Source organism: Haliotis asinina, chromosome 7, assembly GCF_037392515.1.
Source record: "Haliotis asinina isolate JCU_RB_2024 chromosome 7, JCU_Hal_asi_v2, whole genome shotgun sequence".
Taxonomy (NCBI): domain Eukaryota; kingdom Metazoa; phylum Mollusca; class Gastropoda; order Lepetellida; family Haliotidae; genus Haliotis; species Haliotis asinina.
Window position 1 is genome coordinate 57,420,108 of NC_090286.1, and position 130,162 is coordinate 57,550,269.

General features: G+C 40.8%; 4 protein-coding genes across 4 annotated transcripts; 2 read left to right on the plus strand and 2 right to left on the minus strand.

Annotated features, from left to right (window-relative positions):
* The first annotated feature begins 30,914 nt into the window (after nt 1-30,914).
* LOC137291271 (uncharacterized) lies at nt 30,915-41,030 on the plus strand. Its single transcript, XM_067822573.1, has 4 exons — nt 30,915-30,981; nt 31,177-31,277; nt 33,956-34,725; nt 39,385-41,030. Exons 2-4 carry the CDS (start codon nt 31,185-31,187, stop codon nt 40,052-40,054), a joined length of 1,533 nt encoding a protein of 510 aa, XP_067678674.1. The 5' UTR covers nt 30,915-30,981; nt 31,177-31,184; the 3' UTR covers nt 40,055-41,030.
* A 1,000-nt stretch (nt 41,031-42,030) lies between these two features.
* On the minus strand, nt 42,031-62,208 carry LOC137291484 (uncharacterized). The gene is made up of 7 exons (XM_067822838.1): nt 61,932-62,208; nt 61,407-61,615; nt 54,169-54,447; nt 53,077-53,217; nt 51,662-51,824; nt 49,361-49,492; nt 42,031-48,800 (listed from the first exon to the last, which is right to left on the minus strand). Exons 2-7 carry the CDS (start codon nt 61,587-61,589, stop codon nt 44,932-44,934), a joined length of 4,767 nt encoding a protein of 1,588 aa, XP_067678939.1. The 5' UTR covers nt 61,590-61,615; nt 61,932-62,208; the 3' UTR covers nt 42,031-44,931.
* Nucleotides 62,209-70,631: 8,423 nt separating this feature from the next.
* LOC137290766 (receptor-type tyrosine-protein phosphatase T-like) lies at nt 70,632-103,148 on the minus strand. Its single transcript, XM_067821882.1, has 28 exons — nt 103,062-103,148; nt 99,986-100,135; nt 99,262-99,435; nt 98,518-98,736; nt 97,242-97,511; nt 96,576-96,773; nt 96,049-96,186; nt 95,382-95,519; nt 95,026-95,163; nt 88,395-88,503; nt 88,049-88,090; nt 87,620-87,768; nt 87,090-87,268; nt 86,223-86,310; nt 85,634-85,710; nt 85,403-85,439; nt 85,186-85,283; nt 84,890-85,009; nt 84,577-84,728; nt 84,049-84,184; nt 83,471-83,599; nt 82,944-83,043; nt 81,534-81,610; nt 79,952-80,092; nt 79,207-79,332; nt 77,911-78,065; nt 73,431-73,566; nt 70,632-72,579 (listed from the first exon to the last, which is right to left on the minus strand). Exons 1-28 carry the CDS (start codon nt 103,120-103,122, stop codon nt 72,451-72,453), a joined length of 3,666 nt encoding a protein of 1,221 aa, XP_067677983.1. The 5' UTR covers nt 103,123-103,148; the 3' UTR covers nt 70,632-72,450.
* Nucleotides 103,149-109,680: 6,532 nt separating this feature from the next.
* LOC137291762 (uncharacterized) lies at nt 109,681-113,251 on the plus strand. The gene is made up of 4 exons (XM_067823279.1): nt 109,681-109,832; nt 111,492-111,549; nt 112,664-112,699; nt 113,038-113,251. The coding sequence occupies exons 1-4, from the start codon at nt 109,745-109,747 to the stop codon at nt 113,174-113,176; spliced, it is 321 nt and encodes a 106-aa protein (XP_067679380.1). The 5' UTR covers nt 109,681-109,744; the 3' UTR covers nt 113,177-113,251.
* Nucleotides 113,252-130,162: the final 16,911 nt, after the last annotated feature.

Consider the following 130,162-nt stretch of genomic DNA (forward strand, 5'->3'; position numbering starts at 1 on the left):
GTCGTGCCTCACGCCGACACAGTTAGGTAACTTATGACTTAGGCAAAGAGAAAATCTTGCTCCTGAATTCTTAATGATATTCTGTATGTGTCACACGCTCGAATGGAATTATGTAAATTTTGCGCCACCTTCTGCCAACTTTAGAGAACTCACTGCTATACGTTTAGGGCCAGACCTCGCGCCAGGTTGAACGAGTTGGCCCACATTGTTTCGCTTGAATTTAAAACAGGAACACTCAATCATATCAAAGTCGTTATTTTAAGCCTGTAGGGGCATTAAATTCTAATAATTTATAGACTGAGAAAACATAGAGATCCAATGCACTGTATCAGCAGGCTGTAGACAGACTTGAGAAGTCTTTCTTTGCCACGTCGGGGCCCCTCTTGACACCCACCGCAAACGACCATACGGGGGCCGGCAGACTTGACGCGTACCTCCCGGGGTACCGCACAAGAATCAGGCGTTACGCGTATCTCGCAGGAACGTCAGGATTGGAATCTTGAATGGTACCTTATCCAAGTAGCGATAGGCTTGATATGTACATGAAAAGTACAAGGCGGATTACTACTTCTGGGATGCACTGATGACCGCCTACGGCACAGGAAAGAGAAGAAATCTGGCATCTTAAGATAAAAAGAATTCATGCGCACCATGGAGCTGCAGTGCTTGATACGACGGGGGAAACATGACTGATGGGTCACATTCACTGGTACAATGAGTAGTACCGTTTACTACTGGTAAAAGGTGTATTGCTTGACTAACACCTAGTCTCTGAAATGAACATATTTTACAGAATAAAGTAAAAAATATTAATAATATAATGAAAAGTTGTCTGGCGACTTTTCATTTTTAAATCTAGACTTGCCACTATTCAACACTTGCATGGGCGTTCTTGGATATATATGTTTCAGGATCTGTATGACAGTCTAGGTGTATTGCTAAACTCACAACTGGTCTATGAAATGCATATATTTTATAGAAAAACAGTTCGTAATGAAAAAAATAATATAATGAAAAGAAGCCCTCACACGTTTTCTATTTTCAAATCATGATGTGCTACATATTCTAGACTTACATGGGTTGTTTTGGACCTATTTGTTTCAGGGTCTGCATGAAGACTAGGTGTATTGCACAGTTCAGGGATAACACATGGCATACCGCGTACTTTGCACTTCGGTAGTACAAGATGTACCAGGTACTTACATTAAAGGACTAAAAGTGGAGGGAACTTAACGCGAAAAAGGACCTGCCTCGATAGACATCTGGGAAGAGTCGGATTTGTATCAGTGGTACCATAGTCGACATAAATATGTTTGAAAACCATCTGACGTTCACCTTCAGAGTGTCATGGTTAGAGACTTGACACACAGTGAGTCAAATCACTGTTTGAGATACGACAGTCTAACTGTTCAACATTTTACCACAGACTGCATGTCAGTGAACTCCCCCTCCGCAGCATCTAACATTTTAAACTTCAAGTGATCGAGTCTGTTGACGCACACGCGGTGTAGCAAACCATGGACATGAACAAATGAAAGACAGTCAACTCAACAAGCACGGCAGACCTGCAGGAGATCGGAATGCAAACAGCCATCTAGGCGGAAGGTCAACACGGTGAAAGAAGTGTTGCGAAGTCACTCTTTAAATATTATTCGTTTCTCACGTTCCCCGGAGAGCTTCCTTCTGATTTCAAGAAGTGAGATGACCGTTCACATGGGATAACTACACTTTCAAACAAATTCGATATATTTTGAGATCTGCTGCTTGCTGATACTGGCTGAGCAGTCTGTATACATTGAAACATCTGCAGACCAGGTCCCATTCTGTATTCATACAATGAAAGCCCGGCTATATGTACACAGTCAAATCCAGTACATCTACACTCAGTGGTGTGTACAAAGACTGAAGCCCTGCTAGTCTGGAACCCCACTATCTGTACACTGTAAAATCCAGTCTATTCACACTCAGACTTATCTACATAGAGAGAAACTCTGCAAATCCGGAACCTTGCTATCTGTACACAATGAAATTCCGTAAATCCACACTCAAGGCTATGTACATAGAATGAAAGCCTGTTGGTCTGGAACCTCGCTATCTGAACACAATGAAAACTAGTACAATCTCCCTTGATTGAAGGACAACTACATGGGGTAAGTATATATTAACTGACCCAAGAAACCACGCAGGGAAATATCACTTAGCAGGGTAAATCAATGAGGCAGAAACGTTTGGATAGGAAAATACGAAAATAGCGTCCATGTAATAAATAATCTATACCACACACAAGCATGCGTGACAGGATATAAACGATTGGCGTCCTAGTACACACACTAGAAGTAACATGGTGACTAGTTAGCGGAATTGTACCCACTACAACGTAGGATGATAAGTTCAAGTCATCAAGTGAGTCACAAGGCAATATTAAGGAGCAACATGCTTGTTTTATCACAACAAAGACACACAATGCTGTGCTCTAATCTGGGTGAAATGACGCACAGACAGCCCCCTAATTACCCGTTCATGTTTATGGAAATAGTCACTTATTGAGTATTGTACAAGTGTGGCACGGACACATGCGCTGCTTGTGAGAAGAAAAGCTTGTTAAGATTTATAATTTACCAGTAATATAGCTTGCAATAAAAATCCCCATAAATTACCGAATAAATAATTTTTTAATAAATCTAGTTAAGCGGCCTGTTTAGCCGAGAGACTATGACAATGGGCGTGACAATAGGGTGATGGTGGTTCTGATGTGACTAGGAGGGTTCTTCTCTTGTCGCCCTACAAGACACACAGACCATGTGCGGCTCTGGGGAGACCTGATAAGGATGCCTTTTGATCGCTTTTCGCGACACCCTTAATCGAATTGGTAACAAACGAGCCGTTTATTGTTGAAGAGTGTTTTTGTGTGCGGTGAGGAAACGAGTGAGGTCTGTACCCATCTGGTGTCGTGTTCCACGGAGCTATCTCCACAGACTCCCGATCAAAGGGGTAGACACCAGACATTTCCACATCAATAATTCACGGTGGAGTCATATACAATTTGTGGTTGACATCATTTGGTACCAACGTTTGAATTGCAGCTGAGAGTTCCGACTATATTATTAAGATATTCCTTGGAATGAATTGTATTTGGATCTGACATGTGACTGATTGTGATAATTCAAGGAGTTGAGATACCCAATCAAACGGGGGCTTAGCTGAGGTATTCTGTCACAGATGCATGTCTTGTCAGTTGATGCGACTCAGTGATATACGCTTCATCTGTTTATATAATTATATACATCACGAATGTAACTAATTTGTTTAGTGATTCATATACATTTCAGTCAAAGTGCGTTATCGTGAACTATGCTAAAAACTAACCACGAGTGATCCTGAGTTACGTATGGCAGTTCTCCTCTCAAGAGTGATCTCCACAAAGAGATAAATCATCTTTCCATTTCAATAATATACCTGAATGATATATTAGCAATTGCGCTATTTTCGGCAGTACTACAATGAATGTCGTGGTAGTATAAAACGATTATTTGGATATTGCTGCATACTTACTGTACTGTCGAGGGAAGTAACTTAAAGCTTATGGACAAACATGGATTAACTGATGCAATGTTTCAAGCAAACACGACTGAGTTGTGCAAAATATGGCTTTTACTTTCATTTTATTGTCCATCGCATCAGTTATTGTTTATGCTCTAGTTGCGTGCAGAACAAGAGCTGGTATTTAAGACTAACAACCCTGAAATGTGTCAGCGTAATACAGGAGAAAGTCACCGCTTGGAAATGATGGTGGGATCGGGTCATTAGTTGTACACGACATTCATCCTGGAATCAACATACAAAGCAACAATATGGATCATCGCGTTTATCATAGCAACTGAACAGTGTCAGTAGGGTGGGAAATACAAGGATGGACTTTCCTTCTCCTTAAGTCGGGAACAGGATTGGATCAATTTTCAAGAAATCTTATACTCTGAAGTGGGTATTTGTTCTTAAGCATGATAAGGAATGGTAATGATGATTTAGAAATTTTTTGTTAATATCATGGGCGATTAATAATATGTGCGATCTATCTACATCCTTTCCATAGCACTGATGTGGCTAAATTGTATCTTGGGGACAATGAGTATCTAACGATATAGATTGCTTATTGAAATCTGAAGTTTACTGTGGCGTACATTACAACATGTATCACACGGGAACGTCAGTTATTGTCTAAAATGTTTTAGGTTTCGATTATCAAAAATTATCACACGAGCCATTCACTCCCCGAATATGTTGCACATATGCACACAAGATTATGTCAAACATATAACGTAGGGTCATAATATATCCTCCAATGCATTCTTTTCATCACTCCTTACCTACACTAACACCACTACAACCATACGCATACGCACGCGCACACGCACACATGCACGCTCACATCGTCCCCATTAAGCATAGTTTCTAACATTGTTAATTCATTGCCGTGACTTGTCAAAAAGATATTTAAAAAAAACTCTGCAAAGTAACATAAAAAGACAGATCACGGAATTCTTCATTTGAGATATATAACTAGATGGATAACACGTAACTATAAGAATCTGTACACGGTAGACCTTGCTTAATACATCTATCAATGTAAGGAGGAAGCCCAGGCATGGAAACGAACTTCCCAAGACAAAAAGGGCAATTGCTATATACTTACTTTATGTTCGTAGAAGTGTTGTCACACCGACGCATAGTCTGGGGATGAGGATACAAAGTCAGCTCCATCGCCAATGAACTGTTCGGTAACTTGAGGTTTAAGTTTTGCATTACAAAAAGAAAATAATAATAAAATAAAAATTTAAAAAATGTTCTCAATGAACACTCAGTTTGAGATTTATTTCATAACACAGAGACCAAATATGATGTCCTGTTGGGAGGGAATGTTTCATGTCTTATCCCACATGCACAGCAGGACTTTACACGCCTCAGGGGAGTGGGACAACAAATGAACCGTACAGAGAAATGCGGGCTGTTTGTCCACAGCATTCAGCGTGTTTCAGCTATGAAAATGTTATCTTGCCTATATCATAACAAAGAAGCAGAATGTGAAGCAGCTTATTGACATGCCTTCTGGACTTAATTTTCTTGTAAGATTTACGTACTACTATTGTCAAGCAGTTAGTCTCCCACGAGTAATGCCGACATGGATATACAATGTTATTTACTGAGAAACTGTAATCCCAAATATAACACATGTTAATGTCTACATGTTGTTTTAGAGGACATTAAGAGATTTCAGAAACCATTTTGAGTTTATGATACATTACTCATTCCCGATGTCATCTGACTCTTGTACACACATTAAAGAAGGGGTTGTTTTTCTCTCAGGGACGTGTTTTGTCTACGAAATATTTATCCGAATTCGGTGTGTCCATTCAGAAATTGCAACTGATTAAGACCGGACACAACTTGTCACTAAAGTAGAATTCTTCCCAGTTTCGACCAAAACATACCCTGTATGTATATATATCGTCAAATCAAGAAGCCAAGAGTCTCAAGTCTTTGTGGAATGGTTTCCTTTTGTGTGAGAAAATTAACAAACCGATGAACCACATCAACAAGCAATGATGTGTTCAACAACTGACAACAACCAAAGTAATAATTGTTTGTTGCCTGTCTTCACAAAGTTGTATTGCTGTCAAACAACGTAACCAATACAACTGAGAGAACCGAGTGACAGTGGCCATAAATACCCCGGTCACATACAGTGCATTTTTTTCATTGCTCTCAAACTGAAACGGGTAAACGTGCAGATTTTCATGATTACCATCAAAAACAACCACTTACAAATGACCAAGAACATGACAGTTCCGTTCCACATTACAGAATGGAAACGGAATATTTCTCCAAGATGCCCTAATACCACAAATGTTTCCGATAGCTTGAATCCTGGGAAAGCTGGAATTACAAAAAGGCCTGCTTCGTGAGATAATGAAGCTAGCACAAGTAGTAAGAAATAGAAGTTTCAACCTGTCAACACTAACGTTGACACAAGGATCGGAGTAACCGAGAGAAGTCCTCTTTTGCCGGCTATGAAAAGCGAATGGCAATTGTATGACCCAGCTTGGCGCCACACATGACTACATTTCAAGGAGATTTGATTTACCAGTGCTACATTAACCATGGTGATGAGACGTTCACGGCAGAAAGAGCAGAGGACTGGCAGGCTTTGACGTCGACCACCGTGTATGACCACGCCGATTCAAGACAATCATATGCGCGTTCTCCGTGTCCTAAATAGATTTTCCTCGCCATCGACATCACCATCGACGACACACGTATTTGAGCATGCCAATAGGTCCTACTAGGGACTGACGTTAACGTCACAACACCAGAAGATAGCCTGTTTGCAAAGGTGGAGTGGGGTATACGACCGAAACTGCCTTTTATAACCGATGGTTGACAACGTTGTGCATACGTCAAGGTGAACTCGTTAAGCCTAACTGTTTCAAGGTAGTTAAAGGATGAAGGAGTTTTGACATGGTCTGGGAGGAATATGGAGGAACGTCAAACAACAGGAACTGTTGGCAATAAAGGTAATTAAATGCGACCCATCGAGATGAAGCGTGTAATTCCTGCTGCAATAGTGTAGTGTCCCCATAAAGACAATGCTGGAACCCACACTGCAAGCAGGACAGCATCAATAACATGAAAATCCCTGTAGTGTACTCCCGACATGCGACATTTGGAACATTTGTTGGACCAACTTGACAGGCAGCCTGAAGGCGGCTACTACCAGCAGTCAACCGTCAGAGCATTGCGCGATCCATTCTTTCTGATTGGCAGCGGATTAATCTAACGTCATCCAACGTTTGACGTTATGGATGCGTCGATGTGTTGTGCCGTACATCATTGGCGGACGAGGTGGACGGACTCGATATATCGCCATTGTTGACTGACTTTACACATTGTTGTTTGACGGGTGTTTGACAGTGACATTGTGGATCATCACTGTTTCATGTCAGTGGTTAACTGTCACTAGAACACTTTCTTCTTTGTTTCAGAGTCTTATGATTTTTGCCTTCACAATATGCCGAAATAACATTGTTTACAGTGATTCTGTGAACACATTGCGTGTATTTCGAGCATTTTGTCAGAGTATTGGTCATTGGTTTAGGTTCCATTTGCAGACAGGTGTCAGTTTGAATAATTGTTACGGAAGAAGAGAGGGAGAAGTGGAGAATATACGGGCACTGGGTACTTATACACGCGTCATCAGTATCAGTAGGTGTATCACTGTGTGCATGGTGATGTGTGTTCTAGAATATAGAAGATACATCAAGTATGTAAACGACGATTAAATAAAATTCAATGTCGCACATATAGTTTTGGTCAGTCTTTTAAATGTAAGAAAAACTGTTGTTAGACATGCTTTTATAAAATACACAACAAATATGAGGACGGCGTGTGTGTGTTTTTTCAGTGACGTTTTCGCACTCAGATACAAATTACTTTATAATATTTATTGATTCAAATCACTTCCCTTTGTTTTGGTTACGTATATTTGTAACATATGCTAACATCTGACGCCTTACATCTAATATTTCAAGGTTCTAATATAATCCACTGCTCACGTAGTGACAAATGGTAAAAAACTACACAGATGTCTCGTTCAACATGTCTTAATTAGGCATATGAGCAGCCAACCCTTTAATTAAAGTCTGAATTACAAATGTTCAATAGGTTGTCACTGAAGAAAACAAACAAGCAGCGTAAAATGACCGGAAAACGATTTTTCAGCCCTTTGTTATTCAACATTCCAACAACCTCATCATCATTACGAGCCTCTGCTGTTGTCAAGGCTTCACCGGGGTCTTAATGTCCTTGTTCTACATCGTGCTAGCTTTTTGAAGCAAAATTACTCTACCGTTTAATTTCATTTACAATGAATTAATGACTGGTGTAGATTAATTCACCAAGTGATCCGCAGTTAACAATCTTGTTAAGTACAGCCTTCCCTGAAGTGCCTGCTGGAGCGTGGGCCCTTGTTCCCTTTAGCTGATCTCACTAAGCCCATACCACCCCACCCTTCACACACCTTAACGAACGCCCCTCCACCCTGTCCGCTCTCCGCCGCTAATGCACCTATGCCTACTCGTCTCCTACTCAATTTGTTCCTCGGGAGGGCAACTTCCATCTGTTCGCTGTCAAATAACGTAATGTTACTGACGATAAAAATACACTATAATTTTCAAAGTATTATTTAACACTGTGTTGACGCGATTTGATTCGCGCCTACTACATGTATATGTCTACTCCATACTCAACTGAACTCCCTATTAATTCTTCTGCCTACACCGTGTCCACTCTCCCTATTGTATAAACTGCAGGTACTCAGGGTTTACGCCAATGGTATATGTTTTGCATATTTACAGAATAAGTATTTCACACATTTTAGTTTTTCAAACACATGCTCATACGATGCCTAATGCATGCCTACACATCCAAATATGTCTCTAGTCTTAATAAGACAAGAGTGAATATAATTTTAAGCCCCTTTTAGCAGTATTGTAAGGAATATCATGGCGGGGAAAATCAGAAAAGGGCTTTTGAACATGTTACAACTCAAACTCCCCAACACCGATATGACCATGCACAGACCAATAATGTATTTTGTAGTTTCACTGTATTATGATAATACAGAAAAGTCGTCTTTTTAAAGGGCACCCGGTGTATTTTACTTTACGTCAGTCTAACGTTACTTATATCTGCTCTGTAGTAATGAGAAGGTTCACTTCCATTATGACTGTTACAATAAAAAAAATGTTTACGAAACTTTAAAAACGTTCACTACATCGCTTGCATCACGACTGGTCAGACTGTTCCATTTCAACGATGGTTAATGAGAGATGCTCACATACTCACTGTAGAACTGAAGTTTCATACAAAAGAAAGCACCAAACTTGCTTCTTGATTATAATTATGTTTTCACGATTTTGTCCAGAAATGAATATGTGGTTCTAAAACTGTTTGAATCTAAATGGAATAAACGGGTTGTCATATTTTAGCGGAATTAAAACAACTGCAGCAGTGAATTAATGTACGTATTGAAATTATGCGATTCGATATATAAACCTGTGTTGTACAATTTGTTGTAACTGAAAGGCACATAAATACATCTTGTTACTTATGTACTCTCGCTGTTGGCAGAGAGACCCATCACACTATTTTCTGGGATACCTTGTTCATATCTAAGGCCTTTCCAATATATTATTTCCCACAAACACAGAAGGAAAACAAAGAAAATGTTCTTCATTCACATTGTTCATTATTAAATCTACATTCTGAACCTAAACATATGACGTGCAAATCTACCTGCGTTCTCAGTGACATGAACTGATCCAGTGTTCAATATGGATTCCTCTATTACACCCACTATATGTTATAGTTAGAACCATTTCCAGCCCGTCTGGTTATAAGTCAGGCCAAAATGCTTACATCCAGTTCTTGCCTGGGTGAGAAACTGTTCCTTAACAGGTCAGTAATAAATCCTTTATGAAGCACCTATATACAATCAATAATAAAACTATGAAATAAAAATATCAACATTGCAATATCTGAGTTCTGCAATTGCGATATCTGATATTCCTGTCATACTTCACATTTCCTATGGTCAAATTATCTTTATCTGTACCATTGCATTGATAATATATGTCATTCATCATTCTTATCAACATTTCTAAATAAGTTAATCAGATTTGTCCACCTTGCAATTATTATTATATTTCATCTTATCCATATTGCAATCGTGATACATCATCAGCATTGAAGTTTAAACATGACTTGTTGTCACAATAAATATTTCTTCAGTAATGTTGGTGGCATTGCACGCCGCGAATAGTCAGATAGGATTGCCTGCCTAAGCTTTAATGCTTTTATTACTTGTACCATGAGTCCCTTTGCTCTTTCCGGTGAAAGACTGACTTGTCATTGCACGTTTTTGGGTCAAGATACGACTACTTTATCGGAAAAAACTTTGTCTCATCACGATTTGAGACTGATATGTAAACACCTGCTCATGACACAGACTTGCACAATGAGATTTGTATGCGAGAGGTTTTATTGGTGCCATTTATGTTTATCTACTATTGAATTTGTGTAAATATACAATAACTATTTATTATGTATAGCTTTTTATCTATGGGCTTTGCTGTCTTCTATTCTTATACCTCTGTAGTTTCAGACTGAGGATAGCCCAGATGCCTCTCGTTGCTGTTACCCGCTTTAGGAAACCTCTGGACGGGTTTCATAGATGATATGATGATAGTTCTGGTCCTGATATTGTTTCGTCAACATCTTAGCATACACGATCACTCAATTACTCGCTCAGTCGTGGAGTTCGATGAAGGGGTAAAGGCCTATGGCTTGCTTTACTTCGGGGTTTCTCAATATGTTTAGTTGACACTTCTACCTACAACTAACATACTGTCACTACCGACGCTCACTCACACATTCTCTGTACGTATTACTTGTGGCGTGTTGTGGGTTTTATCCGATTTATCTTACTTACTCGCATAGAGATGCTGGTTATTTATATGCACTTATTTTTGTTTTGTTGTACTTTCTATGCAGGTGTAGGGGTTCTGTATTTTATGTTTCCCACAGACTTTGGGTTACATGTAGATTTAACCTATTTCAGGACAATGCGGGGTCTGTGTGCTCCATGCTCCCTTTGCACATAATGTGCAATGTGGTTTCTATGTTCTCCATGCTCTCCCTGTACACAATGTGAAATGTGGTTTCTATGTGCTCCATGTTCTCTTTGTACACAATGTGCAATGCGGTTTCCATGTTCTCCATGCTCTCTATGCACACATTTGTACACAATGTGCCGTGTGGCTTCTGTGTGTTCCGTGTTCTCTTTGTACACAATATGCAATGAGGATTCTATGTGCTCCATGCTCTCTATGCACACAAGGTGCAACGTGGTTTCTATGTGCTCCATGCTCTCTTTGTACACATTTGTACACAATGTGCAATGTGGTTTCTATGTTCTCCATGCTCTCTTTGTACATAATGTGCAGTGTGGTTTCTATACGTTCTATGTTCGCTTTCTATAAAGCATCATTGTAGATAATGTAGTTTCTTTGAACGTAACATATCTTGTGGTCACTACGTTCTCTACATCCGCTTTCCGCACAGTAGTATTACACATTACTTCATACAAAATGTGTGTTGTGGTTTCCATCAGCTGTTGTTCATTTCATACATAACGTATCCTCGGTTCCTTCAAGTTCCTTTTCACTTTATGTTATGTTTCTTTGTTGTTGTGTGTGTATGTGTGTGTGCGTGTGTGTGTGCGTGTGTGCGTGTGTGCGTGTGTGCGTGTGTGTGTTTTATATATATGCTTTACATTATTTACTCACTTTCTCTGTGTTCTCTGTTTTTATACTCTTCATTGTGCCTCTGTGAACATCACGTTTGGTTTGGGGTTGCCAAGTCAGACACGTGATGATAATGTCGGTGAGAGAATTGAACGGTCAAAACCAGCATCTCTGCCTCATATGTTGATCACTATGGGTGTGGGTGGGTGGGACAGAGGAGGAGGTTATACATGGCACTGTCGAACAGGGAATGGCGTGTTTACGTGCCGGTCAACAAAAAAACACAAAAGACCGGACACTGTTTTCCAACGTGTTTTTTCCCCTCCATCACAAGGTTCCATATGGTATCCGCCCATAGATCAAGAGTCCAGTCAAGACGTGACTGTTTCCGTCTGAAACTACATTAACGAATTGACACGTGTCGTATTGGTGACAGGTTTGGATTCTGTGTTTCTGACAAACTAAGAGACCCAGTACAACTACTGTTGTTGAACAGAAACATCACCACACTGTATCAAAACAGAAGTGGGAACAATACATTATATAAGAATATATGTATAAATTGTGCACAGGAGTTTGTCCTGTTGTGAAATGTCTGTATCGGCGTCCTTTACCGCATACTCTTTTAGGATGTCCGTAGAAGTCAGTTTCTGCTCGTCTGCATTTAGCAGAAAGGGACTAGACTAGTTGTGGCAGGACTCTTTGAGGTATTAATGATTGCTAACAAACCCACCTGTTTCCAATCCTGGACGCACGGAGATCCCAGATCCAGTGGTCTAGGATGCTGGAACTCAATGTAAGAAACTGTCCTCTCCTGAACACTTGATAAAGGCTTTAATGCACGCTTTCTATCGATTAGGAATCTGGTCTGTCAGTGCGGAACCCTTGGTCGTTGGCTTCACTTGTAGTGACTTCCAGATCCCCTTCAACACTTGTTTCTCCACCCTCGGTAAGGCGGTCATGTCATGACATTTTATATCTGAACTGCCCATAGAGGCGGCGCGCTTGTAACCTACTCTCTCTGTCTCCCCTGTTCCCCTCTCTATCTGTCTCCCATAAGTCTATGTGGTGCCTTCATTTCTTCAGTTAATCCAAGCCTCCTTCTAAGCTGGTATTGTGAAGAATGTATGCCATGTTGATGGCTGCACGCACTCTGGCTAAATGCTATAATGGATCAATGGAGAAACTGATAATACGACGACTTGTCAGACATTGATAAAGATCCCTAAACCATTCTTACTGGCTTTGATCAGTCAGTGTTAAGTCTCTTTATTCCCCGAAAATTATACGATAATGATTTGATATAAGGATACGGAATACCAGACGTGCATTCACACTGTTTAATTGTCATGGAGCTTAACACTGTTCAGTATCACCACTGCTATGGACTGATGCTTGACATTTCGCCGCCAGGTCAATATCTTTATCTAGGTGAGATTCTATGTGCATCAAACATTACACTATCACACGTCGCACCCAGACATAAGTTGCGTCCACCAAATACACTCATCATTGCACGAACTGCAGATTATTCATCAACACCCCGTCTAGCGTACACCGACTATGGATCACGGTAAACACTTTAGTGTATCTACACTCTCTCTGTCAGTGAATGGCGGTGAACGATATAGTGTGTCTACACCCACTTCTATTATAGATCGTTCTGCTGAACTGTCTAATCCACCCCGTCTACGGACCCCTATGGCTCCTATATGTGTGACGACACCCACCCCGTCAATGGATCACCGTGCCTACTATAGTATGTCTACTCCCACCCCGTCAAAGGATCACCGTGCCCACTTTAGTATGTCTACACCTATCCTGTCTATGGATCATCGTGCCTACCTTAGTATATTTACACCCACCCCGTCTATGGATCACCGTGCTTTCTATAGTATGTGTACACCCATCCCATCAATGGAACACTGTGTCTACTATAATATGTCTACATCCACGCCGTCAGTGGATCGATGTGCCTACTACGGTATGTTTACACCCACTCCGTCAATGGATCACCGTGCCTACTACGGTATGTGTACACCCATCCCGTCAATGGATCACCGTGCCTACTACAGTAAATCTACACCCACTCCGTCAATGGATCACCGTGCCTACTTCAGTATGTGTACACACACACCCGTTAATGGATCACCGTGCCTACTACTAACCTATCTATACCCACCCCGTCTATGACTATCTTTTCCTACAAGAGTGTGTCTACACCCACCCCGTCTCTGGATCACAGTGCCTACAAGAGTGTGTCTACACCCACCCCGTCTCTGGATCACAGTGCCTACAAGAGTGTGTCTACACCCACCCCGTCTCTAGATCACAGTGCCTACAAGAGTGTGTCTACACCCACCCCGTCTCTGGATCACAGTGCCTACAAGAGTGTGTCTACACCCACCCCGTCTCTAGATCACAGTGCCTACAAGAGTGTGTCTACACCCACCCACCCCGTCTCTAGATCACAGTGCCTACAAGAGTGTGTCTACACCCAGCCCGTCTGAGGATTACCGTGCCAGCTATGCCATAACCATAACTGTCACTCCTAACAATCGCTACCCACTGAAGCTTGTCTAGCCGTGCGTGTACAGAACCCAGGGTGGGTAACTCCCTATTTCACCCCCTCATTACCTCACTTCACATTGCCACTCTACCCCCTCAGTCGGTGCAGCCACCCGTGTCCACGTTGTGTGCAGTCACCGATGCGACAGCCCCTGCCCATATGGCGAGGAGGAGGAGGTTGTATAGCGGACCAGACACACAAGAAAACGGCCGTCAAGCTTTGAATGGTCTTTTATCAGAACAGAATAGCTGAGTTTGTCGGGCGGAGCGGCCTAGCGGGAAACAAATTACAGCTTGATAAGAATCGAAGTGATTTCGGGAGGACAGTCATCGCATAGCGCAGCGGGTCGGCGAATTAGCCGGTCTCAATTAGAATGAAACAAATTTCAATCTAAATAAATTGGTTAGATTCTGCTAGAGACTGAAGAACATATCATTCAGCCGATAATTGACAGAGCTCGCGCCACGTGCTCCGCTGATTGGTTTTCGCCTCGTCTGTAGAAACTCACTCACTTACTTACTCCAATATGTCTGGCGTATTCGCTGCACAGCGAGACTTTAATGGCACATCGTCACTGACACTTCCAGACAAGACAATGATGCAGGGGAAGTATAGCAAAGGACTCTCTGTCTTGACTTGAGTGGGGTGGAATCGAAGACAAGATTACTCTACAATACTTCATTGTTTTAATTCTTTATTGTCTTGCTTTCCGATTTCGTTCTGATATGTTCTTACACTACAGATAGACAGCAATATGGAGTTCGTATTTTATTTAGCGCATTGAATATATAATATACCGTTCGTCGAGGTGATTGCCCGGACAAAACGGTGTCATTATAATGGTCGACATATTTGTTCAGAGAGAGCGATATGGTAGTTTGTCGATGATGCTTACACACAACACTGAATTTAATCCGAAAAGGCAACGGAGCAATATTTGAAGTACATTAAGGAAAAATACATTCACAACATAAAATCATCCATCCGACTTTCGAAGATGGATAAAAACTGAAAAGCAATATCTGTCGATATCAATAGAGAGAGTACATACGACAACAACAATGTGTGTCATGTGGCTATTGCACACACCGCAACACTTTGACCACTATTCCCCAAGTATCTTACCTCCTGGGCTAAAATGGCGGTCAGCAATAGCGTCTCATATGCTACTCCAACCAGACTTGTTAATCAAGTACAGATGAATATCTAGTAATCATATTAAACACACTCATAAATACGAGTAAAAGCTTGTACATATCACACAGCAGAGATGTGACTCAAAGAGTAGTCAAATAGAACAATCGGTATTGAATCGATGAAAATTCTCATGATGCATGTATTTGATTTCCAGTTAAAAGGACGAGCACAAATCAGTTAGATGAAGTTAGATAGTAAGTTTATTGGTTCAGCATAGCTAGCAATACTCACCACGTACCGCCAAACGAAATTTACAGATGCGCAAGAGGTCAGGAAACAGCTGATTGCAGGAAAATAACATTCAGGTGTTATATAATATAATAATAATTATAATTATAATAATTATATCCTGTAAACTTACGTCAGTTTGTCTATCAGTATGTACAGGATGTGATACATACGACATACTTAAGTTCAGGGGTCACAATATCATTAGATTTGTCACTGCAAGTAACTGTTGTGTTTCGTCCACAATGTGCTAAAAGTGTGCATTCATGGGTTAAGTGAGCGAGAGTGTGAGTATGGTTTTACGCCGCTTTTAGCAATATTCCAGCAACATCAGGGTGGGGTCTGCAGAAATGGGCTTCACACATTGTGCCCAGGTAGTGAATCAAATCCGGGTCTTCAGCTTTAACCACTGGCTATAACGGCTATCCAACACCCCATTCACAAGTTATTGTATACAAGTTTAAATGTTGAGTCCTCTGTATTTTATTGTATTTCCTGAAACTGGAAAATATTTTACTAGCTCTGGGTATGTTAACTTTATATAATGATGATTTGAATCTCACGATGAAACAGAAACTGGATCATATCAGAAAAAAACTATTCTACGGCCTGTACCGCAAACCGGTCGTGGCGCTCCGACTGTCGAAACCCTACTTTAAACATAGACTTGCGACAATCGTAGCGCCAGTACCGATTTGTGGAACAGGACCCAAAAACTGTTGTTATTTTCTGATATGACCCAATTACTTTTTCAATATGCAAATTCAAACCAATTGTAATCTGACTTAAAAGTGTCACTTAAGTGTTTAGAAATAGTGGTATGCTGAACTTGAGTATGGGGATTTTAGCCATCATTTCCGTTAATTCTGTTTGGTTATATTTTCTAAAAGATAATAAACTCTTTATTCCAGTACTGAAGAGGCCACGGGCCTTTAGCACAAAACATGATAGCAATTATGACATACCATCGCAATAATAATATATTAATGTTTGGAAATGTTGTTTCTGTGCTCAAGAACATAGTGGAGATACATACAAAGTTTGCGAATATAAATCGTATTAGTGGAGTTCATTAACAAATTAAATTTAAACATGGTAGGATATGAATGGTAATACTGTGGCAGATATTTTGTCTTTAAATCAGTGGAGTAAGGACATATCAGCAAAACGTGGAATCTTCAACATTACTTAGTGTTCATGCACAACATTTGCGCAATCTGTTTTATCTTGGAATATTGTAACATCTGACCTTGTCGATCATAACATCATGTAAAGAGCATCTAAATCTGGATAATGAAAGGAGGAATTTTCTGAGATTAATATCGTGGATTTAAAACTACTGTAAAAAGTTGATGTGGGCGACTGTATTGAAGGCGAATTCCAGGCTGAGTGTATAAATCTTTTGATCTTTCCGATTAAGCATTATAAAATAACCTTGGACAGGTAATCATTTGTGACAGAAATATATCACAAAAACTAGAATAATTTAGTAAATTTCTAACATTCTTTAGCCAATTTGATTTGCAGTTAGTGTCTAACAAACACGTCATGTTATAACATCTTATAAATCTTGATAAATGCATATTCAAGAGCTTAAACCAGTATTTAATAGCTTTTATCTGTGCTTCGAAATAAAGTGGGATGCGACCGCATTCACCATAGATCATCACGTATGGGGTATTTGATTTAACTTCTGGGATTTGTTTTACAAGTACACCTTTTCCAGTAAACTCAAATGTAGGTAGAGCAAAGCAAAGCATTATTTTCGTCGTCATACCACTCATTTAATGGTAGCAGGTTTTAACTATTCACAGCTCCTGCCGAAACAGACTGCCCTGTCCTTCTTTCCGGGCAGCGGTAGAGAGTTTTCGTTATTTCTCGTCATCTACATATACAGATGAACCATTTAACACTACCCAGGCAGTGGTAACAAGACTTCGATATCGTTTACTGATACGGGCGGAGCACACCGCATTACTCGGGTGATAGAATGCTCTTGGTATTGTCCATCGTCTACAGATGGACCATACCACACTACCTGGGTAATGGTAGCAGGTTCTCGTTATTGTTCAGAATCTACAGACAGACTTCGTTCTGTGGCAGCAAATTCAGGTATCAATCGTCACAGTACCTGTCTAATGGTAGAAGGTCTATATTTCAGGTTCGTATATTGTAGCACCAACACAGCATGATGTGATGACGCCTAAATGGTTCGGCAGCTAGTTTGCTCGCTGACTTCAGTCAAACATCTGGTACATATATCTACCCTACTTAATCTTACGATTTAAGCCCAAACAGGTAAAATAACCTGTTTCTCCTGGACGTCTTTACGTCTTGAGTTTATTTATAGGTACAGCCTCTTAATTGCAGGAACAGTTCCAGTCAGCGCCCGCCACACCGCCAACTGACGACAGCGGGTCTGCCAGTCCTGTTGAGAGGTGCAGTCTTTGACCACGTGCCTTCATTATTTTCAGGCCCTTTTGTCGGAGAAACCCGAGCATGTGTAAGTGTCACGCTCGAACTGAGAACTATTCTTGCCAAGTAAATCGGGATGAATAAAGCGTGGCCTGTTGTTACTGTCGGCGCGTCCAGTGGAGTTAAAGGACTATATAACAGCAGGAGGTCTCCGCTTCCTGGACTACTACTAATCCGAGTCATTAGTTTTGTATACATTTTGGCACATTTAGATATCATTTGGCTTTACTGGGCCAGTCGTCACATTGCCTTACCCTGCATCATCGATCTCATTCCTAGCCGTTCTAGAGAATTATGTCATTGTTTGACTTGCGGGCTTTTAGTTTGATACGTATAGTGATGAATTAAGTAAAGGCTAACGGGGGCAGTGTTTAATGATGTGAGCGCTGTCTTGACACGGCCGCGCGCACTGTGATGGAGCAGATTAATTAATGATAGCGTGCCACTGGAGGCAATGTCAGCCAATCAACTGGCATTACACAGCCAGATGGCCGCACCAAGAGGCAAACGCAGCCTTGGATGGCACTGGAGAGTGGAGACAGAGAAAGAGTGTGTCAGAGCTGCAGAGAGAAGTAGATGTGTCAGAGAGTATTGGGTATGTGTGTGTGATGGGGTATAGATATCTGTGTGTGACAGAATATTGGGTATATCAGTGTAAAGGAGAAAAGTGGGCATGTCAGTGTGGTGGAGTAGAAGACATGTCAATGACACTGTAGTGAGTGTCTTAGTTTAAAAGACTGTGGTTGGTATGTCAGTGTGTCAGAGTAGCTGGTACTTCAGTGTGAAAGAAAGTAGTTGTATGTCAGTGTTACAGGCTAGTGGGTATGTCACTTTTACAGAACAGATATTGGCAATGTCAGTGTGACAGAGAGTAGTGGGCATGTCAGTAAGATAGATGGAAGCGGATAGGGGATACGTGAGTTTGAAAGGGGAAAGCAGTATGTTGGTCGCACAAGGGAGAAGGGGTATATTAGTTTGACAGTGAAAGTGGGTATGTTAGTTTGAGAAGTAGTGTGTCAGTTTGACGGAGAAAGTGGATATGTCAGTATGACAGGGGAAATGGGGTATATATTAGTTTGACAGTGAAAGTGAGTATGTTAATTTCACGAGGCAAAGTGGGGATATTTATTTGATATTGAAAGTGGGTATGTTAGTTTGAGAAGTAGTGTGTCAGTTTGACGGGGAAAGTGGATATGTCAGTATGACAGGGGAAATGGGGTATATATTAGTTTGACAGTGAAAGTGAGTATGTTAATTTCACGAGGCAAAGTGGGGATATTTATTTGATATTGAAAGTGGGTATGTTAGTTTGAGAAGTAGTGTGTCAGTTTGACGGGGAAAGTGGATATGTCAGTATGACAGGGGAAATGGGGTATATATTAGTTTGACAGTGAAAGTGAGTATGTTAATTTCACGAGGCAAAGTGGGGATATTTATTTGATATTGAAAGTGGGTATGTTAGTTTGAGAAGTAGTGTGTCAGTTTGACGGGGAAAGTGGATATGTCAGTATGACAGGGGAAATGGGGTATATATTAGTTTGACAGTGAAAGTGAGTATGTTAATTTCACGAGGGAAAGTGGGGATATTTATTTGATATTGAAAGTGGGTATGTTAGTTTGAGAAGTAGTGTGTCAGTCTGACGGAGAAAGTGGATATGTCAGTATGACAGGGGAAATGGGTTATGTATTAGTTTGACAGTGAAAGTGAGTATGTTAATTTCACGAGGGAAAGTGGGGATATTTATTTGATGTTGAAAGTGGGTATGTTAGTTTGAGAAGTAGTGTGTCAGTTTGACGGGGAAAGTGGATATGTCAGTATGACAGGGGAAATGGGGTATATATTAGTTTGACAGTGAAAGTGAGTATGTTAATTTCACGAGGGAAAGTGGGGATATTTATTTGATATTGAAAGTGGGTATGTTAGTATGAGAAAGGAGTGTGCCAGTTTGACGGGGAAAGTGGATATGTCAGTATGACAGGGGAAATGGGTTATATATTAGTTTGACAGTGAAAGTGAGTATGTTAATTTCACGAGGCAAAGTGGGGATATTTATTTGATATTGAAAGTGGGTATGTTAGTTTGAGAAGTAGTGTGTCAGTTTGACGGAGAAAGTGGATATGTCAGTATGACAGGGGAAATGGGGTATATATTAGTTTGACAGTGAAAGTGAGTATGTTAATTTCACGAGGCAAAGTGGGGATATTTATTTGATATTGAAAGTGGATATGTTAGTATGAGAAAGGAGTGTGCCAGTTTGACGGGGAAAGTGGATATGTCAGTATGACAGGGGAAATGGGTTATATATTAGTTTGACAGGAGAAAGGGGTACATTGGTTTGCCGGGAGAAAATGGGTATATTAGTGTGACAGGAAAAAGACAAATGCGTACGTCTGTTTGACGGAGTGTTAGTGTTATGTACATGGCAGTGAAAAATTATGCTGTAGCATGTTCTGGAGGCAAACATATGTGTGAGATTGAAGTCGACATGTAAGTAATAATGGTAAATGTATGCTTTCACAGATTCCTTCGAGCGAACTTATGAGTTAACAGTAAGAGAATATCAGTGTTGAGAAATATGCAATATCAGAGTTAAAAGTATGCGAATATCAGTGTTAATAGTATGGGAATATCAGTGTTAATAGTATCCGAACGTAAGTGTTTATTAGTATGCGAATATTTGCGTTAATATCAGACAAGTTAATCACACAAATGCCACTTGCCTCGGCAAAGCACAGTTTAACTTGAACCCGTGGCATGTCATCTATCGAAAGCTTTTTAAGTGCTTCGGGATTTGTCAGGATTGCACAGTTGTTTTGCTGACTCGATCCCCTTAATGGTTTCCATAGCTACCGATAAAATTTGCATCGATTTCCTGGTAATTAAATTTGACTTAAGCCGATAGAGTGGATGTTATTGGGAGATTAGTGCCGTGTTGTCGGGAAGATGTGCACCAGGGCCAGCCAGGATTGTGTTGGTCCGGACATCGGAGAGAAGTGTTAGTCAACTCACCACAGTGATCGACTGAGAAGCGTTCAATCCATCTCGTACCACGCTTATTGAGCCATGTCTCTGCCCCAGACCACTTATGTCCTGCTCCGTGAACCATGACCACACCACCCCACACGCTATGTACCATACACCTGCTACCATACCCCTGTACCCATCATGCCCCAGTACCTGACCTTTTGTACCACATGTCTTGCTCCATGCCCAAGTGTGTCTCGCCCAACTTCTACAAAGTCCCTCATACCAAGCAGACTAAACCATGCCATTTGTACCATATCTATTGTCCAGTCTCGTTATACCCTATATACCTAGCTTTGGGTTTGATTAGGGAAAGCAAGTTGCCTTACCTTTTGGAATGAGAATTATATTCACAAGGAACGATGAATGATTTGTGATTGAGGTCAACTATAAAACATTGGCTTTGGTGGCTAGATTTGACATGTTTTTAGATTAACAGTGGTGTAGATGTACATTAAACACGGACTATTGTTTGTTGAATGATTCTTTGTGATCAACGTGTTACTTTGTAAAGAAAGAGTAGTTCACATAAACATTCGTTGCTTGTTCACAATCCTTGCACGTAGATATTTCCCTCAGTAGATAATCTTTAACACCATTACATACTGATCTGAAATATCCCTAGCATGAGCCCAAGTTCACCCCTTGGCCCGACGTCGAGAGGAGCCAGGTTTAACGCCGTATAAACGAACAGCGAAGAAGGACTTATTTGAATCGATGAGACTTTCTGCAGACTAACTCCAACATCGCAGAACAACTTGTCTCCTTTACATACTTGTCGATTTATATAGAACACGGGATCTCTCTATATGCAGTACTAGGTAGGGCGAATGGAGATCGAGGGAATTGTGTATCAATTAACGTTGTCACGCGTGTAATCCACGTCTGTCTGTTTTAAGTGTTCAACACAGATTCTTAACTCTCTCAAATAGTCAAGTGCCTTGTTGAATCTCACTCTGATGCTAATCTATGCTCAGATCTTTGCACAGTAATTGTTAAAGAAGACACTGACCCTTCTATCCGGGGTGTAATTGTCCAGCCAGTGTTGGCATTGTATTAAGTGTCAACTGTGCTTTGGATGTGTCACGTCTGTCGCCATATGGGATCTTCTTAGAGCTCGTCACGCTCTCTGCACGCGCTACCGTCATTCAAGTGCGTATGGGTATAAGAAAGACCCCTATCATTTTCTCGTCGGTGTTTACTTAATAAATATCAACACTCACTTGAATGGGTGCGTTATTGCGTTCAGGTTTCCTACTTCCTTCAAACGAATGCATCTGCCACCCCGTCAACCGAACCCTCAATTTTGTTCATTTGTTGGAAATTAATGGAAGTCTGATGATGATTGGTTAAAGATGCGACCGGACGGTGAACTCCGGCACAACAAAGCTCCCTCTCCCCTGCCACAATGTATCTTTTTGTGGGCCAATAAATCCGTCAGATATACAGCGGAGGAAACTTGACGGATTAGGAAGGAGCACGACCCTAGGCCATACGACTGCGACCTTACGCTCTCACGTCACAGCTCGTGCGACCCCTCGTGGCACGTGGCCTGTTTTAGCCTCCCACTGGGGACAGTCTGCCTTGGAAATGAATGTCTGTGCAAGCATTAAACTTAAATGGTTACTTCTAAACATTTAGCCATATGTTTAATTAGGCGTGCATGTTTGCCTTTGTGTCATTTGCCTGGCAGTAGGACATTTGGCAAAAACCGAACACCCCACATTTCTTATTACACCAGCGGTTGTAAACGCCCCGCCATGTGGAAGAAAACCCTTTCGAATAGTACAATCGTATATTTTAAGGACGATTATACCGCATTTCATATATTACTGTCGTTATAAGTATGAACACGCAGTAGCCTTCGCACAATACCATCATCAGCATCAGCTGGCTTCTCATTCCACGTCATACAATGACCATCACCTTACACCTGTAGCCTTCATCAACACACCTTGTGCACATCTTCTCAGCCCCAATCTACCTAGGCTGTTCCACAGTTTCCCAACCCCCATCTATCCAGGCTGTTCTATAGGTTACCAATCCCCATCTGCCTAAGTTGTTCCACAGCTTCCCAATCCCCATCTACCTAGGCTGTTCCACAGCTTCCCAATCCCCATCTACCTAGGCTGTTCCACAGCGTCCAAACCCCCATCTACCTAGGCTGTTCCACAGTTTCCCAATCCCTATCTACCTAGGCTGTTCTACAGCTTCCCAACCCAAATCTACCTAGGCTTTTCCACAGCTTCCAAACCCCCAATCTACCTAGGCTTTTCCACAGCTTCCCAACCCCCATCTACCTAGGCTGTTCTACAGCTTCCCAATATCCATCTACCTAGGCTGTTCCACAGCTTCCCAATCCCCATCTACCTAGGCTGTTCCACAGCTTCCCAGCCCCCATCTACCTAGGCTGTTCCACAGCTTCCCAACCCAAATCTACCTTGGCTGTTCCACAGCTTCCAAACCCAAATCTACCTAGGCTTTTCCACAGCTTCCAAACCCCCATCTACCTAGGCTGTTCCACAGCTTCCCAACCCCATCTACCTAGGCTGTTCCACAGCTTCCCAATCCCCATCTACCTAGGCTTTTCCACAGCTTCCAAACCCCCATCTACCTAGGCTGTTCCACAGCTTCCCAGCCCCCATCTACCTAGGCTGTTCCACAGCTTTCCAATCCCCATCTACCTAGGCTGTTCCACAGCTTCCAATCCCCCATCTACCTAGGTTTTTCCACAGCTTCCAAACCCCCATCTACCTAGGTTGTTCCACAGCTTCCAATCCCCCATCTACCTAAGCTGTTCCACTGCTTCTCAACCCCCATCTACCTAGGCTGTTCCACGTCTTTCCAAGACCCAACCTACCTAGGCTAATCGACTGTGCCCAACAACACATTGCTGCACGTCGCTCCACCTTCCACTCGTTCACAGCGGCCATCTCACACAAGTTCAAACCACCCACCTCAAACTGGTTCACATCATCCTCCTACATATGTTCACATCACCCACATCAAACTGGTTTACATCTCTCCACCTTACATTGGTTTACATGTCACCACCCTCCACTGGGTCACATCTCACCACCTTACATAAGTTCACATCACCCACCTTAAATTGGTTCACTTCTCCCCACCTTACATTGGTTTACATTTCACCATCAGACACTGGTTCACATCACCCCACCTTACAATGCTTCCAACCTGACCCTGGTTCACCACCGTTCTGGGGGTTCATATCTCCCAACCTCAAGCTGGTTCACATCTACCAACCTCACACTGGTACACGTCGCCCAACCTCACACTGGGTCACATCTCAGCACCATACACTGGTCCATATCTTCCGAACCTTTCACAGGTTCATATCTCCCAACATTACAAAGGTTCACATCTCACAACCTTAAACTGGTTCACATCTCTCAACCGTAAACGGGTACACGTCGCCCAACCTCACACTGGTTCACGTCTCCCCATATTACGCTGGTTCATATCTCCCAACCTCACACTGCTTCCCATCTATCAACCTTACACTGGTTTACGTTGCCCAACCATACATTGGTTCACATATACGAACCTTACACTGGTTTACATCTCCCCACTTTACACTGGTTCACATCTCGCCAAATTACACTGGTTCATATCTCCCAACATTACACTGGTTCATATCTCCCATCCTCACACTGGGCAACATCACCTCGACTTCTGTTGCCACTTGTATACACAAACCCAAACTGAAACATCAGTGTCACCATCATATCACCGTCTAACCTCCACCACCACTTGCCCATACTGCGCCACCCCGGGCAGGTGGCCCATCACGAAGCACTCAATTAAAGGTCCCTCTAAGCCATTACCGTGGCACAATACATGATCAACATCAAAGCCTAGTCGTCAAAATGGCCGATATCTCACACCGCCCGATCCCTGCCCCGCTAACAAATCACCCATATTTCTGTTTACTTGTCAAATTAATCTCGTCCCCACACACCCCTCCTGCTATCCCTCTCCCCCGGGCTCGGGACTCGTCTCTCTTGGTATGATGAACGAGCGCCAGGTCCTGCGTTGAATACATTGTTTAGTCTTAGTGCAGACAAATGTGATGTTGATTACACGGGAGGACCAAACACACAGGCAGAGAATTGCCAATGAGATACAGAGAAAGAATAAACATTTTTATCAATTAAGACGGTGTGTAGAAAGATGGTTCTGACACTGTGTAACTCAACTGATTCATCTCCTTTATGTGCAAAAGGTTGCAAAAAATAAACTCCTTCTGATTCATCCTCCCGAGGAATTCACTGACTCCAGCGAACTGGGGAAGTAACACAGTGTCACAATGTTACTCGGATCTGTACTCATAAGACTGTATCCTGTGTTCTTGATCAAATGTTTTCATCTGCGTTGGTGCAAAGTATGCTGCTTATAATTTTACCAGTGACTCAGATCAAAATGTAAGTGTCTCTTGACAAAGTTGGAACTCCACGAGTAATATTGAGACATGGAAAGAAGACTTACAGAAATCGATTCTCAGAACAGACATATATTTGTGAGAGTATGTATCGCCAGGCGCAGTAATGGACAGTCAAGAGATTACATTCAGCAGAGTTGTCTCCCCTATTAGTAGCAACCACCTACGAACGTCTTTCAACAGGCTATCAACAATGTCAGCATCGTATACATGTAGTGCCTGACTCTCATTCTGTTGACTTATGTCTGCTCGCACTGGCATCTTCAAGCAAGATGTACTATAAGTAACTATGCTCATCACCAAGCTATTCTATGCAATATACCAACTCCTTCTTCACACAGGTCACGTACAATTACATCACCAAGATATGCTGTTAATTGTATCTACAGTGACCCATGCAGACATTGGCATCACCAAAGTATTCTGTACAACATGTATGCAGGGACCTAAGCACAGGTCGCATACAATGACATCACCAAATACACTTCCACAATTAGCTGCAGGTCGTTTGTGGAAGCAGCTACTATTATTCTGGCTTGGACAACTGCATTCACAGGTTCAAGAAGTAAACGTTTGCTTGTGACAGGAGGTAGAAGCAGATTATGTGCACGTGTACCCGCAATACATTATAGCATATGACATCCAATTAAGGGTGGCAGTTGTGAGGGCCACTTGCTGTAAAAACAAGAAACACTGTGTTTGGGTGGATATTCAAAGCTTTTGTACTACTTTCGTGAAACCTGAGAATTCTAATTGTTACTCCATTTTCGGAACAAATCGTCTTTCCATTGAAACGTTCAGCCAATACTTCTGCTTCTCCACATTGGACGTTTACAGGACTTCTCGACATCATCAACCTGCAAATGAACTGGTGTTCCCAACACGCTGGACAAAGGGAGATAATTTGCCTTCGTGTTTATGAAGCACACTAAAATCTCTCTAAACGGAGCTGTTAGTGTTGTATTGATTTGCTCGTTGTGAGAGACAACCGTTGAAGGAGGACGAACAAGAGTGATGGTTCGCCAGGGTCAACAGCCCAACAGATCTGGAATTACAAGACACAACACTTACATTTGCCTCACTTCTGGACGTTTCTTGGCAACACATACATATGTCATGCAACAGAGTGCACATTTAGCGGAAACAGTTACTGATGTTTGAACAATCTTCTGTAGACAACATGTAAACCATGCCCCACCACCTACGATAAAATACCAATCGACATCACACATACGTGCCTGTTGTGAGTGAGTGAGTGATTGAGAGCGTCTTACGCCTTTTGGTCATGCATGTCATACCAGAGGTGATACATTTTACACAACGGGAACACATTCTAGAAGCAATACTACACGTACAAACATCTGTGTAGATATTATAAGTCTCTAAACGTAAGTACTTGCATTCTGGACATAATACACTTGCGTTACAGGCGACTAACGGAATCGGGTGGTCAGACTCGCTGACTTGGTTAATATGTCATCAGTTCCCAGTTGCGCATGCTATTGATCACTGGATTGTCTAGTCCAGACTCGATTATTTACAGACCGTCGCCATATAGCTGTAATATTGCTGAGTGCGGCGTAAAACTTAACTCACTCACTGATTCCCTATTGTGTTGGACCTGTTCACGTGGACAATGGAGAAAAGGAATTAAAATAGGACTTCAGCAGCTCATGCTGGTCGCAAGAGGCGACTAACAGGATCGGGAAGAGTCGCTGATTTGACTGGTGCATGCCATCGTATCCACAACTGCGTAGATCAGTGCTTGTTGACTGTCTGACCCAGTCTGAATAATTATTGTTTACACCCGCCCCAGTATACCTGTAACGTGAGTGAGCGTTAAACAACGAACTAACTGCTACCAGGTGCATTTTCTTCCAAGAAGTCACACAGTTTTACAATGGTTCTCCCAAATGTCTCTGTAAATACATCAAGAAAATACTTCCTACTTATAAATAAAAATTATTAAAGGTCACATGCAATGTAAAACACAACTTTGCAGATTCTGATACCTCTCGGTGTGTACATACCGAAACAAATCATCCAAAACATTGATGGAAAAAGCCCGCGATATTGAAGTTCAAACGATTCACTAATTTTCCCCCTGAGCTAGGGGAAAAATGGTTTCAACAGCTATGCTGCGCTCATAACGCATGCGTAGTGAATTGGTTCGCGGAGCTTGAACCAGTATGGGGTCGCGAGCAATAGTCTTATCTTGGTTGTGTACACAAACAAGCAAATTATCTACTTCTTACATACAAAAAAAGCATGTTGATTGTGAAGCAGATTCTGTGACAGAGAAAACTCCATGACACCTGTATGTCTGCCTGCCTGTCTGCTAATGACAATGTGCAATGCTCGCCTTCAATCACTGACCACACGCTATTTGAAATTAACACATATCGGGCTTATAAGCCATAAACAAAGACACGGCTCAGCGTATAGGCAAATTAACCAATTCCCAATGAAAATGCTTCGTTACACTTCAGTGCACACCCGCCGACTCTGACCGGATTCAGTATCTCGTTTGCTTCATTTCGAGGGAAAGACACCCAAGTACAAAATATTGCACATTTGTAATAATACGCTTATGATTTTGTTTGTTTGGGTCTTTTGTTTGTTTTTATTTAATCAGCAATGCATTTTATACATCATGAAAAAGTGATAACTGTGTTTTAATTATGTTTGATTTTTTTGTTGCATGTGACCTTTAAACATTTTCGTACTTTCTGAATACCGTAAGTGCTAAAATATACTATGAGATTATTGAAATTATTCATGCAACTTGCCAACTTTTTAATAAAGCTATACAACATCGTCTTTTGCTTGATAACATTGTTATGACCTACACGTCACATCTGTTGCAATAAAGAAGTTGTCTATTCATAAAAAGAGTTCCTTTCTAATGTTATTCAGGTTTTGTATCATCCAGCATTTCTTCCCAAAGGTTGGCCATCCAGTGTGATGGATATTCATTTGTAAATGTAGATTTACATGATTGGTTGTTTGACTTGGTCATCGAGAGGACAGCTGAGAAGAGCTTCTTCAATATAAATGACTTCTTACAGATTGAAATTGAGGTGTTTTGATTAGGTATTATTCCATCAACGATACAAGTCGGATGCTAGTTATCGTATACTAACAAAACTGTTTGAATGTTTGAAACATACACTTGTCTAGGTCAAGACATTCCATATAGTTGACTACACCGTACAGCGTATTTTTGTCACAATATGGTCTTACTCTAAACACACTTGTGAAGTCACGCAGCAATACCCGTCTCCCACAAACAGAGCGTAATAAAATGAAAATCATAATCAATATCATTTTTCATTTCACACGAAAAAGTGACGTTTCTTTTGACAGGATTTAATTTGTAACCACACGCAACTCAAAAGTTAAAAGTTTAATTAAGATTACTCGTATCTAGCATATTACCATAAGCACCAAAGTATGTTCAAGCTCAACTGACAACAAACCAAGACACAAGGTACCAGGAGACACGCTGAAATATTGACGTTGCAGACTAGGATGCATTGGCAATGAATTCAGCATATCGGAATCCAGACTTTGATCTGGGAGGACGTGCTGAGTGATTCTCGTTGACCAGAACCTACAGGTAGGCTCTTCCGTCAGAACACTGATAAGGAAGTGATGAAATTGTACGTTAACGGATAGGTCGGATAAATAGCCAATGGAAGATGTTTAAGGTCGGTATAAATGACTATGTTCAAAAACTATTTAAAACCTAATGGAACATTCGTAACAACAATGGAAGCTATTAAACAGACACACTTTCAGCAGTGTGTCTCAGTATAAGTAGGTATATGTTTGAGGATGACAAATGTACCCCTACCGTAGTTTGGTATAAAGAGTACACAAACCGATAGTTTGCATTGCAGTCATTTTCATTTTCCGCATGTAGCGTAAACGTCCCAACCGAAACAAGCGTAGATTATCCTTGTGTTGATGTCCGTCCATCTCACTTGAGCTGGTTTCCAATTTGAAACGAGTTATCTGATTCGATCAAAATTACATACCATCAAATACAAAGAGTTCCTCTCTGGACGCACCATGGTGTCTCAGCGTCAACTCCAATTTCGACGTTCCCATACTCTCATGACGATCAACAAGACGATACGACAATATGAGAAATGTTCTCAACGAATCCACGACCACTCTGCTAACTGGATGCTAGTACCGAGTGATCAGCAATGCTGAACGGACAACTCACGCTGTAAAGTAAATAAATACACGTATTTATTTTTTCATGTCAGCATTTGTTTCTAAGTATGCTCGTCTAGGCGTTCGACAGATGTACATTTATGCAGCCCATCGGTTCCACGATGGTCTGGAAACATTCAGCCAACATATTATGAGGAAGATTTTAAACATTATCGCGTGTGTCGATACATAAAATGAAAAGAATTCTATGATGGACTCAGTGATATACTACTAGTATCATATATATATATATAAAACGTTCGATATATCAGATTAAGATATGTCAGAATGCTATTCACTATGCATACTCGACACATAACTCAGCCCCGTTCGAAACATTTTTTTTTGTAATTTATTCACCTGTTATACACCTGCATGCATTGCGAACAATCTAAATACCCAACAGGCACACACTCGTCTCCACGTAAATACACATTAGCCTTGCACAAGTTTCCCGACTGGTACTGGATACAATCAGTGGAGTATTTCTATCCAGCGATCTATAATGCTGATTTGACCGCGATAACATTGCCTGTATACAGTCATTGTAAGCCTCGTATATCTAGGTATGTGTTTTCTTATAATCTAACACACATAATGGAACATTTAGTCGCCCCGTACAAGGCACGGCTCCAACTCGGGGCACGGTTAGTACTATTGAACGGTCAATGCGCGTGTAGGGATTCGTGAACCTGGCTTTGCTCCAACTCACAGATATATTATGGTGTACATTTAGAGTTAATACAAGTGCAGTTCAGACAACGATATTTAGTGACATGAAGTGAAGTTTCCAAGGAAGTTATGAATGAAGAAAATCCTATTGAAATTTTGAAAGGCTTCTTAAAGAAATGAAATTTGTAAGGATGTTCAGTCATGAATAGCGTCTAATGAAACGATTAGACTGTGTTTGCATGTTCCGTTCTGGTCACCTGACGCAGAGACCACACGGAGATATCCTGTGGTGTGTCAGGAGGCTGGAATCAAGGAGATCACGACTAGCTATTGTCAGAAACAGATCTGAGATTGGTATCACCGGCGACTGCTCGTATCAGTTCGTGTGTAGCCTACCCTAAACAAAGGGAGAGTTACGTCCCTTGTCTACCAGGTCACGAGAGAGTGGCTCCCCTTTTGGCGAGATCTCTGCCCTTTGACGTGATTCCCGTCAGATTAGATATCGCTTAGTCTGCCACAGTATCGATCTTCATGAACTACTGATTGAAACAATTCAAAGGAGTATTAGTTGCCGTTTTGTCACAATAGACATCGATCAGACAGAGGTCGGTTGACTTGCAGTGTCAGCTAGGACAGCCATTCAGGTGTGAGGGAATACCTATAGATTTCTTATTACTCCTCTCTAGGGATAATAAATGTCCCATACAACAGCGTGTTGGAGCTACCGCCAGACTAACCGCGACAGCCCTTCCTCACGTCTCACACCGACGACCAGGTAAGCTTATTATTATAATTATGAATATTATGTTTAAAAATCGCAAAAAGGATATTTTGTTTTCGATACGATCCTGTTCAGGTAACACTTTATCTATTTCTCTAAAGTCCTTGAGTATTTTGTTTTTCGCCAACAGCTTTCTTCTCACAACATATGTTGTGTTATTGTGATCATTAGTATTGCTGTAAATCAAAGGCAACGCCATGGCCTCACGACTGCGAACAGTGCCACCGACAACCAGAACGTGCTCGACTGACAAACTCCTTACACGACCAAAAGGAAAACAAACAGTGCTGGTGAGTAAAACCAAATTATTGAAACGTCTCTTGACAAGTTATTATGTACAAGTATCAAAGCATTTTGCAAGCTTTCTGAGACTCTTCCTTGACATTCTCACTACATTCATTAAGGATATGTGTATAAGACTGGACGCTAGTGAACCGACCTTTGGGAGGTTGTCCTCTATTAGGATTACTGTGGAATCCCAGAACAAAGAAGTCATCACGTTGCCATCTTATGGGACAGAGACTCCTTTCTTCCAAGAAGGAGGTTCTTGTTCTGACCGTAAGTTCCTGACTGATTCTGGGTAACCCACGAATGCACATTACTCAACACGATCAGCTGGAGATGACGATTGTAAAGCTCCAATGTCATTCGATACATTCCTAAAAATGGCCCAGTTGCCTCTTGCGATATGTTAACTGTATTGGCAACGTTTCATGAGTCGTACACCATTCCTAAACGTAGGTACTTAGCTTTCTGACTCGTGTAGTGCTAGGTTGTAATAAAGGTTAAATGTCAAATGTAATCATGGTTTCATTATAACAGATTTTGTAAAGTACGCATGGTATACATGCACAACACATATACTCATAAGGATTACAATTGTTGATTTGAAAGCATTATGCCTGTCCTGAAGTGGTAAAAGTTTTCCATATGAAGCTTGAATTATTGGTCAGGGCCAAGGCAAAGTCATTTACTCACTGTATTAAATGAGGTGAAACGTGTTGAATCAGCATTTTACATATAGGCATTTACCACAATGGTTTAGATCACTCGTGGAGAAGCATTTGCTGGCATGTTTGTGTCGTAACCATCATAACACCATCGTCTGCCCAGCGTGTACGGTGTCGTATCAGGGTGCCGACGTTTAAATCGCTATGTCCTGACGATCACCTATATACGACCACTGAGAAACACGAAGCCAAGGGACAGGTGTCATAGGGAAGACGAGAAGAATGCTCACCTGTGTTTCAATGCATATCAGTGGGATCTCCCAGTTCATATACATTACTCTTGTCAGCCGTACGTCCAATCGATGAAAAACTAATTCAGCTGTACACACAAAGGATTTGAGGATTTGAAAACTAGTAAACAGGTTTGAGTTTGACATATGCAACTTAACATTAACAACCCTTCCGTTTTGACATTCATGTCAACCCAACGCCTTATACAGTCTCCCTACAAATCCACACGTGAATGTCTACCTCGGTTGGGTGGCGTTCGCTCGTTCCGTCGAAGACCCGGGTTCGATTTCCCACATGGGCACAGTGTGTGAAACACCTTTCTGATGTCCATCGCTGTGATGGTGCTAGAATGCACGTAAAATCATGTTCACCTCCCTCCCGATCTTACACGAAATATTTACGTACTTCGCCATCACATCCCTTCACCTCTACACACCCCACCCTCACCTAACTCCTCCCCCGACGTCTGTGTCACATGGCATCCCCATCCCACATCCCATCAGTAGTGCTCCCATCCCACAGAGGTGTTAACTGATTGATGTACTGGAAGCTGTATCACGCTGTGTTGTAATGTACACGTTGTCGCAACATTATTGCCGTCATTGTAGGCAGCTACAACCATTCAAAACTACTTCAACAACTGACAGGCGACTGCATCTCCTGGGAGAAATGGATGTCGTGACTGCAAACAGTAGTCATTATTTATGAATGTAAGTATGACCGTGGAGTCCCTGACGGACAGTTTACTACAGGAAATAGCCTACCAACCACCCGTTAGGCTTGTCCGCCATTCCGCAGGTAAGTAAACGACGGTTCTATTCAACCATTCACCAACCGATTTGGTGTACGATTTGGTGAAGGAGACACACTGACGGCGGTGAGCAATGACATACACATACAGATAGATTACGATTCGATTCTGACTTGGTTGAAACTTGGATGAAACATTGTTGACTCTTGCCTAAAACTGAATCATTATTGAACCGACACGACCATGTTCATCCTGCCAGCAACTCCTTGTAGAAAATAGATGATGAGTACTACAGTCCGTTACATTATGAAGTGGGTCCCATCCGACAATCGGTAGGCTATGGTGTTGATATTTTATGTTGGTCTGGACAGTATAGTAACGAAGTTGACATTCCTTTGCTAACTGCACTAGTATATGTAAAGCAATCAGCATAATCAGGTATTCGGTTATTAAGCCAGGGTTTAGCCACGTGTGTCTCACAGTCGTGAATAGCCCAGCTTAACCGTTACAATGAGGCAAATGACTGTCGAGGCGCGATTCAACAGGAAGGCCAGGGGGACTAACAACGAGTAAATACCAGTGATTTATAATCCTTCGAGGAGGTAGAGTGTTGAATTTGCCGAGTTGTATCACCCGCAGCTATTACGGTCGTCCGTCCTGGCAACAGGCTGTCGCAGTGTTCCATCGACCTACCAACCTACACTGTACATTCCCTAGCGTCCGCCCGTGCGGGTAGCTGGGTATGAGGACTTGCTGACAGGTGTAATAATGCACGTGTAACACGATCTTCTTCAAGTAGGGTATCTCTGGGACACCATGACTGCAGACGAGAGCGAGGAGCATACATGTGTACTCACACTGACGTGAGGATCGTCCCTGTCATTGAGATAGATAGTTAGTGAAGTTCACCATGACATTAGTTAAATGTTGTTCGGGCAAGCAGGTTGCTAACCAAGAGTGTCTTGAATCATTGCAGCGGCTTCGCACCCCTGATCACTTACCCATGGATCACAGCGCAGCTCAAGCCCGACATCAGGCACAACAGCAGCGACACCGGCGTCACACCATAGTCCACGATGTTCGCAAGGCTTCCCTTGACAGTGAAAATCTTCGACAGTATAGCAAGCGGAGGTTTGAGTTCGCCATCAAAAACCTTTCCAATTCTGATCCAGCTGTGAACATATTCCGCATTAATGACGTGCCTCGCCCAAACACCACCCCACATCTGCCCACCCAGACATGCTCCAACTCTCTGAGGACGGGTCCAACCCAGTATGGCAGTGTGCTGTACAACAAGAAGCCGATGATGCTCAGTTCCATCCGGGTTCGACCCAAGTCAGAACCCGGAAAGTACTCTCATACAAGGGGAAGGACCAACCCCGGTATAGAGAGAGCCTTGCACCAAAGTAACAGTGACTACATGGTGAGGTGTACATCAGATACACGGGGTCAGACACCATGGCCTCATAGCAAAACCTCTCGGCATCCCAGCTCAGATCACTTCCTTATCCCTAATGACGGTGTTAGAGAATTCCCTCCAGACTATGTTAATGATAGGTTCCAAGAAAACACCGTCGATGGCAGCACGTGTACCCGGATCTCTTCCCGACCCGAGGTGTGTTTTATGACGTCTCTGTCAGCACGGAGAGAAGGTTACATGGCCGACAACATCTCGGACACATCCAGCGGTTCACGACATCATCAACAACAATCAACCTCGCTGACAAGTCCACTTCCGTCGCAATGGTAAGTTGAAAGTTAATTCATCGTATTGGCGAACAGAAGAATCTTTTTTTAAAACATGTTTTGGCGAACCCTGTAGAAATTGACAGAGCTGAACAGAATTATGTACCTTTGCTGCTGGTTCTTGAAATTATGAGTTCGATCCTTGGCTTTCATCGTTACCTATATCATTTTCTTCGTTGTATGATAACTTGCTGTGATATAACCAAAATAACAGTTATATCGGCGTTTAATATATTTAATATATTTATCATATTTAAAATTAAAGATCCCCAGAAAACACCCTCGATGGGGTATGGGTTATTGTTCGTTGGTGGGTTTGTAACTTAACGCCATATTCAACAATATTCCAGCTATATGGTGGTGGGTTGTAAATAATCGAGTCTGGACCAGACCAGTCCTATTCTAAACCCCGAACTTCACGGGTAGCATGAGTTAAAGGCACAGTTTGGTTACCTGTGCGATCAGAGCACATGGGTACGATGTCTCCAAAAGGTTGTCATGCTCAGTGTTTTGACTGCATGTCGTCATGTCCCTGGACGTGGATCAATAATCATGTTGTTAGTCACTGGATTGATTGGTCTAGGTTCGTACCCCGATTGATTAGTTCAGAGTACGACCTTAAACAGAAACATGCGACAAATTTCGATTACATAAGCCAGAAAAATGCAACAATAGTAATATTTAATAACCTGTAACGGACAATGACCGTTCGGTGCTTGCAATCAAAGTAAAAACAAAATTGTTATAAAATCATGGTAGCTACTATATGCTATCTACATGTCACTATCGCATCCGTGTATCATCAGCGCCCTATTACACTGAATACCCCTAGAAGACCTCTTACATTTTATTTTCATACTTGCCACTGAATACTCTGCGGCAAGCATTCATGCATTTCACAGTACTAGTGAGCTTTCTTTACCGGAATTACAGGGTTTCACAATATGTAAGTACTGTATGTGCTAAGTGAGGTCTTTGTATAGAGTGGACATCAGAACAGCATCTACAAGCACCTGTCAATAAAACAACAAACTCCTTGTAGGTAAGGTATTGTCCTGACAAAGACACGCTTGGAACCCTCGTAGACACTAGCGCACACAATAACCCGCGGGGCTTGAACAGAATAACCGATTGATTCCATTATCATATGTCTGTAAACTGATAAAAGGCAGAATAAATGATTTCGGCACAGAACAAAAGCTTTGAACACTTGCCAATACGATAAGATAAGCTTTTTATTCAAAATGGAATACGATATCATGATAGTTGTTCTAGGTACTCCACTACCTTCTGTGTGCATGTCTTGACGTTCGATACGGAAAACACGGTCAAGAGTTAGGAATATGGAAAATGATGTAATGCAAAATAGACACATTATGATTCAGTGAAAACACACACACACACACACATACACACACCACCCGTTTCACTCCAACGATGATACCACTCCCCCAACACACAGACGCACACACACACACATACACACACCACTCCTTTCACTCCAACGATGATACCACTCCCCTAATACACAGACGCACACACACACACATACACACACCACTCGTTTCACTCCCACGATGATACCACTCCCCCAATACACAGACGCACACACACACATACACACACCGCTTGTTTCACTCCCACGATGATACCACTCCCCCAATACACAGACGCACACACACATCATCATCATCCTGTACCCATTTCGACTTGTCAGTGAAGAGTCCATGCACTCCCATTTTGAAATAGCCGTTTGATATTACTGTTTTCCCTTATCAAACTGCTGACACAAACACTCACAACAGTTAAGATGCTTTTCTTGCAATTTGGGCAGTTTGAATGTTGTTATCTCCAGTGGACAGACGGTAAATTTTGCACAGGATAATTGTATCGACGATTATGTTACTGCGATCCTTAAGCACAGTGGGTGATTAACAATAATGCAAATTCTTGATATGCAGTACCTACCTGCTCAATCCTTTAAGCTGGGATTACTGTGGACCGATTAGTGTGGGGTAATCTACGTTCTAATCTGATTGTCGTATGCAATGACTGGCAAGCGGACAATGTTCAGCTTGGAGAGGATTACATCTGCGTGTCAACGCGCGTCGTCACGTTAGATGTTGCCCTGTTTTTCCTGATATTGTAACCGTGAAGGTCCGGGTGAGAATATTAGCCTTGTCGAAAGAGGCGACTAACGGGATCGGGTGGTCAGGCTTGCTGACTTGCGTGGCACATATTATCGGTTCCCAATTGCGTAGATGGATGCCCATGATGTTGATCTCTGGAGTGTCTGGTCCAGTTTCGATTATTTACAGACCGCCGTCATATAGCTGGAATATTGCTTAGTGCGGCATACACTAAACTCGCTCACTGGTATCGATGTAGAAGTATATTTCAATGATATTGTATAATGACTCCCACACTGATAGTCGTTGTAAGATCACTTCAAAACAAGGGCAGTTGTTATCTGGAGGTTTGCCCAGAGACATTTGCTGCCGGGAGGGTTCCACGGAAGCAGTTGTTGGAAGGAGGTTTCCGCGAAGGTAGTTGTAATCATGGGGTTTCCTCAGAGGTAGTTGTTTTCAGGAGGTTCCAGCAGAGGCAGCTGTCAGGTTTCCGCTCAAGTACATGTAGTTGCCATGACGTTTCGACACGTGTAGTTGTTTTCACACACATGTCAGGTTTGTTCAGAGGCAGTTGTTATCAGGTTTCCACAGAAGTAGTTGTCATGAGGTTTCAACAGAGGTAGTTGCTATCATGAGGTTTCCATAGAGGTAGTTGTTATCAGGAGGTTCCAGCAGAGGCATTTGTCAGGTTTCTACTCATGCACATGTAGTTGCCAGGAGGTTTCGACACGTGTAGATGTTCTCATTGGGTTTCCACAGTGGTAATTGTTATCATGGCGTTTCCACAGATGTAGTTGTTATCAGGAGGTTTACACTGTGGTAGTTGTTGTGGTAGGTTTCCACAGGGGTAGTCCTTGTCAGGTTTCCACTCAGGTACATGTACAGGGGGTTCAGGGGGTTCCGACACATGTATTTGTTGTTAGGTTTCCGCAGAAGTAGTTGTTATCAGGAGGTTCCAACAGAGGCAGTTGTCAGGTTTCCACTGATATGCATGTAGTTGCTAGACGATTTCGGCGCGTGTAGTTGTTGCCAGGAGGTTTCCGCTCATCAAGGTGTTGCCAGGAGGTTTCCGTAGGTTGATGTGATTAGTGTTTGTATTTGGTGAGAAGTGTTTGGTAGTAGACATTCTTGTTTGACTGTGCTCGTTTCTGTCTGGTAGTAGTTGTGCGTTTGCTTGTGTGTATGAAGCCGTGGTAATGTTTCGAATTGTTAATGTGCGTTGTTTAAACTCTGGAGTACAATATGACTGTATCTTCAGTTGTCTTTGGCAAAGTAGGGACTCGCTCGGGAAAACAGTCGACGTGACTTGGTGTTTCTCAATTTCATGGATGGATGTTCATGATCTTTAACACTAGATAGTACGATCTAGACGCGATTATGTACAGACCACCACCAGTAAACTGGAATATTGTTGAATGCGGCTGCATCAAACAAACAAACAAATGTATCTCAGGATCCTGACGGAAGCCAAGCTGAAACAACACTGTGACCGCGATAAGACCAGGTGTATCGATCCGTCGAATATATTGAGCGTCTTAACCCGATCGATGCCCGCTGAGCATGTAACAGGGTTTGAGGTATTATGTGGCCAACACCGGGGTATTCATAGGACAACGGAACTGTCTGAGTGCTGCGTATTTGCAACAAGAGTGTCATTGTAGCTGATAGAATTTAAGCCATTCGTTAACACCCCCTCTCCCACAACCCACAACACAAACTGTTTATGAGCTCCACTTGGTAACTAGCCGTATGTAAGATCTCCCATGAACGCCGAGTGCTGCCACAAATCATGAATCCATGTTGTTAAGTCTAGGCAAACAAGTCAAGACTATAATGGCCTTTATCGAATCCATTATCATTAATGTGGATGTGTAATACGATCTGGAGCCTTAGCTACCTTGGAGGACTTTATTCCAGTGGCTCTGTGATCAACTCAGTGTCAGTAATGTCAGCCGAGTGTACAATGACTTGTGATCTACTTACGTTAGGGGAAAGTTCACATAGCTCGTTGTGATCAGCGATCAACTTATGGCAGTGTAGATGTATATAGCTATCTGTGACGTGTGGTTCGATGTTTGTCACAAACATCATTGATCTGTGTTTAACTCATGTCAGTACCCGTTCTATGATCTCAGTAAAATACCACGTTCAATCAACGCGTATAATTTAAACATGCACATCGGATGTCGGTAATATTATCAAGAGTAACAAACACTACGAAAACGTTAGCGTATTGTGATTAATGTAAATACAAAAACAAACTGAAGCCATGATATGAGTGCATCTCTGAAACGAGTCATACAATATTATGGTATGTGTGACAATTGATCAAGGCTAAACCCTCATTCATTTAAGTATTTCCATGTGGGAATCGAACCAGTATTGTGAAACTTTCGATTACCTGGTTTGCCATCCGTATTGTATACACGTACCTAAAATATTTGTTGGTAATTGCATCTGGGGTATCTTGTTATATACTATTGACTATGTTAGTTACAGTATTTTCTTAGAAATATCTTTTTCTCTGCAGTCGCTGGGCAACACCTAACGTGGCTCGACCGGGCGAATCCATACACAGGGTGAACATCGGTAGACTTGGCAGACCTTTGACGGGGAAATGGCGGACCGGAAGTGACTGTTCTTCATCCGGGTCACTGTCTTCAGACGACACTTCCATGTCAGAACGGCCGAAGTGTTGGGTTGATGACGTCACAATATCAAGTGATGCATCTCAACACTCGCAGGAAGTCATGGAGGCCGTTACTGCAACTGATAAAAATACGCAAAAAATGCCCGCTAATCCAAAAGAAGCTACCAAAATGGGTCCTCAGAAGGGTCTATCCTCTCAAATTGAAGGCTCAAAACTTAATCGACAAAAGTCGTCTGCTAATCTTATAGAGGGCCCAAAGAACACACAGAAGGAGACTTCTAACTTTGTTGATGGAGCCAAGCTGAAACGATCTGGTTCTGGACTTGTCAATGTGAATGAGCAAGTAGGTTCTGAAACTGTCCCAGGAGAGCTGGATGGCGATGTTGAGGACGCTGAGAAAGGCATCGGCGATTTTAAGGACGTTCCTGAGAATGTGTTTCCTACTTTTCTCTGTCCGAGCAGTGAGAAGAAGTCCAGACAAACAGCGCTTAAATACTGGCTTGCTAACACCTGCTTCTCTTGTGCAGACAGGCGTGTACCCCTGGTATGAATCTCCGACGTCATGGAACATATCACAGACTGCCTTCTTGAATGTAAGCGATATACAAAGTAACAGATATGTGACAGCTGCATGTTGTATTAGTCTGGTTAGATTATAGTGAGAGGGAATGTAAATGTTTCTAGGATAGTACGGTTTGAAGTGTGTCTGTGGATACGCAGTACGATTGGCGTTTTCCTGAAGACAGAGTGTAAGGTTTGGAAAATCGTTACAGACCGGGAGCGGGATGAAGTGTTCTCATAGATAACGAGCAGAGGTAGACTATTTCTAAGGGCAAGTTACAGCTGTGGGATATTCCAGTGGATACTGCAAAAGAGGAAAATATTTTAGATGATAGGGAGTCGGGACGAAATGTTCCCGTGGACAAGTAGTAGTGGCGGCGGTAATAGGATAGAAGACAGAGAGTATAAGGTGTTAGGTACGTCTACGGATATTGAATCTGTTTCTGAGGCTAAGTGGTAGGGTTGAGATAGTTTTATATTTTACGAGTGTTTTAGAAAGGTGAATAGGTTCTGAGTACAGCTGTCGGAGATGGTTTCTAGTGAAAGGATGGATCAGAGACGATCTGTATAAATTGGGGTTGATGATTGGAGTTCCAATCATCTCTAATGGAAATGTTAGGAACCACGCAGTTATCTGCGTGACAGAAATGTTCTATACACACCATATACATTGTTCAGGAAGCAAGGAGAATTCAGACCACAGATGTGGCTGTAGATTTGCGTGAACATCTAAACTAATTGTCAACAATCCAGGCTCCATTTTCCAATCAACCGGGAAGTTTACATGAATACTGAAGTAGTTATTTACACATTCAGTTAGATATAATTGGATTGACGTTGCTCTGAACTGTTTACTTGGACTGCACTGCGACCTAATCAAGCCTATTAAACATTCATTGTCATTCTATACGGTCCTGTGAGTACAAGACAATCCATTGTTAATAAATATTTATTGCAGAATAGTCTATTTTGTGTAACTTATGTTTGTGCAAGTGCTAGAGAAAATGTAATTGTGATAATGCCTCATCTATAGGAAGTCTGTCCATGCTGGTAAAGGCAGAAAGTCATACTTCACTTCCGGAACACATATCTAATTTTTTATTGAACAGGTGGTCCACGATGGGTACACCGTAAATGTCTCTAGACATGGAATTGCCGAGAGACAACAATCGCAACGCATATGTAGCCAAGTCACATGCTGTATCCTACGGAGCACGAAATAAATACACTAGTAAATGATGATGAATAAAACGACACAGGCAGAAAAAGCGTATGCGAAGGGAATGTATTTAATAGTGGTGTCATATAATTTTGGACCTTACCTTTGCAGCCTTGGAAAGTATAGTAACACGTGATACCGCGTGTACTGTTTTGGTCAAGTTAGCTATGACCACCAGAGTCTTACAAACTATTTACTGGGCAATATTATAAAAATCGTCGACATCTCGAAAGTGTAACAAGCATGGCATAAACCACACAATTATGCAATTCGGATTACGCGTGTATTTGGTGTCAATGAAGATATCAACACCAAACTACAACTGACCCATGAAACTATGACCGAAGCCACATCATTTAATAGAATATAACACGCAACTTCATGGATATCAACTTCTGGTTTAATTTTGAATTAGAGAATGCTAATCAATCATTACACAGTATCCTGCTTGACAAGTAAGTATTTTAAAGCTATTATTGGCTCTTTTGGACCCATGGTCAGGGTTGTATCATTTGTTATGTGTTATAGTAAGTTTAGTGCCATATTTGCCCTCGTAGAGTGATCAGGACAGTGGGGTCTTCAATAAAGGCATATCGTGAGAATTTGCCTCGTGATCACTTAATGGAAGGGAGCTGTGATCGGTTATCTCCCTGCAACACACGTGCGTTACTACTATTACTACTACTACTGTTGCTGCTGCTGTTGCTATTATCACCATTATCATTGTAAATATAGAAACAAAAATGTTTAAGATGTTTAATCTTCTTTATTGACTTTAACGACTTGAGCATCTTGTAAAAGTATGTACAACTGATAACAGCACTGAACAAACAAGAATTGGTAAATAGAACAAACAAGCACAATATAAGTAACAAATAAAATCTGTAGAGTGGAAAATGTGCTCACATGATCTCTGTATGAACAGGAATACAAGGTTCACACGCGCATAAATATGTTCATATCATGTTTCTCTTAGACCCTCTCTGAGTGTCGCCACCTGAACTCAATATATATGAGCGCAACATTGTGCAATACTTCACAAGGAATATACATGTGCGATAAACATGAACACTGTCGTTAAAAGTCGACCTTGAGATACAGTCGAAGGAATCAGTCTTTTCAGGACACTTATCAACCAAAAAACATCATGTGAAATAGCCATTAATTTGATTTGAAAGAACCATTGTATGAAACATGGGAATCGGGCGTAAAATATGTTTTATGGGAAAACGAGATTTCAAGCATTGTTATTTGTCAGACACGGACATCTGTTTTGTCTGAGATATACAGAAAACATATGTCACTTAATCTTACATTGATTACGTAGTTTGTTTTGTATTTGTTTTTCTGTCGGACATTTCGATACATTTCTAAACGAATCTCTAGAGGCGTGCATTCACATGTTTGATACAAGCAGAACAGCTAAATTTACAATCAAAATTTACAACTGAAAAATTACTACTCCCGTTTACGCGGTGGTATCTGTTTGGCAATCAGTAGGTAACGTCACTGGAGTTTATAGCAATTGATGCATAATGTCATTAAATAAACACACAATATATACAAGAGATCACAGTCCAGTTCAGCTCCTTGTAGAGATCAAGTTTGTATGGCTCGCCTGTAACTCTTGGATAATCCACAAATTGATGACCGAGGCATGCAACTACAGTACAAAAACAACCCACAATATGGCACAATAAGGCTGAATGGAGATTATTTTTCCTGCAGCCAAAATATGCTAACTGATGATTTTTAATACTGAACACATTAAGATACACATTTTGTAATTGACGATTTCTTGATGTAAGAAAATGGGAAATGTTTCCGAGTATGGGATAGTTTCTAAGATCACTACAAAATACAAACATGAAATGGAAGAATCGAAAGAAACAGCCACATGCTTACCATAAGTGGATATACATATCTCTTCTTCCATGTCACCGTGATATTCGTGAGTCCATATATTTCCACATAAACTGAACATTCAGGCATATCGTCTTATGTCAACTACATATCAACCTATATCTTTAGACACTTGAATATTCTTTCATATCTTTCCACATAAACTGAATATGCAGGCATTTCTTCCCATATCAACTTTCAACTAAACGTTAACGTATATATTTAGACGCCCGAATATTCTTGCATTTCTGATCCCATCAACTGAAATGTGCAGGCATATTATCAGGTATATACTGAATGATCATACTGAACATCTAAGTATCATCTTGTACATCTTTCGATATCGCCTGAATGGCATCTTCCCACATCTAATGAACATTCTTGCATATCTTTCACCATAAACTGAATATCTTTAACACACCAACTGACTATCAGTCTTCCGCAGTCTCTAATATTTCAGTCTGTTCTTATTAGTTATTGTTATGAAACATATAGGTTAACACGTGGCTGCTTTCTATGAAGGATCTGGTTGAATTACGTCTTAATATCCATTCGTCATAGTGTTTTGACAGCTGACACAAAAGACAATCGGATAACTTACTTTTCACACTTTTTTCTCTATCGTTTATCTTTAAAAATTTCTTTACAGAAAATGTGTGAAAAGTATTTCGTGTATAAAACAAGACCCTACCACACCTAAGAGTGGATAAACTCCAAAGCCTTAATGCTGTGCGATCTACGCCATGAGGTTCATTAAAAGACTTTTTCATACAACGTTATGCATAGATATACTAATAACACATCACAGAATGTAAACATATACTCCTAATACATCATAGGGTGTGAACACGATATATTCGAGGCATGATAATAGCTCAAAGCCATATTTACAGTGAAGCGTGGGAACTAAAGGTGAGAAGCTGTTTCCTTCTATCCTTCGCTCTTTCCTTCCTTCTTTCCTTCATTTTTGTAAACCTTAACGTTTGGACAGGACATTTATTTACCAAAATGTTTTAAAAACGTCAACCAAACTGATGTCGGAACAATGTAAAGCAGTCAGATCCAACCAACCCAAATCATATGACTATCAGACTACTTCTTACTTTTGTTTTTCACCCTTGTAAGATTGAAATTCATTTTTTCATGCCTGATTATAGACGCTATAGAGATGATTTTCAACACGCTTCATAACACAGGTTGTACTTATCCATAAATACGTTTAACACAAAAAGGACATCAGAAAATAAATAGAAACTGGATGTGGGAATATCTATTATTTAACAACTTATAACGCATCGAATATGAGAGTTGGTTGCAAATTAATACCACACACACCTGGCGAATTCAGACGTTCATAGAAGCAATATTTTTGCTGCTGGTCTTATAGCAATAGAGGACGGACATGTCATTTCCTGCAGGCTTTAGTGACGTCTTGTGTCCAATGTCATTTCTTCCACAACGGCTCTAATCTGTTAGACGTAGGTCTTGAGTAAGGTACTATGTTTTTTTCCGACGCTGGATATGCTAAGGAACGTCGACGCTAACAGCCATGTTCTGACCTGGTACGCTAATTGCTCGTGTTGACGTCAACGCTGCGATTCAGACTCTGGTCTACGTGATTTTCATGTGGTCAATTACAGATAGATTCGTGTACACCGTGCGCTGAAGGAAGTGCAAGTGGTGGCTTTGTTTCAGCTTCTCCAGTGCTGTGCCAAAGATGAGTATCGAGGCAAATAATGTTTCTGTTACTTCAGTGGTTTGCCATAGATCGGTGTTTCCTGGAACCGAGGACTTGATGTCACAATCTTTACTGGTATGTCTTTCCGTCGCTCTCCTCTAGGCCTTCGTTGCCCTCTCCCTTGAAACCCTTCCCTGAATGTCTGTATGTATCGTAACGACATGGCGATCTGCAACGCTCCGATCGCCACCAGAACAGTAACTGCCAAAACGCCGCCTATTACATGGGGGGTCACAACTGACAGCGTGGATGCCTGGGTGGATGGGGAACTCTGAGATGCTCGTGACAAAACAGGTGTAGTTGACTTTGCACCCAATGATGAAGCAGCTGTAGATAGTGCTTGATCCGACAACGACGCAGGTGTAGCAGAGGTTGCACCTTGTGATGAAACAGAAGTCGGCGATGTTTCATGTCGATCAAATGTTGTTGTTGCTGTACCGGGTAATGAAGCAAACGTCGTTGACATTTCCGATGTTACCGATGTTGTATCTGACGTGAACGTCCTTGTTGCTGCTACTGTATCTGACATGGATGTCTCTCTCGCAGATGTTTCTGATTTGGACGTTTCTATTATCGTCGTAGTTTCTATAAACGACGTAGATGTTTCTGTTATCGATGTTGGATGTGACGTCTTTGTCACAGATGTTTTATCTGACATGGATGTCTCTGTTATCGATGTGGTATTTCCTGTAGATCTCCCTGTTATCGATGTTGCATCTGATGTAGGAGTTTTTGTGACTGCTGTTGGATCTGACGCGGGTGCCTCTGTTATCGATGTTGTATGAAGTGTGGATGTTTGTGTTATATCTGTTGTATCTGACGTAGACGTTCTTGTTACCAACGCTCCCTTTAGTGATGCTGTACCTGACGTGGGTGTCTCTCTTACCAATGTTGTTTCTGACATGAATATCTGTGCTGCAGAGGTTTCTGATGTGGATGGCTCTGTTACCGATGCTGAATATGACGTAAATATCTCGGTGGCAGATGTGGAGTCTTCTGTTACTGATGTATCTTGTGTTGATGTCTCTGCAACCAGTGATGCATCTGACATGAATGACTGTGTTGCAGATGTTTCTGGCGTGGACCTTTCTGTCACCGTTGTATCTGATGTCGGCATCTCGGTGACAGATGTTGTATCTACCGAGGTATCCTCTGTTACTGATGACGTACCTAACATAGACGTCGCTTTCATCGATGTTGTATCTGATGTGGATGGCTCTGTTACCGATGCTGAATATGACGTAAATATCTCGGTGGCAGATGTGGAGTCTTCTGTTACTGATGTATCTTGTGTTGATGTCTCTGCAACCAGTGATGCGTCTGACATGAATGACTGTGTTGCAGATGTTTCTGGCGTGGACCTTTCTGTCACCGTTGTATCTGATGTTGGCATCTCGGTGACAGATGTTGTATCTACCGAGGTATCCTCTGTTACTGATGACGTACCTAACATAGACATCGCTTTTATCGATGTTGTATCTGATGTGGATGGCTCTGTTACCGATGCTGAATATGACGTAAATATCTCGGTGGCAGATGTGGAGTCTTCTGTTACTGATGTATCTTGTGTTGATGTCTCTGCAACCAGTGATGCATCTGACATGAATGACTGTGTTGCAGATGTTTCTGGCGTGGACCTTTCTGTCACCGTTGTATCTGATGTCGGCATCTCGGTGACAGATGTTGTATCTACCGAGGTATCCTCTGTTACTGATGACGTACCTAACATAGACGTCGCTTTTATCGATGTTGTATCTGATGTGGATGGCTCTGTTACCGATGCTGAATATGACGTAAATATCTCGGTGGCAGATGTGGAGTCTTCTGTTACTGATGTATCTTGTGTTGATGTCTCTGCAACCAGTGATGCATCTGACATGAATGACTGTGTTGCAGATGTTTCTGGCGTGGACCTTTCTGTCACCGTTGTATCTGATGTCGGCATCTCGGTGACAGATGTTGTATCTACCGAGGTATCCTCTGTTACTGATGACGTACCTAACATAGACATCGCTTTTATCGATGTTGTATCTGATGTGGATGGCTCTGTTACCGATGCTGAATATGACGTAAATATCTCGGTGGCAGATGTGGAGTCTTCTGTTACTGATGTATCTTGTGTTGATGTCTCTGCAACCAGTGATGCGTCTGACATGAATGACTGTGTTGCAGATGTTTCTGGCGTGGACCTTTCTGTCACCGTTGTATCTGATGTTGGCATCTCGGTGACAGATGTTGTATCTACCGAGGTATCCTCTGTTACTGATGACGTACCTAACATAGACATCGCTTTTATCGATGTTGTATCTGATGTGGATGGCTCTGTTACCGATGCTGAATATGACGTAAATATCTCGGTGGCAGATGTGGAGTCTTCTGTTACTGATGTATCTTGTGTTGATGTCTCTGCAACCAGTGATGCGTCTGACATGAATGACTGTGTTGCAGATGTTTCTGGCGTGGACCTTTCTGTCACCGTTGTATCTGATGTTGGCATCTCGGTGACAGATGTTGTATCTACCGAGGTATCCTCTGTTACTGATGACGTACCTAACATAGACATCGCTTTTATCGATGTTGTATCTGATGTGGATGGCTCTGTTACCGATGCTGAATATGACGTAAATATCTCGGTGGCAGATGTGGAGTCTTTTGTTACTGATGTATCTTGTGTTGATGTCTCTGCAACCAGTGATGCGTCTGGCATGAATGACTGTGTTGCAGATGTTTCTGGCGTGGACCTTTCTGTCACCGTTGTATCTGATGTCGGCATCTCGGTGACAGATGTTGTATCTACCGAGGTATCCTCTGTTACTGATGACGTACCTAACATAGACGTCGCTTTTATCGATGTATCTGATGGCTCTGTTAGCGATGTTGTCTCTGACGTAGACGTCTCTGTGACAAATGTTGTATAAAAAGTGGAGGCTTCTGTTACTGCTGTTGTACCCAGTACTGATGTCTCTGTTATTGATGCTGTCTCTGAACTGGATGTCTCTGTTGTCAATGATGTATCTGGTATGGATGACTGTCTTGCAGGTGTTTCTGACGTTGACGTTTCTGTTACCGATGTTATGTCTGACGTGGACATCTGTCTTGCAGATGTTGCATCTGACGTGGACATCTCTGTTACCGATGCTGTGTCTGACATAAATGCCCCTAGGCCTGTTACTGATGTTGTATCTGACGTGGACGTCTCTGTTACCGATGTTGTATCTAACGTGGACGTCTGTGTTACCGATGACGTATCTGATGTGGACGTATGTGTTATCGATGTTGTATCTGTCGTTGACGACTGCGTTACTGATGTTGTACCTGACATCGACTTCTGTGTTACCGATGTTGTATCTGACGTGGATATCCCTGTTACCGATGCTGTGTCTGACGTGGACGTCTGTGTTACCGAAGTTGTATCTGACGTGGATATCCCTGTTACCGATGCTGTGTCTGACGTAGACGTATGTGTTACCGATGATGTATCTGACGTGGACGTGTCTGTTATAGATGATCCATCTGACGTAGACATCTGTGTTGCAGATGATGCATCCGACGTGGACGTCTCTATTGCCGATGCTGTGTCTGATGTTGATGTCCCTGTTATTGATGTTGTATCTGACTTGGATGTCTGTGATAACGATGTCGTATCTAACGTGGACGTTTTTGTTACAGATGATGTATCTGATGTGGACGTATGTGGTACCAGTGTTGTATCTGACGTTGACGTCTCCATTACAAGTGTTGTATCTGACGTGGACGTGTCTGTTACAGATGATGTATCTGACGTGGATGTCTCTGTTACCGATGATGTATCTGACGTGGACGTCTCTGTTACCGATGCTTTATCTGACGTGGATGTCTGTGTTACCGATGTTGTATCTGACAGTGAAGTTTGGTTTTTTTTTAATTCAGACGTTCAATACTTCAAACAATTTGTACAAAATTCATTAGGAGATATCATATGATATAAGATAAGATATAATAATTCCATCATATATGAATGTGTGAAACCTCAAACATGTTAATTGCGGACAATGTAATGTTATGTCATATGTATGACCACATGTGCTTTCCAAGATAGAAAATGTAACAATTATTCGCCTGATTTCAAAAATTGAATAACCATGATGATAGAACCGTTTCATATGTAAGAACGTGAACGGTGCCAAATAGACATAAATGATGAGGTTCGACTTAACGAGTGTTTGTTGTGTGTACAACACCATTCATATTTCCTAAGACGAAACTATTCGTTGTAATAACTGAAACACCTGTACATCACATACGTACTGATTACAATTACCTGGACCACCATCATTGTCATTAGATATGAATGCTGCTAATGTTTCACAAACATTACAATATAATCACAAAAGATGCATATACGAATGTTTTCAGCACTTTGGAAAGGGGACATAATGTGCATAATGTTGAAGCACCTGAACGTTCCGTTACATCTGTAATCGAGGATACTGATGTAGACGTCGGTGATGTCGGTGAAGTTGTCGTCGACGATGCAGTGTTGTCGGCGGTTGCTCTTGGGGTTGTTGTAGTAGTACTCTGTTCAAAACCTGAAATCGTCGAGATTTCGTTTGAAGGCTTGTAACTGGATGTGTGTGAGGTGGAGGGTTTAGTGATGGCGAGAGAAAGGTGAGACTATACGGGAAGAAGGGAAACTTACGGCATTTACACTCTGGACGTACGAAAGCCTAATGCTGCCACTTTAGTAGCAAAAAATATCATTTTCAAAGAAACTTCTCGTTGCTGCATGATGCACTTTTCATTTTCATCCGAGGTTCAATGATCATAAAACAAAATTTGCTACAAAAGTGGCAGCATTAGGCGTTCGTACAAAAATGTTTTATACTACAAAAGTGGCAGCATGAATACATGACTCGTTTTATGGATAACAACTTCTTTTTCTTCTTCATACGACGATTCAGTTCTCATTCTTGCTCCTTCATCAGATGAATGCTGAGTTACTGCACAGACTGATTTATTTTATACGACATGTTTACACAACACAAGGTGGGAGAATGTACAAAGATAACATTATAATCACAAAGCAAATTTAAAAGGAATATTGTACAAAGTTAAAAACATATTGTAACGATGTGGTCAAGAGCATGTGTTAGTGTATGTGGGTGTTACTGTATACGATAACAAAATGACACGAAGCCAATGTAATGCTAACAATGTAATGATAAAGCCAATGGGATTAGTTTAGCGTTTAGTATATTTTGCAGCGATAGATCCATCCCAAAGTACATGTATTGATTTCACATGAAACGTTAAGCACTACCAGTTACAAACTGATTACACATCCATCCATCCATCCATCCATCCACCCACCCATCCACCCATCCACTCACCCATCCACAACCCCCACCCCCCCCCCACACACACACCCCACACCCACACCCACCCCCACCCCCACCCCCCACCCCCACACACATGCATAGACAGACAGACAGACATGCACACACTTACACACACACACATTCGTATGAATGTTTTAGAACTTTAATGTCTAATGTAACAGGGTCTGTCCGTCTGTCGGTCTGCATATACAGACACATAGCATACAGTGCTTTTCACTACACAACAACTGACACACGGTTGTAGTATTGTACGTGCGCTTCTTAGAATGAGTTCTCTCCCTTGCTAAGCATCCGTTAAAATGACTTGCTCCAGTGAGACATAACGGCATAGCAATGTAAGACGATGCCAGAATAACAAGGTAAGGCGAAGCGACAGGAACTAGAACAGTCTCTCTTGGACCTGTGGAACAGAATTTCGGCTGAAGTCATCCGCCGACTGACAGTCAATGGGAAGGTGTGTGTTGGCGAGTATGGATGCCCCAGGTGTCCACACTCTCCGCTGATGACATGCCCTGACTCTTTTCTCATAATGTGACTGTTTGTGTTCTCTTATTAATTTTGACCATTGAGTCTTTCATACTGAATTGCGGTAATTACGAAACCAACATTACAATGAATATTTAGTCAAATTATTGGAAAATGATTTCTGTTACTTCTGTTTGTAACATAATTAATGTAATAAATCTCATATACGTATTGTTTCTATTTTGGGGTCAAGTGAAGTCGGTGTTAGCCTTTTTTTCGACGAGGTAGTTTCCTTTATTGTCTCGAAAGAATTTAAATGGTTTCCATCATAAGAGGACATGCACATGTAACACATAACATTCACAACAGACGCGATACATAAATCAATCACGGATGCGCATAGCCATATATTAAAACAGCAGTCTGGAAACAAAACCAGGTGTTAGAAATATATTCAAATGGAAATTCATTCAGTGACGACTTTGAAGAGTGAACTAAACTACATATAGAAACAACATTAGTTCGGTTCGATTTGGTGTTGATACTTGGCATTTCCTAAAGACGACCAGAAGCTTTAATTACTGCTGTGTCTAAAGTTTGAAAGAATATTCTCAACAGATAGGGTCCATATTACCATGTGTAAAAATTGCAACTAAACATACTTTGCATAAAATTATTGAAAACAATACCCTGATGGCAGTACTAGATGAAACTGGAGGATTACATCTAAAAGAGGGGTAAAATCCTACTCATTCACTCCTACAGTGCTCAAATGGCTGTTCTTTCTGGACAACATACCTGGACCATATCGCCCCGAATATGTAATAATTGACATAAAACACTAACAGAAGATATGCAACCAACAGTGTCCTTAACATAACTAAGCATACTTACTTGTGGTGGCTCGAAGAGATGCGGGAACGATGGCATCATCAACTCGGAAAATGAATTTACCAGCTACGCCAACGTTAGACAGTTGTGTTATGTTGATGAGTTCAGGAGATTTGGACCCTGGCAGTTGGTACGACCTCATCCCATCTCCGGCCATTAGCGCGCTCTAAACAGACATAGTGGCCATATGCAGTTGAATGGGGAAAGGTCTATAGTGAGATGATTTACTCATGGGATATAGCATCAGTACATAAACTGTCGTATGTGGCTGTATCAGAAACGACAAAGGATTTAACTTTAACCGTGATTTATTTGCGTAATAAATCCCAGGATGCCGTGATGAAGATTACAGAATGATGACAATGTGGCTGCGGAAACTCCCAATACATCCAGCTATGACAAAATGTAGCGTGAAATTTGAATTTTACATTCGAAACGTCTTGTGGATATCCAGATGTTAACGCTGGTGCACTCACAATAGACGATAGCTCCCCTTTGGATAACATTGGTCATCAACCGTGTGGTCACTAGTAGCCTGACGAAGGGGCAAGGAAAAGCGCAGAAACGTCGTCCGTAGAAAAAGATGAAGTTGGCATCCATTTTCGCTAATACTTTTTCTTATACTTGAATATCATCTTATATATGCCTCTGAAGAACCCGCGTATGTTCATTGTTGTAGGAACCGAGCGACTCACATAGGGATGGCATTACTAATAATACCAACTAAAATTGTTGCATTTCTTTCATGATGTATATTTACATGAAGCATAAATAGCTAAGGGAGCAATATGGCGGGCCGCCATTGACAAGTACTGTCACGAAGGGGGACAATAGTGGCCTCACATATTGAACCCAAGTGGTCCGCGTTGCGATGAATGCTTTTACTATCAGCATCTAGAGGGTCACTTGTCTTTTGTCACTGCAATTCGCTGCAGTCGCGCCGGGATGCTCTAGTCATGGGACAAATCCCTCAAACCAAAACGCCACTTGACAGTGGACTTATGCTAATGAACCTCAGTATATTAAAACAATTATTTATGTAGCTTCACACAACTGCATTTTCATTACCAACGGAGAATCAGGATAATATCTATGTTTGCTTCATTTATGGCCCCTGAAGTACATAAAAGGGTGGGCGGAAGAGAATTTAAAATAAACAAATAATATTCAAGCACTGTGAGAGTGAGAACATTTAAGAACCAGTTTTGAGCTTTTTCCCCTATAAAACGTACAAACCATGAATGAGTGAATTTAGTTTTACGCCGCTTTCAGCAATATTCCAGCAACATGACGACTGTACAAAAAGTGAATACACACGACAAGTGATAATAACGATCCATATTGAACACTGGACCGAGATATTCAGTTCATGCATGGTTACGTAACAATGTTTACGTTTTACAGCAGCACCTACATACCTGTGTACGGACAATAGGTTCTGTGCCGTAATACTGTGCGGCAAAGTCGGAATTATCATAGACCCATTCCAACCTTTCATAGAACATAATCACAGCTGATGCCGTACCATCCGTGGCCATTGTGATCTGGAATGTGTCAACCTAAAGGTACAGAAAACAAATTGTAAAATACAACTGATCATTCACCGGAATCACAAATCTTATCGACAAACCGGAACTATTTTTAACATATGTTATACTTGAGATTATACTGTTTGGAAAGTACAAATGCTGGTACTTTTCTGAGCTGAGTCCCATTCGGGATTCGAACCCACATCCTCAGTATCAAGAACCTAATCGTTGGCACACAAAGTCAGCCGCCTAACGCGTTTAGCCACCGCGGCTTCCTCAAAAATGAAAGTCGGACAATTGGTAGTCTAGACTGCGGACTTAGTGTACCCCTCTAAATACGTGGCACGGCTCCCTCGGCCGAAAACTGTAATTACATAATGCCATTTTGAAAGAGGCCATATGAAACATATGATACTTTTTACAGCCCAGTGCCATTCGGGATTTAAACTCACACCCTCAGAGTCAGGATCCTAATCGCCAGCACACAAAGTCAGTGGCCTAACGCGCTCAACTAAGAAAGTGTAATCCCAAATATAATATATGTTACATATGAACACTTTCTAAATGGCAACTATCTGATCAAGTGTATAATATAGTTTTATGCCACCTTTAGCAAATATTCCAGCAATATCACCGCCGGAGACATCAGAAATGATCTCATCCAATTGCACCCATCTTGGGAATCGATCCTGGGCTTTGGGCGGGAACCCTTTAACCACTAGACTACCTAACTGCCTCTTGTCGTGGATGTGGTACAGTTTTTAAGGTAGACTCAATTTGCCATGCACAGTTGCATCCTCTGGACATGCCAGATCGTTATTCGATTCATTCATATGTTTCCATATTTTCACTAAATAGGTAACACCTTCTTAGAATGACCTCAGGCGCAGGCGTGTCCTTCCAGACTGAAAAGCACAGTCAGGCATGTGATGTAATCTTTATGTCAGCCCTGAAACATAATCACACCCTTAAACAACTTGCCTCGTTGTTGACTGTGCTGAATGCAGTGACGTCAACCCATGTCGCCAATAGTACCCATGTCGGGGTATAGTCTGACGGGAATTCCTGATATCGCCTTACGTCATCTGCTATAGTCTGTCGTAATGCGAGCGAGGTACTGAGGACGTAATAGACGGTTCCACCCCCTGTTACATCAATGTCACAGCAAAGAGCGCACACTGCTGGAACAGTTCCGGGGTCCATGACCGTATTCTGAAATGTTTCGGCCTGCAGGAATGTGACAGAGCCATCATTGTTCACCTGCAAAGGAAAATTGCCGCATTGAAACAAGATCTTTCGTCCGTTTTATTACTCACGAAGAGTGTTATTCGTGTTTCCGTAATCCTAAAATACACAAACCAACATTGTAATAATTACTCTTTAGGCAGCGAAATGTTCCTTGAATGAAACGTGTCTACGACGTACAAAAGAGTCTCATCAGAAAACGTTTTGCATTGATATTTTCATACTACCTCTCATTAATGTATTTTCAGAAGCAGCGCTGTGTTTGTATCCATGGACACACTGATATGTATTGACGGCGACACATAGTCAAATCTGGCAGGCCGAATTCTGGCCGAACTCTTTACCGATTGTTTGCAAGTTTACCTTAATACAATTTCGATGAACGTCGGGATGTTCTCGATGACAAATGGACACAACATGAATACATTAATACAGTCTGTACGTCCTCAAGCACAGATGGACACAACACGGATACATTAACACCGACTGTACTTCCTCAACCACAGATGGACACAACACGGATACATTAACACCGACTGTACTTCCTCAACCACAGATGAACACACCACGGATACATAATACAGACTGTGCGTCCTCAAGCACAGATGGACACAACACGGATACATTACCACCGACTGTACTTCCTCAACCATAGATGAACACACCACGGATACAAAATGCAGACTTGTGTTCCTCAACAACAGATGGACACAACACGCATACACTAACACCGACTGGATTTCCTCAAGCACAGATGGACACAACACGTATACATCAACACAGGCTGGATTTCCTACCTCATAGATGAACACAGCACGGATACATTAACACAGGCTGGACTTCCTCAAGCATAGATGGATACACCACGGATACATTAACACAGGCTGGACTTCCTCAAGCATAGATGGATACACCATGGATACATTAACACAGGCTGGACTTCCTCAAGCATAGATGGATACATCACGGATACATTAACACAGGCTGGACTTCCTCAAGCATAGATGATACAGCACGGATACATTAACACAGGCTGGACTTCCTCAAGTATATACGAACACAACAAGGACACATTAACACAGGCTGGACTTCCTCAACGATAGCTGACCATGAATTATTTCAAACACTGACACACCACACCTAGATCAAGGTAATTCCGGCAGATGATGCAACAGTTCTTTGCATCAAGTCTCGTATCCGGGTCGGGGGGAACAGTTACTGGAAAAGAGCATTTTACTGAACTTCATGGACGAACAAACCTGGCCTCTGATAGACACAATATGTCATGCGAATGACGGATGCATTTGAAGTCGCATGGCTTTCCGGGTTGCCGTGATTCGAGACCACATGTCAATAAAATCAGTGTCGACCACTGCAAAGTATAAACATTAATGATTGGATACATAAATTCCTCAACACACTCTCACACCATCAATCTCCACAACACTACGATGAGGCCTGTAAGTAGTGGAATGCTAAAAAGACTTATATTAGTCCCCTGGTGTACAAGAGTTTAAAATAACAGGAGTAGAAGTCCATTCTATTTTGTTGTACGTGGGACTTGCTAATGATCTTTAGCGACAAAACCCTCCTTGTGGGAGATCATCTCTCGGTATACAGATTGTCGAACGCAGACTGAACTGTCAATGATTTCTAAAAGATTCGACTTGGCTGATCATGTCAAACCCGGACACAAAAGCGTTAAGATCGCTTATACATTGCAACCAATACACCCACAGTTTTTTACTACAGATATTTACACTGCCATCGCTTTACCGTCGCACAATCAGCTGTTCTGTCAGAATATGAACATGAAAGTCCACATTGACAACATTCGATGTTCACTTTCCAAAATTAGTTCGTGATGAGCACTGACACATTCTATTCTAAGATCAGCTCTGTCCCAAATATCTCGTTTCAAATAACAGAATGTCCTTCAGAGGTAATGAATGGATAAGTCAAGAAAGCTCCGAGCTGGAATGATTCAAATGGAAGCAGCTAACAATCCGGTAAAAGCAGCTTTGATTCAGTGTACGAAAGCGAAAATATGCGTTGACACCAGCACTAGGCTGTTTTTTGAGGACGTTTGAATCAAACATGATGCTGCTGGTGTGTGTCACCACCCATGTTTTTTATGTTTTTGACAATATTCTATTTCTCTCAAACTCAACGAATATTGAATAAGCTGCTTTACCTTTTGTTCAGACATGTCGACCAAAGTGCCTGTGATGCACACACCAAGTACAAGTTTCATATACTGTAGAGTATGTACATGGCCGTACCACGTTTAAGTTTATAAACGTCTATCGAAGTTTAGGGTGTCCCCATACTTTCTATACGTACCATAATGACGTGGTCTAAATCGTTTACATGGCATGCAATGTTACACAATGATTGACATTATTTCTCGTTTTTTTCAACGTTGATATATCATTCTCATTGTACATTCATCACATGTTTACTCTTCCATTGTAACACGTAGTGGTATTCATATAACCTTGTGCGTGTTTAACAGTCCCGCTCATTTTACTGGAAGTAAAGTATTATGTCTAAAGCTTAGTTATTCATATTGACCAAATCCCCGGCCTAGCTAATGTTATGGTGAAACGGAGACAATCATAGAGACATATAGTGTGCTGCTCTCCTCTGCTCTGCTCCGCACTGCTCTCCCAGCCACACACGGACACCCACAGCTATGCCAAGTGTTCGAATACCTTACCGCACGTAACACAAGTCTCTCCCCGTCGTATCACATCCTGCTGCACTGTGAACCACGTACAGGGGCATGGAGATCTATAATCACTGCGTCGCACACACAAACTCGTAAATCTCCCAATGACGAGTTTGTAAGTTTTGTGGCTTCATACAAGGCGACACTTTGGTGATAGATTCAGTCATGTGGAGTGAACGGGGAGGACTCGAGGTCTTCTGTGAACACAGCATCACTCAGTATGACTTGTACACTAGGTCTAAAAACTTTGATTTGTGAGTCGTTTTACGTCACCCACACACGCAAACGTAAACCACACTGTCACACGAGCAGTCTTTTTTCTCTTTGAAACCGAAAACAATGGGCCGCGGTGTCTTATAAAAGACAAATGTAGAACATCTACGAAGCAACAGAACAGTAAATGGCGGCCTTGAAATCAATCCTTAAAACCAACGGTAGCTACTGCAAAACTATTAAGAGATTAGACGCACTAAACAGACCATACCTCGTGATCCTGTACATGATACAGCTAACCAAGCCCCGACAGTTTAAGGTCTCTAATCATAGTCTTAACAGTGCAATACATGACGTTAAAACCTATGTTTCTTACCCTGCGTTTTATCGAAACGAACATATTTCTATCTATCAGGAGGTGAGATATGTTGGGAAACGTCTTATTCAGGACACCCTTAGTTAAGAAAAAATGCTCTTGTGGTGTAGACACGTATACCACCATGGGTTCCGAAAGCCATGCCTGAGCACATAATTGTAAGTGTGCCACCATTTCATCAAAACAACCTCCGACAGATCGATAGATAACAGTCATGAACGAAAACGCCAAACATGTTTCAGACACATACATTTCTGCATTATAAGAATGCAAATTTACTCATTCCAGATCATGTGTATATTCTAAAGAAAAAAAGAAAATCATAGCCAAATATTTAGGGCCCATAAAAATGTTTTCAGACTCCTGCTTAAATGTGTTTTGATAATTCGTATTTTAATTGTTCACTTTAGGTGCATGTGATGTGTGGTCTTAGTAAACACATACATGTATATGTGATACTGCTGGCCCAGCAGTGGTTAACGGTATGAGCCTTATTTGATAGCTGCGCAGGCAATATAAAATTCATTTCTAGTTTGAGTAGCCTGCGAATAAATGGAGCTTTATATCTATTTTTAAAAATACCTATTTGGAAACAGTGACAGAAAGTTTAGGATAATGAGTGATTACTCCAATATTTGGATGATTAGTTTGTTTCATATGTAGTAAGTGTTTCTGTTCATATACGATATGCGTTTCTTAATTATCTCAACCGAGGAGCAAAAGACAGAATATCTCACAGATGATGTAGAATGACTGGTGTTTAGTTGAACATATGTAGTGGTAGCGACAAGGAACCACACTGCAGAAAATTCACTTCTCCACGTCTGCGTGTTTATTTGACAAAAAAATCACACATAAATTTATACTTATATATTATACATGACAATGAATACGTTAGATGCAAATAGAGGGGTTTATTGAGCGAACAGGCTAGGAGTCAAGTGGTTTGCAGCTTCATTTCGAAAGCCAGTCTTTGAACCCAAATAGTTTTGCATACAAATGCACAAAAATAGCTTTTCACAGCTCTGCAAATGAAGTTTTTTTCTGTGAAATATGTTCATTTGAGAGACAATTTTTTTGTCTACTGGAATGAGTGATGGCGAAATTGAGTGATAGTGAAACATTTATTTAAAGTTTTTACTGCACAAAACACATTCAGGATACTTTCCGTTTATATATTGCATATGGCAACTGTCACCTGATCGCGAAATAGCAAATATGCACACGAAAACGTATTGGTTGAAAAGTGAAAGTTGTTCATGGGTTTGAAGTTTCTGAAGGAATTATTCAGTTGGCAAATTACATAGAGCGGTTGAAAACATGTAATTTTTCGCTCATTTCCACATCGCGTAATGTGTTTCCTAGCGGTTGATATATGCTACGTGAAACAAGGAAGTGTTGCAAAATATCAACATTTTAAAATGTACTGTCAGTTAAATACGCATGGTCCTTGAGAATTTAAATTTTAAGTCGACCAGCGACATAAAGAACAGCGATCAGCAACAGTTTTGAACCACCATATTCTCCCTTGTAATTTTCATGCTGGGATGGGGTATCGGAGGCTTCTGGATGTCCCGTGTTTTCTCTATGTAATCCATGTAACTAACCAAGCAATACAAACTTTGTCTTAAACACAAACCACCATCCAAGTTTTTACAGTGACGCCTCCAATCCCGTTATATTGTGGAAAAGGCCGAAAAGGTTTGACTTCCGAAAATACTGAGAGAAACAAATTTTAATGATGAATCGCAGGAAACTTTTCCAGTTTTCATCACCACAGCGCTATTTAAAGCTAGATAATAATAAAGGAGCAACTGTATTTTCGTGTGATCCTTTATTTTTTTCTTTCAGTATATATCATCCAACATTTAGGGCATGTAGAAGTGGAATGTATATTTTACTCACAATACAGAAGCTGACATCTGTATATCTTGCTTTCCTTATAATGCAACTATTCATGACATGCCAAAGCAGGATATCCGTAACTGATGTAATATACAGTCCTAACATTGATTCTATATCTGTAATATCAATCTGTCTACTTCTCGGATTATATACCATCACTTATGTGATACATCTGCATCTGGATGGAACAGTTATCATACCGAAGATATATGTGTAGAAATGTTTTAATATTAATCTGCTCGATGCTGTTGAGAAAAATATGCTGCCTCCAGGCACAACCGCAACACACGCCATCCATACACCTAGCTTTCAAATACTTGTGACCCTTCCTTGTCAATATTTTATTGAATTTTAATAAATCCATTCTTAAAGAAGTTTCATGGTATTATATTATACCCTAGGATTTAAAAACACATGTGCGGGTGTGAAATATGTTCCCCTGTTTCACCTGAAGACTTCATCTAGAGTTTAACGCTCGTGGATTATGCGCCGACCAAACAGCCTGTATTCAGCCCGAGGTCCCTGTGAGGTAATACTATCATAGCATCCTCATCAAACAGTGTTGTCGGGACATGTAATTATCAGTTACAGCCAAACATTTTTCGCAATACACAGCGAAATGTTGTGATTGATATGTGCTAGCGTTTGTTTGCATGTATAACTTGTGTAACACACAATAATGTGTCTGACTTACGTGTGACAAACCCGTTGTAAGTGTAATGGAATAAATGACATATTCCGGTAAACTGTAGAGTTACATTGTTTATTTCAGAATGCAAGCATATATATATATATATATATATATATATATATATATATGTGTGTGTGTGTGTGTGTGTGTGTGTGTGTGTGTGTGTGTATTGACTGATATATTGATTTCCAGGTGTCCCCGCGCCGTGTGCATATAGAAGTTTACACATATGAAATAATCCGTATAGGTCTGGTACTAGTAGCTCCTTTAAAATGAAATTTTCGTCATCGAGCTGTTCTGTTACACGTGATAAAATATACAATATGTTTTTAACTGAATATAGTTCAGATGTGCATGAATCTGAATGCTGTTTATTTCAGTGAGGCATTTAGTGATGTCGAAGTCCTCGTGCCGCGCCTATATCAGTCGTATGGAAATGACAATGTATACGTCGTCGAGAAGACATTTACAGTGTGTCTCTCTACGTGCGTCTGTGATAGCATCTGAGGACTCTTAACGTTAAGTGTGGTCACCCACAGGGGTCATGATGATGAGGGATAGGTATTGTCCAAGAAACTACTTCATGAATATTATAAATATATGATGAGGCACTGAAAGGTATACGGTCACACTTATCTGACTACAACAACCTTAAACTTTCAGGAGTCACGTTTTATGCTTTATCAAACTTTACAGTTTACTATTACTTCCATTGAATGCATTAATCGGGTTTGCATATCTGTCTATTTATCGCTGACTATTCAAAGGCCACAGTATGACTAAATATACAATAAATTCAATTTTGACTGCGGAATATATTTCATGGAATTACAAACTATGCATTCAACAACAGAAGTCATTCAATGTTTTTATAAATTATTCAAAGCATGTGTACATACAGTAATGTCATATTTGTAAGAGGAAAAATATGATTTGAGAACAAACACCAACTGCATTACACTTGAAATTTCCAAGAAAATGATAAATTTAGATAAAGAATTGTCTTTCGCACAGTATTACCGTTGTCAAAAAAAAAAGGTTCACTGGAAGATACTTACATAAGCAGTAGTGTAGGCAGTTCCATAAAATGTGAAAGGCGGCTGAAGACTGAGTGAGGGGCTGGAACCATCATCCGTTTCGGGGTTCACTGTGTGACCAATGAAGGGAAGCAGCGAGCACCTGACTGACCACATGCTCGAGGCCAGAAGCAAGACTGACCAAAGGACTTGGCGACAGGTCATTTCCAGGTCAGTGCAATGAGGACACTCTGCAATAGCCATCATTGCATGTACTTCTACATCCTTCTTGAGTATCGTGTTCCATAGTCCAAGTAAACGAAATATTTACCGTTAAATTATGATGACACGGTTCAGTCAAAGAGAAGCTATTGTTTACACGCAAAGAGAAAAACGACCAGTTGCCACATATATTCAGATATTTGTCATATTAGTACTTAAATAACCCCATCTAATTTCAAAATATTTCTCACAAGGAGATAGGAGTAGCTTTGGACAGAAATGACACAGCATCTTAATAATAGCGCCTTCATAACCCGCATGTATCATCAACAATAACCCCCTTACCTTTGACGCCTCTCGTGGCAAAATGTTCCACCTCTATCCCTTTATCACATAGTTTTATGACTGATTCCCAAGAAAATGGCAATAGATGTGTGTTTCACTTTTCATGTTTATCTCATTCGCGAAATGCGGGTAATTCCCTTCTGAAAATCCACACTGATTCAAGGACGCTGAAACATCATACACACAGGTGAGACAGAAAACCAGCGGATACCACGAAGATACCCACTAAACTACCGAAACAGTATCAACAGAGTGGGTTGTGCCTCTTGCTCGTGGGTCAGCCTACTGCGGTGAGTCATCCTCCCTATGCCTGACGATGATGGCGGTTCCCTCCCCGAAAGATCTGACCCGTCATGAAGTGGGTGTCTGAAGCAGGGTATTGTGTGATTGATGGGCCACAGAGATTTGGTTATTGCCCGACCCACATGTTTATCTGAAACCCTCCAGATCGTACCTGGTGATTACACTGTACACCTCGAAAAAGCTCATCTTTCATACAAAGGTGTCATTGGAGCCACACAAGCGTATAACGTGCTTGTCTGAAAAATAATACATCTTCAGCTTGAGTTATGAGTTATGTTTTGGTGGAGATATTTGCTTTCTCGCATTATCGTAAAGGATATATTCCTCTATGCAGATAATGTTTATCCGAACATCGTTTAATATGTTTAAAGTAGCGAATAAAGATCCACACGTCGTCTATTTATGTATGAAACTGGGCAACACTTCATGAAGTGTACAGAGGCTGTAATTTCTATGCAAGCAATAGGATTTTATCCTTATCGTTTAGACGTAAGAACAGATAGTAACTAAACCTGGAAGAGCTAGTAATTAATATGCAAGGAAGTATGCTCAATGAGATATGGTGTCAGTGCCACTGTCGATTACGACTTTTCAAATTGACCTACCTCTTGGGTATTCCCGACTTGAGCAGCAGCATATAGCCTAGTTAGCCTGGAGACAGGTATACGTTGTCTGACAAAGCCGTCGTAGACATCGCCCTGGTACAATGTTTTATGCTAAGTCTGAAGCCTTGTAAAATATCCAGCCAAATGTTTCACCCAAATGTTTTAGTCAGGAACAATACGACATAGGGTGTTGGTTTCAAGCGTTATGTTTGCCATGTAAAATATGCAGGTATATGTTTCAGTCAACATGTTAGTGGTCTAAAATATGGAGGTTTAGTTTCAGGCGTCATGGTTATCATGTGAGATATGTGTTTCAATCAACGCACCGTTTATACAAAACGTCTTGGTAAACCAGGTGTGGTAAACCAGGTGCGGTAAACCAGGTGCTGATGGGCATCAAGTGAGAGGCAACCAAATGTGCGGTAGGTACACTAGTTATGTGTTAAAGGCAACATGTACAGTAATGTACAATATTCATGCATGACTTCTTTGACAATGTGTATAATCATAAACGCCATTCAGTTTTTGTACCAGGCAACATGTAAAATCACATATTCTGTCTAGGACTGTGTACCAGACAACATGTAAAATCACATATTCTGTCTAGGACTGTGTACCAGACAACATGTAAAATCACATATTCTGTCTAGGACTGTGTACCAGACAACATGTAAAATCACATATTCTGTCTAGGATTGTGTACCAGACAACATGTAAAATCACATATTCTGTCTAGGACTGTGTACCAGGCAACATGTAAAATCACATATTCTGTCTAGGACTGTGTATCAGGCAACATGTAAAATCACATATTCTGTCTAGGACTGTGTACCAGACAACATGTAAAAGCACAGATACTATTTAGGAATGTGTACCGGATAACACGTAAAACCACATATACTATCTAGGAATGTGTACCGAATACTATATAAAATCACATATACTATCTTGGAATGTGTACGGTATAACATGTTAAATTACAGTTACTATGTGTACAAGACAACGAATGTGTACCGAATAACATGTAAAACCACATATACTATCTAGGAATGTGTACCTTGCAACATTAAAAATCACATACATGTATACTATCTAGGAATGCACCGGATAACACATAAAATCACAAATGCCATAATTTCATATGCATCATTCAGTTTTATATGAACCGGACAATATGTAAAATCATAATACATCACCGAGTTGTATGCATCAGAGTCTGACAATCTGTAAAATGACATACATCATCAAGTTATATGTATTCGACAGAAGTGAAAGTCATTTTCACGTTCAAGTTAAATGTATCGGGGAACATGTAAACTCATATAGACCATCTAGCTAGCTATATATATATATATATATATATATATATATATATATATATATATATATATATAGATATATATATATAGCGATTCTGTTTAAACTGAAATCCCTTTGTACATATCAATATTTCACTACACTTGTAAACTCATATAGACCATCTAGCTATATATATATACACATATATATATATATATATATATATCGATTCTGTTTAAACTGAAATCCCTTTGTACATATCAATATTTCACTACACTGTGAAACGGGAAGGCATGGATAAACTTAACGAAGTTTCGACGCCTCAGTGGTTCAGCCCACCACTCCAACTGTACGACATTACAAGCATGGGTGTGTAAAGCCAACACGACCTAAGGTACACAAAGCCATCACGCAATGGATTCACCAGAAAGAGTACTCCCTAGTTACGTGTTACATATTATACCATACATTAAAAGCCATCTTATTTTTGTCACGTGTGCATGGATATTTGTGGATCAAAAAGGAGTGTATCACATAACTCGTTTATGCTTTTGGTGTCAGCTATCATATATCACAGAGAATGGTTTCCCCTCAGTAATCGGCACTCCAGTTTCTCTCTACAAAGACACCCTCTTGCCTTATCAGTTTGTCTTGTATAAAACCAACACCACGGCTTAGTTTAAATTACCATTTTTCAAGTTTAAGTAGCGTAACGCTAACAGCACAGTGAGAATGTTTGGTAATGTGAGTTCGAAACATGTGTTTTCATGTAATAAAATATTCTCATTAACCGTGTGAAGCATTACTTCTTAACGACTTAAGTAAGACAGTGGCTAGTTGGCTACGGCCGACAATGGTGTATGTCATAAAACGCGTATGTTTATATCAGACATCTTCGAAGCTGCAACACCCTAAATCAGGAGTACACGGGATAGCACGGAATAACAACGGGGCTAATCGGGAACATTCTCAAACTTTGCTGAGTACGTGCATGTTTAGACATTAGACATTCACGTAACCGCCACCACAGACTAATGACAGTATCCCAATGTCAGTCTCTGCATTTCATGTGACGTTTTAATGCACTATCGTTTTAATGCACAAACAGATTGAAATCGACACGGCTGCTACAATAGCTATCCAGACGCTATATTGTCATTTAATCAACAACAAGCATCATAAACAGGCATGAGATCATCTTTTCGAGAGCATTTCGCACTTTGTGATTAGAATTACCATGATTGTTTCTCGAGGGGCTTTGTCATATGGAAAACGTCAATAACAATGCTTTATACCTCGGACATGAATCTCTTTTCAACATCTTTTTACGAACAGGAACAAGTTAAAATCTGTGTAAAACATTCAAATTCATATCCCACCCAACGATTGATCAATTCGGAGTTGTGTTGTAATTGAAATGTTACACTATTTGTTTTACTCGGGTCATCAACTTAAGGACAGGTATTCAACATTCCCTGTTCAGAACCACAGAAATTCAGTTACAAAATCAGTTAGGTCAGATTTGGATCTTGATCAAGACGTGAGATATATTGTATTTTAATTGCGTCAGTCATCATATGTGCATGGGTTTCTTTAAGCTAAGTGATCGGGTATTTCTACCTATGTGTTGAATATTCTTGAACGCAACTCACAAAGCGTAAAGTTATCTGAAGATTTTCAAGTGCATGTTGAAAAGCCCAAAGCTCTTTTGATAAGTTAGCCGTGTATTATTTTGAATGAATGTTATGTATTTGAAGAATTCGTTTGTCTGTATCATGTAACGATCCAGGTGATTTACCTGTATGACATCCTACATGTAATATATGTAGATACATTATTATCTAATCATCTGTTTGACAAGATAGTTCAACAATACGATATCCTGTATGTATAGGTTATATACAGACATAATCATCTGTTCTGCATTTGACATCATTATTCAGGAGGTTTTGCTTATGTCTAACAAACAAACACTAAATAAACAACTTGTTTACGACTATGTTCGATTTTTATCGACTACGTCAAAGCTGGTAAAAATACCAAATGAGGGAGGTCGCGAGGGACATTTTGTCTTGTTGCTCTCGTATTTTATTTCATTTGAGAGGAAAAAAATGTGAAATAGAATCGTGAACAAAAGAATTTTGATGTTTCAATGTTTTGTAGCCAAAGAAAATGCAGTTCGAGAGAACGTCTACACTTGGAGTTCCTTTTGAGGTCAGTCAGACGTGACTTGACTTGCTGTGAGGAACATTTATGTGACACATTCAATATGTAAGATATATGAATCAAGTACAAGACCATCGAATACCCATTTCATGTTTCAACCACCATCAAACACAGGTGTATACATTCGCGGTTTACACAGTAACCTTTATCCCTCCAATCCTCCAAATTCTCTTCAGATGAACAGGTCACAATTAAGAAGGCTAGTCTGTTAGAAACCTATTGCTCTGTCTTGGTTCTTCAGATTAAACGTATCAGAGTTCAGTAACGTATTCGAAACACATTTAATGAATTTTGGATAATTCATACTTTCTATCAAACCATGTCCCAATATTAAAAAAAGTCATAAACTACATCTGAAGGAAAGTTTAACTTACCAATTTGAGTAAGTTAGCCTTGTCATTAACTGCTCTGTAAGAACACATTATTTGATGTTATTTCAATTTATCACATTCGCTTAGTTTGTTTTAAAGTGAAGCTAAGTTGATAGAACTAATAAAGAAGATATGTCAGCCATATCATTGTTTGTTTTTTTATAGTATCAGACAAATTATGTTTATTGATAACAGACGAAAGACAAATGTAAATATATTTTTGATTGATTTATTGACAGTTTTTAATGGTAATGCACATAACTGAAACACAAAATAACAAATTCATATGTACTCGTGTGTCTTTTACCTGAAAATTAAGAGATATAGTGTGTATTGCAAGAAACATATCAATACAAAACCCATGCTCCCGTCTCAATTTAAGCTTTGAAAATATTTATTTAGTCATAATAACTTACAAAGTACACAACATGAACAAAACTTCCATTCACGTAAAGGAGTGTTTTATATGTGGTCTTTCTGTAGAAATAGCATTAAACATACCCCAGTCTTCCGCAGTAAGAACATTATAGATTAGCCTGTGCACACATTTCACTCCGTTTCAAACATACATTCCTCAAAGTCCAATGTCCTGGCAGGGGTCAAGAGGTATTGTGTTTCTTCACTGACGTATGAGACTCTTTCAGTCTTTCAGCCACTCGTCCCAGTAAGCGAGGCATGAAATTAAAGTCACACAATCTCACGTTACACATACGCTTATGTTAGTACAAAAACACAAAACAAGCAATATTTACTATAGAGTGTATAATTAGGCGTTATTGGCCGTGGAATAATACATCTCTCGTGTCTGGATATAGATGTCTAACTGTTTAGTAAACCGTCATGTAGCCTTGCTGTATTTATAAGCTTCTGTATATTGTATGGATCATGTTGTTCACGGGGCCTATGGCCCACACCACTGCACTGAAAAAAGAGAGAAAGAATGACATGATCGGAGCCCTTCAATTAATTCGACTTTTGTGACCGCGGGAAGAGTTTTGTTTGCCTTGTATCCCCACTTGTGCAGTTTAATATAAGCGATATGTACTAAATGTCAACTTACCGAACCAGTTTTCGGGGAACTAACGTGAATCTCTAAGAAAACTGATACAGTAATTGAGGTAATAAAACTGCACGTGAATATTTTGTAAAACGTAAATCTGACAAGAAACTAAATATGGTATGTCAAATTCTGCAACCTAACAGTCGAGCTCATTGTAACAGCTGTTGCGCCTTACAGAGGCGAACTGTTATGATTTCTTTTGTACATGTACAACATACCTACATCATATCCACTAGAGCTATCAAAACAAACAAGGCCTAATCTACTTCCTATCGTGACGAAATGTCAGCAAATCCTTCCTCATCAGACTAAAGTCTGTCCGAACGGTTTCATTTAGGTAGTGGTCGACAACAAGTGAAACATACCACTCAAATAAGTTAACACGTGAAACATACCACTCAAATAAGTTAACACGTGAAACATACCACTCATATAAGTTAACACGTGAAACACACCACTCAAATGAGTTAACACGTGAAACATACCACTCATATAAGTTAACACGTGAAACATACTACTCAAATAAGTTAACACGTGAAACAAAACCACTCAAATAAGTTAACACGTGAAATATAGCTAGTGGTCGACAACACGTGAAACATACTACTCAAATAAGTTAACACGTGAAAGTGACACTTTTCTGCTTATAGCGAACCCAGTTTCGTTCAAGTTGTCTATTTCAGGTGTCTGTATTTCCTTCACATATCTTCAGACCAAGGTAGACAAAATTTAATGTAAACATGAATGGTGGTATCGACAATGGAGATTCTGGGACACCTGCCACGATTTATGGTTTTAACCCCAATTCGGTTTCTATACCCCAATACAAACAGGCAAACTTTGACGGGACACAAAACTATGCTGAGATGTCCCTCCCTGTTAAAAAAGAGACAAGCACGGTAAACGATAAGGATTCCTACCATCAATATAAATTGGGATCATTATTGTAACGAAAGTATTCACTCTTATGCATACCCGTGATACCATGAACCCGAACTAGGAGCAAAGACGATATAATGTTTTCTTGAAACCGAAGACGCAATAGATAACCATTTCTGAATGCCTCGCTGCTCTACATAAACAGATCTATCGATAATTGTCTCTTTTTAATAAAACTGTTCTTGTGTTCTCCAGCCTCTATTGTTTCCAGTGTTATGAACATACACAAACACAGTAGTCTAAATAGTTGTATTAACGAGACGCCAATATCAGTTAATCATAAATAGTATACAATTGACTACACCCAGTGGGTTTATTGGCAGGTAACGGAAGAATGCAAAAACTAGTACAGCAGCCAAGGAGCCTGGACCATCATGCATCATGTGCTGGATGCCTTCATTCTACTACAGCGAATCGAACGGAGAGGAAGATACCCAGTAAAACACCATAAACCCATCTGTAACATACAGATTTATTAAAAAAAACAAAACAGATCCCATCAGTCATATAGGTTTCCTTAGGCCATTATTTGTCGTGAGTAGAATGTTGAAAATGTTCAAGCAACCGTGTTCATCGTGTTGTAGGGATCAGCATATATACCTATTTCACCATCATATACCGTTCACACCGGATCGTTCACATGCGTGTTTCTGGTAAGTTGGTGACCCACATCGCGATTTGCATGCTCATCCAACAAGTTGCCGTGGTGCAACATGTGAGAAGGAGAATTAGGACCACGCCCCCAGCGACAGGGCAGTGATCGCAAGTATCTACCAGAGATTGTTATAATGACTGTCCCTGGTCAGTATGCGGAGATGAGAGATCATAAAGAAAAGATCCCAAACCAAAAGTCTTTGTTTTCGAACCCCGGTCCATTCCGAATCCTCGATTCCATTGCCATGATCCAGTGGACTTTGATAAAGTACAGATTCCTGGTTTCTGATGTCAATGTCAATTCATCCTCCACACAAGACAACGAGGTGTGAGCGTTATCTAACATATGACCACAGCCCTTGATACAGTTATTACCGCAGTGAGTGAAAACTGTGTCCCGACACCACTTGGGCATGGGTCATGCTTTTCTTGCTCAAACCGACTGATTACTATTCTGATAATGAAATCCACTTCTTTATTGTTCTCACAATAGTCTGTAACTCGTCATTTGTGTAGAGACTCGCCCTTGATCACTAATAAACCCGTTATTATTACTTTAGTTTATTTATGTAGTTATCTGTTTACTCACTTTCTTCTAGAAAACCAGTACTAGCGATATTTCCTTTGGCAGATAAAACACTGCATCGCCGTGATGCAAAAATAAGACTTCGTGTATTATATAAAACAATACCTCTCCCTGATGGACGCACTGCGTCCTCAATATATATTTTCATAGATGAATCATCACATTACTTTCATACACACATTCTGTTTGGATGAATCTTGTATCAACTGAATTATGACTCTGACTTGGCGTAGGCACTTAAAGTGTTACCGACATCATTTAAAGTGATGCCGTCGCATGTCATGTGAATCCCGGTATCGATGCGCCTACTGCAAACTGATCACTGGATCATGGTTTATCGCTTCGCTGTTTTTGTGACTAAATGACATGGCGGTGTCACACTGAAATTCTATTTGCCACAGGCGGATTATTCAAAGAGCTGAAAACCCCATTATGCTGGATCTGTGAAGTTTTGTGTGCATTATACTGCCTCCATGGATGCCAGATATAACACTGATATGATGCTATTATCATAATGATGTACGGTTTGTCAAAGAATTGCCCGTGAAAACTGATCGTAGAACGCTTGACGAGCTTGATATATCATACGTTCATGATGACTTGACTGATTCTTGTCACACATACATGTGAGACTGACACCATAACAAGACTCAAGGACAATCTGCCTGCACAACTGTGCGTTTAATTGCATAAACATAAATTATGGCGAAATATGTTGTACAGGCTTTAGTTCAGTAGAAAATGAAAACTGAAAATGATTTCTGAACTGTTTTTATCACCTCTAGCTGGATTCCACTCTATATGCCCATGAGTTCATTCGAAATGTAAATTCCAGCCACCAGATAATTGGTTTTCATATTCACTGGAACATGATCTCTGTTAGTCACTTAATGTGGATCTCTATAAAATACATATTCACACAGTATCTCTGAATATATATTTACTGACACAGGATCTCTCTACACAATAAGTTTCATTTAGCCTGTGTAAACATTTATTGACACATATTACGTGACATAGGATATAGTCAGACACATAGATGATCTCAGAGAACAGTTATTGGCCTGTGAAAATCCAGATTATATCTGGTCTTCAGTAATCCATACTTGTCGTAAGAGGTGAGTAACGGGATCAGGCTCGCTGGCTCGGCTGACACACTTGACGTATGATCCCAACTGCGTAGGTCGATGCTCATTATGTTGATCACGACATTGTCTTGGCCATACTCGATTATTTACAGACCGCCGCCATATAGTTGGGATACTGCATAGTGTGACGCTAACGAACAAGCGAATCAACCAACATTATTGACACATGATCTCCAGGATCTCGGTCAGGACTTTAGCACATGATCCTTATACAGTCCGATACACGGGATCTCTATAAACATTTACTGACACAGGATCTTCAGGCAAATCTGCTGAAACAGGCATACTGACATATGTACTGGCATGGATTTATATACATGTCTATCAATACTTGATAACTGTACACATTCGTTGAGGTAGGGGCCAGTGAAGATCCGAGGTAAATTAGGTCTTCAGCATCCTATGCATCTCATAAAGGGCGACTATGCTTGACGTAAGAGGCGATCGGTTGGTTGGCACATGTCATCGGTTCCCAACAGCGCAGATTGATGCTCATGCTGTTGATCACTTGAGTGTCTGGTTCCGACTCGATTACTTACAGATATACCTGGAATATTGCTGAGTGCGGCGCAAAACAAAACTCACTCATTCATTTGACGCAGAATCTCTGCAGACATTTACTGGAGAACTGGTAAACTGCACATACGTATCGACAACGGATATTTATAAACATCTACCAGCATATGATAACTGTACACATTCACTGACGCTGGATGTCTATGTGTTACAGTAAATGTGTCAAATTAGGAAATGTGTAAATTCCAGGAAACATTCCAGGAAATTTGCACATTTCCTGATTTGACACATTTACTGTCACATGTACACATTCACAATGTCGTGGTGAATATATGCAATTACTGGCACAAGATAACAGTCGAACTTCCCATTTACTGGCACTGGAAGCCCACACAAGTTCATCAATAAACACATTCCATTACCACCGAACAATAAAATGAATTAAAAAGGCATCTTGTAAGGGTCTTGTGCAATGTTTACATCATTACACCATATACTCATTAATGATTTTCAAATAATGCTGTAACAATTGTTCAAATAACCGATTCACCACCGTTATGGTACATATTGTCAACAGATGCTAACATTATAATTGTGATGTTTACACAAAAATATATTCCCCTTTGAATGTTTCGCATATTCCTCATTTATTGGCTGAAACGTACCGTTGTGTAGTTTGGACAGCAAGCCCGTGTGTTCTGCCCACACAATATGTATAATACCCAGCTGAAATGTGTGGAAATGTCTGAGTTCAAACAACATGTATTTACAACCGGATGTCTGGGGCAACTCGGTGTCATTCCATCACACTGTCACGCCTGCTGATTCATGTATATCGGCCCCTCACTGTGGCGCTTGTAATCCCCACTTTGAACATCCGGTCTGTCAGGGTACATCTTCATGTGGTGTCGCAGTAGCTCATACACAGCCTCATACTGCCTCTGTAACACAAACATGATCAGTGTTACTGTCTCCATGACACAAGTATAAACAGTGCCACTGTAACAATGACACAAATATGAGCAAAGTCAATAACTAACAAACATAAACATGAACAACGTCACTGCTCCGTACCACAAATATCATCAACGTCACTGTCTCTCTAACACAAGCAGGAACAACGTCACTGCCCCTACCAGAAACAAGAGCATCGTCACTCCTCCCCTGGCATAACCATCATCAGCATCACTTTCTGTGACATAAACGTGAACAACGTCACAGTTTTCCATACAACGAAGATCGACATCACCGTCTTCAACTAACACGAAATCTCAGTCTACGTCGCTTAACACAAACATTGTCAGCACCATTGCCTCTGTAACACAAAATTATCAGCTCAATTTCCTCTCTAACACATTGTCAGCATCATTGCCTCTGTAACACAAACTTTATCAGCTCCACTGCCTCTGTAACACAAACATTGTCAGCTCCAGTGACTCTGTAACAGAAACATTATCAGTTACATTACATCTGTAACACAAACGTTGTCAGCTCCATTGCCTCTGTAACACAAACATTATCGGCACTATTGCCTCTGTAACACAAACATTGTCAGCTCCATTGCCTCTGTAACACAAACACTGTCAGTTCCACTGACTCTGTAACACAAACATTATCAGTTACATTACATCTGTAACACAAACGTTGTAAGCAGCCATGCCCCTGTAACTTAAACATTGCCAGCTTCTTTGTCCCTGTAACACAAACATTTTAGACGTAACTGTCCGAAACATCAACGTTGCAGAATATCAGGCACGACGATACATATCAACGTGACCCACTGGTCACTCACCAGATGAGACACAACTTGGTGCCTGATGCTCCGATGCCCGCCGACGGCGATAGGCACGTTGATGGTGTTACAGCTCTCCAGCTCTTCCAACAGCTCAACCAGCACACAGAACACTCCGCTACGCCTTGCCCCGTCCCTGATCACATGTTCATATCAGCATATTAAACACAGAATTATGCAGTGCGAGTATGTGAGTATATTAAACACAGAGCACTTCCCTCCGCCTTGCCCCGTCCCTGATCACATGTTCATATCAGCATATTAAACACAGAATTATGCAGTGCGAGTATGTGAGTATATTAAACACAGAGCACTTCCCTCCGCCTTGCCCCGTCCCTGATCATATGTTCATATCAGCATATTAAACACAGAATTATACAGTGTCACGACTTGAGAATATTAAACACACAACACTTACCCCCGCCTTTCCCCATCCCTGATCACATGTTCATATCAGCACATTAAACACAGAATTATGCAGTGCGAGTATGTGAGTATATTAAACACAGAGCACTTCCCTCCGCCTTGCCCCGTCCCTGATCACATGTTCATATCAGCATATTAAACACAGAATTATGCAGTGCGAGTATGTGAGTATATTAAACACAGAGCACTTCCCTCCGCCTTGCCCCGTCCCTGATCACATGTTCATATCAGCATATTAAACACAGAATTATACAGTGTCACGACTTGAGAATATTAAACACAGAGCACTTCCCTCCGCCTTGCTCCGTCCCTGATCACATGTTCATATCAGCACATTAAACACGGAATTATACAGTGTCACGACTTGAGAATATTAAACACACAACACTTACCCCCGCCTTTCCCCATCCCTGATCATATGTTCATATCAGTATATTAAACAAAGAATATGCAGTGTGAGTATGTGAGAATATTTAACACACGGCATTACCATCAGTCTTGCCCCATCGCTGATCACACGGTCATATCAGCATATTAAACACAGAATTATGCAGTGAGACTATACGAGAATATACACACAACACACAACACACAACACACAACACTCCTTTGCGAAAAAACCAAAAAGAAAGAAAACCAACAAATGAAACACCTATGATTATTTTGACTCTTCGTGTGCACCATGCATTGATGTTAGATATGCGAGGGCTCCGATCAAAGGTGAATAACACATTGGTTTATTGCAATACATTCTTCATGCAAGAATACTCTAAGCTAAGAACCAAATTTGATCGAATCCCGTTAATACAACGTATTTGGAACATGTAATCATAGATTACAAGTTGGAACCGGCAGATGTACTAATACAAACATAGAAAATAGCAAAATGTACAATTTGTAACTACCATGTTATATGTAGCGAATGTAAGAAAGAGTGCGCTCCCTAGTTATTTTAGTAATGTCTGTCACGTTGATAAACATATTTCTCTGAAGAAAACTGACTATGTTCCTTTGGTACAGAAACTATCCAGTTTGACGGAAAACAATCGTATTATCCTTGTTTTAATAATACTTTAATAATATATGTATACACAAGCCATAATGACACTTTGTGTTGTATCACAGTATATGTCTGTTCTGTACATCTTTCTATATGATTCATGAGTACATATTCCTGGTCTGTTCTCTACGCTTCCGACTTCCCCAAACACAGCGATTTGAAGCTGCAGACATATCCCCTTTCCACATACATCAACAAAACAAGCACAAGCTGTAGCACCAGACCTTTCAGCTCAGACACTAAAGGCATGACAGCACCCTCTCACAACAATCCTTGTTCATGATCCTTCCTTGAATCGTCAGTGTATGGCACAGAATGTTCCAACATTAACAAGATCACAGGGTAAAATTATTTTTAAGTTGTTCCTACTACTACAATACTACAAAATATATCGTGAATATTATTACACATAACGCGGAGTACACACTCCTGCCAAGCAAACAAGCGGCATATCGCTATATAGTTACATAAAGTAGTAGTAGTAAAGGCATTGCTATGAATACTTGCATTTCACAGCTAATAACTGTTTTGAGAAAACTTAGTGCACCGGGGATCAGAATAGCACGTGTACATCATGGTGTGTGGTACAGTTCAGCTGGTTGCGTATAATGGGCAGTTATCAAACAACACTGGCTGCACCGTAATAGTCACATAATGAATTATACGTCTTTTATGAAGTGCTTGTGTGTGGAAGATATCCTTATTTCATCACCTGATATCATACCAGAGATAAGACCTGCCAGGTAATGAAAGGAGCCGCCTATGCATTCACTAATCAAAAGCAACGAGGTTCCTTATGTCACACACATGCTTGCCTTTCATTGGCGAGTCCGACATCAAAGTCACGGGTCGCTACTATCATGCCGTTTGCAGATGTGTAAACAATGGACGTGTGATGTGCAAGGACCTGATCAGTGACTGCATGGCTCTCATAGATTACTTGTTTATAGCACCATGATTCCTTATTGCCGGCCAGGTGGGTGAGGGGTTGTCGTTCTTTCACACGTGGCTCGTACGTGGGAACAAGTCTTCCTTGATAAAACGATAACACACACTCTCTCATGAAGTCAACTGTATCTGAGGAAACCGACGTCTTTGGTATCACTATAGCACACACTTTAACGTGTCTCCGACAGCATATGAAAATACAGGCTTCTTCAGTCGCCCTTCCAACATAACGCACATTCTCACATAGGAAGCTGTACATGAAAATACAGGCTTATTCAGTCGCCCTGCCAACATAACACACACTCTCAAATGTTGCCAACTGTACATGAAAACACAGGCTTCTTCAGTTAGGCCCTTACAGCATTAGAACACACACTCTCAACCAGCCGTCTGTTTATGAAAACACAGGTTTCTTCAGCTCTCAAACACCCCCACCCACCCACCACCCCCCACCAGCATTATAACACATCTTGTCACGTGCCCAGCTGTACATGAAAACACAGGTTTCAACATTATAACGCACATTTTCCCTTAATAATGATTACCAACACGATGACATGGATACTTTTACATGCAGTCATCTACATTGGCTACTTCATACATACAAGTAATCTCACATATGTCCAACCTTCCCACGCATATACACACATACTGGTATTTCGTACAACCCTATAAGTAGTTTCTAGTGGTGACATGAGGTAGAAGGGTACCTTTTTGTGTATACATCTCATTAGTTAAGTCGATAAAGTAGCAACTACAGACGAATGTGCTGTTGTAGTCAATGTGAGCATCGCTATTAAAAACTTCAAAGAGTTCGTCGAGTCATGTTCGCCTGAAGAGAAACTGAATCTCTGGTAAGTACGGGAAAGCTGCGTCAAGACAATCGATCTTTCTACAAAAACAAATCTCAAGCGGGATAATGACAATCATGATGATTTCTTATTCCTCAGACAGTTGCAATCATGTAATAATAGTAACCTCGTCTATGCACGAACAGCTGGGGTAAGTATGTATATGACTAACCATTTGCGGTATTAACCTTTGTGTGCTTATCTGCAATCCAGAGCAAGTCACATTGACTTTCAGTGAGTCCTTGTGTACGAGGATAGAATTGATGACAAACAAATTAGTGAATCGTCCGAAACATTGACAATACACTATGCTGCATCACACTGCAAACGCAAGCCATTTCCATATGCGTAAATCGGAGCAACAGCTCCAGTCAGGCAGAAAGCGGAATATCAGTTACTGGTAGGATATCGGGTGTATTACTCCATGCACGAAAAATGCCAGACCCTGAATTACCATTTGAATACAATAAGATAATATTATGCAGCGTAAACAACCGTGCCGATAGGATACGTCCTTGACGAACACCTTCTTAAACACGAAGCTTATCTTTAGTCAAACCACCAATATTTACGCATGACGTCACTAAGGCACATTTTGTGCATCGGTTTATTAACTTAACTTAATTAATATCAAACTTATTCAAATTAATAATTTTAGTTTAATCCTTAGTCTTTTCATTTTTTCTCGCTGTCGAAGTCAGTATGTGAACGAGTGTAGGGTTTCGTTGCTGTCAGCAATATTCTACAGGAATTAGCTTCACATGTGTCCATATCGAGAATCGAACCCGTGTCTTCGACGTGACGTGCGAACAAAACCACTAAACTATCCCACCGATCCTGTAGAGGAATGAGCAATAAATAGGACCCTGCTTTTCTATATAATACACTTTGCCATGAACATATGTACATGTTTTTTTCCTGCGTCTTCCAAAAGGAGGAAAAAGGAGGTCATTTTATACCTCTATATACCTCTGTCTCTTCTTTCAAATAGAAGAGTCCAGTTTCAGATCATAGGGATGATGCTCCTAAACCATTGCGTCATCTGCGGTCAAACGACCACGAAGTGTTGTTTTGGGGATGTAGGTGAATAGACATGTAGCCGAATAGAGAACAACCCTGGACAATACACGTAATACACTAACAGGGATACAAGCAGTGATACAGGCACACGGATACACAATCTGCTTTTCAGTACCTGCAGTGAACTAGGACTGGGTCCTGGGGCCGTTTGGCTCCTTCCATTCTCACCGCATCTACACAAGATCTGATGAAGTCATATGACGGCAGATCACAGGTTTCTGGCCAGTCCATGCAATGAAATTGGCGTAGTACCCGTGTCTTGTCTCCACCCTAGCAACATAGATGAAAGTCGTGTACAGCATTACAACATTTCAGAATGCACAGGATTCCTTCAGTCACAGATATGGCGCGGTAATAATTTCACTCAGCACAGTCACATTCAACAGAATAAAAGCCTGCTGAGTTACAATACAGTTCAGTTAACGACTTCTCTCATTCAGAGCCGATTGAAGAGGTACAAGCAGACGAGGTAACGTTTTAAGTACGAATAGACCCGTGAAAGTCAGGGGCAGATTCGGCCTTCAGCAACCCATGCTTGCCATAGAAGGCGACTATGCTTGTCGTAAGAGGCGACTAACGGGATCAGGTGGTCAGGCCCGCTGACTTGGTTGACATATGTCATCGGTTCCCAGTTGCATAGATCGATGTTCATACTGTTGCTGATAGTCTGGTCCAGACTAGATTATTTACAGACGGCCGCCATATAGCTAGGATACTGCTGAACGCGGCGTAAAACGCAATTCACTCACCTACGTTAAGTACGAAAACAATAGAGATTGTTGATTTTCACACAGTCGAGACCTGGTTTTATCCACCAGGGTATAGCTGAGACTGTCCGACAAGGGGTATTGTATTCTACGCTGATTCAAACCTTGTTTAACTGAAGTGGTTGTATAGAAAACAATTCTGTTTTGTATGTCACTGACGAGGGCCCTGGCCACAGGATGTTAGTGGAAATGACGTAACTGAAACCTTAGTACAACAGAATTTACTGACACACTACTTAATGAACGTTTAATTGCAGGTTAGTGCTTCATTAAAGTTTCATACAACCGAGTCCAGGCCAAGAGTGTAAACCCTGGAACGGTAATGGATTTGAATAAATTCCAATGAGATCACTGGCATGAGGAGTACATTCAAAGTCGCACCACCACTGCCATTACATTTTCAAAGTATAGCATGAGGTCTTGTTGAAGTACATGTATGTGATTCGTGGTCCTCGTGTCTAGCTATAAGTCTTTGTTCGGCAACGTATTGGTAGTTCTGCGGTAACTAAATGTATAACTGTAGGATTCATAACACTGCGGTTTTGTAAGTCTGGTTTTTAACTATGGGTTTCGTAGCGACGTGAGATTGAGTCTGTTAAGAGTACATAACAAGGTTCCAGACAAACTAATAAGCATTGCGTTACCTTTGTCTTTGCAAGGTGAAAGTTCCGGATACACAGCCCTTCTTCCTCTTTATCCGACACGGACGACACCGTGAACGGCCCAATCTCCATCGCCTCTCCGTGCTCGGGCCAGTAGACTCCAATATCCTACACACACAATAGTAATACGCTATTACAAGGCAAACAGAAATATCAACTGAGAAATACCTCGGTAAAACAGACAAACAATACAGCAGTGTACTCTTACGGCTATTCTCATTTCCAACCGTCGACAACAAATATTTCATCACAGATTGCATTGCTGGACATTGCTTCAACTGAAGGTGGTGATTCGGGGCTCTTCATAAACAATGTTCTGTTTGTGAAAGGTGCGATAAACTACACGCAGATTGTATACGCCAGAACACTATGAGCATTCGGAAACAGAAGATTTTGTGAGTGCCAGAATATTGGTTGGAAAAGAAATTATAAATTTGGCAGCTCGGAACAAAAAGAAAGTCAAGAGAGGACCTAGATCCCAAGTAGGTGGACCTGTACGTCAGTGTACCTCCAAAAGCGTTATTCATTCAGTGAAACATGGCTCAAACTGAAAATGTAGGGTAAACGTCTAAGGTCTGAATGAGAGCGTGAAGACGACATCGTTGTATCAAAATAAAGGAAAGGAACATAGAAAAACTAATTTCCCAGAGTTGGACCTGTTGATTGCAAATCTATAAATGAGATTTACGTCTATACCGTTAGTTTAGGAATGTTAGCATCGTATCACCTCTACGTCTTGGTCGTCCATGATGTTGTCTATCATGATGATGAGACTGACGTCATGGTCGTACACGAGTCTCCAGAAGTCCATGACTGTATGAGGGAGAGGTGTCTGGGTCACGATCAATCCCCGAGGATGACGGAATGACTGCAACAATGGTGACAACATGTGAACATACGTGTCATCAATACTGGTTTCATGTCCTTCATCAATAAACCATCGATGTCACGGTACAAGATTGCTTTTACACAGAACACACATTGAGAGTGCAAGGTGTACCAGGGAACAAATAACCACCCTACCAACATGAACTATCACATTCTTAGCCTAAGAATGCTAGGTATCTCCCAAGCTGATAATATATACATTTCCCACAGAACTTAGGACAGTGCATTCGGAAACTTATACTAAGCCATATATCTCTGATATCGTTTACATACTAAACTCTTCCAGCAAAATAACAGAAATAATACAATGATGAAATCTGGATTGCTTCTTGATGGACTTAATGTTATTTGATGCAGATTTGTTTCTAAACACTAATACATGGAGATAAAGAACGAGCATGCTGACCTGTTTTTTTACGAGTACATGTATTCAAGTGAAAAGAATCAGCAATTACATCACGGCATACATTTCCACAGCACCGAGAGAAAATGATTACATGTATAGAATGTATTATTTCACTGTGGGTGGGCGGGAAAAGGTAAAGGATATTAAATACGGACAGCCATAGTACCTGCTTGCCATGAATACTGGTACTGTCGTGCATGGTACGTAATTTGATTTGAATAGCGGCATCTCTCAGAAGTAAAAGGATGACTCAGAAGTAAAAGGATGATGGTCTTAAAGACACAACACCAGCCCTCGGTTTCTACATGTAATCCATGTGCTCAACCTGGTAAACGTTCAGAACGTATTCTCCTTTTGGCACCTCATAAAAAGAGATCACAGGTCGAGACTTGCCTGGGATGCGTATTAAAGCGCTCACTCAACCTATCACTTCATCTTACAGAGAGTTGCGTTTCAGTTCTACGTGACAAACGTTAAAGAAAGAATTAGAACGCTTCAGATGATGAAGTGAGATGAAATATGTGTCGCTATTGGACGGACATTCAAGAGGTTTCAAATAGTAAATGGTATTGCATTGTACAACTTGTTGCGCGATGAAAGAATGCATCATCCCAGCAGGTGCTACAGGACATCCCATCAGTAACTACATGAAGACGATGGAGGGAGGTGTGATAATTGGTAAACATATCTCATGGTGTTATAATCTAATTCATCTTGTTGACATTCTGGAAGCGGTGTTTATCTTTTGAAAGACCATTGGAATACACGTATGAATAATTTCAAAACGTTAATATGACAATACACAAATTTAGTCGCATGGGTCAATTCAATTTGTCATGTCAACAGAACACCTTATCAACTTCACAGCAGGCGCGGACCATACACAAAGAATCCGCCACACATATTGCATTTTACAAGCCCAGGCTCGACAATCGGAAGGCAAGTAACACGGAGAAGGCATTTGTTCACTTCACGTTACAATACAGAAATGTCTTGAGAGAGATATCCCACTCACTGGCACAAAAACAGCATTGATGTAGTCGTTGCCTGCATCGCTGACATCGGTGTGTAGATGTGGTCGGTATGAGTCGACTAGAGATAGCAACAAAGGGAAAGGTCAGGCAAGAAGAAGATGATATATCACTGTCTCTGCAACCTGGACATAACAGTGTGACAATGGCAGTAGGTATCCATTGGTCCTTAGAGGCTACCTGCTCTGGGCCACATAGCATAGCCTTCCTGGCTAGCTATTCTCGAAATGTTCGTAGCCCTACAAAGTTCTTAAGCCTAATTCTTAATGCATTGGCTACGACCAATTTGTAAGAATTCTTAGGTCTACGAACGTTTCGAGAATAAAGGCAATGATCCATACACAATACAACCACAGACTCAGGCAGGAAAAATACCAATCCCTATATACACAATACACCCGTTTTTCGTAAAGTCTCTCCTGGTCATTTGGGTATAAATTCACTGGACGTTACTGTACACATTCCCAGGTTTGAGTGCAGCCTGTGTGAAACACGAAACGGGTTGCAGTAAGAGACATTACTGCATATTCAATATGACATGTGTTTCTGTAGTGGGTATACTACGAACTATATTACTGTAGGAATATGACACTTGGTACTGTTTGACACATATGCTTACTGTAGGACGTATGGCACGTATTCCTGTAGGAAGTATGACATATGATATGCATGCATTTATGTAGTGTGACATGTTGCTATGGGTTATGGATTTTTGACATATGATACTGTATGATTTATGATATTTGTTTCGCTATGAATTATGACATGCTGCTGAGTTGAATATATGTTGATGTATACGTCATAAATATGTGTTACTGTAGGAAGTATGGCATATATTACTGTAGGAAGTGTAGCATATATTACTGTGGGAAGTCTAGCATATATTACTGTAGGAACTGTAGCATATATTACTGTAGGAAGTGTAGCATATATTACTGTAGGAAGTGAAGCATATATTCTTGAAGGAAGTATGGCATATATTGTTGACGGAAGTATGGCATATATTACTGTAGGAAGACACATAGCATTGTAGCCAGTATGGAACATATTATTGTAAGAAGTATGGCATATATTACTGTAGGAAGCCACATAGCATTGTAGCCAGTATGGAACATATTATTGTAAGAGGTATGGCATATATTACTGTAGGAAGACACATAGCATTGTAGCAAGTATGGAACATATTATTGTAAGAAGTATGGCATATATTACCGTAGTAAGTAAGGCACATATTTCTGAAGGAAGTATGGCATATATAACTGTAGGATGTATGGCACATATTACTGTAGGAGATATGATATATTACTGTAGGAAGCAGGACCAGTTTTACCAAATGACGTATTACAAGGGACACGATATGAAGAAGCATGAAGATGGCGTGATGTACAACTCACGCGGAAGGATGTTACAGTATCTGTTTTTTCGCCTGTTCTCGGCTGCTCTGGCGGAAATGAACTCTTTCTCTGACGTCACAGTGGGGCAGGTCTTCAGGTCCTACGGGGTAACATCATGACAACAACATAAACGTTTTATATAATCAATATTGACTTGAAATATATGTATATATATATTGCCACAACTGTATTTCTTTCCTGGTGCTCTTTATACAGAGCACGAACATTTTATTAATTAAAGGATTCAGACAGTCGTATTATTACTGAATATGCATTTCAAACAACCATGGATCCCTCGTTTGCGTTGTTGAAGCATTGTACTAGATAGCCATTGAGAGGTTTGGCATGTTTTCTTCCCGTAAACATCCTCTTTGTGTTCGTTTTACATCAAATGTCTAATTAAAGCGTTATCAACGTTAACACAACCAACTAGAACCAATCCTACGACCACACAGAACGTTAGGAGTTGTTTTCGCATAAGCGGGAGTTGCCCCGATCACCTTATGGACACTGACTAAAGCGAGTACCTTGAATTCTTTATGTGCACATTCTGATGTGATGATCTGGAACTGATCTAGTAATGTGGCCGGTGTGAGATAACTGCTGCTGGCGACCAAAGACGCCAAAAGTGCCTCGTGCAGAAAGACGAACTGATCCTATAAATAGGTAAGAGGAATTATCATCAGAATATCTGAAAATAAAGAATCGGTATGCTCTGCATACTCTAAACCCTACCATATTGTAAATCACATATATAATTCAGTTGCTGTAATTTTGAACTTCAGGTGACTTTGACTCCCTTCATGTCTGATAAATGTGATAATGCCTAACAAACTGAATATAGAATGGAAGCTCTCTAAACCGGCACCCATTGGGACTGAAGAATTAATCAGTTTAATGATAAATGTACAAGCCAAGGATGGGACTGACATTTTATGCCGGTGTTGGTAACTTGCCGGATTGGACAGATGCCGGTTTGACAGCTTCCATTGTATATTTATTGACTGTGGCTTAATCGCATCATGCCGATGTTGTGAAGGAAAGGTCATGCTTTCAAACCCTGACAATATGAACATTGTGCGAATGTTTCCCAGATGTCACTTACTAGTGTCTGAACCATGTTAACTCGTTGCTGACGAAGCTTCCATACAACGACAAAGACGTCTACATCGTCGTCAAGAGCCGCCTCTTCAAGCAAATTCTCCAGTGCGATAAAGGTTCCAGTCCTTCCTACACCAGCACTAGAATCAGTTAGGTAAGACTTGAGCAGAAGAACAAAATAATACCGTCCGAAATCAATTATTTCCTCAAACTGTTGTCACATTTATGCCAAAATATCAATTATAACTTACAAAATCTCCACTGGTAATGGTGATAGCTATGTTTAACGTTAAACACGTATGGACACATATCACAAGGCGTAGGTTTAGAGTTTTCCTTAAGTCTATGCCGCATCACGACTGTATCACTAGTAAGTGTACATCTATAAACGTATTTAACCTGTGAGGGGAAAGTCTGTAGTTTTCCGTGAACGCAAATTTTCGAAATGTTAAACGCTCGATGTGCATTACTTGCTGTACAATATTTTATGTAAAATGTCTGATTTACAGCTGTGTTGCCAAGGGTTATGTACCTGCAATGCACAAGGACGGGACCATCTGACTTCTCAACAGCGATCTTGACCTTGTGACGGAAGTAAACTAGCGACCATGCTGACAGCGGCACTCCTTTGTCCGGCCAGGCAGTAAAGTGAAACTGAGTGATTGTTCTTGATAGACAATTGAGCTGAAGACAAAGAACAGTTGACGTTAGTAGTCATACCGCACTACTGGTAAAAAATAACTGACATAAAACATAACAAACACTCGAGACGCTACTCACTCCAGTACAACAGCTGTGGCCGTATGACCAGTCGGGTCTTTTCATATCCTAATATCTCGACCTACCTTCGTCATCTGCAGAGTCCTGACGGTGTAGTGAGCTCTGATGTCCACTTGTACTACTCTCACAGTGATGTCTCCAAGAAGTAGATCCTCCTCGCAGTTCCAGTAGGCTTCGCACTTTCTCTGAAGACAGGAAGTGAGGTCTGGTCAATTATAGTGCAGTTTACCCTACAACATCTTTGCTCGAATGTGTCTGTAGTTATAGTTGCTGGGTGAGGTGTGCCGATATTACACAGGGAGACCAGATCATGGAATAGATATATCACAACGGGAAAGAGAGCTCTGTTCCAGGAACATACCCTGCCTTCTTCCACGAGGTTTGTCAGCATAACAACTATCTTCACGTTCTTCTCCCAGATCATACGGACAAAATCTGATAGGATTGCTTTGTTCGGCCCTGAAACACATCAGCTATACATCAGTGCTGTTGGCTGAAAACTTTCACGTCTCTTTGGAAATGAAACTGATATTCTCAGATGTCTGAAGTCTTTTCGAGGCACGAGAATACCCTCTTACCTTGTGATGCGATGTAACTCGTTTTCTTCTTGTAGCTCTGGAAGTGTAAGCGAAAGGAGTACAGTAATGTCCAAAGTATACTCTTTGCATTACATACATGACTGTTCCACAAGCGTTGGTAAATATTACGTGTATGTTGGTTCACACTACGTGTACGTTTTAACTCAGTGTGTGCTAGCCACGAGGGTGATAAAGTAACTGTGTGATTTCAACCCTTTCTACTCAACTTACCAAGATATGAGAGGCGTTGATGTAATCTGAAGCAGAATCATCGTCCACGACGTCCAAGACAACACGACTGTGGTCATCTGGTAATAAACAGCGTGCCAGACATTATTACAGGCGGATCTTGCAGAAACCTCGATAGGTGAGTAGGATGAAACTGAAAATTATCTTCATTATAATCAACAAAGAGTTTTATTGGCAGAAGAATTATCTCATCTGTGTTGGAGAGACCATGTGTAGCAGTAACTATTATATCAAGTCATCATAATGCAATTTCAGTGTTGGAATTCGTTGTCCTGGGTAACGTCTATTTGGCTGTTGTTGCTGAATCGAAAGATTGTGCTCATGTAAACGTTCTTCGGTAGATTAACAGTATACTTGAGTTCGTGGATTTAATCAAAGTATTTAAGGTCCATGATCTTCATCCCGAGAAACATTCTATTAATCTGACACAGCGTGATGTGACCAAAGAACGCTAACCAACTGTTCACAGATATTAACGTTTGCTCATTAGTGAAGCAGGTTAGCACTGATATTTTCTTCTAAAAGGAATGTTTAAGTCGGAATGATCTGGGGACATGAGATCAATACTTACAGGGTAGGATGTTGAGATATCTGTTCTTGTGACGGTTGACGTCGGCGCTGGCTACGTCACAAGACACAATGTAATCCCGGGGTAGTTTCTGTAACACATCTGTGCTAAGTTACAATTATATCACCTATTACCACGGAACAGGAGACTGTTATACCTGTAGTGATACATTTGCCTGTACCAGCGAAAGATCTGAGTGCTAATGAAGTGTCAAATGTTGACAAGGGCATAATTGAATAGTGACAGCGAGGATAACCTAGAGGTATCTGTTCTTGTGTAAACATTTTAAAAGAGCACACCTGATCGGTCATGGGGTAGTTTCAAAATACTGGTTATAATGAATAAGGGTATTAAGAAGGTGATCTGGCTACTTCAGTTTTATCAATATTTCATCAACTTTCCGGATTTATAATCATGCATTCCTGTCGCCAAATATTTATAAGTGGCAATGTTCTGAACATTCGTGAGTGTACATGCATGGATTACAAATTGAAAGACTTTCACTTGTAAAAGCTGCATATTTGGTTCGTTTTAGTGCTTGTGTTCTGAATCTACACCTCCTTGTACACGTAATGTGTTGGCTTATATTACTATACATTTGTACGTTGTAACATGACAATCACACCGTAACGGTGACTTGACGCAAACAATACCAGTCCGTGCAAGAATATATTTCAGAAATGTCAGATTGTAGTCAAAGTTTTATGCATATTAAACTTATAACATAACTTCACTCAATTTTCATATATGTTAAGATGTTGAGATTACAATGTAACAAACTGGATCTTTTTACAAACTGGATCTCTCGTTGAACAATCCCTCCGAACACCCCTAACCTCGCTGGGCCACCTATCACAGAAGCCCACCCACCAGGAAGCGATGCTGAAAGTGGTACTTGTTGCTCCGCCACTTGTCCATATAAGCGGGGAAGTCCACCACACGCACTGCAGTAGCTGCAGATTTGTCCACGTCCAAGTTGTAGTATTCCATCTTGGCGTCCGGGTCAGCAGTCGGGGGCACCAGTGCTTCTTCATCACCTGTTAGATCATCTGTGGGCCACAGGAAAAAGAGTCACAGTAATCGGTTAGTTATCAGGACTACACCAGCCAGTGATTGAAAGCATGAGAAACAAGTCACGGTATCAGAGCCTGTCACTGCGACCCCTACTGAACTCAGCTCTTCTGACTTGACTTTTCACACAGTAAGATATTGGGTTTGGAACACGAAACAACAGCCAATGAGAAGACTTAACATTGTCTGATACAGATCGCCCAACAGTTTTGAGCATAAACACTGAACATGATTACTGGTTCAACATTGAGTGATATCTGTTTTCAGGATCCCAGGTCAGTGGGCTATTACTATATCTCACACGGCTGACACTGTCGATTGTTACTAACCATCCTCCACGCAAGAAATATCCAGTCGCGCCTTCATGAGCCTCGCGTTCCTTCTGGCTACAATCGGTGATGACGTCATTGTCACTATGGATGATGGTGTCACTTCCGGAGATTTAGAGACCTGCGACTGCTGCTGGGGTCCTTTTCTCCTATGGACGAAATCTAAACTTACTTTTGGGCAAGGATCGAGGTCTGGCAACAAAAATCCACCAAATGAGGTGAGTCACTTTCTTGGCAAGATTCAAAAGTATAATTACAACACTATTTCCGACACGTTCTGCGGAATGGATAACTGGACATGTTTTCTGTTTTGGGTGACTATTCTTACGTTGATACCAAACTGCACCTTTATGTATATAATGGCATCCGAGCTTTCTGACGGAGGACACACTGAGGATATATCGGTAACTAGGTTATCCTTGTACATACCTCCTTTCAGCCTCACGACAGGAGTACATAGGCTTTTGTCGACTGGAACAGACGGAAGGACGGTGTTGAAAACGAATATTTGAATATTCTTTACTTTGTAAATTTTGTGAACAAAACTGGTCATAATCGGGATAATTCGGGATTCTGAAGCTCGCACCTGTCTGATCCTGGCATGGCATATCTGAGGACCGCAGTGCCCTGTTATAAATACCAAACAGTGTAGTCTCACGACACGTCTACAACAAGAGGCATGGTTCACAACGCAATACTGAATATAACATATACAAAGTTAGATATTCACTACGCCCAAGATGCGCGTTTTATATAGTGTATGTTGTGAACTGACCGCTTAAGAATGATGATGACGATGATCAGGCCGATGACAAAGATAAAAGCTCCAACCAATGCTCCAATCAGAATACTTCTTTCCTCAATGAAGGGGATACCTGCAATAGCTGCAACAGACAGAGCAGATGCATGGAAAACACACATTGGGTGTGTGTGTGTGTGTGTGGGGGGGGGGGGGGGGGGGCGGTGGTAGGTGCACTACAGTTCTGCTTCATGACCATATATATTCAGTCCTTTACACGTTCCATGGAATTGCAATGCCTTGTATTAGGGAGCCGTGTTCCTGGACTAAGTAGATCTTTTCAGTTTTCAGGATGATTGGGTATGTAATGGGGAAAGTGACATATACTCTTATGAATTTATAATTTGCATATCAATGTATACATAAAGAACTTAATTAAGCACAGCCTGGCTTATGTCACAATTGAGTCAGCCCCGATCCTAACCCTTTGGATCAATTGTGGGATATGATGGGCGTAGAACCCACCATCATAGGATCAGGAGGCTGACAGTGGATATGAGGAGGAGAGTGCATGGAGGTTACACTTGGTATTGACCTGAGTCGTGTAAGACACGCAAAATGACATTTCCAAAGTTCACATTCACCAATACATTAAACATTATATATTCCTGGGCCATAATTGTACATACATGACTTTGCATCAAAATCAGTTTTTTTTTAAATGATCATTTATCGATAAAATCAACGTGGCCTTTTTGTCGTTTTCTGTGAGTCAGACGATCATACGGTTTTTCCATCAAAGTCACCACGAGACGTTGAAATCCTACCAGTGCAAAAATACAGTGGGCGCTTAATAAGGTACTTTGTGTATATTTATAACCTCTTATAAGAAGCATGGCGTGCTATGTTAGCAGATGTGGTGAAGGGATGATAGATATCACTGGAGATATTCAAGGAAAAGAAACATCAGTTACTGAAAGCCTTAGCAAAGACCAATGTTTTCTGGCAGGGTATACACGAAGTCAGTCCTAGTGTCCATTAGGAATTCACACAGATACAGATGTAGTACAACCTACAGCATGGATCGAAACCCTCAGATTCTGGACTATCCGTTTCTCATGAAACGCAAAACATTTATAATTTCACAAGTTTATCAGAGGGCTTTCATCACTATTACCTGTCTTACGGCATAGAACTATCCACCCTATTGCTGAACCGTTGCAGAACAAGGTCCGTCGTGTGCAAAGTATTATGTTACGTCTCCTGAACAATCAAACATTATGATTGCGACTTTGAATGATCTTGAATTACCGACAACCAATTCTGTCAGAAAATTAAGTCAAAAGGTAATAAACTGATATCATCCCAAAAAGTACCAAATCGACCGGGTTAGTGACTGATTAACGTGGACTTCACGACCTTCACCCTACCCATAAATCTGACCACTCAAGACCTGAAATATCACCCGCAGCAACTTTTTTCAACATTAAAATTTCCGACTTTATTCATGACTGGCTTGTTAATCGCTTGTCACGTGGCGCATGTACCGCCAGGTGGATCGCTCGGGACGTCTATCTGACGTGATCATCTGCGGGAGCATGGTTCTATTGTTGCCAAAGAGAACCTTAAGCCTACCAAACTGAAGGAAGCGTCAGACGTCCATGATATATAGGCTTGTCATCGCACGACACCCGTAAACAACACTTGATGTTTACAACACCGCGGGTCGTATTCACGTCACATTTAGAATCATTAATATGTAATAAACCGACCAACAATGCTGACGTTTCTATCACCGTGGAACATCGACTCCTCCCATTTCACGCCTAAATGGCCACAATAGCGTGAAAATGGTTTATGAGCAATTAAAATATTTATCTGATCTTTTACATTCTCTTCTGGCTCTACAACTCCTGCCAGGATGGTGATTACCGATCAAACTGAGACAAGATAGTTCTGTCGTTACGTACTGTTGTGCTATGCCCGTTCATAATACATGCAAGCTCCACTTACGTTTAACTATAACATCTAATAAGGAAATCAAATGCCTAGTTTAGTGTTCTATTGGTAAGCACTGTATTGGTAATACTATTCATTATGATGTACTGCTCTAGACATTTTGCCATCCATGTAAGGTAAGGGGAGGACATATGTAGCAACAAACAATCTTTACCTATAGACGCCAAAGGGAGGGGATATGTGCGGCTATAGACGCCAAAGGGAGGTGATATGTGCAGCTATACAGGACAAAAGGAGGTGATATGTGCAGTCATAGACGCCAAAGGGGAGGGGGGTGATTTGTGCGGCTATAGACGCCAAAGAGAATGATATGTGCAGTCATAGACGCCAAAGGGGAGGGGGGTGATTTGTGCGGCTATAGAGCACAAGGGCAGTTGATATGTGCAGCTAAAGACCCCAAAAGGGAGGTGATATGTGCAGCTATAGAGGACATAGGGAGGTGATATGTGCAGCTATACAGGACAAAGGGAGGTGATATGTGCAGCTATAGACGCCAAAAGGAATGATATGTGCAGGTATAGACGCCAAAGGGAGGTGATATGTGCAGCTATAGACGCCAAAGGGAGGTGATATGTGCAGCTAAAGGCACAAAATGCAGCTGATAAGTGTAGCTGTACACGTTAAAAGGAGGTAATATGTGCAGCCGTACACGTCAGTTTGGTGATATGTGCAGCTATAGACGCCAAAGGGAGGTGATATGTGTAGTTGTACAAACCGAAAGAAGGTGTTGTGCGCAACTATAGACGTCAAAAGAGGTGATATGTGCAGGTATGGGCGCCAAAGACAGGTGATATGTGCAGCTTTTGACTGCAAAGACAGGTGATATGTGCAGCTGTACACGTCAATCGGAGGTTATATGTGCAGCTGTACACGTCAGAATTTCGTGATATGTGCAGCTATGGACGCCAAAGGGGCGATGTATGCAGCTGAAGGCAGGTGCGGTATTGTTATGGGAAAAGTGTTGTAATTGTGGCAGTCTATGATGCTCAAGATAGAACATCGTATTACTGACTTCAGTCACCACTACGATACTGCGATGAAGTGTTAGGAAGAGAAGATGACGAAACTAACAGCGATAACAGAATTCGAGAACATGCATATGATAACAGGAGATGAGAAAGTTGCCACAGGAGATCCATAACACATGACGAGAACATGATAGCAGGAGATGTGACAGCTGCAGCTGCAGAAAAGAACGAAAACAGATTACGAGGACATGCATATGATAACAGGGGAATGAGAAAGTTTTATGAGAAACATTATAACAGATTACTAGAACATAATAGAAGGAGATGTGAATGCTGTTGCAGGAGACGAAAATACGATAACTGATGACGAGAACGTGATAGCAGGAGATGCGACAGTTGTTGCAGGAGACTAAAACACGAGAACGTGATAGCAGGAGATGAGACAGTTGTTGCAGGAGACTAAAACACGAGAACGTGATAGCAGGAGATGCGACAGTTGTTGCAGGAGACTAAAACACGAGAACGTGATAGCAGGAGATGAGACAGTTGTTGCTTGAGACTAAAACACGAGAACGTGATAGCAGCAGATGAGACAGTTGTTGCAGGAGACTAAAACACGAGAACGTGATAGCAGCAGATGAGACAGTTGTTGCAGGAGACTAAAACACGAGAACGCAACAGCAGAAGGTGAGACAGTTGTTGCAGGAGAGGACAAAGCGATAACGTATTACGAGAACCTGAAAGCTGGCAGGAGACTAAAAGAGACAACTGTTACATATGTTATTACGAGAACGCGATAACAGGAGACTAGTGAGTTGTTGCTGGAGACTAAAGGACTATAAAGAGTATACATGTTAGGAGGACGTGATAGCAGAAGACGAGTGAGTTGTTGCAATGGACTACAATGTAATTGCCATTGTCTGAGAAAGTTTCATTTCATTTCAAGTACTGCAAAGGCCTTGCTATCAATACATTACAGTACCGTGAAAGCCTTACAAACCTCTCAGGACAACAATATGAATAATGACAGACAACATCCACCATTTTAAAACAATATCATATAGCGACAGAAGCAACGTTGTACCCAAAAGATTAATAGCGTACGCATGACAGTGGAATATAATCTGCATAACGACAGACACAACGTTACAACCAGAAACTAGTCGTAGACATAGACACCACACTGTAAATACCGATATGAATAGTGTTGAGGTACACATCACAGTCAAATATATGTTGATAGTAACCACACTGTAGAGCAATACAAACAGTTAATCCCACCACACAAATATGAATAGTTCTATATCACCCTGTACGTAATAAAATGTCGGCATTACTCTGCTATAAATCACCATGCATACTGTTATAAAGTCATTTGAACAGCAGGTACAGTATCTCCGAGCACTACGCTAGGCGTGTACATGCCTAACCAGGACCATGCATGACATGTAAGGCTTAATTTTCAAACGAGGAATAACGCACAACCAGCGGAACGTAAAACCTGATCGTACTGCACCACGATATATGACGCAATAAATTATAGGGTATATGAAGAAGAATATATTGTATGCGATCGGACAATATCATCAGGCGGCAGGAAACTGTACTATGAAATGAATATCCTCACGTGGATTACTTTCTTTGTATCCATGATTAACGATAGATGGTAGATTGTGTCATTAGACAGTCAGACGACATTTACGGCAGTGATATATTCGCGGGAGGTTTACACGGGGGATTACGGGGGTCGGAATATGGTCAGATCTTTGTGGAAATGTGTGATAACATCGCAATAAACTACATATACAATGCGTGAGATATAATCATCATAAACCGAAAATACAGTGAGTGCATGAGGCATGGCCAGGATGACGGGAGGGACGTAGCCTCGCTTGTGTTGAGGGGATCCACTACGTTTGTGACATAGAACAGGGATAGATCATCAACCTTTCGCTGTTGACGTTTTTCAACCTGGCGAGTATGCGACTCAGATGCACTAACAAAGTCTTACGTAAAGCCTCTCTGATCTTATCAAACTTGGTGTTTAATAAAAAATATATTCGTCGCGCCTGACATTTTTTAATATATTCTTCGTAATTTACAATGTATATAAAGTTATTCTTACTACTGCATGTAGATTAGTGCAAAATGATATGGCATGATCAGAAACAGCAACTGACAACATCTAAGACTGCACGTCATCCCAAACAGTATTCACTCCCAAATCCCAAATAAATGTTGTCTTTTTTGTTCAAAACGAACTCAATCCTCATAAACTGAATCATAAAAGAATATCGTCCACGACGATACAGATCCGTACGTCAAAATGTGATCGCCTAGTGATGCCAGATCAGGGAATAATATTTGGACATTGCCGTAACACCACACACGATCTCTATAACGTTTCTTAGTGTTCCATGTCATAAGGACATCATCTATAGTTTTACTGTATGTCCACATCATCTATAGTTTTACTGTATGTCCACATCATCTATAGTTTTACTGTATGTCCACTGCTAGACCAGTCTGGTTCATTGAGACACTGTGAATAAGCATACCAAACTCAAGTAAACTTCCCACGTGAACAACGGTTTACGGCAGGGGAATACGATGATATGCATCAACGATTACAGAGACGAGAAGTTACCTATTATGATGAAGGAGGTTCTGTTTGATCGTATAGAGAGATTTTCTGTCTAACCTTTGAAAGTGGTGTCTAGTGCATGCAGAAGGCCTGACAAATCCATAACGTAAGTGAGCTGTTATTTCAAACCATCATAGTGCACAGTTTCATCTCGTCGACAGCCGCCATCCATCCTGCAGTGTACTCACCTCTAAGACACCAGACGCCATCCAACAGTGTACTCACCTCTAAGACACCAGACGCCATCCAACAGTGTACTCACCTTTAAGACACCAGATGCCATCCAACAGTGTACTCACCTCTAAGACACCTGACGCCATCCAAAAGTGTACTCACCTTTAAGACACCAGGCGCCATCCATCCTGCAGTGTACTCACCTCTAAGACACCAGACGCCATCCAACAGTGTACTCACCTCTAAAACACCAGGCGCAATACAACAGTGTACTCACCTTTAAGACACCAGACGCCATCCAACAGTGTACTCACCTCTAAAACACCTGACGCCATCCAACAGTGTACTTTGAGACACCTGACCTACATAAAATCTCAGTCCCGTCTATGACTTGCACATTTATCATCAGCTCTACATGTTGTCTAAGCTAGATTATTTCTTCAGTCACGATGCGTGCCAGGTTTAGACAGATTTCATCGTATTCTTCTCTAACACACTTGAAGCCTATCTATTGGTGTACTCGCTGTTAGGACCCCTAGAACTATCCAATGGTTACGCCATCCCTGTGACACCTGACGCCCATTTAACATGACACCTGGCGTGTCCAGCGTACTCACCAGTAATGTACATAGTGATGGTTCCATTACTTCCCTCCTCTAAAGCATATTTGTTATGGACATAAGGCTTCCTGAAGGATGAACACGAAAAAAATAAGCCTTAGAGCGGAGGATTTAATAGAAGCATCACTATGTATACTACTTCACTGCTGTGACAGATAATGGCATTCTACTCACCTCTATGACCACCCACGTCCATCCTTCAGTCTACTTACCTCTGTGACAGATAACAGCATTCTACTCACCTCTGTAACAGTTGACACCCATCCATCCCGTTGAACACCCATGACTGCAGCTGCCGTTGGTGGCATAACACAACTTATGGTGGCAGTTCCGGTGACATTGCAGCTCACACTGAGGGCCATACCACCCCTCTGAGCAGGCTGTGGACAAGCAAGAGGTTGTGTAGTGTTGTGTGGCTGAGAATAACTGATAGTGACAATACTGATAAATATGTTCCACCCTTCGAGTGGTTGTGGCAGCCCTCAATGGTTTCCAATGGATTATAATGTCTCCCGTCGAAATTTCTTGGTGGTTTCAATTGGCAGAACCTGGATTTGTGGACCAACTGAAGATTGATGGGTGATGTCATAAGTCTAACCTTTGTTGCACATGGGTCCGATCCACCCTGGTTCACAGCCGTCGGTGCAGCGCCCAGTGATTTGGTGGCATGAGTCGTCCAGGCAGTTGTCGTTACACGTTTGGTTACAGTCCTGCCCGTACGTTCCATTACGACACACTGAAACATTGAGGATGATTCATTGTCGTTAGACGTTTGGTTACAGTTATAAAGGTAGAGTCAAGTCCCTCGGCTATGTTCAACCTTACATTCTGAAACCGTAAAGCTCTTGTGTAAAGTTTAAGCATATTCTCTACAGCATACAGCGAGTAGTGTACACCCACATTCTCTACAGCCAAGCTACAGTATTATGATGTGTACACTACATTCTGAAACAGTAGAAAACATGTGTTCGGACAACCAAGGTGCCAAACCAAGTCTTAGGTTATGTCTGCCTTTAATGATTTGACTGGATGCTAGTATTTTCTCCATCACTTTGATTCTAGTGTGATGGGATGAGCGAAAGGTGTAAAACCTTACTATAGTCCTTATGTAAAATGTATACACTAGTTCGCAACTACTGTCAATTGTTATAACTGACCAATCAATATCACCAAATGAGGTTATGTATTACAGCAAGCATTTCCCCTACACATGAAGTTTCTCAGGGAAAAACTGTTAATAACAAAAGTGTTATGTTTCCACTTACATTCTGTACAGTCAAGCCCAGTGTAGCCATCAGGACACCCCGACAGACACTGGCCGTCAAGCTTCCCACAAGCCTCGTCCTCGTCTCGACACTGACAAGTCTTGTTACACTCAAGGCCGTATGTCTCATCCAGGCAGTCTGTAGGACAGAGTGGCGGATACGATATGCCTCAATGTCAATGACTAGAAATTTACTGCTGACAATACACATTGGATTGTATTCGTTTCTTCTGCTGTTGTTTTTACTGCTCAAACTTTGGTTATCCTTATATAACACTCTATGCAATATATTAGCAGTTTTTGCGTGGCATTTTGTCTCTTTAGGATCGACAATATGCTTGCTCTTTTGATATTCTAACCAAAATATATTTGTTGCCAACATGCTTCCTGAACTGGCAACACGCTTGTGTTCCATCATGTTTTCACTCATTGTGTACGTTGGTGCATGTGTTTACATGTGTGAACATCACCTTTTACATGTGTGTAGCTGTGTGAACACCATTCATTTAAGTACATGTAAGTACCCACCTCCGTACACCTCGACCTCACACAGGGTCAAGATGCGGCAGCCATATAACCGGAGCAGGACTCCGTCTGCTGTCAGGTTTCCACGAACCACCACTTCCGTCACGAGCGCCGGGTTGTTAGTGACGTCACGGTATACCTCCAAATACTCCGGACCGGAAGTGAGCAGAGAGAAGCCTGCCAATCTGTTCGTCAGCCCCGCTGTAGAAGACAAAAGCAGAAATAGTGAATACACTGCACGTAGCGACATTCCGTGATCCATGATGGACATTTACCTGTTGATATATATGTGCTTCTGACCGCCGGATGCAAAGGCCGCCTGTGTAGTTTAGTGGGTAGAGCAGGAGTTCCAGATGGTTCCAGACTGTATCAACAGATGGTACTTGTGGCATTCAAACAATAACATAAGGACCAGTCAACTTGCCATCAGTATACTGTAACATGCGCGATATGTCAGTTCCAGTCAACTCGTAGACGGATAGCCCTGAACATACGGGCGTAACCAGAGAACAGTGTCACACGGAGTAATGTTTGCTATGATTGACGTAATGTCACATGTGCTGGTAAAACCCTGCTTTATCGGTATGGCTTTTCAATACTAACCCCCATGTTTCCGTAAATAATAGATCGTTTTCTAAAACACCGTCGTACATGACGATAGCTACTTACGATCGCCTCTGTTGTAGACGACAATGCTGTAGATTTCATGAAGCTGTCCAAGGTCCACGGCCCAAGACGGGTTGGTTGTCCCTTCTCTGCACTTTGGCGTGTCCAGGACGTTGGTCACCGTGCATGATCCCCTGGAGAAATCTGTGTTTGTACTACCGTCCACTGCCAAGTCGGATGTGAAGTTGTAGGCCTTGAAAGTACCATTTATAAAGTCAGGGCCGCGCCAGGTTGAACTCTGGTAGGTCCGCTTCTTCAGGGCGATGTTGCGCCCTGACAACATTTAAATATACCGTCAGGCCCATCATGGATGTACACTAAAGACGATATGAAAATATTTAAAGGATTCGATGACCACATACTTATCACGATTGAATACAAAAATTCTTCTTCCTGATTCTGTGACCTTATTTCAACTCATTGTTAGGTCACTACAAAGGAGCAACACGCTGGCATAACGTGAGTTCTATGGAAAGTTTTTCGGTCATAGATTCCGTTTAATGGTCATTCTTGAAATACGTCTACTTAAAACACGTTATTCTAAAACATTAGATCCGTCCCTTCGAGATTACTTGGTAAAGGAATTGCTTCAAAACCACAGTTTAAACAACGGTCAGTGCATATGTTTTCCGAAACTGCGGTCCACGAGTTCACACATCACCGTTCATGAATCTGTTGAAACCATGGTTCGTGGTCTGAGAAATTACATTCGTAAACCGAGTAATAACAAATGAAAGTCTAACATGTCTTATGTATATTTCTTCATGTAACTGGTAATCTCCATAAAGTCACAGAATTTGAAACACCAATCTTTGCCCCATCAGCATTGTGACAGCAACAAGTGACAGCAACTAACGAGTGGAAGCAATGCTCACAGTGCTAACCTCATCAACCGGAATACTTTTTTTCTCCACATAACTGGACAGACGTATCCTTCGACTATCCATGCTGACGGATGTGCTGTGTTATTTCCCTCACGTAACTTGATACTAACTATCCTAGAACTATCCAAGCTGACAGTTCTGTTGCATCTCTTTCCTCCTCCAAACCCCACACAAACTATCCTACATCTATCCGGCGGGTGTGTTGAGGTACCTTTCTCCACTAAACCTCGCACAAACTGTCCTTAAACTATCCTTGGTGACGGGTGTGTTGTGTTATTTCCTCCACCTAACTCCAAACTAGCTAGTCTGCCTGTAGCCAAATCGACGTATGTGATGTGTTCCACACACAAACTATCATGCTAACTTTTTCCATGCTGAGGTGTTTAATGTCTTACCTCCACTGACCTCAACTTCGCACAGCTGTAACCTTGGTGACGCATGTACGTGCCTAATGACCTTGACCCATCTAGCCAGTATTGGTTCCTTGCACCTGATATCCAGGTGTCCAGGTGACACCTGATACCGTAGCGAGTAGGAGGAGTTGCACACAGACGTGACGACGTCACCGTACCCGTCAAGGCGATCCAGCTCGATCAGCAGATCTGTTGTTGTGGCTGCAGGGAGTGAGAGTGATGTTGGTCGTAAACAGTCGTGCTTTAGGTGTTTTAAATGGGCTCGCTATTGTTGTACAGAAACGGCTCTTAATCACGGAGCTTGGTGGAACCAATGGTAAGAACAAAATTCCAAAATATCTCAGACAAAAGTATATGAGGCATCATATGGAAACTGACACACGAGATTTAAGTGCATACTAAACAGTATCACTATCAGCCTACAATCATGACCTGGCGACCTTACCTAACTGCGGAAATTGACGGGTGATACCAATGTTTTCATTATCTTGCGTCATATATGATTTTCAGCAATCCATTCATGCAGTACTATTAATACTGGTTTGCCTTTTACAATGGAAGCTGTTGAGGTGGACACAGAAGACACAGTGTACTTAGAAGTTTTGAAATCCAGTCAGTTTTTGTCGTGTTTTGTGACGGTCTTACGACGTGAAGAAGCATAGCACAATGATGCGTTTCGTAGCATTGTTTTAAGATGAGGATGCGAAGTGAAACTGCGTCCTCTACCTGTATGGATTCGTATCCACGTGATCCACTGATTGGTCTCCAGGTCAACGTGCCAAGATGGTGAGCCGCTCGTGGCTAGCGTCTCGAAACAGGTACTAATGTCACCGTCCACTGCAAGCTGGGGGCTGTTGAGGACGGGGGATGCAGACGCTGGCATGTCATACGCGAGGTTCACTGAAACCATGGGTATTCCAGACATTCAGGCACCACGGATAGAGTTGGCATTAAAGACACTGCGCGTAATATGCTATATCAGGTGTACATTATACCGCAACCACAGGCAACACGATATCAGAGTATTAATGTTACCTTGGGTAAGATGGGTTTAAACGGGTATTTGGGTGTCACTAATGCCAAGCATATTACGTGAAACGTGTATTATTTGTACGAGAGACAGTACAGAATTAACGGGTGTGAAAGCCTCATGGACATAATTATTACGATTCGTATGAAAGGTACAAAGGGTTTTACAGAAGACACATGAAAAATGGCAAATTGGATATAAGCTCGTATAGTTACCGACATTCACGGGATTACGGGTATCATAGGTGCAACACTATAGGTTTTACATGTACAGGTCACTTATGATTTTGAATGGTAACCAACTGAGATGTTTTGTGTGCCTTACTTGGACTTACAGAGACAAAACAGCTACGAAATATCAGTAATTGGTACCATGATGGTTCAGAGCGAAACTATTTCATTCCTTGTGACGGCAACTTACGGTATTGGCAGAGTGGACCCATCCAACCGTATGCGCATGCGGATCCGTTACAGCTTCCGGTGACTACGTCGCATGTTGACTCCAGGGCACAGTGGCACTGGTACTGGCACTTATCGCCAAAGAACTCCGGATGACAGCTGTTCGCATATGCTGCAAGTGTGCAAGCCTACAGTTACTATGTGTAGCATGAGTGTGCTGTACAATTCCTGAACTGACTCAAGGTCAGAATACATACCAAAACTACGTATGCTCGTGGTGTGGACTGACCGAATGACCTACTGGATAGGGTCGTCAGCTGCAATGACTGATGGCGTGTCATCCCACACCGTTTAATAGCTAGGACATAGTGATGAGAAGCGATACTCTGCAAGCAGATACGCTGTACAGTATACCCTTACTCTTTCCACACTATTTTGGTGATCCGGGTTAAATCTTTTCTTCAGCAATGAATGGATGTGTAAAAAGCGACTAACGGGATCTGTCAGTCAGGCTCGCTGACTTGGTTGATACATCTCATTGTATCCTAGTTGAGCAAATTGATATTCGTGCTGTTGATCACAATCGATTGTCTGGTCTAGACTCGTTTACTGACAGACCGGAATATACCTGGAATATTGATGAGTGCGGCGTAAAACTCAATCACTCACACACTCTGTACAACAGCCAACATTAAAAGTAACTGATTTTGAACATAGTCAAACAGTACGAAGCGTCATAAAATATCGCTGATAGCGTCATGGTCAGACTTTGAGCGAGATTTACATTACAGACTTGGTTCATTGGTGTGTTTTTTGTTGTTATACGCCACACTCAGCAATATTCATGTATCTTTAAATAATCTAGGGAGGACCAGGCAATCTAGAGATACGATGACGCGAGTCTGACCATCCAATCCCGTTAGTCCCCTCTTGCGGCAAGCATGTGTACAGATAAAGTCTAACCTGGATCCAGTGGATTGGTGAAGAGCGTAGATTGGGGGTCGAATGATTACAAGCGGATGTTGTCATACAACCGAGGGATGTACATTTTAGTTGAAGTAGTAAAATGATCTTCTCCATACATTTCCACTTCTTATACATACAATAATGTACTATTCTCCCATGTTTCAGTGTTTCCAGATTTTATTACATAACAGTTTTACTTGTCCCGGAAAAAACACAACAGTATATGTACCGGATGGTATCAAATATTTTGTATAAAACATTTGTGGGTTAATCGAAACAGAACTCAGCAAACGTTGCAACAAAACTTACCCCCTTCAAGGTCCTGAGTACACTGTCAATATTTAATCTCTAGATGGTCTGATCCAGCCTCATATATCTACATAATATTTACTCAATACTGCGTGCTGTGACATGACAAACTACCTAATAATAATTCTGTTGCTAATATATGTCATAGTAATGATAAAGACAAATAAAAGTCGAACAGTGTACGTTCCAAATGCACGTGTCAGGTGCACGTCTTATACTGTTAGCAAGTCACTGATGTGATGCATGTAATATCGCCTATTAACACCATAGTCAAATATATTAAAATTAAATCAAATTGAAGTTTCGGTTTTTATAAGAACAGTATCAGTTTCAATACTTCTTTGTTAAACGTTCTTCATGATCCCACTGAGCACAATGACAGACAAGAATGTTATCACACTCGCGTGAAACACCAGTTGCAGGTTTCACCCGTTAGTGCACAATACAAATACCATGTCATTGAAAAATAATGATTAAATCTGAATATTTATAACGTAGATAAATATCATCGCTAACCTCCACGACATGTCAGGTGTGGCTCAATAAGATTATGATCAGACTGCATTCCGTTTTTGATTTGGTGTACAGGCTGCTGGGCAGTTTGCAAGCCGTCCAGCAGAGCAGTGTTGTTATGTATATTTAGCAAACGGCAACACAGAGTCTTCCGTATCTCAAACAACGACTGTGGTTGACGCAAGCATGAAAGTCACGTATGCATCGCATCCTACCATGACCAGCTATGTGACAAGTCGATACGTGACCACCGTGACAGTCGGTACGTGACAAGGACGGACGGAGTCAGCCCGCCAAGTAATACTTGTACTTCGATTGCAAATATTTACAGCTCCATTTTCCATTGCTATCGATTGAGAAACATGTATACAAGTTTCGGTGTGTGATTAGTGAGGTTATGCCACAGTGATAAATGAAGGATTGGGGCATCTAGACAACACACAAGATATTCCTCTATGACATTAAGGCGTTCTGCTTAGTCAGATGTGTGGTATTTACGCTGCTTGCTATGTACTTATGTGAGAGGAAAAGCAAGTATTCAATACTTTAGGCAGCTCACATATTTTCTGCATTCCCGAGTCCCGGAATAAACTAACAGATACATGTTATCGAAGCATGAGGGGTTCGAACACAGAGGATCTTAACATCAAAGTGACACTAGTCTTCACAGTAAACTGCGTCTGGCCCATGACATATTGTAAAATTCACAAGTAGAATGTTTACATGTCACGGTGGGGACCACTAAATATTGCTCGACTTGATGTACCTGTCTTGAAATTCGAACCCGGCACTCTGATGTGTTACCCAATGATGCTGAATACTGTGTTAGTTCCGTCAACACAACACCAGACTAACATCGTTGGTCTGGACGAAAAGATACCACAATCTTCTCTAATCAGACTAGAATGTTTCTACTTGTATGAGGATGGCATTAATAAATAAACTGCATATTTATCAATGGAAACGAAACCCATCTAGATTGAAGTAAATCATTTAATGACCTGGATATTAATTTTAATACGATGTAAATGCCGCCAGATACTCTAAGGCAGTTTGTCACGGTAACGACATATTGAAAAGACCCAACCAAACCCAACTACAAAAAAAACTTCAAGTACGGCAACCTTCTGATGGTGGTTCCTGGGTTGAAATGTTAGACTTGATAGAAGTAATTATCTAGGCAAGCACATAGTATACATTGTGTTTATATGTGTATAAATGTCATTTAAGTGAACATTACCACTTGCCAGAAACGAATCAGATAATCGAGATTATTGAATGTAGTTTTACGCGGAGTACCAGAAACTCACCTTGCAGTACTCCTAATAGGGCCATACACACGAGAGTACACACTACTTTCCTCCGCTTCATGGCAACAGGAATCTAACAGACATTCGGTGGCACCGAAACAGGAGTCACATCATCTCAACACGATCAGTGGCTTTGTATCGTGGCCATCATCAGGTCACGTGACCCAGCCTCACCGAGTCCCATGTCGTCAGGAGACCCCGCTGTACTCCTCTATGTCCGGACTCAAGTCATCAAGGGTTCACGTCGCGATATCGTCACGGGAGTCACGACGTCGTCCTGCTGTCAGATGCTGCTATGTCATCCTTGTAGACAGCTGCTGGTCATCGCGTTGTAGTGCCTGATAGGGTTTGCGTTTTCGTGCTTTTGTTATTATCTGTTCAAATGTCGACGATTCAGTTAGAAATGTAAAAGGACTGATCTAAAGACAGAGAAATGTGAGTGTACATTAGACGTATTGTCCGTAATTTGACGCAATCGTAGAATTCAAAAGCAAAAACATCTGATACGATGATTACACTAAAGCCTTACAAATTATTTGTATCAGTGCTTATTTTTAATATTTATACAGACTTCTTTGATACAGACAATGCCCTAAATGTCTGCTCGACAAACCAAACAGGGTCTCACTCACTCACGCTCCCGGTGTTATTTCATGCAGCTTCACAAGTGTTCATGTTCTCAATCACTAACTCAAAACGTTATGAAATGTATTCGAAGATGCTCACAGCATTAGGTAATATATGTAAGGTGTTATTCCTGCTGTCACCGACACATCGAGAATGTGCAGTCACCACACTATGTAACTGACTTCAGGAAACAGTCACTCTGTTACTAACACAAAGTGTACGCTCACGACGTTGTGCAAAGTATTTGAGGAATGATCCATGCTCTCACTAAAACTTTGAGAATGTGCACTCAAAACTTTATGCATCTAAGGAAGTGTCCATGACCTCATTCACTCGATCATTAGGAATGTATGTACATTCACAGCGTCATTAAATGTAATGTGAAAAATCATTCTCTCATATCCTTAACGCCAGCTCACTCTTTTGTAACATGTCCGCATAACAGATTTGACAAACTTTTCGGCGTTGTCAACACAACTAACTCCATGACGCCGTGTAGAGCAGTTTCGTACAGAGGGTCCTCAACACCATCAGTCTTCGCGGCCGTCAGAGCCTGTATCAATACATACACGGCGACCTGATTCATACACCTGGCTGTGTCCTAATGCAACACGGAAGCCGAATGGACATTGTTTCAAGCACCCAGGCTATTTCCGAACGTTTGTTTTCTAGAACATACCGCTAAGTAGCTGCTGTGTGTACAGGGACGGCCGACAACGTGATGATCGCGACAGACACGACGCGAGATGGCGGAACGACATAACCACACACAGAGACAGGACGCTTTGGGTACTGTGGAGAATAGAAACAGGCGAGGCTAGCAGTAAATATACATGTTAAAAACGTCTGGTTTCAGCACAGGACCAGCAATATCACGGCGCAGCATACCAGATGTGGGCTTCACACAATGTGGAGAATCGAAACAAGTTTTCCATGTGACGAGATGTGACGAGCTTATCCACTTTGCTACCGCCAGTGAGGCTTCTTATAAAGAACAGCAGTTATGAAGAAATATTTCATTCACGTATTAGTTGTGCGAGTGTTGCGTGGGTGCCAGCTGAACTGCATAGTCTATAATACTTCAAAGTACACAATTGTGACATTTAGAACATAAGACTGGACATTCAGTAATGAGACTCCACAAAGTGAGAGCCAAACATTGTACAAATGGCGTCACAAACTACAGTATTACACACTATATTAGTACATGCAGTATTACACACTATATAAGTACATGCAGTATTACACGGTATATAAGTACATACAGTATTACACACTATATAAGTACATGCAGTATTACATACTATATAAGTACATGCAGTATTACACACTATATAAGTACATGCAGTATTACACACTATATAAGTACATGCAGTATTACACGGTATATAAGTACATACAGTATTACACACTATATAAGTACATGCAGTATTACATACTATATAAGTACATGCAGTATTACACACTATATAAGTACATGCAGTATTACACGCTATATAAGTACATGCAGTATTACACACTATATAAGTACATGCAGTATTACACACTATATAAGTACATGCAGTATTACACACTATATAAGTACATGCAGTATTACATACTATATAAGTACATGCAGTATTACACACTATATCAGTACGTGCAGTACTGCACACTATATAAGTACATGCAGTATTACACGCTATATAAGTACATGCAGTATTACACACTATATAAGTACATGCAGTATTACACGGTATATAAGTACATACAGTATTACACACTATATAAGTACATGCAGTATTACATACTATATAAGTACATGCAGTATTACACACTATATCAGTACGTGCAGTACTGCACACTATATAAGTACATGCAGTATTACACGCTATATAAGTACATGCAGTATTAAACACTATATAAGTACATGCAGTATTACATACTATATAAGTACATGCAGTATTACACACTATATAAGTACATGCAGTATTACACACTATATAAGTACATGCAGTACTGCACACTATATAAGTACATGCAGTATTACACGCTATATAAGTACATGCAGTATTACATACTATATAAGTACATGCAGTATTACACACTATATAAGTACATGCAGTATTACATACTATATAAGTACATGCAGTATTACACACTATATAAGTACATGCAGTATTACACACTATATAAGTACATGCAGTATTACACACTATATAAGTACATGCAGTATTACATACTATATAAGTACATGCAGTATTACACGCTATATAAGTACATGCAGTATTACACACTATATAAGTACATGCAGTATTACATACTATATAAGTACATGCAGTATTACACACTATATAAGTACATGCAGTATTACACACTATATTAGTACATGCAGTATTACACACTATATAAGTACATGCAGTATTACACGGTATATAAGTACATGCAGTATTACATACTATATAAGTACATGCAGTATTACACACTATATAAGTACATGCAGTATTACATACTATATAAGTACATGCAGTATTACACACTATATAAGTACATGCAGTATTACACACTATATAAGTACATGCAGTATTACACACTATATAAGTACATGCAGTATTACACACTATATAAGTACATGCAGTATTACATACTATATAAGTACATGCAGTATTACACACTATATAAGTACATGCAGTATTACACACTATATAAGTACATGCAGTATTACACACTATATAAGTACATGCAGTATTACATACTATATAAGTACATGCAGTATTACACGCTATATAAGTACATGCAGTATTACACACTATATAAGTACATGCAGTATTACATACTATTTAAGTACATGCAGTATTACACACTATATAAGTACATGCAGTATTACACACTATATTAGTACATGCAGTATTACACACTATATAAGTACATGCAGTATTACACGGTATATAAGTACATACAGTATTACACACTATATAAGTACATGCAGTATTACATACTATATAAGTACATGCAGTATTACACACTATATAAGTACATGCAGTATTACACACTATATAAGTACATGCAGTATTACACGGTATATAAGTACATACAGTATTACACACTATATAAGTACATGCAGTATTACATACTATATAAGTACATGCAGTATTACACACTATATCAGTACGTGCAGTACTGCACACTATATAAGTACATGCAGTATTACACGCTATATAAGTACATGCAGTATTAAACACTATATAAGTACATGCAATACCATATATGGACCACTGCTGCGTTGCTCCGAACTGCATACACAGAGGAAAATGTTAGGCGCCACCCTTTCCATTTACAATAGTCATGTATCCCTTGAAATAACTACAAATGACAATGATAACATTTAAATTATACCATCCTGCCACACTACTGACACCTGGTGGATAGCTACCCACTCATGGTGTTCTGTGTAGTCGACAGTAGTGATATTGTATGAGTAAGGGAGAAGCGGCGGGAGTCAAATGTAATGTCTTCTGTATGTCAGTCTGACTATACCTGAAAAACAAAGGGAACATGTATCAGCAGAAAAAGAAATCGTGATCCTCTTTCAGAAAAGTTCGTCTATCTCACGAGGAAACATAATGACCTTCTTTTGAGATTTTTCTTCTTTTTGTTGTTGTTGTTTTTTCTTCTGTGTGTGTGTGTGTGAGAGAGAGAGAGAGAGAGAGAGAGAGAGAGAGAGAAATATGAAAAAATCTAACTTAACATGTGCATCTCTACATCATGAGTTAAGACAATCAATAGTAGTAGTAGTAGAAATAGTAGTAGTAGTAGTAGTAGTAGTAGTAGTAGACTAAGTAGTAGTAGTAGTAGTAGTGGTGGTGGTGGTGGTGGTGATGGTGGCGGTGGTAGTAGTAGTAGTAGTGACCCACAATCTCCGTAATTGCAGCAACCGTTTTGGCGGAAGATTCAGTTCTTAGCGTAAAAGAAATAGGATGCGTACAATTTATAGCGGCAATATCAGTACTAGCCTCAGCAGCAGCAGTGGTAGTAATGGCGGCACGTCTTGTAGAGGTATTGGACATAGTGGTGGTGTTGGTGATCGTATAAATACAGGTTATCACGAGATTGTGTCTTGGGATGGTCAATATCTTGCATTGAGAATAAACTCGCCTTGGAAAGCTACATACTAGTATTTGTGTTTATTCCTAATGCAGAATATCAACCATCCCAAAACACACGAGTGTGATAACCTATGTATCATACAATGTCATACTTACTTTATAATTCAAAACAATGCGATTTCATTTGCCACTGATCATGAAACTAAACTGCGTGGGATGTCCCGGCATATGTATGACGTCACAAATATATGCGTCATAATACGCGACGTCGCAAGCTAAGGTGATGCAACTTTCTCGTAATCACTAAGCTGAATGCAGGAAGTCTCTAGTTCCCAGTAAGTGTTTATGTTAAAGCACGTATTGTTGTCAGCAAATCTCAACTTACGTTTGAAAAATACCAACAAATTCACGTGGAACTTCAGAAACCTTACATAAATCCTTTTAACAACAAATACACTTTACAATTTGCATATGCCCTCTTTAATTTGCATCGATATCCGTATATGACCCCAACGGATACCGAAAATACCTGACAACACTATCCATTGTGTGATAACTACATGTATATAAGTGGCATGCTCGTAGCAAAACAATTTGTATCGTGTAAGCCCGATAGGTTACAAAGCTATGCATTTAGATAGTATTGAGGGATTGAGAGCTTGCCCAGCTTTCATTTTCAAATCCTCTGCAAGCCCAGGCGTTTTTTTTTTAACAGTAGCTACGCCACTGATTGGTTCCGTGTTAATGTAGTGAAATTGTTCCTTCATAATATATTTCTTCCGAGGAATTATTCCCATGAACTAGACTGATTCGTGCATTTTACCTTTACACTGGCAATACTGTTCATTCTGTTGTAGAACCGATTATTGTTGAGAGGAGCATCTTCCAACAAGCAGAGGTTGCTGAAGATGAATTCGAACCCTGATCTGCACTGACCTGCTCGCCGACTTGACTGACAGAAATCGTGGTGATGTGGTGACAGACGGTAGGTCTCAGTTAGGGGAAGCTAAGCAACATTGGTCAAGGAGAGGTCTTGGATTAATGACCATGTTTGGCAGCTTGAGAGTTTCACTAAGCAGAAAATGGATACCTGATGGTATCCGTCATGCGACTGTTAACCTTCTGGCGCCTGACATGCAGCTTCAGTTGTCCATGATAATAGTGTCCGTTATACTGCATGCGCTTAGAACAAGTCCATGAGGTATGGAGTTCGCCGTGATAAAACTTGCACATTCTTATTATATATATACCAGATGTGCAGATAGATGCTCATACTGTTGATCACTGCAGGTCAGGTCGTCAGGTCGAGATTCAGCTATGTACAAACCGAACCGATATAGCTGATATACTGTGGGTATAATCGGAGTAAACCGACAAACTAAACCATTGGAGCGACAGTAGCAGGTGGCAGTAGTACTCGAAACGGTCGTAAAATCTCATATTAGCATCCACCTAATTCTGTAAGAGGCATCTCAGATTCAACATCAACCAAAAGCAGTTCACCGGAGTTTCTTATCTTGGAGGCATCGCAATGACACGTGGAAAGCTGGACATTATAAGAAACGGAGGGACTGAATCGAGAGGGGTCAAACCATAAAACATTCCAGTAACATGCCACCATCGCACCTTCTCATAAAATAATATAGCATATCGATGAAACACCTGGCTTTGGCGTTAATGTGCTCGAGGGATTAAAGGAAACAAATGGACATCGATGATGTGACGAGAGAACATGCAGTAAGGTCGTTAAAGATTGCTGCTCCCCAGTGAGATTGAGTCGATGTTAACATGCACGTGAGAATAAACATATGGTGTTGGAAGTAACTTGAACGAGTGTTTAACGACAACATTCTTGACCTTCATACTATATTTATATTATCTTATCTACCGGTAAGAATGAGGTGCTTAAAGGAATAAAACTGCTGTGGCGAGACAATCTCAGGTCTATGTGTAGGTGTATGTGAAGTTGTTATGGCGGCGGTAGGCTGGGCGCTACTGTATCTCCTGTCAGCCATGTGTTGCATTGGGAGAACCAGAGGCTGGGCTTACATGAAGGAGGGTAAGAACGTACATGTGTGTGACAATGTCGGGTGGAGGAGGAAAGGGACGAGAGATGGGCAAGAAGTTGGCCTACAGGAATGAGGGTAAGTTTGTACATATGTGTGTGACAATGTCCGGTGAAGGAGGGAGGGGACGAGAGATGGCTACGAAGCTGGCCTTCAGGAATGAGGGTAAGGTCGTGCATGTGTGTGACAATGTCGGGTGAAGGAGGAAGGGGAAGGGAAAGGTGGGACATATACGAGGTGAGTGGAAGGATGTCTTTGTGACAGTGTAGGAAGTGTTGGCGTTGGTAAAAGCTTGGCATATATGAAGACTGTTTTACCTACAAATAATACCAGGGAACACGGTGTCATTATACATGATTTGTGAAAGTTGACCCAAATGACTCATGCAGAGTAACTTATCAGATAGCGAAAAGGCACATCAGCAGGATAAAGCCGAAGGATGAAAAAGGGATATGAAAGGCCAAGTAGGTACTACTTTTAGTGTTTACAAACAATCAAGGTGTCGACCACAGGAATAACTGTCATAATTTGAAATATGTAAAGAGACAATGAAAATAAGTGTCTAACTGACACAAAGCTAGGATATTGTAAATGTTCAGTAACACCAATGACAAGGAGAGTTATGGGTAAGATTAAGGTTTCATAGATCTGTACTTGTCAACACGTGCATTTTCCCCTAATTTATACCAAATAAATCTAGCCGACATACGAGCAGCTTGTGACCTTGTTTCATCGTTTCCGTGTCTGCACGTCCCAAAGATATAACTGGACAGACAGACGATAAACAAAAGTGACTTTCCGTGAGTTAGAGTAGCTTCCCTTCGATAAAGAAAGGTTACTCTAACGGGCGAACAGATTGAAAGAAGAAACACGACTTGTTGAATGGGCACACCACTGTCTAGGAAACAGGTTAGAATTAAAACACTGTCCGACTTGCAAGTTCCCGTTATCTTGACGTAATACACGTTATTATGCACACGCCGTCGCAACTTGCTCAAGAGATGAGGAAATAATATGATAATGTATGAATTTCATTAATTCTCTGAACATTTTTCTTTGATAAAGGGGTACCCGGGATATACAGCTGTCATCATATGTTTAAGGATGACAATAGTTACTTGTGCATGGTAGGACATTCATAATACAAGGACAAACATCTTGACCTTAAATTAGTAAATGCTGGGCATACGAATACTACCGCATATTCGTTCATCAAATCTTCATTGCAGGAATTGTATAGTCTGTCATCAAAGCCCTGGTCCCTAGAGTTGAGTTAACTATAACAAATACTTAATACACATTCTACACGACATCTCAACTTAGTTGGAGCTCTGATTAAATTTACATATTAATCAGTAAGTATTAAAGATTCGCACTCGCAGTATACTCGCTAATTCCAGCTTGTAGTGGGAATAACGAATACATTGTAATCCGATAATAGGATGTAACCCATCCAAACCTTTCACGGGAAAACTTCTCTATACCCAAATGCGCAGTTGCAGCCCAGTTGCATGGACCGATGTTCATGCTGTTGATTACTGGATTGCCTGGTCCAGACTTAGTTGCAGACCGTCGCCACATTACTGAAATATTGCTGAGTGCCGCGTTAAACAAGAAACATTCCACTAACGTATTGTATTTGTGTGTTGTAGGGAACTGTCCCAACAACCATCAACCTGGCGACACCTGGAATGAGGGACAATGTTCTAGGTACATAGTCTGATTCATATACAGTTAAGTTAAGTTACTCCGACATTCGGCTTTATCCGACGCTTTTGTGGGTTACAAAATGAATAAACGTAACTTACACAGCCACATACAGTGGCACCTTCTTACCTCTATCCTAATATGTCTAAAGTTCAAGAGATGGTTCTTTATGGCGTCGACGGACACCTCTCGCAACACCTGCACCCTGCGTACCGTGATATACGTATATTATATACACATGGAAAGAGTATTGCAACCCCGTGTTGTGTTAAAGTATCAATATGTTGCCATTAACCGCAGCAATCTAACTAAATCCAAACCGCCATTTAACACAACAACCGGATAAATTAACCCTCGGGGGGTGGTTAAAAGGTGTAGGAGCAAACATGGTACAAATATTGACTCCATTGAAGTACCTGTTACTATGGTAGTGTGACATTTACATGGGCAATCATTTTCAACATTGCAACCTACAATCTTCAAAAGCTCAACAATAGGTAATCGAGGAACATTCGATACAAACCAACACGAACAACACCTTCCCCGCCCCCTATTCATTGTGGTGTCACGAACGGTTTGTTATTCGGAGAAGGGGTGTATCTTTCCTAGGAGTTGACACTCTGGTCAATCTGAGCGTCTTTCATTTGTTGCCACTTTACTGGCCACTCGACTGATTGTCAGTGGGTGACAACTCTTGCATGTCAACATTCTACGTACCAATAACTTGCCCTCTTTGAGTCGTTGCCAGTTGAGGAAGCCCCGTTCTTGTTTATCAGCAACAAAATAAATTGATTTTGTAAGTTATCGAGCTGTAGGAACAGAGTGTTCAAACGTGATGTTTGCTTACTAACAGGTACACGTATTGCGCTTGATGCTCGTATTTGATCGTAACACAGTGGACATCTGAAATCAATCTATGGCATACAGGAAGGGTAAAAGAATCATACAAACAAGGATAATAATTATATGAATTAAAAATAGGTGTTATATATGGTTCCGGAAAATTAAGTTAAAGCTGTGAAATTGTCACATACACATAGAAAACAGTTACCAAATGGCGATATTTTGTTGATTTAATAATGATGACACATAAAACCTATTATACTCCATGTTGCAGGTGTGATTGTCATGAGGGAGGGTACGCCTGTTACGGGTAAGTCTCTGCTTAAACAACCCTGACTTACACCTTGGCGGAATTTGTGTTAGACCTACGAAAGGAGGAACGTGTTAGAAAAACTGTGTAAAATGTGCCTACCGTGTATGGGAGAGTCACTCCATGAATCACAACCCCCATTGGGAAAAAAGGAATCCCGAATTCACTGGACATTAATAATGTCACTGTCGTCATAATTAGACGTAATCTGAGGCGGTTTTATCCAGCTGATTACTCATTTCCTCATTTAATCAGTCAACTTGTATATTTTGGATAACGTCAGATGCAAAACAACGGTGAGCACCTATAACGTTGTCTGTTGCCATTTGTTGTCACAGCTGCAGCTTTGTGAATACCCCCACGAACTGCTACACCGACACCCCCCATGCGACCGATGTCTATCCCCTCTGCTGCCAGGTGCAGACAGTGTGTCCCGGGGACAAGGGCTTCGACCGTGCGAAACTCAGATCAAACTAGGACACGATAACCTTCCCGGTGTGCATGTTCAGTCTTTCGTTGATTTCAATGACAATAAACACGAATACACAGAAATAACCTTTTCTTTAAATAAATCACACTTACAAGGGTTTCGAGCGCATCTTTCCTTTCCATAAATGTACCTTGTTTCACTAAGTCCACCGTTCATCCACATTTGCTCACACTATCTATGATAATTTATCTTACCTCACACATCACACATAAATGCCGCTGTCTGATTGGCTCAGCGCTCTTCTATTTTATTTTCAATGTACCCCGTGTACAAGCGAGTTGCATTGCGGTATACTCCGTTGTTAATAGCTCTTCGTGGTAGTTCGTGGTAGTTACTTTTTTATCTCGTATAACATAAAATGACGCATGATGCGCGGAAATTACCGATGCTCTGCGAATGGAAATCGATGGAACTCTAAATTTAATTTAATTTATTTATTTATTTATTTATTTATTTATTTATTTATTTATTTATTTATTTATTTATTTATTTATTTATTTATTTATTTATTTATTTATTTATTTTCGGTTACGGAAACATTTTTTGACTCTCTTTCCAATAAATAAAGTTAGAGAAAACGTTCCAATGCAGTTGTTGTGAATATTAAGATGGGGAATTACATCGCGGCGACCTTACTAACTCAATATACTTACGGGAAATAACAGCAAGATGCAAGATGCAAGATTCAAATCGTTTGATTCACACAGGCTGGCTGATGTGTACGATCCGATACACATGCTTCAAACTGTTGTCCTAATGTGCCATGCGCGAAGCCCATTTCTGGTTGCTCCGCCACCCACTCCCAGTCGTGATATTGCTAGAATACTGAAACGGGCACTATCACACACTGTGGCAATATGCATACCGTGGAATAGCAGTAAATACTCATTGTTAGACATCATACATTCAATGGAATAGCAGCAGATACAGTGATACGCCGCACCCAGCAGTATTCCAGGCATACGGTGGCGACCAATAAGTACTCGAGCCTGGACCAGACAATGCAGTGATCAACAGCTCAGTGATCATATAGAGAGTATATGGTAATATACATCGTAAACATTACTGCAGATTACAAGACATCATTCATACAATGGAATAACAGATATTAATGTACCACGCACACAATAACTAACAGCAGATACGAGTATTTTGCATAATGCATGCAGTGAAATAAATGTAGATAAAAGGTTGCAATGAAATAACTGCCGATACATACTACAGCATCATTCATACAGATGAATAACTCCAGAAACAGACTGTTTTTGATAGTGGATACAGTGAAATAAAAGCGTTCAGTTCCAAACCCGACAGTGGACACAAAGTTTATCGCGTAAATCAATCTAATGTACGTCTATCAGAGCAATTTCTAATGCTGCAAAACTAACACACAAAGACATCATCATTAATGTATTTGTATTTACTTGGGAGTGATCGTTTTATAGGAGATGAGAATATCATGTTTTCAAATTCCTATCATTTTCAAGCCAGTGCTTACATTTCTAACTTCCCTCACTATGTACACATCTTTACCAGATGAAGAATACCATGTATTTTTATGAATTTCATTTCATAACAATATCCTTTCATACTGAATAAATATTTTTTTTTAATTGCAATTATACCTACACTCCTGCAGGGCACAATTTTGCACATGTTTAAATCTTTTCGGATTTGATTTCGAATTAGATTAAGAAGTATCATTATGCCAAACGTTACGCATGTAATGGAAACGTCGCTGTCACGAGTTTTGTGGAAAAGGAATACATCGACTTATCTAATCTTACCTAATCATATCTAATCTTATCTAATCTTAATAACTTAATAAAATGAAGTTGGAATAATAGTGACGTTCTCATCTCATTTGTCAGATATACTGTGTTTCAAATAGTTTAAGTGCCGAAAAGCGTTTATATCACTGTTTCCTTTGATGGAGGCTCGGTGATGGTATGGGGATGTATCTCCTACGACTGTCAGCTGACACTGGAAATCTTGATGGCAAGCGATCCATCACGGAAAATCTTGATGAAGTTGATGTGCGTCAGTCATCAATCATGACCAAATTGTGTAATGGTTGAATTTATAGGATATTACACTACATGATCTCCAGCATCAGAGTTGGTTTACCGATTTTGCATTTTCTCTTAAATTGCACAGAAGATAAATCCCGTCAGGGAAGGTACATAACATACACCAGTCAAATCTCACGACATGCAACAAGTACATTTCATAACATACAGCAGGTAAATCTCATGACATACAGCAAGTAAATCTCATGACATACAACAGGTAAATCACATGATATACACCAGGTAAATCTCATGACATACAGCAGGTAAATCATATAACATTCAGCCAGTAAATCTCATGACACACAACAGGTAAATATCATTACATACAACAGGTAAATCCCATGATATACATCAGGTAAATCTCATGACACACAGCAGGTAAATCTCATGACATACAACAGGTAAATCTCATGACGCACGGCAGGTAAATCCCATGAAATACAACAGGTAAACCTCATGACATACAACAGGTAAATCTCATGAAACTCAACATTTTAATGTCAGGATATACAACAGGTAAAATCCATAACACTGAACAGGTAACTTAAAATCTCTTGACAAACAACAGGTAAATCTCACATTTTTAACAAGTCTCCTCCACTCCACAAAGGTATCAGAAGTTTGGAATCTACTTGAGGATTAACTTACATCGAACATTCACGTTGCCACAGTCTTTAGAATTAAAAAGAAATGTCCTTGGATTTCATCCGAAATTACTTCACTCAATACCTGCTCGTTATGTCCACATTGGACAACTAGTCGAATATATAGAGTCGAATATATGATACATCAAATTCCATATGGCACGGGTCTAGTCAGTATCATAATTGGAACATTTTGTGAAACCCATACGCTAATATATAGACTGGCCTCTCGCCTCAAACTATATCCACTCCTGAAGGATACACAAAAATTTTAAGAAATTGATTACAGGTATGTTCAATACCATACATCAATCTCACGTTTCAAATTTCGGGTTTTTTTTCTAAATAATCAATATCAGTGCAATTTACTTAACATGATTTATTTCTATCTTACAATCGCAATTATTGAGCGGAAACATGATATTGTAAGCCTGTTTGGGCTGCATTTTATCACAATATTTACATTAAAACAGACATCGATTCTCTTAAGTGGATAATAGAGTTAGGGCAGGAGACCTGCGCCCAGTGGTGTGTAGACATGTTCCGGCATTTGAAAACAGGTATTTTTTTTTTATCAGAGTTTTTTATCAAGCTCTTCTTTATTTCATACAAACAAATGAAATATTCATCCATTCAACATATATTTAGATCAAACATACCTGAACATGAAGGATGCTACGGGCGGTTTATTGTACGTGAAGCGTTCATACACATGTTCACAGTTTGTTCACGTAGAATGTAACCAGCAATTTAGTACCATCGTGATTGATTCGTGAGACCAGTTACCATTTTAAAATATTAATAATCAATAAACTGTTGGTTTTTTTCCCTTCTCCATTCCAATTTATACAATGTGATGATCTTCATTTTCAACCTTTTAAGGCGATCATGGTGAACCACTGTAAAATGACAAAAGAGAGAAGTTTTATCCATCAATCGTTAGTTTTCGTAAACAATCCGTTTTCTTGATGTTATCAGCTACAGGACAAACACACTTCAGGCGAAGAGTTGCTTCCCTGTGTTGCACCTGAATCCGAAGAGGATCAAATTAAAAATCTGATCGGCCGTTCTCTCATGGTTTCAGCAGTATTTCCGCTCACTGCAGTGGCTGAAACTCCAACACTCGTCTGTTAAATGACTAGAGCGGTATGTCTTACAACTGTAGCGGATCCACAGTGCACAGGCGTATTTTAATACATTTCATACTTTAGTATCAAAAGTTGCTATAGATATTATGCACGTTCCCAATAGCGACGTCCGGTACATCAGGTCCGGATTCCCAAGTGACAGGATGACTATGTACTCATGGTTAAAGGAACCTTTGATCAGCATATGATACCCGTGTCTGCGCAGTCAATGTATTTGTACACAAAAGATGTCAGCTTGATGTCAAAAGATGTCAGGACGTAACTGCTTTTAACTGCACCAGTCCTCATAGGACACGTTATCTTATATCGAATGTAGTCTTCAGATCATGGGATTTCTCCGACGAACTGTAACTGGAGACTAAGGTTGTAAACAGATTATATTTTGATAATTGGCAACGTCCTGCCGTCGAATATACACAAAATGTGTAGTTTTATTCATCCTGTTACTGTGATTATACACGTAATATCATGACTGACTCGGACAAAAATAACGTTATAATGAATAGCGTCTACGCAGAAGGGAATTGAGCATGATATGACATGAAGCCCTACGTACGATAAGAGAGAATGCATTTGGGACTGTAGCTGTTGTTGAAATCGCCATAGTTGGCATTTTTGTCGAATATCAAAGTTTTTCCAAATAAAGCCATTAGAAATAGAGAGTACAAAACCTGAAATGACTCTCATGTGAATACAGTGATACTACACGAACTACAGAAATATCCATTCATAAACGTTTTCATTCAATTCAATTCTGGGTTCGACATATTCTTTGCTCTTTTTTACCCAAAACTTCATCCATGTCGCATGGGCAGACATCTTCCTTGTTCAGCCTCTAGAGACAAAGGAGACACACATCGACGTCCCCAATGAAACTAATCAACCAGTCAGTATCCAGAGTATTGCTCCGCATCTGCTGAATGAATAGTTTGCAGATGGTTACTTTACTGCAGGCTACCAATCAAAGAATTCCGACAAAAGCCCGACTGTTACAGACTCGTAGGCGGCAGAACAAGGAGATTGAATACACAGCCGACATGTGACTCAGAATTAATCTCTGCTTGACGTCATGTCCGAGACAACTACACACACTCTGCCTGCAGAAATGATGCTACATACACGTTACGGAAATGTACCTGCGTCTCTGTCAGTGCGTCCGTGCGTTCGTGCGCCATTCTTTGTTTCTGTGCATATGAGTATTTGTATCTGTTTGTTAGTGTGCTAGCCGTGAGTCTCACCCATATAAACCACCATGAACCTTCTATTAGGTACGTGCTACATGGCTATGGACTATTAAATGTATAGAGTGTATTAACGAATTATATCTATGTGCTTTCGGCTTAACACTCTACTTTGAAATAACATCAGAAGATATTTCATATGATGGCAGTTGTCGTAGTTAGGTTTATGTGAAAATTATTTTAAGAGATTATGCTTAAACACTTTCTACCTTGAAATATATTGTTCTTTGTTTGGGGGCAACGCTTTCCTCATAGTGTGTATGTGTGTGCGTACGTGCATGTGTAGGGACTTGCGCCGTCTGCATCCTGTAGCCAGGAAGTGATGACCGTGTTTCCAAACAGATTGTCCACAACACGGAGAAATTGGTAATTGGAGTAACCGCCCGTCTATATATTCTAATAGGGTAATTGTATTGCTGATAGGGAGGCTCGCGTGTATTCATCTATTACTTAACAAAGGCAATTCAGCTTGATAAAAGTCATTTTCAGACCAGATACGGACGGGTTAGAACTGTCTTCAGCAACCAATGCCTGCCGTAAACGGCCACTAATGGTGGCCAGACTCACCAACTTGGTTGACACATGTCACGAATTGCGTAGATCGATGCTCATGCTGTCAACCACTGGGTTGTCTTGTCCAGACTCGTTTATTTACAGACCGCCGACATATAACTGGAATCGTACTTAGCCGACTTATACAACAAAGCAGCCAACCAAAAACAAAATGTGTACAGGTTTTACTGTCAAGGACTACAGCATTATGTCGAGTTGCGTCAAGTAAATATCTGTTCTAAAGAGGGCAGGACTTCTTTTTGTATCTCGTAACTGAAGTAGTCGGGCAGTGACTTAGGTACAAGACCGTATGAAATTTGACGTGCTCCTTAGTATTGCACGATAAAACGCTGAACAGCGCATCTATTCCGCTGGTGAAACTGCGGCGGAATCCTTACACGTTTGCAGCAAAATAAGAAATCATTGTTACAATCTGTCCCAGAGACATGCCCGCTCCTATTGCAATTAACATGTAAACAAGGAACAAGTGACACATTGGACACCGGTTTTCCATAACACTCGTTTGCAGACTAGGTGACTGTTTACCATGCATATATGATTACTGGCTGCCTACGGGTCCGTGTTGTATGCTTATGTCTCACAGCTACAATCAATAACCATACGGCTTTGTATAAGGAGAAGGATCATGCACGACCTATGTCTTACGGATTTAAGCACAGACCTTCACACTGTATCTCGGTGTATTACACTGACACCATGCAGATGGTGTTTTGTCAAAAGGAAGGGTTTATAGACTTGTTTACTCCGCGTTATTTGTTTTGTACAAGAACACGCAGGTTTATCATATTCAGGAAGTTCCCTCTTACGACGATGCTAGTTTGTCTGAAACCTGCTCGAAGCCGATTTACTATCCCGAACGCAAACATTTCAACATGACATTGACAGGTTTGAGAACGAAACGAAAATAAGAAAAACATTCTCTTTAAGTGCCAGAATATCTCCTGGGGATGAAGAAGGGGACTGTAAACTGTGCAATTATTCAATTTCTCTTTGATGTGAAACGGAGACAATGTAATTTCTCTTCATGTGGGAATTAGCTGTATTTTTCTTCTATAATGTAATAACCGACACGGCCCCTACCTCGGCACTGGGATTTACTTGTTTTTCACGATTTTGTTTTTACGTGGTTTCAACTTCCCCTTTAAGACACACACAAAAAAAGAATTTCACTCTCATTTGTAATGCGGAACTTCATCATTTTCAAGGGCGATGCAGTAAACATCGAATGTTATAGGAACTTTTTTGTTGTAGAAAGAAGTCTAATACTGAAACGCCGAATAATGCTGTTGGTACAGTATGCAAAATCTGCCGGATTTGTAAACCGATCCAAAAGTTGCTATAGTGAGGGAGCGAGTATGTTTGCGAGTATGCTTGCGTTTCATAATTTGATCGCTCCTACAAAAGGATACTGGAGGTTTAGACATTCGTCAACAAGATAAAAAGGGGACACAACGAATGCAATAGGTGCAGGTATAGTCCTGCGTACGGTGGAACAACTGCAGATGCAGATTAAAGTCCATCGTGCGTATAGTGGATTAAATCTTGATTTTAAGGCATCCTGCTTACAGCGAAACAAAATCGTTCAGTTCCAAATTCAGTTTCATCCTTCTGGTAACACAGTTCTACATAGACGACGTCTAATCATAATAAGGATATCAACAAGTGAGAATTAAATTTCTTATCAATAATTTTATTTATAATGAATTTCATACAATTGCTTTTAATTTTATATGGCCCTAATATATATATATACATATATATGTATATACACTCATACACACGCGCTCACACACACATAAAATGCACATAAAATAACATATCTTGGAGGGAGTGGAGTTTTTTATGCATTGCAATGGAGCGAATAGTGACGGCCTCACATCAGGAGTCAGTTACTATGTTTCCACTTCAATATCACTGATGCCAAGGGGTAATTCTGCAACAATCCGGACAGGGTACTTGTTGTCGAAGTGGTTAAATGGTTTATCAGCATCATACTCGATGTATTAGACAATTTATTAGCACAAACGCATAATACTAAACAAATACTAAATGCTACTAAGTATGTACAATGTATTTAAGGCAATTAATAGAAACAATACGGTATTAAGTGGTAGAGCTTCCAGGTACATGATTTAGCACTTGGAACTAAACAAAGACTTCAGAAATATGTACATTATAAATTTTTTTACGCATTCACTTTGAAGCATCCGCTCGTAATGAGCATTACCCCCCGCTCTACGTTGGCAAACTTTACAACAATAGATTCGTGAGCAAGTGATATTAATATCGACTCATTTGTTCGTCGCGAGTTTTTGTGAACTAATAGAAATATCACTATTGTCATGATGGGAGTTTGGGTTAAAACTAGCAAATAATAAATACATGAGTTGAACCTATATGGGTACCAATAACGCTCTGCGTGAATTGCGTAGATCAAATATTTTACCCATTGACCTGAAAGCCCCTTATGTAACGGTATTTCCGATAAACTATACAGAGTTAACTCTATAATTACCGTTACATTACAACAGCTTAAATCATCTTTACTTTCTATATAACGTCTCTCCTACATTTTCTACGAAAAGGGGTATCTGACGTAGCGTAAGAACACAGCGATTGTCACAACTTACCAGAGTAATACATGTCATCGAATAATACGAATCACATTACCCTTAGACTTTGAAACTGTAAATAAACATACACCTCTTTAACCTGCACCTGTTTCCGAGAAAACTCTGCTCGCTGTGCTCGCTCTGGATTCATTACGTTCAAATGTCATAGTCGAATATTCGATTCATTTAATTCTTTATGTTTGGTATAAGGTGTGAAGCAAATTGGCTCATTCGTTTCCAGGGCAAACCATATCCTCTGATGAGGGTCACACTGTTTATGAAAAGCATGCTGATTACAGGAGTACCCAATAACTTGCAGAATTCCCAGTTTCACATTTCAGATTTGTTTGTAATCAATATCTGTGCACTGTGAATACTAACATTAATGTCTACTTCGCAGTTTCAAGTGCTGAGCGGAAAACTGAAATGGTGAGTCCGTTGTAGCTGCAATTAGTTACAGAACGGCATATTTCCATTAGAACAAACATCCATTCTCCTGAGAGGATAACACAGTTTAGATGAGAGAATGCCATTTCTGGGTGGCGTGAAAATCACATCAGAATGACATTTGAAAACGTCTTGTTTTCCAGAAACAACTCTTAAAAGACGATTGGTATTTTTGTCAAGTTCTATTCAAATACATTTTAGGGAAATATATCACATATCGGTATATAAAGCGTACTGCACATATTCTGAGGATGAAGATAGGGAGTGATATGACTTGAATGATCCGACGGTTTAAACATGTTCATCATTGACATTTTAAGGCTGGCGAGGATGGGGTTGGTCGGGCTGTTGTTTATCGTCGCACTCAACAATATTCAAGCCATGTGGCGGAGGTCAGAAAATAGTTTAGTCTGGTCCAGAAATCCAGTGACCAACTGCATGAGCATTGATCTATATAATTGGGATACGATGACGTGTGTCACCGATCCCGTCAATACGGCAAACATGGTTTATTGAAAAACAATGTAACCCGGATCTTTAAGGACTGCATCGTAGGATTTCTGTTGAAAATGACCAGTTACATTGTCTGATATCAAAGTTTCCCAAGTGACACCATGAAAGATGTTTGTTTGCCACAAGTGTGAAAGTAAAGATTACATGGACGTTTCGTAGACACAACTTATTCTATATCGTTATCCATAAAACATGTCATGCATTCATGTTCAGCTTCTAAAATGCCCTTCAATAACTTTATAAAGGTAAAGGCTGGGAAACAACCTCCAGGAAGGGCACGTTGCTAATACTGACACGTCCTGTAAAACTATGTCTTTCCGACAAATGTATGATATTTTTAATGCCATTCCCTGACAGCCTACTGACCAAAGTGGCATAATGAATAAAATACAAATATGGCCACTTCATTCAGTTCTGATGTCAAAATGTTTGTGAGTTAATTACACAAACGCCTTCCATGTCGGCTGGGCAGACGACATCTCCCGTCTGCAGCCCTCAGAGACAAAGGAGACACATATCGACGTCCCCGGTGAAATCGATCCAATTAACCCATATGTATCCAGGGTAATATTCTTCGTCTTCGGAATGAATGGTTTACAGATGGTTGCATTCCTGCAGGCTATCCATCAAAGAATACCGACATTATTCCCGCTGTACAGACGCGTGACTGAGAACTACTCTCTTCTTGACGCTATATCCATGGGAGCCACATACACTGTACCTACACCGAGCTCGCTGGTTTGGCTGATTTCAGTAGTCTCTCTCTCTCTCTCTCTCTCCTCTCTCTCTCTCTATCTATCTCTCTCTCTTTTTTTTCTCTCTCTCTCTCTCTCTCTCTCTCTCTCTCTCTCTCAGGAGTTCGGGTGGCCATGCTCGCTGTATTGGTTCACATGTCATTGTATCCCAACGACGGATATCGATGCTCATGCATTAGATCACTGGATTGTGTGGTTGTGATTCGATTATTTAAAGACCCTCACCATGTAGATGGAATATTGCTTAGTGCAGGGTATCTCACCCACTCACCCACCGACTCACTCACTGTTAACGTGACTCCTCGTGCTGTTTGTCTTTATGATCTTGTCGGAATATCGTTGTTGGAAGAAGAACTCCTGATCGCAGTTGGATCAATAGCACATTCAGTCGTTATGACACTGGGGAATAATGTAATGCAACAATATGCTAGGCTTAATAAACGCCAAGATATCAATGTCAGGTAACTTTTCTTATTCAAATCCTCGTCGGCAAATTCAAAATTTGGTTATGGGACGTGGTATTGTTTAAAACATGCACTTCATGCTGCCTATGGCACAACATATTCTATAATTTGATAGCAGAAGCAGAGAGACTCAGTTCATCGAGTGATATTTTAATATTATACGGTTGTGTTTTCACTGGGTATTATACCCGTGTGTGGATTTCCGCCTTCAGCAGCCTGCAACCAGGAAATGATGACCGTGATTCCAACAGATTTTCCAGAGCACGGTGAAACTGGAGTAATCCTCTCCATTTCAATAGGTTGATTGTATTGCTAACAGAGAGGCTCAGCCCAGGTATCAGGCTCATTTCTTAATTAACGTTATTGGATGAAATCATACTTGAGCTTGGAAATTAAATCAATTCAGTTTGAAATGATCATCGCAGTTTTGCGTTTAGACTAATACCACAACATGGAGACAACAGCACACTGTCACTTTAATCCGCGTACTATTGCAATTATGTTATCAATAACCGTGTAATTATGATGATGCATATTACCTTCATGCTGTCGATGTCACAGATATTGACAACATAGAGATAACACGCCAGAGAACCCACCTGTGCAAGATGTACAGCTTTTGTAGCAGAGCATTGAGGAGCCATACATATGTGCAGATCCTAAAGCAGACTGAGTGTGTGTGTCTGGGGTGTGATGTGAGTGAGTGAGATTAGTTTTACGCCGTTTTCAGCAATATTCCAGCAACATCAGGAGAAACGAACCCGGGTCTTCTGCGTGACGAACGAACGCTTTAACCACTAGGCTATCCCACAATACCCATACAGCAGAACACTGAGGAGTCATACATATATAACATCATGCAGCGGAACAGGAGTAGTGCATACGTACAGATCATATTTCAGAACATTGGTAAGTCATAAGTATATACATATCATATGACAGAACATTGAGGAGTTGTGCATATGTAGATATCATATGACAACAATGAGGAGTCATACATATTCAGTCGTACAGACCCTGAAGCAAACATATACAAGAAAGCCAATGCAAGTCTAGAAAGTGTGGCAAGTCTAGATTCCCTTAGCTTCTGAAAATGAAGGACGTCTCAGGGCTCCATTTCGCTATATACGTTCTACTGAAAAACGTTCAAATAGTACTAAAATATCACAGGGCTCCATTTTATAATACATGTATGTATGTATGTATGTGTGTATGTGTGTATGTGTGTATGTGTGTATGTGTGTATGTGTGTATGTATGTATGTATGTATGTATGTAAGTAAGTAAACATATTGAGCACTATGCTCACGCTGGACTGGAAGACCTGAAAAGACTACAATCATAGGCTGACTTGTATAACTACATATAGGTGAATACTCAACGGCACAAGAGTAGGTAACGTGGGTTGTTGAAAACAAGGAACCGATTAACATGTTGCAGCAGAACTGCATGTTACAAACACTATTCAAATGGTGATCATTCCAGGTAGAAGAACTACAGTAATTAGTTGAAAACTGTCTTAATCTGTCCCTTGGGATGTCGTTCCTGTCGTTGTGTGTATGAAATGAAGAACGACCCGTTCTTAATAAGGCAGCAGAGACATGACCAACTCACGTCTAACAATTTTAGACCCATTTTCTCCCAGTACATTAATTCCCGTACCAAAGAAAAAAAGGCATAATTGATATCATTATTTGTAAAACATAAAGGGTTCTTCGACTCATGCTGTTCAGGCGTTCAGTTAATTATTACTACTCCGCTCTGCTCATGTAAATCAAGTCTCAATTTTCTCAATCATGTCTTCCAATGTGTAGTCACCTGCTTCTATATCGTCTGTCAGTCCAAAATCCTTTGCTCTTTCATTTTCGTTTATTTTCTATTTTTTTAAATATGTTCACGTTTGAGAACGTCTTCACTCCTCTCACAGACCTTACTGTGACAAAGTCTGGTATAACTGAACTTCTGTCCAAGCGGTGTGAGGCTATAAACGCCCAACTCGCTCACTTACTCGAACGCCATTACAAAACCTCAGGTGGTTTTAAAGCTGATGACCAGAAACACTAATACAACCCCGACAATGAAATCGAGTGAAATTTCATTATCGGTCAGTTTTTTAGCACCGCTCTCGTCAATCTCCAAGTTATATGACTACAGAGCAGTGAGTCACTGACCCACACTGCCATCTGTTCCCTGTTTGTTGACCTGCTAGTTCACCCTGGCATCCAGTTGGTCGTCTCTTACGCCAAGCAGAGTCTGATGGGAACCAGTTCGGGCACAGAACTTGTTGACTCCAAGACAAGGGAACAGAGGTAGAGGTAACACGTGTAAAGTCTGTCTGACCCACATCGACATTGTATCACATAGTCTTATCCAGTTAATGGACTTCGATATAACGAATGTATGTGTGAGACTACAGGATCGAGGCCATCTGTGACCGGGTGTAAAATCCTTCGAGTCAACTTTGTGTGCAGACTCTTTCCGTGTAGTCACACCCCCTAGTACACAACTGTGCAGTACACAACTGTGCTGTACACAACCCTGTGCACTTAAAAGAACCCACGAATCCGTTTGTAGACGACCAGATGGTGGCCACATGAATACGTGCAAACACCTAGTTCCAGGTACAGCAACGTACAGCAAACTTGTACAAAGTAATGTGATGATGTGTTCCAGTCCACCCAGTTGTGAAATTGGTACCTCGTTAGAATGAGAGAGCCACAATAAAGTCGGTGCGCCTAGTGGCAGTAAGAGTTTGTATACTCGCCAGGGAGTTGAGGCTGACAATACGATGTGACGCTGAGATTGACATCCAATGATCGAGCGAAACATATTCCACCGCTTTGAGCAAGCAATCGTTGCATGGATATGTGCGTTATATAAATACTCTACAATAATAATAATGCCGTGCCTGCCTATCTGACGTCAGTTACATGTTGGCGTTTAGATATGTATCCGTGTAAACCAGCGCAAAACATGTGTCGCTGCATATCTGGAATGGCTGTGCTTAAAGACAAAATAGCATATATTGTGTATAAGCTTGAGGAGCGGTCTCAAGAGGACCTTGCAACTCAAACATTTTTACACGTCACAGGAAAGAAACTTCCTCTTTAAACATAAGAGCATCTCCTGGGGATGAAAGGAAGGATCATGAAAGATCGTAATATTAAATTTCTGTTAGATGTGAAACGGGGACAATGTAATCAGTTTTCTTGTTCTATAATGTAATAAACCCTGTGTCTGCTTCTACTTGTACTTTTTGTCTTCTATGTCCTTTCCAATGCTGCTTCAACTGTTCCTTCACAGCAGTAAAGCATCTCTAAATTTTTTTCTGTGTCAATCAAACATTTTATCTTTTCAGTAACCCTTGTTCTTGCAGAATGGAGTATATTATTTAATACAAAGAATCTGTTATTGCAGCGTTGCCAATCTAACATATTGTAATCTGATAATAAGCGCGGTAGTATGAAAGGTCGAGTCTGTTTAATGTTCATTTGCACTTTGAGTTTCATAATTTGACGTAAATTTTGAAATGACCTGTGTCGACCGAATGTACTGATTGTACTGATGTACTGAGTGAGTGAGTGAGTGAGGAATGTACTATAACATTCCCGACAGACAAATACGTACACAGATTTACACATTATATGTCGGGTATTTTATACATGTTCATTTCTGCAACTTATTTACTTTACTTAGCACAGCATCGTTCCATACCGCTTGTTATGTTCTAATTCTCTTCGATCAAACGAACATAATATTTATTTATGTACAACAAAATACTTCGCATGGGTAATGCCTACCGCAGCCCACAGGCGAGCATGTTTATTAACCCAGAGTAAACAAGGAGCCGACAAGGTATTATAGTACCATCTCGGCTGCACCTTCAACCTGTACCTGCAAAAATAAGCAAATTCAATACCAGAAAAAAACTGCTTACACATAATGAAGTATGCTACAGATTTTTATGCAATACTTGCTTCGTTATTCTTATTTGTTTGTTTGTATTTAAATGCAAGATATAAAACTAAAATACATATCTCCAATTCCTTGCATCCTCGATTTTGGGTCAGATCCCATCTCCAAGTCGTTCCATGTGATGTAAGATCATCTAAGGTCAGACCTCTCCTCCTTACATCCGAACCTCAGTACCTCACTGCTAATACAGATCGCAATACTGCGCACATGAACCATACGGCTTGTAATCCATTATTATCCATACGGACTGATGATTCAATACTGAAACTTTCATAACTTCAACAAGTTCCAATACACTCGATTTAACAAAGTTGCTCGCCGCGTTGTGCGGAGACCTCGAATGACTCAACTCATGCTCAATCTCACCACATCGCCTTCGTCATGTGGCTCAAGCACAAATCTCACGTGCAAAACACCTTCGCTTCAGTAGGCAAGCTCTACCGTATTTAACCCAAAATAAATTTATTTATTATCACTCAGAAAGCTGACAGATTGGCTAAAGCTGCTCTAGCTTTTGATGGATCGGAACAAGCTTAAGATGAGTCCATATTGCCCTCTCCTGCCGAATTCTGCACCACCAGTAAGTTCTGCATTCAGCCAAATGGCAACAGAGATAGTCCTCATCCTTAAAAGGACGCCATCTCTATGGCATCGAGCCTTTTCTAACGAAGTCAAAATTATCCAGAGGCAACCGTAGAGAAGAGGTGATATTAACGAGACTTCGTCTTGGGCACTCTGGTCTTGGTGCCTATCTGTTATTCATAAAGATGGCTGAGCGGGTTAGGTGCCTGACTCTGAGGGTGCGGGTTCGAATCCCGGATGGGACTCAACCAAAAAAGTCCTAGAAATTTAAAGTGCTGAACGTCTCTGACAACTTCGGAGATGGTTTGCATCTAGTGAACTCTCCCAGTATATTGGCAGTATTACGGCCCGTCAGCTGAACGTGGTCTGTAGACCGACTTGACACAAACATTTGCTCAGGCGATGGAAACAACATCGGACAAGCTGATCATTCAACCTAATACCACCATATCCTGACTCAGTAAGGGAACATACCTCTTAACATTCGGACAACTTCGACCACTCTTCGGCAGACAATATAAATTCAAATGACAAAAGAATTATTATGTTTTCGTATTCTAAAGCACACGTGTGTAGAAATACAACTCCGGAAATTGCTATTCTTGTAAGCAAGCCGCATTAAAATGACTTACAGATATTGATTTTTATTCTTTACTCAAAGTACCCGCGATTTGATCTGCATCTCTTGTTTTCGACAGTTGATGTGATGGCGGAATATGACATACCATCATTACGTCCTCAAAACAAACCTGTCCCTCTGGCAGACCACTTGTTCGATGTCATTAAGGAAACAAACGTCCAACCAGCCTCCTGCCTTTTGTCTTCATCAGTATTGTTACTGCATCAGCATCCATCAAGCCCTACTTCACGTGGATGACGATGGGGAGTTTCAATGACATCGTTCAAGTATTAACATGTATGGCATCAATTTGAGCTTGTCAAGTTAAGCTGACATGCTTTCGTATATTTGAAAGAATGATTAAAGCGTCAGAATCAGCTCCCTCTATCAATCAATACATACATGCATTGGCGTTTCTGTACAACGACAGACTGCTAGTGTTACTGCAGCATCGGACAGTGTACCCGGAGTGTTATTTGAGTGAATGACTTGAGTTTAGTTGTACGTCGCTTTAAGCAATATTCCCGCAATGTGACGGCGGGGTACACCAGCTATGGACTTCGCATATTGTACCCATGTGAAGAATTGAACTCGAGTCTTGGGCGTGACGAGCAAACGCATTAATCACTAGACTATGGAGTGTGATGTGAGATATGTTGGGCCAAACTCCAATGTACCCGTCCCTGTGTTATCCTACGTCTCCTATTGTATATGATGAGCTACTTGAGACAGTGACAGGGTATATGTTAGGGATTACAAATGTTTAAGGTGACGGCTTGTTGATTAAGAGACAGGGTTCGATTCCTCACTCACTCACTCACTCACACAATCACTCACTCACTCACTGCTGTAATTAGTGTGATGTGTGCACATCACGGTGTAGCTTCAAGTGCCGGTTTCTACAAGAAAGGTTGGTTCAACTCAGCGCAGAGCGGCATCTCACTTATATCACGACAGCTTAATGACAGGAAATTAAACCCCTAAGTGATAACGTTTACCAAGCTGGTTAAATTCCCGAGGACCGCTATAGTGTTGACTATCCTAAAACATCAAAACAGACCAAATAGGAATTCGAACCCAAGATTATAGATTTCCGTTTCACCGGAACTGACTCACTTACAACTATCGCTCCTTTGAAGACCGGGTCACTTGCCCTCATGATTCTATAGCCAGATTTTATCCCAAACAAAACGTTTGTGTAACAACACTGTGTGCATTTATACAACCAAATTAATTCCGGTGTGTAAACCGAATGCATTTATGCAAATCTAAACGGATAAATCCTTCCAGAATACTGACATCATGCATACAATGTTACATAAACGCATT

Coding starts and splice junctions, on each gene's coding strand:
- LOC137291762 (XM_067823279.1), top strand. CDS start 109,745: ATGGCGGCGGTAGGCTGGGCGCTACTGTATCTCCTGTCAGCCATGTGT. Junction 109,833..111,491: donor CTGGGCTTACATGAAGGAGG/GTAAGAACGTAC, acceptor TGTGTGTTGTAG/GGAACTGTCCCAACAACCAT. Junction 112,700..113,037: donor GGAGGGTACGCCTGTTACGG/GTAAGTCTCTGC, acceptor TTGTTGTCACAG/CTGCAGCTTTGTGAATACCC.
- LOC137291271 (XM_067822573.1), top strand. CDS start 31,185: ATGGCCTCACGACTGCGAACAGTGCCACCGACAACCAGAACGTGCTCG. Junction 31,278..33,955: donor AAGGAAAACAAACAGTGCTG/GTGAGTAAAACC, acceptor GAATCATTGCAG/CGGCTTCGCACCCCTGATCA. Junction 34,726..39,384: donor AGTCCACTTCCGTCGCAATG/GTAAGTTGAAAG, acceptor TTTTCTCTGCAG/TCGCTGGGCAACACCTAACG.
- LOC137291484 (XM_067822838.1), bottom strand. CDS start 61,589: ATGACCTGTCGCCAAGTCCTTTGGTCAGTCTTGCTTCTGGCCTCGAGC. Junction 49,493..51,661: donor ATCTCTTCGAGCCACCACAA/GTAAGTATGCTT, acceptor CGACGATTTCAG/GTTTTGAACAGAGTACTACT. Junction 48,801..49,360: donor AGATGTAACGGAACGTTCAG/GTGCTTCAACAT, acceptor CTTCACTGTCAG/ATACAACATCGGTAACACAG.
- LOC137290766 (XM_067821882.1), bottom strand. CDS start 103,122: ATGAAGCGGAGGAAAGTAGTGTGTACTCTCGTGTGTATGGCCCTATTA. Junction 99,436..99,985: donor GGGTCCACTCTGCCAATACC/GTAAGTTGCCGT, acceptor CCATGGTTTCAG/TGAACCTCGCGTATGACATG. Junction 81,611..82,943: donor ATACTGTAACATCCTTCCGC/GTGAGTTGTACA, acceptor TGCTATCTCTAG/TCGACTCATACCGACCACAT.